This window comes from Nannobrachium achirus (genome assembly GCF_963921795.1).
Source record: "Nannobrachium achirus genome assembly, chromosome: 7".
In the NCBI taxonomy this organism is placed as follows: domain Eukaryota; kingdom Metazoa; phylum Chordata; class Actinopteri; order Myctophiformes; family Myctophidae; genus Nannobrachium; species Nannobrachium achirus.
In genome coordinates, this window is record NC_137816.1 from 34,928,811 (window position 1) to 35,072,989 (window position 144,179).

At 42.1% G+C, this 144,179-nt stretch overlaps 3 protein-coding genes across 4 annotated transcripts; 1 reads left to right on the plus strand and 2 right to left on the minus strand.

The window, feature by feature from the left end:
• Nucleotides 1–40,664: 40,664 nt before the first annotated feature.
• On the minus strand, nucleotides 40,665–73,869 carry dhx38 (DEAH (Asp-Glu-Ala-His) box polypeptide 38). Its single transcript, XM_080729979.1, has 27 exons — nucleotides 73,662–73,869; nucleotides 71,138–71,475; nucleotides 70,818–71,017; nucleotides 69,778–69,933; nucleotides 69,492–69,660; nucleotides 67,595–67,713; nucleotides 67,264–67,340; nucleotides 66,701–66,856; nucleotides 66,350–66,511; nucleotides 65,547–65,654; nucleotides 64,426–64,544; nucleotides 64,054–64,191; nucleotides 63,489–63,675; nucleotides 62,472–62,657; nucleotides 62,023–62,163; nucleotides 61,526–61,636; nucleotides 60,334–60,450; nucleotides 60,103–60,210; nucleotides 59,869–59,981; nucleotides 55,330–55,538; nucleotides 53,620–53,774; nucleotides 52,159–52,314; nucleotides 51,901–52,035; nucleotides 49,705–49,830; nucleotides 48,837–48,932; nucleotides 47,667–47,788; nucleotides 40,665–42,557 (listed from the first exon to the last, which is right to left on the minus strand). Exons 2-27 carry the CDS (start codon nucleotides 71,470–71,472, stop codon nucleotides 42,476–42,478), a joined length of 3,783 nt encoding a protein of 1,260 aa, XP_080586105.1. The 5' UTR covers nucleotides 71,473–71,475; nucleotides 73,662–73,869; the 3' UTR covers nucleotides 40,665–42,475.
• A 2,365-nt stretch (nucleotides 73,870–76,234) lies between these two features.
• On the plus strand, nucleotides 76,235–83,163 carry cyb5b (cytochrome b5 type B). 2 transcript variants are annotated; one of them, XM_080729836.1, is made up of 5 exons: nucleotides 76,235–76,569; nucleotides 79,017–79,145; nucleotides 80,381–80,407; nucleotides 81,868–81,899; nucleotides 82,403–83,163. In XM_080729836.1, the coding sequence occupies exons 1-5, from the start codon at nucleotides 76,366–76,368 to the stop codon at nucleotides 82,497–82,499; spliced, it is 489 nt and encodes a 162-aa protein (XP_080585962.1). In that variant the 5' UTR covers nucleotides 76,235–76,365; the 3' UTR covers nucleotides 82,500–83,163. The 2 variants fall into 2 exon arrangements, with proteins under 2 accessions (XP_080585962.1, XP_080585963.1); XM_080729837.1 differs by having other exon boundaries at nucleotides 82,406–83,163.
• A 5,224-nt stretch (nucleotides 83,164–88,387) lies between these two features.
• On the minus strand, nucleotides 88,388–91,937 carry LOC308288725 (G-protein coupled receptor 52; the record flags this gene model as incomplete). Its single annotated transcript, XM_080730195.1, has 2 exons — nucleotides 88,388–88,683; nucleotides 91,139–91,937. 2 exons carry the CDS (start codon nucleotides 91,935–91,937, stop codon nucleotides 88,388–88,390), a joined length of 1,095 nt encoding a protein of 364 aa, XP_080586321.1.
• Nucleotides 91,938–144,179: the final 52,242 nt, after the last annotated feature.

Here is a 144,179-nt window from a genome sequence, read left to right on the forward strand (position 1 = left end):
TTTACGGGCTCTACGGGCATGGCAGAGAAGGGGTACAAAGGGGTATTTTGATGGCAGAGTTTGAGTTAAGTTAATCATCTGGGGACCCCCCAAAATAATTTGGGGACCCCCCTGTGGGTCCCGACCCACAGGTTGAGAACCACTGCACTAAAGTGATTCATCAATTACTGTGATTAACAAAATAAATCATTGTTTTTTGTTTTGTTAAAAAAAAAAAGCCAATTATTTTGACCCCTTTTTCTCCCCAATGTAGTTGTTTAGTTGATTCCTCCCCACATCACACATTTCTGTGTTGTCACTGCTGTCGTATCCTACTGACCGCCCCAGCGTGCAATGACCAATATCTCCCTCCTCACCCGACTTCCCTCCCCCAAACACGGGCCAGACGCCCCACAAAGCCGGATGCACCGCAGTGGATTAGAAGCCACAGCCTCCGTGGCGGTGGGCAGGGACTTGATCACCCGAGTGCCTATAAAAGGAAAAAAGAAAAATCATTGTAATGTCTAGTAACGATGTTTCTGGTTGACATTGGCAAATTTCACACAGGTTTTTTCATCTCACTCTTGTCACTTTGTCTGCTGACCTCACTCAGCAACGAAATAAAAATAAAATAAACAAAAATAAAAAATAAAACAATTCACAGGAGGCAAGCAGTGATCACCCAATGATGTGCACTGCTATGTAGTTTCAAATGCCCTACATTGCAGGCGCTTTTTGAGAGTAAAAAACTAAAAAAGAAGAAGAAGACATGTGTGACATGGGAGATTGCCCCAGGAAATGTGCCAATCTCAACCCAAAACAACGGTATGTTCAGCATTGAGTTATTTGAATTTATGATGATTGAAATGGTCAAAGAATTATATATATTTTTCTCCAAGGGCATTACATGGTTCCATTTCAGATGAGCCAGTGCAAGGCAAGGCAGTTTTATTTGCATATTTCAACAACAAGGCCATTCAAAGTTCTTTACCCAGAACATCAAGCCCTCTTGATGTATATCATTTACCCATGGATAAGATAAGACTCCATGCATTGCTAACCTGGGAACTCATGACAGGTGCAAATAACTACCTGATTCCTGTTGTCAAAACAAGTTGGCTGGTGCAAGTGACCTTAGCATTTCGGAGTCGTCCAGGACGCAAAGTGTCTGTCACCAGCCTGGCACTCAAAAGGTCCCGTACCCAAAGCAGTGACTAATTGTTTGTTATGTCAGCTCTCGTCGTGCCCGTTTGCCTTTAATGGAGTGTAGTGTGGCGATCCATCAGGCTGTCGAGCGCGCCCCGTGTCAGCTGAAGTGGCCGTGTGTCAGTGGAGCGGCCGTGTCGCAACGCTGTGATTTACTGCCCTGCTCGTTGTGCCGCGCCACGCCTCGCCTGCTAGCCATGCAGCTCAGCTCGTTCCCCTGCTCTCCTCTGCTCTTCTCCCCTTTCCTCGCCTTTCACTGCACAGATTGATTACCGGCGTGACTTGGGCTTCCAGACGCCCGCCATCTTCTGGCAACCTTTTAGTGCTGTTTTATAGATGGTTAGAGCACCTCGTTTGGCTATTTATACATCTGTAAGTGGCCATGAAATATAGATTTGTCTTGACGGGTGTCAGCGTCGGAGCAGAGGAAATGGGGGCCCCGGTGACACCTCGTTATTTTAATGGTGTGAGATGAAGGGGGCCGAATGGTAGGACCCCCCTCTTCCAACACGGCTAAATTATACTGTTTTTATTTCCATTTAATGTTTACACCCGATATTTTTACTCAACACCATCAGCCTGTTTTCTTGTTGTTTGACTGGTGCTGAGAGGAGGAGGAATGGGACGCGGTGACTGTAGATGGCAGGTGCTCACGTGCTCACACACACGCGTGCGCACACACACTGTGTACGGCACATGCTCTGTGTGCTCTGGGTGAAAGTCAGGCATGTTCACAGTGAAGGCAGAACCATCAACAGTAACAGGATGCGTGACCTGTCATCCATACACACACACACACACACACACACACACACACACACACACACACACACACACACACACACACACACACACACACACACACACACACACACACACACAGAGAGAGACACATCACAATGCGTTCACACCCGAGGTCTCGTAGGTAATTAGGTGCTGGCACCCGCTCAGTGCAGCGTGCTGGCTAATTGAATAGTTAACACATCAGAGGCGGTCCCGTGCTGATTGGGGGTGACACCTGTCAGGAAGGTGCTCTCTCTCCCCCCCTCTCTCTCTCTCCACCCAGGACGGTTCCTCCTGCTCTGCCAAATACATATTATATGCCATCTTTGTGGAAGTGCCAAATTAGGGGGCATGCATGCGGCAGGCAGAGTGAGTGTGCGTGCAGTGCAGCAGGTGTGTGGATGGCCCGGGGGCTGGAGGAGAGGACTGCTGCTCCTCTGCTCTGTCCCTCAGGTGAAGATCTGTAAGGCTCCGGGCAGCCATCCTCCCTTCACCTCGGGGCATTGCCACGGGTATGTGACAGGAGGGTGACAGCTGTGTGTGTGTGTGTGTGTGTGTGTGTGTGTGTGTGTGTGTGTGTGTGTGTGTGTGTGTGTGTGTGTGTGTGTGTGTGTGTGTGTGTGTGTGTGTGTGTGTGTGTGTGTGTGTGTGTGTGTGTGTGTGTGTGTGTGTGTGTGTGTGTGTGCGTGCGTGCAGGCCAGGGGTGTTGCACCAAATTCTGGGCCCTGGCTACAAGGATTCACTCACATTTTGTGCTTTAACTATTGAAAAATAGCAGATATATGCCGCGCTGTGAGCTTGTAGATCTGCTATTTTTGAAAAATCTTGAAAAGTCTTTGAATATTTAAAATCCTTCTAAGGTTTTTTGAAAAACCTATGTTTCTATGTCAGTGGTGCTCAAACTTTTTCATGTGAAGGACCCCCAAAATGTTATGTATTTGGCCACGGACCCCCATCTCAAAATATTTTGTTCCAATTTTGTTCCAGGGACCCCCCAGAAGCAAAATTTTAGTTACAAATGTTTGCTTAAAAAATACATATATTCAAAGATTTGCACACATTTTCATGACTTTTCCAAAATAGCAGATCTACAAGTTCGCAGTGAGCTTGTATACAGTATCTGCTATTTTTCAATAGGTAAAGTATAAAATAATTAAGGCCCCTCCACCTTGAGCCCTAGTAACTCAGTCCCACTTTTCCCCCCCTTTTGACGCCCGTGTGTGTGTGTGTGTGTGTGTGTGTGTGTGTGTGTGTGTGTGTGTGTGTGTGTGTGTGTGTGTGTGTGTGTGTGTGTGTGTGTGTGCGCGTGCGCGTGCGTGTGTGTGTGCAGGCGGTCTCCAAGTCACGTGAACAATATGCTCGCGGCCAGCAGGAGCTGAGTGTGCTCCAGAAAGAGGTCCATCTGCTGAGAGAGGAGGTGTCTGCTGGTCTGGCAGGTAGAGACACTGCAAACATGCTAAATTACTATGTAACTGTGATTATTTCTGACCACATGACATTGACATTGTACATGGTTACATGTGACTATTCTGTATATGAGTGTTGCCTGGGCGTTCTTTTTATTTTCTTGTTGTCTGTTTGCAGTGGTGTAAAGTAACATACAAGATGTACATTTACTTAAGTACTATCCTTAAAAATTTGAGGTATTTGTACTTTACTTGAGCATTTGCAATTTCCAATACTTTTACTTCCACTCCACTATATCTCAGATCCAAATATTTTACTTTTACTCCACTACATTTATTTGAAAGCTTTAGTTACTAGTTACTTTGCAGATATAAACTATAATATTACAAAACATACATAAACCACTTTAGCCCTATTTTATACCATGGCTATTTGAAAATAGCCGATCTACAAGCTCACAATGCGACACATTGTGAGCTTTGTAGATCTGCTCTTTTCAAACTTTTTGCACTTTTACTTTTGGTACTTTAAGTACATTTTGATGCCAAAACTTTCATACTTTTACTCAAGTGCATTTTGAATCCCGGACTTTCACTAACAGAGTATGTCTATAATATTACAGTATGGATACTTTTACTTAAGCAAAACATTTGAGCACTTTCTTTCTCCACCACTGTGTGTTTGTTATGCAGAGGTGCTGCGCCTGCAGGACGTGAGGGACCGGCTCCAGGCGGAGGCTCTGTTGGAGGCCCAGCGCAGGCAGCAGGAGATAGCAGCCCTGCAGCACACCGTCTCCACTCTGGAGAAGGATCTGGAGGCTGCCCGCAGCCAGAGCACACATGGAGAACAGGTACACACATGCACACACACGCGCGCACGCACGCACGCACGCACGCACGCACGCACGCACGCACGCACACACGCACACACACACACACACACACACACACACACACACACACACACACACACACACACACACACAGGGACGTGCAGAGAATGTTAGAGAGGCAGGGGCTGACATTTCTAAAAGGGCCTTTTGGTGAAAACATCAAAAATAGCAGACCTCCAAGCTCACAGCACGTTGTGAGCTTGGAGGTCGGTTATTTTCGGTGCTTGATACCAAACTGAACTAAGTAAAATCAAGTCAATACTGGAAATGCGGCGTAACGCCATGGATTTCTATGCAGAGAGGCCAATTCTTTCAACATGCTGCATTCAAGTTCAGGAGAGTTTGGACGAGGCAATTCTCTTGACTGCTACCTTCAGGTATGGCCTGGAAAGAGGGCATTTGCATTTATTTCACCATAGTGAAAACTGCATTCATGGTCTGTATGGAGAGGGCACTTTTTACAGACAGATAAAAGGGCAGGGGCTCAAGCCCCATTTGATGTCTATGTGTGCACATGCCTACACACACACACACACACACACACACACACACACACACGCACACGCGCGCACACACACACACACACACACACACACACACACACACACACACACACAGGTATAGTATGTAATGGGGCAGGTGAGGACCTCTTCACCATTAACCTGTACCTGACTGACATTATACAATGAAAACGAATTTTACCTCACAATTGTGTCTATCAGTAACAACACACACACTCACACACACACACACACACACACACACACACACACACACACACACACACACACACACACACACACACACACACACACACACACACACACACACACACACACGCAGACTCACTAGCGTCTCTTCTTCCCAGGCCATGCAGAAGCGGGACCAGCTCCTGCGGCGTTCGGAGGCAGACCTGCTGGAGGCCAGGGCAGCTCTGCGGAGCCGGGCTGCGGACGTGGAGCAGTGGGCGGCGGTGGCGCGCGGCCTGGAGGCGGAGCTCCAGCACAGCAGGAAGGCGGGCCAGCAGAGAGAGGCCCGGTGCAGCTCGCTGCGAGCCCAGCTACTGCAGCGCACACAAGAGCTGGAGGAGGCCCAGGCCTGCTGCAGGGATACTGGTACTCGACACAGTCAAATACCCGCTGCTAGTTTAACTAATGTACAGTATATAGCCTAAATACAGTATCAATATCTACAGTAGGCTCAGGGGTTAAAGTTCTCAGTCCTGGGGACTGATTTCAGTCTTGAGGATTTCATAGGGGCTATTTCTGAGATCAGTGCAGATCCGCAAAAATATAAATAAAAATAAGGGGGAGGTGTAGCGATGGCTGCGGCGTGAATGACAAAGTCGTCAAAGCGCTAGTGAAGTGATCTCCAAACTAAAAAGCAGTTAAAATGTCAAGATATTTTATAAGATAAGTATTTAAATTGGCCAGACTAGCAATAGAATACAACAAAACTTCAGAAGATACTTCTATTAAATGAAGCATGGATTGGCACACACATTCAGTGAAAGCAGTTCAGAACTTCAGGGAAACACCCCAAATATTGGTGTGCGCTGCGCGCGCCATGTTTCAAATATCACATTTTGCAACATGGTCTGAAAATAATGGTCTTGGGATTTCTTTTGTCTTTAACCCCAGGTAGTCGGAGGCCTTAGGGTTTTTTCACGCTAATCAGTCTAAAAGCACCAAATTTGGACCCTTTTTTGACTGATTAGCGTGAAATTACCATTCTATCTCCCTAAGGCCCCTGACTTCTGTCGACTTCTGTCGACTTAGAAATGTCCGGCTAAATCTAGAGGTTGTTGACAGATACAGTATATTGGCTGCGCTGTTCTTTTTTCTATTACTGAACAGACACTCTATAGCAGGGGTGTCGAACTCATCTTGGGGTGAGGGCCGCATTGGATGAAAGGCGACTTGATGAGGGCCGAACCAGTCGCGGATCGGATGGCATGCACACTCACGCACATGTTCGCTCTGTTTTTCTTCCTGTCGTCTCAGCCACTGCTGTAGCTAGCAGTATAGCAGTATATCATTTTACAAATTGTGTTCATTATTAAGTAAAATAGCTACTTTCATTATTGGTATTACAGTTGCAGTTAGGTACGAGAGATGCTATTTGTTTAAAGGAGTAGTTCATCCCCAAAATGACTTTTTTTTCTTTGATTCCTCACGCCATGGAGAATTGAGTTCAATAATATATTTTTATTTTATTTGTCGCATTACTAAGACAAAAATTTGATAATAGTACACTTCCCCCCATTGATTCCGGATGGGGACCCAAATGCATTTGGGTCCCCATCCGGAATCACTAGGCATGCATTTATTGTAATCAAATTTCTGTTTTAGGAATGAGTCTACATTGGCTCCATGGCATTTTGGGGGTGAACTACTCCTTTAAGAAGTGCCAATAAGAATAAACCATTTGATAATAGAATAATTCAATTCCTGATAGTCTCCAGTACGCTATAATTTGTAAATGGCTAAAAAAATATTATTGATGCAGGACAATAATTATTTTTATTGTATTTTATAATAAAAAAAATAAAAGTAATGAACAATAATGGCATATTCAGAAAATATCGGAATAATAAAACTTTTACATTTTTATTATTATATTTTTTAAATAAGTTATTTTTTTTAACAACATTAATTTCAATGTCTAATATGTGTAATCTTTGAGTACAGTTCGAATATTGTAGGTATGTTCAGGTATTATTCATAGCCAGACCAACCACCCTATTCCTAGCAATGCTGTCATCTTCAAAGAGAGAGAGAGAGCTGGTCACTTAACATTCCAATCAATCAACTCAATCACTGCCAGGTGGGAGAAACCTAGCCTGCAGTGTACAGACATTAGTTAGGTTAATTCTTAAAACAATCATAACTCTTGACAGGAATGGGCTAGAGACTTACTTTTTTTTCCTAAATGCTCAGAAATGTATGCTCTAGCCTGGGGGGCCGGTTTGAATCATCTCGCTGGCCGGATTCGGCCCGCGGGCCGTATGTTTGACATCCCTGCTCTATAGCAAAGAGTCCTATGAGAATATAGAGCTATGTAACATTATCTTAACCCTTTCAGTGCCCAGAATCACCACTAGAGGGCGCCCAATGGCCATAGAATCCACCATAGACATATGCTGTATATGCACAAGCCCTGCGCAGCCATGATGTGCCTGAACACTTTCCTTTGTGCATGAACAGGAACAGAATGAAGTTAGCTTGAAGTTAGCTATTGGCTACCAAGCATTTTAGAAGCCCTATTTTCGGCGATTTAGCCGTGATTAAACCTTGGCAAATATCGGCGGCGCAACGCTCTCGCGGGCCGTGTAAACAGATGACGGCCGGCGGCCCGGCTCGAAAATTAAAAAAAAAAAAAATATATATATATATATATATAAAAAATAAAATAAAATAAAATCCCGAACTAGTTGGGGATTGGCACCCTGGACGTTAATACGGTCCAAACTTGGCACTATAAGAGTTAACCAAAGACCACTTACCCTACCTTTAAGTACAAATTACTGTCCACCACTGCTCAAAGAAACACTTGGCCTCTAGTGGGCTGACTTAGGCATGTGATAATGTGTTCATGTTCCCATGTCCCAGGCCAGGAGCTAGCACGGCAGGAGGAGAGGGCCCTGCTGTTGGAGGGCGGGCAACAGAGGGCCCAGCAGCAGTTGGCAGAGCAGGTGGCAGAGGTGGTGAAGACGGGACAGGTCCACAGGAGGCTCCAAGCAGAGCTACAGAGGCTTAAGGACAGGCTACACACTGCAGAACATGAACTGCAAGACTACAGGTAGATGTACTGTACTGTATACTATTAAATCCCCAGTGTTCATTTTAACTCCAAGGGCCCTATTATGATCCAGGTCTTATGCCTTATGCCTTAACTTCTTTGCCTTTTTTTACTATTTTGTTTTTGTTTTTTAAATATTTCAAATGGCTGATCTGCAAGTTCACAACGTATTTAAAAGTATTTAAAAATGTTTTTCAAAATAGTGAAAAAAATGTAAAGAAATTAAGGCATAAGGCATAAGACCTGGATCATAATAGGGCCCCAAGAGTCTACAAATGCACCAGATGGACCCTGTTTTAACACTGGCGATTTTATTGTTTGCAGTTGACAGAACTCAGTCAGTCCCTCATCAAGTCAACATGCTATCTGCCTATGAGTAAAGCAATCCTATAGACTTGGCCAGAAACGTCTAGTTCTATGCTAATGATATTTCATTTTAGTAGCTTTTTTATGTTCCATGTTATCCTGGGTCAATACGAGACAACAGTCTTATTCTGAAAGCCTTAAAAAAGTCCTGCTGTGCGTCACACAAACATTCTCTAGTCTACTGTAGCTGCTGAAAGAATGCTTTGGCAAGGCTTTCCGGCACTCTCCCCAGACCCCCTCCCCTCCCGTCCCATCCCATCCATGTGGGCTGTGTGTGGGCCAGCCGCTCAATAGGCGGATCATTCCAGGTCGGGGCCCTCTTGTGAAATCAGATGTTTAACTGGCCAAGAGAAGAGGGACGGGAGCATCTTAACCAGCACCTCGCCAAAGGTCTCCTGTTCACTCAGGCATCAGGGCCACTCTTAACACGCCCGCTGCCTGCCAATAGACATTAGGGAGGATTTAGTAATTAAGCGATAGGCTGAGGACTAAATTGGGTGTTTGTGGGCTGGCGAGCCACCCTGAGGTCCCTATAGCCATGCAGATAGGGGATTCTAATTGCCAGGAATATTGATCAACCTGGCGAGGGGCTGTGCAGGGATCTCGCCGGCCATCGATTAGCTGTTACTGCGGCCCGCTTGTCAATGGAACAGGGAGGTGAGCACTGGAAAGGCTCTGGGCTTTTCCCACACTCCCCTCCACCAACCTCCCACACACAGACACACATGCACACGCACACGCACACGCACACACACACACACACACACACACACACACACACACACACACACACACACACACACACACACACACACACACACACACACACACATACAGAGAGAGAGTCAGTGACACAGCATGTTGTGAATAAAGCTTTTGCTTACCCATCGACCGGTACTCCTGCACACACGTATACACGCACGCACGTCGCATGTACAGTACGTACACACTCGCGCGCACACACACTCACACACACAGTTTACCTTATATGTCTATCATAGAACGTCCAATGGTGTTTTTTTTTTATCTTTGGAGATAAGAAGGCAACATTTTTAATTTATTGATTTAACCTTTATTTAACCAGGTGAGTCCCATTGAGATTGTAAGCTCTTTTACAAGGGAGCCCTGGCCAAGAAAGCAAACAAGTAGGGACTACAGCAGTGGTTCCCAAACTTTTTAGCTTGTGACCCAAAAAAGAAGACGTTTGCCCTGGACCCAAACTAGTGAAAATATCTGATCTACAAGCTCACAACGCGTCACTTCGCGCTGTGTTGCGAGCTCGTAGATCAGCCATTTTCACTACTTCTTAAACATTTGTTCTCTAATTTATAGAATTTCTTAGATTTGTATTTGATTTCTTCATGAAATTACAGAATAAAAAAACATTGAATTAGTTTTTTAATTCAATATTTTTTTTAAGTAATAATAATTAAAAACTAAATGTATGAAACCCCCTTGTAGCCCATGAATATGTGAAAGACAATTGACTGACTTCTATGTAAACCATACTATAAAATCATACTTTTCATGCTGGAAAGCACAAAAACCCTATTCGACCACCTACAGTCCACAGATTTGGACCTGGAATCTGCCAATGATCTGATCTGTTCAGTCATCAATACCCTAAGCGAGAGAATCAGTCACAATTCTCTGGAGCCGTCGCTGATTTTCACGGATGATGTTATTCATGAGTTGCTGTGGTCTGAGTTCAGAAGATGGCAGGAGAGAGGGCACTGAACTGGGCTGCCGCTTGAAATGTAATTAGCTGCTTCAACTGGCAGTAAATAGGCCCTGGTCACCCTTGACACACACATTGATTCTGATTCCTCTGATTCTGATGCCATCACGTACGCCCCAGTGCCACTTCAGCACCGCAGGACAACACTCTGTACCATGCTGCACCGTATGCAGGCACAATTAGTGCAAGACCTCCCCTCCCCCTACCCATGTTGCTTGGTCAGATGACTTCTGTTACTTATGCTCATGTAGCCCTCCACTGATGTTGTTTATTGTTTTTTTTTTTACAATTTTATTTATACATTTTCAAGTTTAAGTTTAAAGACAAGACATAGAATAAAATGCAATCACACACGTATAGAATATACCCTCCCACCCACCCCGTAACATTTAAAGAAGGAAGAATAAAAAAATGAAAACATCAAACATAAAATATTACAAAAGAAGGAAAAAGTAAATAAGACAAATATAAAAAAATCTGATAAATCTAATAAATTAAGATAATAAAAAAAAGAAAATGGTCTTAATGCTCCTGTACAACCCTCAGGATGTTTTAGAAAGGTGAACGAGAAATGGTTGCCACATTTTCACAAACACTGTCGTCCTTAGAGAAACATCATATCTTATTTTTTCCATTTGCAACAAGTTGGTCATTTCTGCTAGCCATGTTTTAAAAGAGGGCACCTCCACTCCTTTCCAGAGGGTCAGAATATTCCTTTTGGCAATAACCATGCCATATAGAGCATCGCAGTGAGGTGTCGGAAGCAAGCTGGCCATTCATATTTACCATAGGGTTTTTCATTATCAGCCACAAAGTCGTAGCAATTCAATGTACACTTACCGCTAGGCTGGTGGTTGTAAAATGGTTCCATATGCTCCTGTAGAACCCCCGAGTATGTATGCAATCACTCTAGTTTTAGTAAAAACACGTTTTAATCAAGATCGCACGGAGAAGAACTGCATTTCCCATACTGCTAAACGTAAAAACGACGTCTGTGATTGGTCTAGCTTCTTCTTCTTTCACATATCTTGCGGTTACCGCGGAAGTAGCTTACTGCCCCCTGTCTTCCCGGCAGATTATTGCACGTCAGCAGAACTCCCGTGAGCGAATACGTTCTTTTACAAATATGATGCACTAGTTAAAGATGACGATAAGAGAGTCCACAGAGATGACAATCACTACATTTCAGGCCATATGCTGGCCTGGATAACTAAACTGAGCGTGATTTAACGGCTATATTTCAGGAAACAACAACAACATTCGCAAAGCATTCTGGGAGTGTAGTTTCCGCAATTTTAAAAATAATGATGTACACAGTCTTGTACCCTGCCATTTTTTTCAGCTTTCGAATTAATCTTTGCATTCAAAAAAATTTGAATATTGTCATGATTCCTCTCCAGCCGAGGTGGCTTTGTCCAAGGCTTAAAAACGTTTAAATAAATACTTTATGAAATGTCTATGCAAGAAATGAATGGAGAAAACACTTCCGACACCAGAGTGAGGACGGGGTGGGGCTTCAACTGCGATGCTCTATTGTATAGCTTTACGTTGATAAGGAGACAGAAATGCTAACTCTTGGAATCCACCCAGAACAGCACAGTAGGGGTCTGGGGTAATAACACAGTCAAACACATCTGAGAAAAACTTAAAAATGTCACTCCAGAATTTTGTTAATTTGGGACATGTCCAGAAGAGATGTCCCAGAGTGCCCTCTGCTGAGTTACATTTAGAGCATAAAGGGGAAACAGAGGGGTAGAATGAGTGTAATTTAGTGCAAGAGTAGTGCAGCCTGTGGATTATCTTGAATTGAATTGAATCAGTTGGTGTCTGGAGATGTTGTTTATTGTTTAAAGGGGTATTTCACTTTCAAAAATACTTTTGGTAATTTTATCATCTAATCAGGCTTTTATGAACATCCTGAACAGTTTTTAATTAGCTTGATTGAATATTTAGATATTTGATGTAAATGTTACCAGGCCCTCCAGGCCCAGGGCCTCTCCCCAAACACACCTATTGTAACTTCAAACTTCATTTTAACCATGATAGATTCATTAAAAACACACATAATTTTTTCTGGTGACTCATACTACCCTCCTAATATGTGAGCAGGCCGTGTTTTTTCGATAACATTTTTCATTTATTTTTAATAATTATTTTTAATGAATCTATCATGGTTAAAATGGAGCTTGAAGTTACAATGGGTTTGTATGTGGAGAGAAGCCCTACCACTGCTCCCTGTTGAAAGTGGAATATCCCTTCAACAAACAATGCTTTAATCACCGCTTTAATCACCCTTGTGTGTTGACAATAGGTTTTAACCACGTAAGCGTATAAATATATTTGAGCTATTTTCTTATGTTTTTGAAATGTTCCGCCTATCATGACATGCCCAAAACAGGGACGGCAGATCGAAAGTTGTTAATTAATGTTGTTTTTGCAACAGTGCAGGATTTTCACTGGCTTCCCCCTTGTTTCAGGACGCAAGCGGAGCATCTGGGGAAAGAGGCAGATGAAAGCAGGCAGCTCCAGCTCAGCCTGCAGCAGGAGGCCTCCAGGCACAAACAGGAGGCTCTGCAGCTGCAGGGAGAACTGATGCTAGCCAAGGATGAGCTAAAGGCCAGCCAGCAGCAAGTAAGACCCTATTCATCTGTACCCTGATTGATAGTAAGACCCTATTCATCTGTACCCTGATTGATAGTAAGACCCTATTCATCTGTACCCTGATTGATAGTAAAACCCCTATTCATCTGTACCCTGATAGTCCTACCATGTGAATTTTCCCCTTTCACTAATAAATTAATGAATTAATAAATGAATGGCCATATATGGAGATATCTGTGTCACTCAGTCATTGTCCCTTATTATGCCCATGTATGGAGATCTCTGTTGTCATCAATATTAAGCCCATATCTTGGAAAGCCCATAAACGGTATGTCTCATGTGGTCTATGATGTCAAACATCTATGATGTTAGTAATTTCCATATTTGAGAAAAGTAAAATTTTTAATTGAAGTCACTATATTAAATTAAACTATACTAGAGGTTTGCGCCCGCATCTCACGTTTTATAGTAAGATACTATGATGTCATTTGACTTTCTTAGATTTGGCTAATTTACAGATATAGATACTGTAGATATAGATATAGATAACGTGTCTCTTAGCAAAATAGCACACATGCGTGTCTCGATGAAGCCGGTCGATTTGACATAATGGCCCAAGTGCGTGCCACCAAAACTGTGGGAGGAGTAGTGTGGCAAAAAAGGTTTACTTAGGAAACGATGGAAGATGAAATAAAGTCAGACAAATACTATAGTCTACCACACTAATTACATAGCTTTATTTACTGGCTAAAATGCATTCCAAGAAATGTTTTGATTGTATTTGCTGGCGTTTTACATTCTTGGTGGAGCCAAGGGGAGAAGTGCTGTGGAAGGGATGCTATATGGCACCCTCTCTAACCTGAGTCATTTAGAGCCTATTACAAAGCATCAATATATTGATTGAAGCGAGTGTCTCAGTGTACTGCTCTGTAAACACATGGTCGGCTAGCTGGGCTGTGCATGTTTTATCTGCTTGAATCTTATCAGGATCGGAATCTTTTCATTTTCAATTCACTTAATCACAGTGACGTTTGGCCTCAGAAGGACAGATGTGGAAGCGTGTAGAAAATTCACTTTCGCACTCAGGTTTGTCAATGCTGAAGGAATTTGTACAGAAAATAAATAATAAACATTTGATTTTGGTTGACTATTATTGATTTGGTAAAAAATTAAGAGTGAAGTGATAAAGGCGTGTCCCCTGGGGTGTCGCACCAAATTCTGGGCCCTGGTTACAAGGATTCACTGCGGGCCCCCCATAAATGTTCTTCATAGGAGGAGGGGGTTTAACCCATTTAGACTGGGAACACATTATTATTACGCATTATTCTGTGAAAAATAGGCTCACAGCGTGGCTTCAAGCTTGTAGATCTGCTATTTTTGAAAAATCGTGGAAAAAAAGTATTTGAATATTTCTATGTCAGTGGTGCTCAAATATTTTCATGTGAAGGACCCCCAAAATTGGCCACGGATCCCCATCTCAAAATATTTAGTTCCAGGGACCCCCCAGAAGCATAATTTGAGTAACAATGTTCGCTTAAAAAAATACATATATTCAAAGATTTACACACATTTAGCAGATCTATAAGCTCGCAGCGTGGCACTCAGTGCCGCGCTGCAAGCTTGTAGATCTGCTATTTTTCAATAGCTAAAGTATAAAATAATCAAGGCCCCTCCACCTTGGGCCCTAGTAACTCAGTCCCACTTTCCCCACCCTGGTGACGCCCCTGCGTGACCCCTGTGTGCTAGCTGGAGGAGCAGGCTGAAGCCAGACGTGCGCTGCAGGAGGAGCTGTTGGAGGAGCAGGCCAGACAACAGGAGCAGCATATCAGGATGGTCAGCTGGAAAGACAGAGAGATTCAACAGGAGGCAGATAGAGAACGACTCCAGAACAAACTCAACTCAGCTGACATTCAGGTCAGTCTGTTGGAGCTAGCCTGTAGCCTACGCCCTATGTTTCTCAGCACACTGTTTCTCTCTACTGTATGATAACTATGATTCTCATGCGAGAGGTCCTGGATTCAAATACCAGATCAGCCCCCACTTGTTACAGGGAACAAGAGGGAAACCATGTACTCTTCCAAAAGCTAGATAAAGTTGTAATTTATATCATTATCAAAACAAGGGCATGTGAGTTCCCCAAAAATGTCCTTGCCAAGCAAGGAAACGACTCCCAAAAACCCATAGCTTCTGGCAAATATAAAAATAAAATATAAATAAGCAATCTACATGCCCCAAATATCGATACGTGTGTGTGTGTGTGTGTGTGTGTGTGTGTGTGTGTGTGTGTGTGTGTGTGTGTGTGTGTGTGTGTGTGCGTGTGCGTGCGTGCGTTGCCCCCCGTTTTCCTTTCCTTTCCAATTGGCCCCCTTGGTGGCTCCCACTTTGAAAACCCATCGGTTTAGTGAAAATGGAGTTGCAGGAGTGTTTAACCGAAAACAACTACTGATATAGTTAGCAATCATATACTGTTCTGCCCTCTGCTCTGACCATTATGCTACTGCTACTGCTTGTGCTTGTGAGCAGTCATGTATAATTGGCCTGGTCTTTGACCACATGTAGCTAAGCCATAAAACACATCATATACCTATATATAGCCAGGTACTGTAGATTCTGTCTTGCTGTGATTAACAAATTAAAGATCAATAAAGCTAGATATTATATTTTGTGTATTTAATGCAGCTGAATTAATTATAACCACCTCTAAACCACATTCGGGGGAAAATAATTTGTTGAAAAAAAAAAAAATTGTTATCATGACATAAAATGTTTGCCAAAATGTGCTCCTGAATACATACACTAGCAAAACCTCCTGACAGTAACGCATACTAGACTCTAGTAACTAGACCATGCTCTGCAAACACAGACAAAATCAGTTTTAACCGTGATCTGGCCATGGACTAATTTACTAGACTAGACATACAGTATGCTGTACAAATTAGATTTTCCTGTGAGACGCAATGTACTCATGGGTTCACACTTTGGTAATGAGGTGAAATGTGTAAATTGCACTTTTGACGTTTGTGGAATTTGACAACATCAGCCTGCAAGGTGAATGTCATTCATCACTCTTATCTGAGTGCCTCAACAATCCAAGGATACCTGGTCAACTCCGTCCTCTGTGAATGATGCACCCCATCTATACACACCGCTCACATTCACCCTCCAGCCACACTCATACATCGAATTAGTTTTCTGTCTGAATTTTGTGTTTCAAAACTAGTAATTATTTTGTTTAACCCCAGAGGAAGCCACGAGAAATGAGTCGGAGCCGCACAAGTCGAGAAATTGTGAGAATGTATGGCTTTCCACCAACCAAAGGGACACAAGCCTGAAGCATAGCAATTTACCAACTATTCATCAGCGAGCAAATTAAATCACACCACACATGACATCTTTTAGAAAGTTAAATAAATCTGATGAAAAAGTTTCTCTCTCAATTACCATCTGAAATTAATCTCCTTAATCCCAATTTGATCTCTTTCACGCTTATAAGGGGGTATCTTTCATCTGCCCACCCATGTGATTCAAATCTGCGGCACACAGAGTTAAGATGGCACATGGTTATCAAACTTCCTATGTGAAAAGCATGACGCCCATGTTGTGGCACGAGATAGGGAGCTGATAGAGGAGGTGGGGAGAGGGGTTAGGGGGCACAGAAGCGTACTGTAGATCATCATCTGTTTGTCTCCCGCCATAGCTGAAAGAGCAGGAGAGAACCATCAGCAGTCTGCAGGAGCATGTGACAGAGCTGCAGAGCGCCACCCAGAGGAAGCATAAGGAACAGGCAGCGTGCTGGGTTGAGCTGCAGAAGTGCAAGTCGGAGCTGGAGAGCCAAGAGGCCCAGAGCCAGAAACACATCCAGGAGGTCAGACGTCATGCACTGTAGCGCTGCTTGTTTTTTTAATAGTGTGCCACTAGTGTTTCGTGAGTCTGTCTGTGTGTGTTTCTGTGGCAAATATTGCAAATTACTGAGTAAACATAGTGTTGAAGCCATTTCATTGATTTAGTTTATTCTTATTTGTTTATTATTAGTTTAGTTAATTGGTGTATTGGTTAATTTGGGCACGCGCCTCTGAGGCCAGGTTTACCACACAGAGGGCATAACTATGGATAGGTGAGGGGGGAAGGGCAGTCACCGAATTGGAGCAAATGTTTTTTTACCAGAGCAACGTTGCACAATGCCATGAAGAACCAGCTGTTTGTTTTGCACCGGCACTTTATTATTATTATTTTTTAAAGATTAGTTTTTGGGCTTTTTATGCCTTTATTGATAGGACAGTAGACTGTCAGTGCTTTAAAGTAGTAAAAAAGCCCAAATCAAGGCAACGTTGTGGACTTTGTTTCATTTCTCCTGCGTATGGAACACACACATACCGTACTCTGTGAACTCAGTGAGTTTTTGTTGAATGTATGAATCTGACAAACACCACTTACACTTCTGCATGCATACTGCCACTGAATATTTGTCCGATATTGTGAATATTATTTGGTGTGGGCCTGTGTGTGTTTTGGTCGTACCATACTGCGGGTTGTGAGCAGCTGGCGGTGAGGAGTCAGGAGGTGGCTGGCCTGCGCAGTCAGCTGTCCCGTCTGCAGCAGAGGAGCGCCCGCGTGGCAGAGGAGCGAGCCTGCCTGGAGGAGAGGAACACACAGCTGAACGCAGAGCTCGCCACACTACAATCCACAAGCAGGCAGTCGCGTGACGAGGTGAGGGTTCCAGTGTATTAACACAGTGGTTCTCAAACTTTTCAGGCCGCGACCCCCAAAATAATCATATTTTAACTGGGGAACCCCCCCCCTCACCCTGACGAGCACTAAGAGTTGAGGCATTACATTTTGCATAACATGGTTTGCGTTGCTAGGCGTTGCGAGCATGTGGATCGGATATTTTCACAATTTCTGCCTCTAATATTTGACAATTTGGCCAATGTTTAATTTGTAATTTTAGTGGTATTAAAAAGTCCTTAAATTGTCACTTCAGAAATGTGCATATTCCCTCTATACACTTAAACTTTATGTTGGTTTGTTTGCTGTTGAGTGAGGAAAACAATATTGGACATTAAGTTAATAAGGACCCCTGCAATATCATTTGGGGACCCCCCTGGGGGTCCCGACCCACAGGTTGAGAACCAGTGTATTAACACATGCTTCCAGAAAGCCAGCCAGCCATGAATGGAGTGGGTCCAGTATGGTACTCATCATCAGGCCTAGTTACCCACCAGCTCAACCACTCTGAGCAGCACTTTAACCGCCCCATGGCACCACAAGCCGGGCAGCACAGCCGCGATGTCTCAATTCTTCAACCTTAAAGTGTTCTATAATAGGCAAGGAAAGGAATCTCTTCTCCTCTCTCAACAATGGCTATTAGTGTAATATAGGCATATAACTGTGAAAAGAGCACAGTACCTAGCTCCTTCACATAGAGCTCTGGTCATTAGTGTAGAGCATGGTGGAACCCCTGAAGTAGAGACTTAACCTCCAGGGGTCACGCTGTTCTCTTAATTGTACACCAAAGGCAATATGAAGTTCTGTTGTCAGAGAAAGAGGTGAGACTTGTAGCAGGGCCCTTTTCTATGTACTGCAGAAACTGATTAGGTAATGAGATGCTTGCCCCAACTCAAGGACCAGGCTGTAGGATAGGAAATATGTCCTGTTTGCACACACGGTAATGTCACTGCAGACTCCTGCTTTACTCATGTACAGTATGTGCTCTACAACAGGGGTCTTCAACAGGGGGTCCGGGACCCCTAGGGGGTCCTCAGTGTTACTATAGGGGGTCCTCCAAATCTTTGTGTGGTAGAAACTTTTTTCTTATTTTTTATAGTAAGTAACCACTTGAACCCTAGTGTACAATACCTATTCTGAGAACTTTAGACAAAAATAGCAGATCTACAAGCTCACAACGCCTCACGCTGCGAGGCGTTATGACCTTATATATCAGCTATTTCTGGCAAAGAGCTTTGGTATAGAGGGGAAAAGAGACGACTAATTACAGAGTGAAAGGTCAAGTTTATTTTGACAGTTCAAGTGGTTAAATATCTGAAAACACAAATTGACATGAATCCAAAATACCAAAATGCACTGATGATTGTGCTGTCAAACAATGAAACTATATGGAATCTTTGAAAAGGTTGTGGGGGTCCCTGCTTCATCTCTCTCTGAACTAAGGGGTCCTTGGCCTGAAAACTTTGAAGACCCCTGCTCTACAATGTCTTCCTCAGATTGCTTCTTAGCTGAGCTGTGCAACAATAGACCCTTTTCAGCAGTTATTATGACATGAAATAGTAGGGCTTACCAATGATACTATTTCAGTAGATGTCTACAGGTATCGTTCCTCCCAAGAGCATACAAGCTTTACCAGAAATAACTTTTTTATAGTTTGATGTGTTTGATGTTTGATGATTTGTTTTAGTTTTTTTGATAGAGCGGCCCTCTTGAATTGTAAGAAACATCAGAATTCATACTGTTATGCAATGATGTTTTCCAATAAAACTTGAACTTCACAAAAAGAATTGCTCGCTGGAAAGGGTCTGCAACACTAAATGGAATTGAACTTTAATTTGTATCATTGGCAAACCCCTACATTATTTCACGCGTATATGGCTGCTGTGAAAAATGTCTGTTGTGAAACTATTGTAATGAATTCATTTATGTATGTACAGTATGTCACTCTGTCCCCATTGATTATATCATCATCACAACACAGTGCTTTGATGAAACTTCGTTACATCTCTCACTCAATATTTGACTTATCGAGCAGTTTGGTTGCCAAAGGTCAAAGTTGACATTAAGGAGGTATTGCCGGCACACCAAACTATATCAAAGACTTTTATTTTTTATTTGTTTCTTTATTTGTAGAAAACACATTTAGATCTGAAATGGATCGAAACATTTTTCGGAACGTTTTTCTTTCTTTCAAATAAAGATGTCTCTACCATACTTTGTTGTGCATTACCTCTTAATGTTTTTCTTTTTAGCCCAGCACCCACGGTTGATGTGCATATAGTTAGGTATCCTTCAAGGGTAAAGTTGGCCTCTTTTGTTAGTATCAGATATGTAGTTTTGTTTGTGTAGGCGTTGGTGTACACTTTATGGCTGCTTTGCTCTCTGTCCTACAAAGACATCATTCTTTTATTGATGCATGTGTCAGCAAAGGGCACGTCTACATGCATGTGCAATTTGTATGCAATGCAATGCGTGCGTGCATGTTTTGGCGTGTACTGACTGCTGAACTGAGAGCACATCGCCTCACATCTCATCTGTAAGGCCTGGCGTCAGCCTCCTTTAAGTACTGTCAGTGTTGCATGGTAATAGCAGTGCTGCAGCTCTTCATAATTGGGTTTGGGAAACGCATCCTTGTCATTTTGCGGTCAGCAAACTCCACCAGAGAAAATGAAGTGCACGGCGCTGCCACCTCCTCAACCCCCACGCTGCCAGACTAACGGAAAAAATAATGATTCTGTGCTGTGTGTGTTTGCGTGTTGCAGCTGTCTGTTTGCACTTTTTTTCTTTTTTTCTTTTTTTTTTTTGCTTTTAAAGATAATTGCTGTTGGCTGTGTGGCGGCATCAGAGGAAGGGCATTAACGATTCTCACTGGCCGCGAGGAAACTGTGCACCGCGCCGGGCTGCAAGGAGAGCAACTCATTTTGCAAGCCTAAATGTGTGCGTGCTTCTGTGGTCTTGTTTGTTTATTTTTTGGTAGATATACACCAAACAGTTTTTATGTGTTTATGTGGTACAAATTGTGTATGCAGCCTAAAAAAATGATTTGACTGTGTGTGTGTGTGTGTGTGTGTGTGTGTGTGTGTGTGTGTGTGTGTGTGTGTGTGCGTGTGCGTGTGCGTGTGCGTGTGTTTGTGTTTGTGTGTGTGTGTGTGTGTGTGTGTGCGTGCGTGCGCGTGTGCGCGTGTGCGTGTGTGCACGGCTGTCCTTATGCGTGGATTAGCTGGTGAATGCTGTGAGAGGATGATCAGACTCAGGGAGCAGACCGGGTCGTTCTACGATCACATAGGGATTATGAGGGGATATGGTGCTGCAGAGCATTCTGGGGCTGCCTCCAGCCAAGCTCATCTCCACTAGCCCCCCACCCCCGCCACACACAGAGACACACACACGGGCACGCACACACACACACACACACACACACGCACACACACACCAGTTTAATTGCCTTTCCTGCTTTCATTACTTTTATTGCCTCTCCTCTGCATGGCGTGCTCCCTGGGCTTGTGGAAAGGTCATTGTGATGGCGGTGTGCACACTGCCATCACATCCCTGTGTCTCCCTGCACAGTGAAATCCTTGTTTCACTCAGTGAGTGTACAAATGGAACCAAAATGGCTGTGCCGGATTAACCCTTTGTGGTGCCCGGTGCTACGACCCGTTTCGGTGCCCCTCCCCGGGACCGTTTTGTCGGGGGAGGGGTGCGCAGCACGAAAAATAGACGATTTTGCAGACACCTTTCACCATTTTAGTGCTCCTTCAGCAGCCTTTGCTTCAAAATGTATGCGCTTTAGTGGCGATAGTAGAGTTTTCTTCTTTCACTTTCTCTTTATTTTGTGGACTGATGTGACTGTTGTGACACCTAGACAGGTCATGTTAAAGCTATACTGTGTAAGATGCTCAACTAGTGGTCAGTAGCCCTATAGCAAACCGCGGTCGCGTCCGCGTCTTTCGGCCGTTTTTCGTACCTTCACACCCCCGCGTCTGCCTCCACCTCGCCGAGATCTATCTTTAGAGGGGTCCCTGGTTCCTGTGCGTTCAGGCATTCCGGAGAAACGGACTACTTCACCCTGCCTGGTAGGCGAGATTACCTTTTGAGTATAGAGACACACGGGCGACTACAAATATGGCCGCCATAGCGACCCCACTTCAAGATGCGCTGTGATTGGCCGGCAGTGTATAACCCTCGCTGTGATTGGCCGGTAGTGTGATGACGCAATTTTTCCGCGAAAACCGGTCCCCGGTAGGGATCATAGAAAACATATAAAGAGAAGGCTTTAGAAGCTGAAAATAACGGAGTGGGGGTTCTAAAACTTTAGCGATTTAACAGTTAGGACAATTTTAAGATTTGTTTTATAAAAAAAGTTACATGGTATAACTTTAAGGCTCGAACACACTCTACAATATTGCGTGGTCGGGGAGTCATCAGATCGTTAGAGTATTTCACACTACACAAGTGACTTTCTTGAAATCGGCTGTCATAATATTGTTGTGGTTTTCACACTATGAGATTGATCACCGACAAGGGATCACACTCTGCCAGATATTTCATCAGGATGCATCCCTGATACATAGCCAATATTACATTTGTTTTTATTCTAATTGTGCAGAGAGTGTTCAGGGCGCTAAAGACAAAAAGTCGGGCAGTGTGTTCGAGCCTTTAGTCCCCATTCTGCCCAATGCCCAAAGTAGGTGCTTCAAACCGGTGGTTCAACCCCGCCCCTATCGCTTGATTGGCTGAGATGTGCCCAGCCAATGTTTCACGATACGGAAATTAAATAATCTCAAAATACCATTTCATGTTCTAGGTATCTCACCTCAAAGTGAGGGATAATTACATCACATACTATAAGCAAAAGCATGTTGACCTAGCCATGTTCTGACATTGCGTATTGTCTCCCTCCAGGTTTGTCTATGTCAGGATAGGCTGGCGGAGCTGAATGCCCAGCTGGCAGAGTCTGAGCGCCAGTGTCGAGAGCAGAAGGCAGAGCTAGCGGCCAGGGAGAATGAGGGAGTACTGATGAAAATAGATATGGCGTCACTCAGGGAAAGCTACCACGCTAAGGTGGCACAGGTTAGGCACACACACACACACACACACACACACACACACGCACACGCACACGCACACACACACACACACACACACACACACACACAGGCCGTGATAGTGTGCCATCCAGATGTTGATTTTGTGTGTGTGTGTGTGTGTGTGTGTGTGTGTGTGTGTGTGTGTGTGTGTGTGTGTGTGTGTGTGTGTACACGTGTTACTACAGGTGGAGGCTTTACATTATCAGCTTGAATCCACAGAGCAGAACTACAGCCAAGCAGCTAATGAGGTACAGAACAACGCAAGCTGAAGCTCTGATTACGGCCATGTATAATTGAATTCCATTTCTATGACTCTCTCTGTCCCTGTCTCTCTTGTCTCCCTCTGAGGTGGGGGTGTTGCGTCAGTCCCTGGGGAACGCTCGTTCAGACAGCTCTCGTCTCCACCAGGAGAGTGAGCTGGTGGTGTCCAATGTGAACCAACTGGTCCAGGAGCAGAGGTAAGACCAGGGGTGTCACACCAAACTCTGGGACCCCCCCCCCCCCCCCCCCCCCAGAAGCAAAATTTTAGTTACAAATGTTCGCTTAAAAAAATACATATATTCAAGATATTCAAGATTTGCACACATTTTCACAACTTTTCAAAAATAGCAGATCTACAAGCTCGCAGCCGCGCTGCGAGCTTGTAGATCTGCTATTTTTCACTAGCTAAAGTATAAAATAATTAAGGCCCCTCCACCATGGGCCCTAGTAACTCAGTCCCACTTTTGCCACTGGCGAAGACCTTGTGACACACCACACCTCGGCACAACACTGACACCTGTCTGCGTGTACAGTGTGTTGGATTTTAACAGCAGTGTGATATATTGTTCTTTGGTGCGCTACCGTATAATTCCAGGCAAGCGAACACAAAACTGACCCTGAAGATGAGAGAACAGAGCAAGAACATCATTCATCTCGCAGCTGAGAAGGAGTAAGTGGGCATGAGAGGGTTGTGTTTATACGTCCTCTGCTCTCATACCGACGCTGAATACCGTGCTCTTTCACGAGTGTGTGTGTGTGTGTGTGTGTGTGTGTGTGTGTGTGTGTGTGTGTGTGTGTGTGTGTGTGTGTGTGTGTGTGTGTGTGTGTGTGTGTGTGTGTGTGTGTGTGTGTGTGTGTGTGTGTGTGTGTGTGTGTGTGTGTGTGTTCAGTCACCTACAGGAAAGTGTAGAGGGACTGCAAATTGAGCTGAAGAGACTAAAGGCTGAGCTTTATGAGAAGAGGATTGCAGTGGAGAGGTTCCAGGTCAGTTCCATGCACTAAATCAGCTCCTAAACCCTTGCCAGAGTGAAATGTTTGTATCTACAGTAAAACACTAAGAAATTAACGCTACCATTCAAGCTCAGCCCCCATTTTTAGGCTTCCAGTGCGATGGAAAAATCACTAGAGTCAGCTTAGCACCAGCGAAAGTGGTAGAGACTTGATCTTAATACGTTTGCAAAGCCTTTGTATATGTAACTAATTAGTTTTCGTTAAGCACATTATGTGGAAACGATCCATTATTGCTGCTCTTTAGTGCAGCTATTGATATAGGGCATTATTAGATAATGTGTGTTAATAACCATACTTACTCTGCATTATACATAATTAAAGATTCCCTTATAATGTATTATTGAAGAATGCTTTAAGCAAAGGGTTTGAAAAGACATTCCCCTTCTGTGTTCTCCAAATATACAGAGGTTTATTGCTAATGGATTGAGCCCACTGCAGTACTCCATTTTTGTGGCATTATATGACCACAAAATTGTCCCATTCCGTGTGCAGCCCCCCTAATCTTTCTCTCAAATTGCTTTGAAAAGTGAGGTTCATGCAACAACAAAGGTATTTGCAAGTAAACTGTATAGCCTTATTGGACAACAACAACCTAACCCAAACAACCTAAATTCTCTGCTGTGGGGCCAAAACCTCCCAACTCCAAAATGTTCATTTTCGGGAAAATGAGCTTAGGAGGTTTTGCCCGAAGGGCTTTTTACTACTTTTCATTGGTTCAATATTATTTTAACCAACACACAGATGTAAAGGGTGTTCAATAGCACATATTTATGAAAAAAAAAGAGAGGGCCAATCAGGTGGAGTTAGCTGGTTTGGCAGAAAGTGTGGAGTTAGGAGGTTTTGTCCCAATCACTTTTACTACTTTCCATTTGTTCAATATTATTTTAACCAACACACAGATGTAAAGGGTGTTCAATAGCCCTGATTTATGCCAAAAAAAAATCAAAAACCTCAAAAATGGAGTTAAGAGATTTTGGCCAGACAGTGACGTAATACTGTATACTGCAGATGGGTCATACACTACCAGTGTCTACCATGTTGAAATCACATGGTTATGTTTTCTTCTGATAGTTACCGCATATCTCATGTTTATAAGCCTTGTATATTTGGCCTGCCGTTTCAACTGACATGTAATAAACACAAAATAAAATGCTTCAATTTCTTTTGTCAGGCTTCTCAAGCAAGTGTGTGTGACCAATGCGGTGTCTTTGCCAGACCTCCCTACCATCTGCTGAATGCAGAGTGAGTATTACAGATAAAATAGTCACACCAATTTATCTTATTCAAAGTGCAAGGTCAGAGGAATTGCCATAAACCTTTCTCAACCAAGAACGGGATACACTAAGTTGTCGAGGAATTAAAGTGCTAAGAAAACAAGTACATACATGCTACAAACCTGGCATCCATCTAAATAAAATACTTAGCCTCTGCCTGCAAGTAAACAATATACCTAACGTCTACTGTACCTACAAGCATACCACCACTAATGTTCACCTCCCAAATACATTTTGACGTGTTTGCCCGGGTTCTAGCCTTCAGCCTTTTTCTGGCTAAAACTCAATTTACACTCCTTAACATGATAGTGTTGCTTACCTAAAAGTGCAGATCAGCTAAAAGTTGCATTCTTGTTGGCAAGCGATTCTGTCTTGCGATAGAGTACCCTGCATACTTAGTTGACCGGGATCACCCAGTGCTCTATACCTGGTCTGCTTCTTCTTTTCCCTCCACACATCATAATAGGGATAAGTAAGGAGCAGATACAGACTCTGAATTTGTGGCTTTTGGCTCAATTCTTCTCTTTCTCTGTGAGAGTATGACAGCCCTGGCAAGGACCCCAGTTTATGTACTATAAAAAAGGCTGAAATAAAAGGAAAATCTATACAGGCTCCGGTGACTACTGTACATTTACCCTCTGCCAGCCACAGTGTCATTGACAGAGCAGCGAGTTCCCAGATACAGAGTGTTTCTGCAGTGGGTCTTCTAAAACACGGCTCAATACAAAACACTCACCAGTACATCAGAGACAGTATCAGTGGAAAGTGCAGCCGCTGTATAACTGAGTACATTTTTATTGGCTGCCATGTTGATTTTGTGTTGTTCAGGGATTAGCATAGGCCTCTGTGTGTTTTTGTGGCTAATGCCTTGAGTTGTGTGGCTGTGAAACACTGGCCCCTGTGAGTACGCACGCACGCACGCACGCACGCACGCACGCACACACACACACACACACACACACACACACACACACACACACACACAAATCTGCCACCAACCTGACCCACCCCTTCTGATGGCTTGTTAACACGAAAGTTACATTTGTGCATTTTCGGCTGATGGCACTGATGGAAGAATAGCTTTACGTGACCACAGAGGACATGGACCAGGGACTCTACCCTAAGTGGGCAAACTCCTCAAGCCAACATCCAAATAAAGGATACTTTACTTTGTGGTCAGACAGGCAGGTTGGTCACGTCTGTTTACCAAGTCTAGACAGGACTCTCCTTCTCAAGATAGACCACTCACCATGATATCTGAGATCGTATCTGTTGTGCTTTTTCTTCTTAAAAAAAAAAATTGACTATGAATTTTAGATGTGTTGCTGGCGAGTGGAGAAAGGGTTATTTATTGGTGAAATGGTGTTCCAACTCCTTGTTTGACAGCTGGAGCCATCTCATTTTGCTTTGCTGATATCGCCCTGCCTTAAGGTTGAGCTCGCTGGCATTTGCCTGTAATGCATTGCAATCAGTTATCCTCTCGGATTGAAAGGGAGGAAATCGGGACTGATTTGAAGGGAAACATTTTGGTGGTGTAAGGAAAGAGGGAGAACGTGTGAAAGGGATGTGAACCCAATCAGCGGTGTGTTGACTGTGCTGATTAGGAGCTTGTGCTGAGCCTTTCCCCCCATCCACCCCATCACTTCCATCTGTTTGCTTTGAGCCCCATCGCCTCCATCCTCCTCTTCCTTTACTACAGCCTCCCCTCCCTCCCTTCAGCGCAGACTTTCAATTAATGACATTTGTCACCCACAAACGTGTCTCTTTGCGGGTTAGCCAAATGAGCAGGAATTATCCGCGGGGTTATCCGGGGTTGATCCGAGTTTGTTGACATTACAGAAGTTGCTGTAAACATTGAACTTCGTAGTAAGAGGAGCACTGAGGCATTTGCTGGATAATTGCTTTGGAAAGTGTACAGTAGTCTGGACAGACAACTGTGTGCGTGCGTGCGTGCATATGTGTGCGTGTGTGCTCGCGCACGCGCCCTGAGAGACCAGTGGAGGGCAGATGCAAACTCAGCCCATTAGAGCCCACTGGGTGACTGGAGTGAAGTTCAGCTAATGTTCCAGGACGTCCATAAAGCCTGCAGGGAGCTGCTAGGAGCCAGGCGGAGGGCTGAAAGCAGCTACATATCCAGGGAGGAACTTCAAATAAATAAATAGATAAACAAGAGGAGCTGAGGGAACAGCGCGCGTCCATTCTCTCACGCAGAACGTTTGTTTATTTATGTTGTCTGAAGGCCTGGGTTGGATGTGGGGGTGGAAGGGCGTGTGTGTAGGGGATGTATACAGGTGTCTGGGGAGCGCGCGCACACACACACACACACACACACACACACACACACACACACACACACACACACACACACACACACACACACACACACACACACACACACACACACACACACACACACAGTCTACCCGTCTCTTTCTTTACCCTGGCTGCACGGCTTTCATTAAGTGTCATTACCAGAGCTTTCAAAACGCCAGCCAGCCTGAGACCTGACATCCCCTCTCGCTCTATAGATACGTGCGTGTGTGCAAAACTGTGCATGCATATGGATGCACTGATCCCTCTTATCCACCGCTGACGAGGGGGGGTATTAGGCCAGCGAGCAACGAGTGGAGAGGGGAGGTGAGGCAGAGGGTCTGACGTTAATGGCAGAGATGGAGCTGTTATACGAAGACTGAGGGACACAGAGTCCATGCTTGATTTGCAGTCATGAATATGTCATAGAGGATATCTGCGTTGAGTGTTTTCACTTACTTACCAGTTGTTGTTTTTTTCATAATTTCACGGGTCATGTACTGTACCCCACCACAAATGGATTTAATATGATATATTTGTATTTATTATATATATGCTGTGTACATATATTGTATGTTGTGGTGTACAGTAGAGCAAGGATGATTCAAGATGTGCCTTTCCAGCAGCACAATGTTCATTAGCCATTTCCTCTTCCAGTTCACTTCCTGTGAGAAAGTCCTCTGATTGATGGCAGACTCGCTCTGTTTATTTGTATATCGGGGGAGAATGAAATATTCATATTGTACGCTTTTCCGAGCAGAAGTTATCTAGATTCAGCGTAAATGGTACTCGGGATTAGATTTTTGCAGCAGATTGCTGTTATTAAGGGGAGAAAGCCAGCCCCCTGTGCACAGTCATCTTCCTGGCTGGGAGGCAATCTATTTCTCTTTTGCCAGACCGGGCTCTTAATGCACTGGAGCAAAAGTGCTTTGGTCCACAACCTTTCACGCCTTCACCTCCCCTTTATGTGATTGAATAGTTAATAAGAAGGAGACGTCTTTGAAAGCCTGTGACGCAGGCACTTGTCTGTCTCTCTTTGTCTGTCTGGATGTGCTTTACATCCACGCTGCTCTGTTTGACTGCACGTCACCTTCACTTGGCCCTTATGCCAAGTCAGACTGATGGCCATGCCCCTTCTCCACGAGCCCCCATGTCACTTTTTGTCTCGCTCCTTTCTTTTTTTGTGTGTGATGTCCAGAAAGGGTTAACGTTTTCCTTCTACGCGTTTGGAAAGAAGCCCCTGATGCCACTACTTTTTAATAATGCCAGACGCTGCCTTTCGCATACCATGTTGATGCCGAAGCAATATGGACCTGCAGACCATGTCAACTCAATACCTTTTGCATGCCATAATATTCACAGCACACTGAATGAATGCAAACCTACTGTAGCATATTGCTGGACTGTGTATGAGATGCTGGAGGGCTTTTAATCTTAAACAACAGATACAGGAAGCAGCAACACTCTGCCGGTGTCACTTTGATGGTACAACTTCATACAGTGATTGTGTTGTCCCTGTAGAGATTTGATCGTTACAGCTTAACAGATGATCCATGTCCATGAATTAAATACAGAGGACTTCCAATGTAAAAAAAGACTGTAAAAGGTCTTATTTGAGATGTTCCTTTTAGGCAGGGTGTTTAACTGTACTTGTACTTGTACTGTACTACATTTCAAATTGTATTGACTTTACTTGTACTGTTCTCCATTTTTGTCTAATAAAATAATCAATCAATCAAAAAAACAGGCTGGTCATGCAAGTAGCCCCGACATCCTCTCTGCTTGATTGACTTCAGATCACAGCAGAGGTCGCAATGGCGGACTGGGGCTGTGTGAGTTCATCCAAACTTATAAAATCATAATTATGACTGATGAAGTTCTATCAGTTAAATTGAGGCTGACCCCGCTGTTGTGGTCCAGACAAAAACTGTGACATTGAAAACAACTTAAGGCAGGTGCACCGACAGAAGTGTCGTTGAGCAACGTACAAGCTGCACATGAGTGAGGCGTTAAGCCAAGCAACTCAAACGTCGCGCCAAGCAGTGCGATGGCTGTGCAGTCAACTCCTTGGCATTCAAGTTGTATACCAATATGGTGGGAATCACTTATATGTTGTTTAATCTCATTTTACACATTTTTTACAATGTTTTGCGCACTGTTAGTTTCCACATGGAGTCAACAATGTCTGCATTCTGTCATTGTCAACACACATTCATGAAAGGGTACCGTTGTGTCAGTATGTGGAAAAAGGTGTTCCTGCCCGAGCAGCTACATATGACACCCAAAGCATGAGACCATGCTGAGTTTTCTGTCTCTCCCCTTGGTGGCACTGTGGAGCAGGACATATCTGGTGTCAGCCCTGTGGCTTCTCTTGTCTCTCGCCTGACTTGCTGCTTGTGTGTCTGTCTTTCTGTCTCGGTCTGTACATCACAATTCTGAGGGCCGGGGATCAGCTTTTTTTCTTTTTACTCTCTTCCTCACTCTTTCTCCCGCTTCTTTCTCCTTCTTCCCCTCTACACACAAATAAGACACAAAAACACACGCACACACTCCCACACAGCTCATTAGCGCGCCCCACACTCATAGCTCTGGCAGAATGTGACCCTGCCTAATTGTATACCATGCTCATTTGTTCTCCCTGCATGATGTGGCGATTGCTTATTTATTCTCCTCAGGGCTCCTGTCTCACATTAAAATGATTGACTTATTTCATTCACTGCACATTTTCTGAGCTTTATTTGATAAGCGCATTTCCCTTGGCGATTAAATACCTCCTATTCCCATGCTTAAAAGTTGTAATGTTATGGCGAGGCAGATTATTATTCATAGTTGGGATTGTTTCTTCGGCTAATTATCCGTGTTGGAAAATAATTTTGCATTTGCGAGTCTGTTTATCCCGGAGGAATTAAGCAGCCACAAAAGGGCAGACATTAACGATGCAGTTGGAATAGCTGAGGAGACAATTGTGTACACAATGCTGGCAGACACGGTCAACAAGGAGCTTTAGAGGGATTGGGACATTGTGGTGCGTTGGCCAGAATAAGCAGAGCAAATTTGCATTTGGTTAGAATTTGTGTCTGGTTGGAGACCTTATTTACGCAAAGCGCCATCAAGCCTTCTTGTCCAATCAGGTAATGAGGGGAGGCTGCAGTTTTGCTGTGGAAATGAGCATAACAAGTGATTGCACTGCATTGTTAAGCCAGGCTTCCTCTCCATCTTTCCAGCTAGTCAATCTCTTTTCCTTCCAGCTTCAGTGACCAAGGCCCATACAGTGCAGTGTAGGGAGACAAATGAACAGGGACAACGTTGAGGACATAGCAGAGAAAGGCTAGCAGCAGGAGACCTGTTTAGTAGTCCACACTGCTACAGTATAGGTCAATTAATAGTCAGGAATAAGGAAGAGGGCATGTGAGTAGCAGAGCTTGAGTTCATTGATGTGGCAAATATGATGAGATCAATTGTTTCCTCTGTGACAAATAAACAAAACATGTTTTAATGGCCAGTATTGTTAATGTGCAGTGAGTTTCATCTGGTCACCATTGCCTGTCTGAATGAGACGTTGTTGTGTTTTAGATCTCCTCTGACTGCAAGGCCATCTCTTCTGGATGGACATGGGGAGAGCCCGCGGAGAAGAATGGTCTTGGCTGCCAGCCTCCCTCACCAGTGTTTCTTCACATCTGCCAAGTAGTCACATTCACAGCCAAGATGACCATCTCTGCAGGCCCTATAGGGAGAAGAACTTTGTCCTCATGCACCAGTCTCTGAGCTGGGAACTACTGTATCACACCCATGTAGTGTGTCAGGTCTCTGATCTCTTCTGATCTTTAACGCGTCAGGACGCAATGCATTGTAAGCTTGAAGATCATCTTAGACAAGAAATCCTGACGTTGGGAACAAACCATGTAGAATGATACTGTAGCCTACGTAAATAATTTGTATATGCACACCATATTTATAGAGATATTTTTTTACTGATCAGATTTTGGACTATAACCGTGCCATTGACTTTGCTTGACTTTAATGTGATTGTATGCTGTCCAATCATTGTTTTACTGTATTATTCTGATTTAATTCACTTCAGTTTATGATTTTACATGATTTTACATAATGGAATCAATTTGCAGTAGAGATAATGTTACTTTTGAAATCTATTGAATTGTTTCAGGGATTTTAGTTAATAGAATGTCTAATTAATAGGAATGGATAAGACGAGTAAGGATTAAATGTTATTTTTTGATTTGGGTTTATTTCTAAAAAAAAAAGACAAAGACAAGACATGTTTAAATCAGTTTACTTTTACCAGTGAGTCACATACATAAATAATGTAGTCTTGGAGCAAGGAACATACAGTACAAGTCCATGTAAGCTGTAAATCTTAACGAACTTAGGATAGACAGACAAGAAATCACAGCTCAGATAAAAGAACAATAAAGGCATCTAGAACCTAACAAGTGTGCCTTTGTTCTTCCACTCCACCCACCAGGAGTTGGCTGTGTGATCGCAGGCATTGTTGCAGCTGTGAGGGCAGCTCAGAGAGTTCCATGCCCACCGGCCTTCAATCACATGGGATGTCTGAGTTTTGACAGTATAAAGTATTTTCTCGAGAACAAAATAAGACCCCTAAGCAATAGTGGATGAGCTGTTAGTAAGCAGTCAGTCCATAGGGACATAGACCAAGCATGGCAGTATTACAGCACAAAAACCCATTGGTTAGGAATGAGACAATGGAACACTGTTTGCTGGTGCAATTTTTTAAAAATAAAATAAAAAATGCAAATCTAGTATGATTTATACACTAGTAGTGAATTGTATCTCATTCCTTTGTGCCACGAAGATGCATTCGAAGGAATACAAAATTGAACGGGTCAATAAATGAACAGTGAAACCGTGAATTGGAATGCTGCTCAACAACCTACTTGAAATTATTGATTGCCAAAAGACATCCAAAGCATCACTCCCTCTCAAAGTGAAACCACAGTAATTGACTCTCTCGTGCTTCTACAGTAATCACAGCTGTTGTCTTATACTCTACTCCAGTAATCCGCTCTTGCCTATCCCGTGGTTTGTTACACTTCCAAACAGTGGGCACTGGGCAGTGGGAGTTGCTCGAGGGTCCACAGGAGGGTGGAGGTTGCTTCTGCAGTCTGTAAACTGGAGGGCGAGCTGTATTCTCACCGGCAGCGTTAAGGATTAATTCCAGCCTTACAGGAAGAGGACACCATCGCTTTCTTCCCTGGCTAAATCAATAGGTAACATTCTTCCCAGCATAGCAGTCAATACCCAACACTTAAAGTGTCTGAGGAAACTAAAGAACACCAATAATTGTTATTAATGCCTTGGATATCCCCAAGCACTGCATTAAGGTTAATTCTTATCTAACAGACATTCTGCCATCAAATACAAAAAACATCCTACCCATGTGTTACAGGATTCTGCATGCATATTCAGAATGAAACACTGTTTGTGGGTCTGAAAAGATGATGCAACATTATGTGACTGAGTTACTCTATTGTTCTGAATGTGCGATGTGTCTGGTATTTTGTCAAATGTTTGGGCATTCATGCATGTGTTTGTAATGGCAGGTGATATTGAGGCCATATTTTCACAAAGCCTGGAGTACTGTCAGGCTTGTCAGAGATTCAGTGATTTAACGTCTCTCTCTCCATGCTCCTTTATGAATTTATTTTCAAACATGACGGTCTCTCCCTCAGTGCAATCCTGGGGCTTAAATAAAGCTTTATTTGTATTGTATTTTTTTTTTAATATTGCCCAGTTATGTAAAATGTTTCAGCAACAAAAAAATGCTCCCATGTAATGTTGAGGGTGGTGGGGTTCTTGACTCACCAAAGAGTACAACTTTAGCCATAAATCACAACTCTCTGCTTTTATTTTGGGACGTTAACATTACATACCAAAATAAAAGCACTGTACAAGAGTTATGATTTATGGCTAAGTACAACTTCTACACTGACTCACCATAACCATGTGCTGTACGTATGTCAGCGTGAACCCACAGTGGCGTCGCTCTGAAGTACACTGTGACGCACTGACCTGAATAGGTTTCTACTTGCTTCCTGTCATAGTGTTTATTCCATTTTAAAAAGCAAAGGCTACAGTTCACTGGTTTTAAGCAGTCTCCCTCCACAAGGCCTAACAAAATACATGTTGCAAGGACAAGCAAGTGACCTGCTGCCACACCAAGCACCCAGGCACTGAATCCAGTAGGATGCAGGGACTTCTCTCCAGAGTGGTCCCCCGAATGCTTTTGTGTGGCGTCTCAAGTGCACCGCAGTTATGCTATCAGAGGAAAGTGAAGGACAGTTAACTTTCAAGCACTTGTCATCTTTGCTTTGTAGACACAAATTGGGTTGAGGGCTGTGTACGTGCATAGTGGAGGGAGGATTCTTTTTTTTTCTCTCTCTTTTTAAGTGTGTGTATGGGGGGGGGGTAACATCACATTCAAAATTAAATCAACTGAAGGCCATCCCCAGCAGGATGGGAGGGAGGAAGGGGATTGTGGGTGATGAGGAGAACCTCAACTGAAGTTTCCACTGGGCCTGCTGCGCTCCTAATGCAGCCTTGGATGTAATTGGGTCCCAGAAGGCTGTTCATTATCTGGGGTGAGCGAGGCAACAAAACAGAAAAGGGAGGGAACGAGGAAGAAAATGCCTCGTTCTTCGCTCTGTGCCTCCGTCCCAGCAACCATTATGGGACAGGAGTTAATTAAAAGAGCAGTTGATGCCACTGTTTTTTCTCATCAATCTCACTTGTGCTCTTATTAAATTTGTAATGACAGTGGAGCTTGTCCCCGTCCACCACCAGACACTCACAGAGTGTGTGTATGTGGGGGGGTGGGGGGCAGGATGGGGTGGGCAATTAATGGAAGGGACAGTATACAGTACTGTACCTCTCAACAAAATTTAACAGTGGTCAACAATTTAAAATATAATCCTATCAATGACAGACAGACATAGTGCTGCGCTTTATCCTTTGTCTTTTATCTGTGGGGGGGGGGGGGGGGGCTCATCTGAGAGGCGTGGCTTTGCATCCTAATCCTATGTCTCCCATCTCTGTCGCCTCGGAGGCCATTTTAATTCCCTCCATCATTACAGGGACCTTCCCCTGGAAAGCTCTGGTAAAGGTGACTGCTGACGCTGTCATTCACAAGGACTCTTTCAAAATGTCAGCTCATAGCCGAGATTTGTCTCATTATAGTTGGTGGAGTCCATTAGGTCTGTCCCTGCTCTTCCAACTGCCATCCTCAATCAAGCTAGCTTGGTGAATTCGGTTCAAGGGACCACTCACAATCCCCATTAGCATGTGTCTTACACTGAGCCTGAGCATAACACTGACCAACAAGAAAGGAATACTGTAGATGGATTCTTCCTCCGTGTCCTAGTCAGACAGTTGCTTTGAACCCTCTTGAACGAATCATAGTCAAACTGGCTTTCCTTTTGTCTCGCCTTCCAAATGTTTTCCAGCTAGAAAGCGAGGCTTCAACTAAAACCAGAGACACCAAGAAATGTCAGCATAAGCGTGATGAAGCCACTAGCAGACTACCATCCAGGCTTTTCTTTTCTTTAACCACAGTCAGTCTGTGACCTGAAGATTTACATACAGCTTCAATGAATCCATGCTCCAGATCCACCCACACAGCTTTTCTCTTATATCTGTAAAGTAAAGAACATCAACACCTGCAGTTTCCTTCATGGAACAGTGCATCTACAATTTAAGCATTGTGTGTGTGTGTGTGTGTGTGTGTGTGTGTGTGTGCGTGTGCGTGTGCGTGTGCGTGTGCGTGTGTGTGTGTGTGTGTGTGTGTGTGTGTGTGTGTGTGTGTGTGTGCGTGCGTATGTGCGTGCGTGCGTGCGTGCGTGCGTGCGTGCGTGTGTGTGTGTGTGCATTTGTGTGTGGGTGCACTTGCTTGCACTTTTGTTTATCTCATTATTTCCATGAGCTTCAGCTAAGCACTGACTATCAAACCACATTGTGTACATTTGATTATGACCGCACATTATGAATCCTACCAAAGCAAGCTACACATTTCTGTTTTTCTGGCCATGCCTATTTGGAACTGCTGTAGCCATAACTTTGACTTCTTACCAACTGGCCAATCATACAAATGGGAGTAAACAGATCTTAAGACCAACAAATGTGTTCTATAGCTGACAGCAGCATTTACAGAAGAATGGGTGTTCTTTGCTGGGTCATTTATGACACTGACTGACACTTTGCGTGTCAGTCAGTCAGTCAGTCAGTCAGTCAGTCAGTCAGTACATATTTTTACAGTCTATGGGTTGGTTCGCTTGTCACTGTGACATCACAGGTGATATCACAGGTGACATCACCTATGTAAAAGTACATTTTTATACCCATATATGAAGATCCCTGATGTCATCGATATATATCACTGGAAAGATGGCAAAGGCATGGGTGGCTGGTTCAGATAGGGATCTGTATGGGCATAAATGTATCTTATATATACATTCCTCTAAGAGCCGCATCCCACTTCCAAGCCCATTCACGCCCCCTTTACATCGACTTCAACTCATAGGTAGAGCGTACGGTGTTGGTAAAACGTAAGGAATACCGCCCATAACTCTATCATTGGCCCCCCGTTGCCATGGTGACCGCCGTCCATTGGCTCGTATTCCCAGCTATGGGACCGGCGGATCCAATTTCAACCGAGGGGGGCATAGCCAGAACACACACACACACACACACACACACACACACACACACACACACACAAATAGCTAATAGTTAGCTCACAACTTTCCACTTTTCTCTTTCACCTCAACCGGAAGTGCGTCCGGCGGTCAAATATGTCCGACCGGAAACGTGCGCTGCGCCACAATAGTTCCGCCACAATAGTTCCGCCACAATAGTTCCGCCACAATAGTTCCCCCCCCCAATTTTTTTTTAATTTTTTTATTTATTTTAATTTTTTTTTACTTTTTTTTTTTACTTTTTTTTTTTTATTATTATTATTTTTTTTAAACTTTTTGTTTTTGAAAAAAAAAAAGTTTTTTAGTAAAGAAGCGGGCGTGGACTCTAGAAGTGAGCGGCCCGAAGGGCCGCGAACCTCTAGTATGGATACATCTTACAATAAATGCGAGAAGTCTCTGCGTGCGTGTGTGCGTGCGTGTATGTAATCCGCATATCTCGAGAACCGTTCGTCCCACCGGCTTCAGCTTCGGCACGCGCGTTCCCCGGCGCGACGCGGAGTGCAGTGCCCGGCCTCGACCCGACCCGATGCGAGGTTTTTCTCCCGACCCGATGCATCGTTTTTCTCCGTATGTGGAGCTGTTCCGGAGGAACCGGCGCGAGCGCTGACTCATTGTGACATCACTTAATAAAAGGCTCTGACATCACGTACGCCACATGAGTCAACAAAGAATCTGTGAGTGTGTATGTATGTATGTATGTAATCCACGTATCTCGAGAACCGTTCGTCACACCGGCTTCAAATTCGGCACACACGTTCCCCGCCGCAGCAGGTAGTGCAATTCCCGGCCTCGACTCGACCCGATAGGCGATTTTCCGGAACCGGCGCGAAAGGTTCGGATTCTCGGATTCTCCGTATGCGGAGCTGATATCTGACATCAGGGTTTTTCCGGAACCGGCACTGTGTCTGCAGAGATCTCCATATTGGGCATAAAATGGACGCAGACAGACAGATACAGATATCTCCATATATGGGCATAAATATAAACAGGCAAACATATGGTCAAAACGAGTCCTATGACAACAGGTATAATGGGGTTTGCATTAGACAGATCTCCATAGAGAAAATGGACACAGATAGACAGATATATATGGGCATATAAAATGGACCCAGAATCACAAAGATCTCCATATACGTGCATAAAAGGGACACAGACAGACAGATACAGAGATCTCCATATAGGGGCATAAATTGGGCACAGATAGACAGATATCCATATATGGGCATTCTGACATCAAAAAATCTCTGTGCGTGTGTATGTATGTATGTTTGTAATCTGCGTATCTCGAGAACCGTTCGTCCCACCGGCTTCAAATTCGGCATGCGCCTTCCCCGCCGCAGCAGGTATTGCAGTGCCCGGCCTCGACCGACCCGATACGCGACAAGACGCTCGGCAAGACGCTCGGCCGACCGTCAGGCAGATACAGAGATCTCCATAAGGCAGAAAATGGACGCAGTCATACAGATATCTCCATATATGGGCATAAATGGACACAGGCGACAGATGGTCAAAACGGGTCCTATGACAACAGGTATAATGGGGCGTCTTACTAGTTATGATTAGAAAATATAGTATGCAGGGGTGTCGCACCAAATTCTGGGCCCTGGGTAATTTACTATGGAAAAATAGCAGATATACAAGCCCACAGCGCTGCAAGCTTGTAGATCTGCTATTTTGAAAAATCGGGAAAATGTGTGCAAGTCTTTATATATTATATATAATATTTCAAATCCTTCTGAGGTTTTTGAAAAACATAATTTCTATGTCAGTGCTGCTCAAACCTTTTCATCGGGAGGTCGCTTATCTCCCGATGAAAAGGTTTGAGCAGCAGATCGCATGTAAAAGTCGGCCTGATGGTGGCGCTAAATGGGACAGATCCATGTTGCTGACATGACTGTAGACATACTGTGTACCGCTTTACGTGATTTTAGGGCAAAATCTGTAGGAGCAGTGTCCAAAATGTTTTAAAAAATCTGTCCACTACAATTATTTAAAAACTTTGGTCACCAGCTACTTTGATTTAGATTATTATTTCAAAACATTAACCAATTAAGCCCCAATAGCTCAGATAGCAAAATATGAGTTTATCAATGGCATAAATATTGAATCCATGTTGAAACACTGAAATTAAACAGAAATTGTGATAAATGTTGAATAAACATTCCATCTTCTTCAACCATAACTGACTCTAAATCAATGTTGATTTAACCATCATCTAAATTGGAATCTACATGTACATTTTAGTTGATTTTATATTAAATCAATGTTATGGAATCAATATTGATTCAACCATCATCTAAATCAGTGGTAACCAACTGATTGACACATCAATCTACAAACTTACTAGATTTGTGTATTGTGCGGCCATTCATTTCAATGAAAGTAGGCTCATTCATACTCCAAGGTGATGTGAGTAGCAACTCACCATGGTGTAGTTCTTTCTTTTTTTCGACCGTAGGCCTAGTTCTCTAACAACTACAACATTTATGTCATAACGACTCATTGTGAACGCCCATCTCTGTTTTTACAGTCCGACATCACCCCATCCACTCTGGGCTGTCAAATATCTAAATGTGAATATTCATTAAAATGTGCAACTAATATTATGCATCGAAGAGAAGATATCTGTATCAATTTATTTCATGTCCCTGTGAGTAGGCCTACCCATTAACACCAGTAAGACTCCCTAATCGGGAGAGAAGCCGACCGGCAGGTCGCATACACAAACTTTAGAAGGCAATCCTAGCCAATCAGGAGAGAATATGGGAAATAGGACAGATCCATGTTGATGACATGACTCTAGACATACTGTGTACCGCTTTGCATGATTTTAGGCCAAAATCTGTAGGAGCAGTGTTCAAAAATGTGTTTTGCAAAAATGGATGGTGGCGCTAGAAAATGGGCATGTGAGAAATCAGGGGCGGAGGTTGTGATTTGCAAGCAGAAATACGGGGGCCAAGGAATGAAATATGCAATATACAATACAATACGCAATACAATACTAATGCTTATAGATCTATTTTTGTGTGACAACATTGTATGAGAAAGTGTGGGTAGCACTTTATAATGAAGTACCTCAATAAAGGCTAATTAACAGCTAATAAGGCACTTATTAACAATGAATTAACAGCTAATAAGGCACATTAAGTCCTAATAGTGCATTTATAAACCCTTTACTATGCACTTATTATGAGATCAATTAACACTAACAAATCCTTAATAAAATCTTTATTATAACAGTATAAACAATTAATTAAGCCTTTATTAACACTTTATTAGGCAATTTAAAGCCACCTATTCTAAAGTGGGAACACATCGGGTACACCCGCCACTCTGACATGTCGGTTGAGTCCTAATTGTGCATTTAGAAACCCTTTACTATGCACTTATTATGAGATCAATTAACACTAACAAATCCTTAATAAAATCTTTATTATAACAGTATAAACAACAACAAGTCATTAATTAAGCCTTTATTAACACTTTATTAGGCAATTTAAAGCCACCTATTCTAAAGTGGGAACACATCGGGTACACCCGCCACTCTGACATGTCTCCTTTCCGACATGTCAGAGTGGCGGGTGTACCCGATGTGTTCCCACTTTAGAATAGGTGGCTTTAAATTGCCTAATAAAGTGTTAATAAAGGCTTAATTAATTGGTTATACTGTTATAATAAAGATTTTATTAAGGATTTGTTAGTGTTAATTGATCTCATAATAAGTGCATAGTAAAGGGTTTATAAATGCACTATTAGGACTTAATGTGCCTTATTAGCTGTTAATTCATTGTTAATAAGTGCCTTATTAGCTGTTAATTAGCCTTTATTGAGGTACTTCATTATAAAGTGCTACCAAAGTGGGAATCACGCTTCAGTGTGTGAGTGTTCAAAAATGTGATTAGAATCTCATTTCAAACCACTTAAGAATGTGATTGATTCATATAAATCAGGGAAAAAGGCAGGATTTATTTTTTTAATCTGCAAGCCCACAGCACGTCTAAATGCGAGGTGTTGTGAGCTTGAAAAAAACACATCTCAGATTATCTCGCGATATCTCCAAAACAGAAACGATACCTGCCGCTGTTTAGATGCCTCAATACAATGATGTACTGCGCATCAAAAAGAAAGGGATTATATATGTGATATGTATTCTTTTTATATTCCTGAACCAATTATATAACAAAGGTCGCAATCATTCATAAATAGTGTTTGTTCATGAGCCGGCTCCATTGACTGCCATGTATCTCATTGAACTTCAGGTGCGAGTTTTGCCACCCATGAGCGTCATGGCACATCACCCAGCATGTATTTTCCTTTCATTTGTTAATCGAGTTCAACGGCAAGGTTGTCCCATTCTTTACTCCACTGTTTCCCAAACACTCGATCAGGATCCATTTGTGGGTCGCGGACACTTATCCCATGTGAATGTTCTGCACAACACACAGACTTCGGGAGGTAATAGTAAAACAAGAGATTAAAAAATAGTCAAATTTATTCATCAGTTTACATCAGAAGCCGATTTAAAAAAAGAAAGACTTGCAAGCGAGTGTCCAATAACTATTCAAAGCCATGTATGACAGGTACAGAACAGTTCTTCACAGGTCTTAGCTTGGTATTTTACATCACAGGCAGGCCAGTACTCTTCATATCCAACCGCATTGCTTCATGATGGAGTGAGTTGAACGCTGTATTCACTATTCGTAAATGTTGAGAAACATTCACATTCACAAACCCTTCGGGGAGAACCTCACGAGACTGGTTGCCATTTCTGACACAAGGACCATGAAAATGAAACACTTGTCATGACTTTAGTGATCATATGCATGGTGCAAAGCTGTGGTATATTAAGGTGTTGATGCAGGGTTAACTGTCTGGGAAAGCTTGTGTGTCTATTTCAGTATATAGGAGTCTCACACTAGAAATCTATGGTCTTTAGACAGTCATGCCACAAGTACAGTTTATAAACCATTTCTGTCTGTGCTGATGGTACCGAGGCAGTTTGGAGCACTAGCATCCTATTCTAGGGGGAACATTAGCAGAAACTAGACTATCTACAAACTTATAACACGTGAAGCTATACAAGCTTGTAGATTCGCTATTTTCTGCAAAGAATTTGGTGTAGAAGGAAAATAGAGCAGGCAAAGTAAAAAAACAACTCAGGTCACCTTTGACCTATGGAGAGTTTAAGTGGTCAACCCACAACTCAATAAGAAGTTGATCAGCCAAACACAATATGAAACATAGTTGAAACAAGACACACAAAATAACTAATACCAGGATAGCCCCTCTCGGGACCCTGTTTACCTTTTCTTGTATTAGGTTAGACGGTAACCAGGGTCCCTTTCTCCTTAGTTCACTCTCCCTGATATGCACGCCGTCTCAGACAAATATAACATCGCTCAGATGTTGTTGAGATTCTTCAAAGATGCCAAGAACTGCACTAGACTACCGTGGAAACGTGTGCGAATCCGCGCTAATTGGGGTTGCCGTTAAGTATTTTTAATCTATTTGTGAAAATTTCGCTTCTTTTTCCAAACTGTCTTTCGCTTCCCCATTAGGCCTCCCTGTGGCGTGGTTGGCTACGTTCCTGATCTATCAGAGAAACGCTGATACTACCAGCTAGCCAACCATACCGCGGGGAGGCGGGACATGTGACGTAATGGGGAAGCCAAAGACAGTTTGGAAGATTAAACATACTTAACGGCAACCCTGATTAGCATGGATTCGCACACGTTTCCGTGGTAGCCTAGTGCAGTTCTTAGTATCCATTTTCTGAGCGACGTTATATTTGTCCGAGACCAGACAGTGGTAGTGTTGCATATCAGGGAGAGTGAACTAAGGAGCACGGGACCCTTGGTTACCGTCTTCCCCAATACAAAATAAGGTAAACAGGGTCCTGAGAGGGGCTAATACCAGGAGAACCACAAAGCCAGCAGAATTACCATTAATGTCCACTTAAAATACACGCCTGCCCCTCTACAACCGTTTTTTAGAGATTAAGTGCATTATTATTATTGAATGTAAAGGACGTTACAGAATTGTTCTTTATTTCATAAACTATCAAAAAACAAACACAAACATGCAGCAATCTATCAGGGATACAGCTGTCAGCCTACGACACTGTAAGGATGCATTGTGATAAAGCTGAAGGATTATCTTGGAAGTCCTGTGCCTTGTACAAGTTCTCCCTCTAGTGGTCTCTAGATGAATCACATGTTGGCAGGGATGATTGCCTCTGCTGTAAGCCTGGTCCATATGAGCAGTTGAGTGCCTGTGGTTGGTGGCCTGCAGCTGTGACAGAAGGTCTAGAGTCCAAAGCGGGCAGGGGTGTGCCTGGGAGTCATGGGGGCCTCCTCTTTTCTTCCTGGGGTGCAGATTTTCACTGCCCTGAATTAGAGAAGAAAAGTTAAATACACATTTTGTAGCAGTATAAAATCCTACGCAGATTGCAAATCTCTGCTAACAAAAGGCATAATATGAACCCGCAGTTATCACCTATGTGCATACAATGTAACATTTCAGTAGGGACCTACACTCACAGTGTTTGGTCCTGTTATAAAAATACAGGCACATTGGACAGATATTTTGCAAGATATGCAAGACACATTGGGTGTGGTATTCTGGGTCACCTGATTCAAGATGCAACTATTGTTGCAAGCCACCGTAGGCTGTATGACATCCTTGCTTTTACTGCCAGAAAGAATATATTATTTAATTCATGTCCTGGATAAGTGACAAATCTCCCACTAAGACTAGTTGGCATATGTTAGTTATAGCGTGGAAAGTGATAGCGTGGAAAGTGATCCAAACGATATCGTTTACGGCTATCGTTGTCTTTATCGTTGTGGTGTGGATGCTGCCATCCACTTCAATTGAGAACAATATTTTTTTAATATTTATATTTATCTTTACCGCGCCCAGTGGGAATATTTATTTGGTTTCACAGCATTGTTGTTGTTTTTTCCAAGATACAGTTACCCCCTTCAGAACGACATTAACTAGACTTTTAAATAAATCCTAAGTGTTGCATACTTAACATAACTCAGTGTACAAATGGAACCAATTTGTACATTATTATCTAGTTCAACTAGAAAGTGTGGTTTCCGTGATGCAAGTCATGGGTTGCAGCTGCTGGGACCAGAGTAATCTGCTGGTTAAAGTTGCTTAGACTAATTGGTTATACTTTCCTACATTTGTGTTGCCCCCTGTGGTTAGAAGAGGAATTGTCCTCACGTGGTGTGATTCAGATTTGAGGTTAATTGGATGTTGTGTTAGGCCATTTTGTGTGTAAGAGAAATATGGCCATTACATACAAATGGTATACAGAATCTGAAAAGCCATGGGGGGTCATGTGATTTTCATTGTCACATGACTCCCACGATCGTGTGTAACTAATTTGAAGGAGATTGGTCCAAAAATAATAATAATAATGGTGCTGCGTTAACTCATTCATTGCCTTTTCAAAATGGCCCCCAAGTTCCTCACTGCCAAGTTCCTAAATTTCTAGTGCACGAATCAATTATTAGTGCACGGATCGTGCACGCCCATGCCTAGATCATGCACCATATGTGTAGTACTTTTTCACAGCCTTCAAACAAAATAGTCCGCTTGGGAATCCGTTCAGGCATTCATGAGATAGAAGCCTTCAAAGTCTTCAAATGTAAACAAACATGGTTGCCATTTTGAAAGATGTGTTTGTTATGGGGCTAAACATGCAATTTCACGATTGCGTTCATGCCTAATACATTTTAGGCATTTTTGAAAATATTTTTTTTTTAAACGGAAAGGGTTAGGAAACTCGGGCCATGGCAATATGGGAGTACTGAAATAACACGGGAAACTCGTGGCAAAGCAGTGAATGAGTTACCGTAAGTACGCAATTTCCATTTGGGATGTATCTGTCATAAAACAGGCCACTCCCGTTACATTTGCAAGCCAATTACAGCTAAATGCTATGGAATATAAAAATAATAATATTATTATGATTAAGTCCACAGAATTTAACTCATTCATTGCCTTTTCAAAATGGCCCCTGAGTTCCTCACTGCCACGTTCCTAAATGTCTAGTGCACGGATACATTTTTAGTGCACGGATCGTGCACGCCCAATGCATCTAGTACTTTTTCACAGCTTTCAAACAAAAAAATCCGCTTGGAAATCCGTTCAGGCATTCATGAGATAGAAGCCTTCAAAGTCAAACAAAACAAACAAACATGGCTGCCATTTTGAAAGATGTGTTTGTTATGGGGCTAAACATGCAATTTCGCGATTGCGATCATGCCTAATACATTTTAGGCATTTTTGGATATATATATATTTTTTTAAATGGCTGCCAACTCGGGAAACTCGGGCTGTGGCAGTCTGGGGGTACTGAAATAACTCGGGAAACTTGTGGCTTGGCTATGAATGAGTTAAAATGGACCATCGAACAATTGATTTTTAATGAATTTAATAAAAATCGAACGCGGTACGCGACCCCAACAGGATTGGAATTGGAGTGGAGGACGGTCCTTGATCGCTCCAAGCCGTTCTGGCGCATTTTAAAACTACTTATTAACGGTCGCCAACATTAATCATTAGTGTTTACCGGTAACCTATTTCTTATTCTTATTTCGTATTGGCTTGGCTATCCCTACTATACTGTGATTTTCTGAATAGGCCTATCTATCACATTCTGAATTTCTGATAATATATTTTTGTGTTAAAAAAAAAAGAAAAACCCTGAACCCTAATTTAGAACATCGATTGCCAACGTAACAAACAAACGTTCGAACCTCTGAACATTTGCTTACAGCCCTACGAGAGGCCTGCTGTCACTTGGTTTTGAGGTAGACAGCGAAGGGATATATTGGCTGGAGGGAGAGAGAAAAAAGAGAAGTGGCTGGTCCTCTCTGTAGAGACTGTAGGTACGCTGCAGCCTGATGCCTCTGACAGCACAATCTATCATCTTTAATTACAGCAGCGTGACACCCTGACACTGCCCAGTGTCCCCTCATCTCTCTCTCTCCACACACACAAGCCACAATTACAACCATCAGGCCATAACCCCTCTCTGTCATTGTGTCCTCTTCTGTCCCCTCCTGTCCCCATCCCCATGTTGTCCTGTCCCCAGGCGTAGACAAGGACACCAGTGGTGTGAAAGCATGGATATGGAGGGTTGGAAAAGGAGATCAGTGGCTGGGAGCACATACATGTTCTCTATGTTGGTGTTTAGCATGGGTCTTCAACAGGGGGTCCGTGACCTCTAGGGGGTCCTCAGAGTTACTACAGGGGGTCCTTCAAATCTTTGTGTGATAGAAACCTTTTTTTCTCTTTTATATTAACCACTTGAACCTCAACGTCCATATTCTGAGAACTTTAGCCAAAAATAGCAGATCTACAAGCTCACAACACCTCGCAGCTTGTAGATCGGCTATTTTCGGCAAAGAGGTTTGGTGTAGAGGGGAAAAAAGAGCACACTAAGTACAGAGTGAAAGGTCAAGTTTATTAAGCATTGACGGTTCAAGTGGTTAAATATCTGAAAACACAAATTGACATGAATCCAAAATACACTGATGATTGTGTTGTCAAATGATGAAACTATATGGAATCTGGGGGTCCCTGCTTCATCTCTCTCTCAGCTAAGGGGTCCTTGGCCTGAAAACGTTGAAGACCCCTGGTGTTAGTGCTGCACGATTAATCGTTTTCAAACCGAAATCGCGATTTGAAATCTCGCGATTAGCTAATCGCAAAGGCTGCGGTTTTGGCGATTTAAGTAGAAGTAGACTTCCCAAGCAATATGGAGACATTTTAATTTTAGAAATCCCTTCATAATTGACTAAGCAATGATCAAATCAGACAGTGGTGTCTTTCTTTGTTTCCTAAATAGCCGCGCATCGCCGCGCCGCGGAATAGCCGACATTGCGTTGTTGTTGCTCCACTCTCCAGAGGAGCCAAGGCGATCACTGTCTGTCTAACACCACGTAAAAGTGTATTTCCGTTCCAACGGAGTACTCCAAAGCTACAGGTTCAGGTAGTGAATGTTCTTGTAATCATAACATCATTACATCCTTGTGCATAGAGTAAATGCTCCCGTTTGTCGTAAGCTGAAAGTGAAAGTGAAATGTGCGTCCCCAGAACCAGGGTTGTCAACATTGTACAGTCAGAATTTAGGAGATTATTTGGGGGTAGTTTGAGGGGGGCGTGTAACTCCACAAACGGGGGTCTGGAGGTCCTCCCCCCGAACAGAGTAGATGCATTCAGGAGCAAGGCAGGAGATGGGGTAAAAATTCAGGAGACTCCGTCCGGACGAATTTTGCCTTGATGAAGGCAGCGACATACGGTACTCCTTGACAACGAGAGGCATTAGTACTGATATTTTCCTGAATATAAAAACGTTTTATATTGCTAAAGCAAAATAAAAGGGAATCTTTTGGAAATATAACTGAACTGAATCAAACCATTTGCACGATTGCCAATTAGCCTAGTTACTAATAATCAATTTATTTTTAAATGTATTCCACACAACGGAAGCTTTACTTAAGGTAGTGAAGTGATTTTCTTTGGTTAAAATAATTTATTATATCAACCTTTTAACAAGAAACATTTTGTTTTAACCAAATAACTATCACTTATCCTACCTTAAAATAAATATATAAATATCTCGAATCAAACCGCAATCGCAATATTAGTCAGAAAAATCGCAATTAGATATTTTCCCAAAATCGTGCAGCCCTACGTGGTTTATAGGTATACAGTAGTCTCTCTCAACAGAAAACACTGGACAATTAAATCTCATAACAATGACTGGGCCCACTTTGTATTTCAAACTGCTGCTGCTGGTCTGAAGGAGGTGTGAGAGGCAGCAGGTGCAGTCGTGCATCCTGGACAGTGTGTACACGTTGGGGGGGTCTTCGTTTCACGGCCGGGAGACAAAGGCAGCAGCGGAGAGCCCGCTACAGCAGACCACCCTCATTATAACACTTCAAACTTCCTCTGCTTAATCTAATTCTTAATCCTAAAGCTCTAATGTGATTATTTTCAACATATCGGTCTCACACAAGCTCGGAAAGATAAACCGTCTGATTAATTAACAACAATAGCCCCCACACACCACACTTTCTCTTTCTTTACAACCTTATTTCTTTCCTGTGAAGCTTGAGGATGGGTGTGAAATTAATTTTTTGGTCTAATTTGAAAATGAACGTTCTCCTCCTTTCTCTGCTCTGCTGTGGCACAATTTAAATTGCTGCAGTAATGGGGGTCAGCAAGGAGTCAATATTATTTCTTTTTGTCTCGTCTGGAGGGACCAGAGGTGAGAAAAGCTCATCATGAGGAGTGAGAGAGGTGGAGTAGAGAGAGAGAGAGAGAGAGAGAGAGAGAGAGAGAGAGAGAGAGAGAGAGAGGAGGAGGAGAAGAGAAGGAGGGGTGGTGCTGACAGGGGGAGGCAGAAAGTCAGGTGAATTAAATGGTTTCTACTTTGACTGTGGATGGAGGTGCACAGGGAACCTTCCTCACCTGACACTGTTGGCGTTAGTCTTCTTCTCCTGCTCCTCACGACGTGATCGCAGCTGCTCCTCAGCCATAGACATCTCCTCTTCCATGTTGGTGATCTCCTCCTTGGCCCTGCGACGGTTCTCCTGGAAACACACACACACACACACGCACGGAAGTGGGTGAGCAAGAGAAGTTGAGACAGAAAATAGGGATTAATATAAGGAAGGAATAGGTTAAAGCCACAATCTTTATGTCCGTTTTCTCACTCTCCTGACAATACTCTTTTATTGGTGGCGCATGTAGAGTCCAATCCAGTCAGTGTGCTACCTGACACCAGGGTTTAGATGTCTCAATGGAAGAGTAGGAAGACCACCTCTAACCATTGCAGATGTACTAGTTATCCAACTATTAATTTACCGAATGTCGGTCCATCTCGGACTGTCTGTGTCTGCATGCTGACATCACTGATACTACACAGTGTCGCCACCATGGTAACAACCGCTTGCTGAAACAATGCCCACATTTGGAGATGAGCATGCTGACATCACTGATACTACACAGTGTCGCCACCATGGCAACAGCCGCAGTGACATTTTATTACTTACATATTACACACAATTGTGTACTTAGCATAACCTTCTAAAATAAAGTATCTATTGCATCTGGAGTAGAGTTTGGCACTAAAGTCAAATGTATACGTCACCATAAATGTCGCTCTACACCAGAATTGCATTGTGTTCAATGTGTTGTGTTTTTAGCTTGTAGATCTGTTCTCTTTGGCAAGTGAAGGGGAGCACACACTGGACGCGGGCAGCTGCGCAGCGTTGTGTCGCGGTATCGACGCATGTGAAGTGCCGCGCGGTAACCCCAACTGGATGCGGCACGCTGCCACACAGCACATCCATTTCCCCCGGTGGGGAGAACCATGGGAGAACATGTTCACCGCGCGGCAACGCTGGAAAAATAGAACAGCGGCGTATCGGCGCGACAGGCGAGGCGGCAGACACGCGGCTGCGCACGTCTGACGCCGCCGGTGTGGGCTGTATGTTTTGACGCGCCGCCTCCGCGTCTGGTGTGTGTTCCCCTTGACACTGTCATAGTCATACTATGCCGTATAACTTAATAGTCTTACGCTGGCAGCATACTGAAAGTCACATTGTGCCTCAGAAAACAGTATTTATGTTGTCCTACCTGTCTGCTCTTCCCTGCATGTTTAATGCTGTAGAACATGGGGCCCAGCTCTGCCAGCCATTCTCCATCCACCGCTGTCACACACTGCATGTACTCCTACAAGAAGGGACACCGGTGAGACATACTGTACACACAACTCACTGCATGTACTCCTACAAAAACACACATTGGTGAAACATACAACACACTGCATTTATTGATGAAACACATACAGGTATACAACAAACTGCATAATATACTGATTAACCCATTTAGGCCTAGAATTATTTAATGCTTTAACTATTTAAAAATAGCAGATATACAAGCTTACAGCGCGGCACCGAGTGCCACGCTTCGAGCTTGTAGATCTGCTATTTTTTGAAAAGTCGTGAAAATTGTGTGCAAATCTTTGAATATGTATTTTTAGAGTGAACGTTTGTAACTCAAATTTTGCTTCTGGGGGGTCCCTGGAACTAGATATTTTGAGATGGGGGTCTGCGGCCAAATACACATAATTTTGGGGGTCCTTGACATGAAAAGGTTTGAGAACCACTGACAGATTTTTTTTTTTTTTTTTTCAAAAAACCTTAGAAGGATTTAGAAGACACTTATAGAATTGGGTCAAAATATTCAAAAATAGCAGATCTACAAGCTTGCAGCACGGCACTCTGTGCCGCACTGTAAGCTTGTATATCAGCAAATTTTCAATATTTAAAGCATAATATAATGCGTAATAATGTTTGTCTAAGTGGATTAAACAAAATACAACATACTGCATGTGTACATGCAGAACAAACACCCGATGACATACAGTACACACAGAAACACTGAATGGAAACATGTCACATGCAAATAACAGAAGGTTTTCAGATGTCTGCTGTCTGTTTACCTTGGTGGTCATGACCAGCTCATGGTAGGTGATGTAGTCTGGAGTGTAGCCCATGCCAAACAGAGAGCTGGTGGGGTGGAGGTGACACGGCATGCCCGTTCTCACATTCACATACTCCCCGATGCCCTGGAAACACACAAACAAACAGAGACAAGTAAATAAACAATATCAACGTGAGAGAGCATGGGTTTCCCCAGGACTAGGCCAATGTTTCTCTGCACCTGGCCACGTCATTGGAGGGGTGAGGCTGTACATTTCTAAAATGTCACTGTACAAAACAACAAATATAATAATGTGTGTTTTCGCATCTTCTTTTTGAATGCATTCATCTCATTAATAGATGCCATTCTGCTTAGATCAGGGGTGTAAAATTCATTTTAAGTCATGATCAAAATCATGAACTCCATGCGGGTCATGCATGCTAGCAACACTGAAAAGCACAAACGCTGTCACAGTATTCAGTCACATTACACAATACATAATGTATTGCAGTGTGTAATTATAAGTAATACTTGTTGACTACTCTGGTGTAGTCTAATTGCTTTGGAAACCAGTCGTGTCACTGACCCAATATGCAGGACCACCATTAAAACCTTTTATTGGTTCTGCAGTGCAGTTTTTTTATTCTCTAATTGTGTCCACTAAAAATGCAAACTTATGAAGTCAACTCTGCCACTGGCTTCCTTTGCTTATTCATGAATAGTCCAGTTTCTGATTGAATTAACAATTGAGCACAGCCCCTGGACTTCAGTGTGGCTGGGTAGGCCATGGCCAATAATATTTTCAGACAAAATATTTAAATACAAATTACCGATGGTTGCGTCCATTGGCTTTGATAAAAATGTACCACCAATCACGCCATTGCTCTTGTCAACCGCAGTAGAGAAGGCAATACATTACTTCAATTTGTCTTTTACTAGACTAATCTCCTGCAAGGTCCCGGAATCTCTCTGCCTCACGGTCTTCAGTGCAGTGCTTGCGCTCAAAGGTGAGACAACTTCCCTCGCAGGAGGTGCTGCACAGCAGGTGGTTGCCTGCTGCCTCCAGTGTTAGAGAGAGAGAGAATGCCACACTGTCTCCGCCAGGCCGAAGGCCGGAACGAGACCGTTTGCCCGTGTCTGTCCGTCTGACTGTGAGCAACTAATCCTGGAACTGTTGGGCCGATCAGCGTGACATTTCTCACACACTCTCCCAATAGGCCAAGGAAGAACCGTGCCCCAAAGTGTTCAAATCGCCCAAATGGTGGTGCTATAATGTCATGATATCTTTGGCAGTGTCCTGCTAGTCTCATTCTCCTGGCTGACATTTTCTCACTCATGCTTCGTAATCCCTCATACAGATTCTTGTTCGTAACATGTGCACTCTTGCTGATGAAGTACTGCACGCAACATTCTGGTGTAGCACCAGTCTAGAGACTTCTGCCTAACAAGATTTTCTGTTTTCTTTAAAACACACTTTTTCCTACTACTGGTACATACTTTGACCAAAACTCAAACAACTTGGCACACATTACGTCTGTGGTATTTGTCAGCTATTTCAGATTCCATTCAGATTGGCTACAATTCGTTTTCAAAGTTTGTGGTAGGGGCCTGTTTTGCACAAAATACCACAAATCATGAATGCAGGGTCCCATGAAATTTGCACACACTCCCGTAGGCCAAGGAAGAACCTCCATCCCAAACTTTTTGAATTGGCCTCATGGTGGCGCTATAATAACCCGCTTCATGTTCTGACCTATAATTGTTGAATGGTAAGTCACACAATCAAAATCGTTTTACTTATATTCCTTGGGTCATGACGCAACACCCGGCTATTTGTGCCGACTTGATTTTCCACCATTTAGCGTTGTTTTCAAAACACACTTTCTTCTACAGCGTGTACAACTTACAACTCAAACAAATCGGTACACATTATCTTATTTGAAGTCATGCGATCAAGATCTATCAGTCAGATACCATTCCAATTGTATATAACTGCCTTCTAACATTTGTTGGCATTGGGTAGACAACCCTGCCTGCGTTGTTTTAAGAAAATGTATACATACATATTAATTATTTCTTTACCCCAAATGATGTTGATTTTGAAACCCCTGATTTGGATAATAGTTCTGCTGCATCTGCAGGCTTTCCTCTGTGTGGAAAGCCTGGTGACACGAGGTTAGCTGCATCACATACATCAACCAATGCATTCAAGTACCTTGAGCTTGGCTGCCTGGTGGAAGTAAGCGGCACAGATGCACTTCCTGATGATGTCCCAGTCAGAGCCGCAAGAGATCAGATTCATCCTCTGCTGCACCATAATGTCCTTCAGCTGGGAGCGAACCTCACGCACCTGCACAAACAAACCATATACAAACAGGCATGTGTGTTAAGTATGCATGTGTTAATCCCATCTGGACAAGAGGCTTCACCCAATAAGGTGAATGCCAGTCAAATTAAGGCAAGTTATACGAACCTTGCGCATGGCCTTGGTGTGGATGAAGTGCTCATTGCACCAGACGCTAGAGTAGTTGTTGTTCTTCCACTGCATGTAGACGTTGAGGTAGGTGAGGTGGTCACTCTCTGGGACCGCAAACTTCTCCCTGACCTGGTCGCTCTCCTCCTCACGACCCTGGAGGAGCAGATGGAGTTCACACATGGTTATTGTCATACCAATTGCCTGGTAATAAATGTGATACAATGTTTGCCTTAACTCGTGGATTAAAGCTAAATGTAAATATTTGTATGGCCATTGGCCATGTCCTAATTGGTCCTAAAATTCCTAAAATTATTATGTTTTACAGTAGCAATATTGTTCCTGCTGTTCTTCATACTGCCAACCAGGCGAAGAAATCGTAAAATGTCTATTTTCGCTGCACAACAATCCATAGAAGACATGCTGACTTCTACTTAATCCAAATGACTAAAATCCGTCATGGCGTCTAAGAACTTGAATCCATGTTAACTGCATAATAGAGGGTATGTGCATGCATAAAGGGAATGGCAAAGTGAGTTTAACGTTGTTTAATGTCGTTTAATGCAATCAAATAGGACTTTTCTGTTTGGATGTATGGGCTGTCAAGGCCAGAAAGTAGTTTTGACAGTCAGTAGGTGTTCCCGGCCGCATAACTTCCGGGTATGATGATGATGTCACGCGCATACCCTCTATTCTTCCATGAGTCCAGAGTAACAATCAATTGATCAATTCTAGTCACAAAATTACTAAGCACATAAAATACAATTACATAGAAACAGCACCTCATTTTAAGTGCTTCACAGACTGTGCCTGTCCTTTATGATTTATATTGTGACACTGACCAGCCATACACAGTGAATGCTGTTATTCCTTAACCATGTGAACCCTAGCGTTCCCAATTCCCATTATGGGAATGTAGGCAAACATTTGGCAAAAACAGGCTATCATTCAGCAAAAACAGCCAATCTAAACACACCACAATGCGTTGTGAGCTTATGGATCAGCCATATGAAGCTACAAGATTTGTTGTAGAGGGAACAGGCATGGGATCTTGGAAGACTCAATAGAGCAGGGGTTCCCAAACTTTTTTGGCTCAGGGCACCCCTATAAATATCTTTTTCATCCGAGGCACCCCTACATTATATTATAATATTACCTACATGACATTCATAATTTTCACTCCCAGTACCTTATATTCATGGCATATTTTAGGGATTATGTTACAAGGAAAACATTGAGATAATTACCATTTTGGTCAAAACTTACTGAAAATAATTCTGTACTTCAAGTTTAAAATAATACCAAATATATGTTTAAGTGTTCAAATAAATTCCAAATATTATCAAATGATGGACTGCTGTTGCGGCACCACAGGGTGCCCTGTCACCCACTTTGAAAACCCCTGCAATAGAGTAAACAGGATTTGAGGCAGAAGACACTGTGGCTGTGTCAGTGAAGCACCTTGGGTCTGTAGAAGATGGCCGGTACAGACAGCATGGAGACAATGATGAGGATGTCAGCACTACAGCCCATGTCACACGACACGATCAGCATCTTGGACAGAGCCGGATCCAGGGGAAACTCCACCATCAGGCGACCAGTCGGTGTCAGAGCACCTAAACGAGAACACAATTACATGTTACACACACAATGAAGTAAAACAAACAAAAAATCGAGTTAGAGCAGGGGTCTTCAACAGGGGGTCCGGGACCCCTAGGCGGTCCTCAGAGTTACTACAGGGGGTCCTCCAAATATTTGTGTGATAGAAACTTTTTTTATATTAACCACTTGAACCCTATCATCCATATTCTGAGAACTTTAGCCAAAAAAAGCAGATCTACAAGCTCACAACGCCTCACACTGCAAGGCTATGTGAGCATGTAGATTGTCTATTTTTGGCAAAGAGGTTTGGTGTAGAGGGGAAAAAAGAGCAGACTAAGTACAGGGTGAAAGGTCAAGTTTATTAAGTATTGACGGGTCAAGGGGTTAAATATCTGAAAACACAAATTGACATAAATCCAAAATACACTGATGATTGTGCTGTCAAACAATGAAACTACAGTATATGGAATCTATGAACAGGTTGTGGGGGTCCCTGCTTCATCTCTCTCTCAGCTAAGGGGTCCTTGGCCTAAAAACGTTAAAGACCCCTTAGTTAGAGCATCCTTTGGGTGAGTGGCTTCCTGGCCACAGGGATCCTGCTAGCGTGGAGGGAGGAGATGGAATAAACGTTTGCCTATCACTGTGACGGAGGAGGGACAAACCGCTGACAGTGGAGAATACTTTGATTATCTAAACCGAGGTGGTGAACATGGCTGAAAAACTTCTGTACTGATTTTAATGATTAGATGAAAGAGTGTAAGAGGCTTATGAAAGTGTGTGTGTGTGTGTGTGTGTGTGTGTGTGTGTGTGTGTGTGTGTGTGTGTGTGTGTGTGGGGGGTGAGAGCAGAGAGGCAGAGCAGGGCCAGGTAAGCTTTAATCAGACATAATCTGCTGTTAACACACCATACAGGGTACCGTCAAAAGTCCCCTCCCATCCACCCCCAAATCCCTAAATCCCACGGAATCGGGCTAAGATGAGACAGAGATGAGACCCCACCAGTCAAATCAAACACAGGATCAGGTACTAGGCAATTACTCCAGCGACTAAGCCCCCAGCTCCAGCCCTGCTTGTGGTGTCTCTGTATCATCACTGCAGGACCCCCCCACAGAGGCTACCGCCTGCAGTGTGTGGCGTCAGCATCTCTATGCATCATCAAAAAATAATTTAAAAAATAACGAATCAAAAACATGAGCATGTCACATCTTAATCCTGAAAGAAGCCAAGTTTATTCCTAGGTTACACACATACTGTATACTGCATGTACAGTATGCGTATATACAGTATACTGTTACATATACACCCACGCACGCACGCACGCACGCACGCACGCACGCACACACACACACAGACAGTAAGACATAGCAGTGGTTCTCAATCTGCCCCAGGGGGGTCCCCAAATTATTTTAGGGGGTCCCAAAATGATTTTCACAATAGAACCTTGTTATACAAAAATGTAATGCCTCAACTCTTAGTGCTCTGGGGGATCCCCAGTTAAAATGTGATTATTTAGGGGGTCACGGCCTGAAAAAGGTTGAGGACCACTGAGATATAGGACCATCACACTGACCTGTGTTGTCCAGAGCTCCCAGGATCCAGAGCTGGTACATGGAGTTGAGCATGTTGTCTTCGGGCGGCGGGTCCATGAAGTGGAAGAGCAGCAGGTCCTGGACGCCCAGAGACTTCAGCAGCAGCACCACGTTGGACAGGTTGGTCCGCTGGATCTCTGGGATGGTGGTGGTCAACATCTCGTTCTTATAGGCACTCTGAGTGTACAGTCTGCAGGGAGGAGGAGGAGAGCACCCACACACACACACATGGAGAGTAGGGATGGGACGATAAGCGATATTATCGTTTATTGTGATAAAATGATAATCGTATCGTGGAGATTTAATTTATCATGATATCGTCGTCCGTCATGCACTGGGGTCAATTGACCTTTTATTTGCCGAGCTGCATATCCGGTACCACTTAAACCCTCTATAATTTAGACCCTCCAGAAAAACGCGGGCAAAAATCCTTGATTATGCGGGCTAAAATCCTTGATTTTGCAGGCAAAAATCCTTGATTATGCAGTGAATTATGTGGGGTTTTTGTGTGAATTTATGCGATGACAATGCGAAACTATGCGAAATATGCGGGAACTTGTGAAAGTTGCGATTAAATGCGAAATTATGCGAAATATGCGGGAACTTAAAAACATATTTATAGCCTATGTACAGTATATATTATAATAAAAATTGATAACTATTAATTAAACCACTTTAATATACAGTACACTGGCTATTTGGAAATAGACAATCTACAAGCTCACAACATCACTAAGTAGTCATCAAAGAAGTCAAAACACGAATTTAAGGGTCCTTGAGTGAATTGAGAAATGCAAAACAGATTTTTTTGACTGCCTTTCATTATTTTCAAGGCAAAAAAGCAAACCTCTGTCAAATATCTGCAATTTAATTACCTTAATGGGCTACATCAAGGCAAAAATAATTACCCTATGGCCTATGCGATTGCTAAGGATACAGCTCACTGCTAAAGCAAAACTCTGGTTTATTTATGTGGTTTTGCTCTCTCTAAAGGGATTAAAATGTTATGCATTCAATTGCTGTTCCTATCCATCCATGGAATACTGCGTGCTACTTTTTTTCGGAGAGGTGCTCGTTTGCTTTGAACGGCAACGACACAACGTTTCAAACGGAGTACAATGGAGACCTCAAAACAAGTAGGATAAGCTTTAATTTGTCGTTTCTTGAAGTTTGAGGACCGAGGAAGAGTGTGTTATTCTAGCGTCACGTTGGCGAGGGCCAACGCTCATACCGTATAGCCTACATATGCCTGCATCTCTCTCTCTCTGTCTGCCTGCAGTTCTCACGTGCAGCGTGCACGCAATCGCACGGCACACACACACACACACACACAGACAGACAGAGAGAGAGAGGAGCCACGTGTTTCTCAGCGCATCATTGTTTTGCTTCTGTTTTGTGTCTGAACGTGATTGAACGGTGAAGCATGACTATACTTTTATGCGAAAAAGTGCGGGGATTGTAAAATCAAGCGATGCCCGCATATTTCGCATATTTTCCGCGGAAATATGCGAAATATGCGGTGAATATGCGGGGATTGTGAAATCATGCGAGCCCCCGCATAATCAGCGGCATTTATTGATTATTGCGGGAAATTCTGCGATCGCATAATCGCGTTTTTCTGGAGGGTGTAATAATTGGTAAAAGGTACTTATAATATACAATACTTTTTTCACTCTCTATCAAATGTCTTTGCCAAAAAATAGCCCATCTACCAGCTCACAACGCGCTGCAACGCATTGTGAGCTTGTAGATCGGCTATTTTTGGGCAAATGTTCCGCCCCAGGATTATGGATTTTGATTATCGCAATAATATCGTAAAACGCGATGTCTTTTGTCACAATAATCATGATATGACATTTTCATATCGTCCCATCCCTGGAGAGACAAGAAAATAAACAGGAAGGAAATCTCAATGACCTGCTAGCATTTTTTGTTCATTTATCATAAACTAACAAACTGCACAGAGAGGGATGAGTTTACTTCATACCACCCAGTTGGAATTCTTTCTAGGTGGCAAAAACGCGATGTATTACCGTTATTACAGAGTGACAAAGCTATTGCAATGGAGAGGCACAGGTACTGTAGGATGCTAGCTTATCCAAGTACTGTGGATGAGCCACCATTGTGATATCCTTCCTTAGAGTGAAATGACAAAGTTACCATTAATCATTCAAGTTACTGGGTTAGCCCTCTCAAGTGTGCACTTCATTTTTAAGTGTGTGGTTGTATAAAGTTGAAGCTAACTATGCTGTGTGTCTGTGTGTGTGTGTGTGTGTGGGTGGGTGGGTGGGTGTGTAGTCACAGCTAAGAAGGCATTTGAGAGTGTGTGTGTGTGTGTGTGTGTGGTCACAGCCAAGAAGGCCTTTGAGTGGGTAAATTATGCACACAAGTGGAATATGGCTTACTCTCTCCCCTCTATTTACCGCATATACCCATCAACCGCCAGTCAAAGCCCTCGGCTCTACTCATTGTCAGGCTCTGCTCGCAAACCAATTCTTCACAGATCTGCAGTTAGTTTCTCTGTGTGTATGGGGGGTGAGATGGGGGGGGGGGGGGGGGATTTCATGGCATGCTAGCTTTCATAAGCACCCCAGCTCATTAACGATGCAAAAGGTAGCATGTGCGAGTGTCACACACTGCATCTCTACTTAGCCAAATGTGGAAGACAGGGGGAGAAAGGTCTGGTGAATCCAGTGACAGGGTCTTTTGTGGTACATTTTCCACACTGTAAACAAAGTTAAACGGCATGAAATCCTCTGGGGATTAGAAAATATGTCCCTCTCTCTTCCTGTTCCTGCCTCTGACGGTCTTGAAAGAATTGGACACGTCGCAGATCAGAGCCCTGCCAGGACACACCGTCTGAGGGGGAAGCTGATCTCCATCAGCCAGAGGATGAAAACATTCTGCTCACAATGTTCTTATTTGGTCTTCTGCATTCGAGAGGATGCATAAAGACTTCCGCGAAATACAAGACTTAACAGAGATTAGCGTATTTCTGGTGGTTTCATTCCCTGTGTGAGCTGAAATAGTCATTAAATAAAGGAAGAATAAGACGCACACATTTCAATGGGTGGTTCAATCCCTGCCCTCTGCAGGATGCTGCAGAAATACCTGAATGTTAGGATGAACTAGAATGACAGGACATAATTATTCAATTGCACACCTTCTGCGTTCCCTTCACTATTCAAAAACACTGGTGACGACCTTCAAGGCATTCAAGGGCATGCCTTACCTTACTTAGATCTGCTAAAGCAGGAAGTCTGTCCCTAGGACACCCTCCTCTGACCTCCCCCTCAGTCAGTACTGCAGACTCACTCTCCATTTTCTACCACAGTCTGAAAGGTCAACTCTTCAGATTCCACCGCACGCACTACTCATTCCTTCTATCACCCATTTCTTGTTGTTTAGACAGATATCCTAGTCCATTTAGACTGTTGTAACCTATATAATTCTATTGGTGTTTTTAGAATCGGCCTCAGGTCTAAATGGGCTGGTTACTTTGTACACACACTCCTTACCTGCCAAACTACAACCACCAAGGACCCCCGGAGCTCCAGGGACCCCCAGGTCCCTGGGGGACCCCCAGGTGTAAAAGAATGTCCGTCCGTGAGGCACACGTCACACGTCACACTTTTGCCCTGCTCATATCTCCACAACCGTTGCCCCCATCCATGCCACATTTTGCACACACACTCCTTACCTGCCAAACTACAACCTCCAAGGACCCCCGGAGCTTCATGGACCCCCAGGTCCCTGGGGGACCCCCAGGTGTAAAGAATGACCAAATGTGCAAAAATGACCAAATGACCACCCCAACGGGCTGCTCACAGGGAATTCCTGGGGACCACCCACTCCTGCTGCTCCAGAACGGATGCAAAAGTGGTGACACCCCCAGTGGAGGACCCCCTCCACTGCAGCTCACATAAAAAGCCGTAACTCGGCCTAGGAGCGTCCGGGAGAGCCGGGGCCGGTACCTATTCGTCCGCCAAGGCAACGCGGAGACCCCACCCCTCATTTCTCACATGGCCCTCTTCTAGCGCCACCTTCAGGCCGATTTTTAAAACACATTTTTGGCCACTGCTCCTACAGTTTTGGCCCTAAAATCACGCAAATTGCTACACAGTATGTCTACACTCATCCCATCAACATGAATCTGTCCCATAAAGCGCCACCTTCAGGCAGATTTTTAAAAACACATTTTTGGACACTGCTCCTACAGATTTTGCCCTAAAATCTCGAAAGTCACTACACAGTATGTCTACACTCATGTCATCAACATGGATCAGGAAGATTGTGGAAAAACACATTTTTGCCCTATTTGTGGAGATAAGTGACCTACGGTCGCTTATCTCCCGATTAGGGAGTCTTACTGGTTGAATATTGAATATGGCAGAACTCTGAGTCAGACTTCAGAGTCAGAGATGAGTGGAAGTCACAATCCAGAAGATTATTTTACATGACTTAACAAGGGAAATGTATTAATAAAGTGAAACATTGTTGAAACAGAACAGAAGCGTTACCTGTAACACTGCCCTGGGCCTGTACGTCCAGCTCTGCCAGAGCGCTGGTTGGCATTGGCCTGGCTGATGGGGTACACCTGCAGGGCGTCCATTCCAATGCGAGGGTTGAACACCTGGCCAAACAGACAGACACCAACCAGAGTGAGTGAACAACACAGAGGCAGTGCGTTAGCCCGGTCAAATTATTGTTGAACAATTTAGAAATTTAAAGAGCAGTTGCTCTTTGAAAAATACCTTAAGTTTACAGTATCCTGCATCCACGACAAACATGATTCCATCAACAGTCAGCGACGTCTCAGCAATGTTGGTAGCGACAATGCATTTCCTCACTCCATCTGGTGCCTAACCGTGTGCAGTACAAGAAAACATTACAAACTAAGCAAATAGAAATGTAAAGACAAAACATAAAAGTGTTCTATGCAGAGGGGCCTTTGTGAGACAACAGATCAGGATGAGGAGAGAGACCTTTTGGAAGATTTTAGCCTGGAGGTCAGAGGGCAGCTGGGAGTAGATGGGAAGTACCGCCAGAGGAGGAGCACTTTCCAGGTCCTCTAACCGCTCGATAATCTGATCTGAGGTCACCTGTAAGGTTAAAGGAACAGTGTTAAACATGTATAATCTGATCTGAGGTCACCTGTAAGGTTAAAGGAACAGTGTTAAACAAGTATACGTTTCACATGAAGCTCAATTTACTCTCTGAAGCATGACGGTGTCACTTTCCATCTACAAGCGTTTTAGATTTTAGATGTGTCATTTTCGGCAAGCAACACCTTCATGCGAGAGCATAACAAAGTTTAACTACAAAGTGGTTCTTGTGCCCCAAAACGATACCAAAGAACAACATTAAATAATGTAAATGTGTACATACATAATGTATATGACACTATAGCGCATGAAAGATTACAATACCCAGGTTCATCAAAATGATTACACGGACCAAAGCAAGCAACAGGATGATCTCGAACTTGTTTTAACTGGGAGTTCTATGACTTTTAAGCTATATTTGTTGTGGTAAGATGAAGCATACTTGGAAGCAGGTTAAATGTATTTTCCGGTCTTGGTATTTTCGTAGGTTATGTTGACACTAAGAAAATAATACACTTATACAGGCCTTATCCTTTAACCACTTGAACTAGATCTTACGACAAATAGTGATTCTAAAACCTCACAATGCATTGCTATGCAACATGTTGAGATTGTATTGGCTATTTTTTCTATGTTTGTGTTACACTGTAGTATTGCTCGCAGAAAAATATTTCTTTTTTTTGTAGATATCTGTTGTTCAAAATGACAAGATAGTGTCCACAGTGTTTGTAATTCTTAAAGTCTTGCAAAATGAGATTTCACCCGTGATTTAATCCAAAGTCCCCTCTGAGCCTCCATTGTCCACTACCGCGGCTCAATTTGGATACAAACACTGTGGCGAGTATTTTGTCATTATGAACAACACATATCTCAAAAGAAAATAATAATAATACGAGTGAATCCACCGCTCACGCTCGGAGCTGCGGTGCACTCGGGATGGGATATTATAACATCAGAGGTAAGAAAACAGGTAGTCCGTAATTCTCCTCTAAATGTGGCCGTACAAGGTTTCTGCCTAACAGCAACGATATGAGTGTGGTACAAGCAGCATGGTGACCATCAGGCGCCTCACCTCAATGTCCTCCTGACCAGGCATGAAGATGAGGATGTCTCCTGACATCCCACTGAGGTGGATCTGAAGAGCCTGCTTCACTGACGCCTCCACATAGTCCTCCTGAGGAGTCTGCACAGCACATCACATCACATATGGGGCTGTCACAATTATCACATAATCGTCCAATCGCAATTATTTGAGGTAATTGCAATTATTTTGCATAATCGTCATAATCGTTTCCATGTTGAGAAATGTTTATAACGTTTCAAACACTTTCAAAAAGTAGTGGAAATAGCCGATCTACAAGCTCACAACGCGTCGCATCTATTTCCACTATCAATACAATGTTCTTTTTTAAGTTGTCAAATATGTCAGTAATTTCTTTGTATATTCAAGTTAGGTGTCATATCTGCCATGTGCAACTTCAAAGCCTAAAAACCAAGTGTTAATTGATTATGTGACAATCAACATACCATGCTATGCCTATTCCAAACAATTATTTAACTAAAAGATACCTTGCTGAACAAGATGTCCACTGGGAATGTTCTTCCTGGAATGTGGAATATGGGGACATTGCCAAAGAAAGATGCAAATTTATCAGAGTCCATGGTAGCAGAGGTGACTATGAGCTTCAAGTCAGAACGTCTGGACACAACCTGGTCAAGGGTTAAGAGAAAAGTGGAAAAATGTAAACAAAACACATGACAGCAGTAAGTCACATGACAGCAGTATGTACCACAATAATACATACCACAAGACAAAAATGTGGCATAAATTGCATCTGTTGATCATTATTTATACGGCAGCCATCTATTAATTTACTGTTGTATAATACCCCAAGGTTGTGAATTCTGCTCTTACTTAATACTCGGGGAAGTGAAACTCCCCGAGTATTAAGTAAGAGCAAACTGGCAGGCGTGTGAATATGGTTAATTCAAGGGGTGTTGGCTGTTGTGACCCTGACCTCACGCAGCAAGCCGAACAGCACGTCCGTATTCAGGGAGCGCTCGTGAGCCTCGTCCATGATGACAGCGCTGTAGTGGTCCAGGTCCGACTCTCTCAGGGACTCCCTCAGCAGGATACCATCTGTCATGTACTTAATGACTGTTTTCTCTGATGTGCAGTCCTCGAAACGGATAGCATAGCCCACCTGCAGCACAACATGTTAAAACCATCAACTAAAGCAGGAATAGGCAACCTTAGGCACGCGTGCCAACATTGGCACGGGGGAGGGAGATCACCGGCACACTGGCAGAAGTGTGTGAGAGAGAACTTTTATTAAAAAACAAATCTTTTTGTTTTAACATGGTCAATTAAATAAAGTTAGCTCATTTATAGCAAATTACATCTTTCACAAAATTCTACATTCATTAAAACTCTGAACTCTGACTGGGGAGGGAGTCGGGGGGAGATAGGTGGATTGTTGATAGGTGGATTATTTCTCTGGGTCTATCATTATAACAATGTCCTGCCAATTCATGGGTTGCATTTGTAGTCCTACGCCAGCCATTTTGAGGACCAACACAGGTGTTTTGATTAACATAGAACATTGGTTCTATGCCAATCAGACAAATTGAAACCTGTGTTGGTCCTCAATATGGCCGGTTTAGGACTACAAATGCAACCCATGAATCAAAATATGTCAAAATATTTGTCATTAAAATGTATGTTGACATGGCACACTAACACTAGAAAATAAAAACATGGCACTTCATTTCAAAAAGGTTGCTGATCCCTGAACTAAAGAGATACTTAGAACTTCAGAAGAACCTTTGATTAACCACTAGATGGCAGTGTTGAGCAGCATAGGACTTATTCCATAACAGCTTTAAGATACACTGTTTAACCACTAGATGGCCATGCTGAACAGCATATGACTGATTCCATAACAGCAATAAGAATTTGCAAGCATATACACAAGTAGTTATAAATAGAGGACAGATAGTCATATGGCTGCTTCCTCTGATATAATAAGTCTTACCTCCTCTCCAAGGTTACTCCCCAACTCTTCACTGACTCTCTTTGCCACGCTCATGGCTGCCACCCTGCGGGGCTGTGTACAGCCCACCATGCCGTAGCTGGTATAGCCGTCCTCGTGGAGGTACTGGGTCAGCTGGGTGGTCTTCCCACTGCCCGTCTCCCCCACCACAATTACTATGCTATTGTCCCTAGGGAAGACGAAAAAGACCACGCGTATAAGCTCACCTGATATTGAGTCACTGTCACACAGTCATGATGAATGGTAAACTGTTTCTTTATACCATCTACTATTTGTCTTTTAAGGACCAGGGACATTGATTTGTCGCCGGTTTATTTGTATCTGTAGATATATTTTGCATGTAAATGTGTGTCTTGATCAGAGACACTTTAACGAACAGAAATCCTAAGTGAAACTGTAATTCTAAGAGTGTACAAATTTAACTAAATGGACCATAAATGGACACTAGTATACACTATGCTAGTATATAGTAGCATAATACTGTATATATTCCATACTATACTAGTATATACATAATAGTATTGTTGTGCAAGTATTTCATAAGTACCTTATAATGTTCAGAAGTTGTTGCCTGACAGCAAATATAGGCAAGTACTGTCTCTGCTCCAAGAGGGTTTTCTTTTTAGCAAAATCACTGCTGGCCTCATTCTTATCTTTCATGTGGTCTGCAAATTTCTGCTCTGCTCTGTAAAGATGAAAATGTTTGACAAAAAATGAAAAAATACAAATATGGGAAAACCAGCACTACAGTTCAACAATTAACAACATTTTTATTCGCCAAAAGAAGTTCTCATATCTAGTTAAAACACAACAAAATATAGAATAGGACTTAAATGGTTGAAAAACTATCCAATACAAGTTTTAACGCATTTCGCATGTCAGTAATGTCAGCAACATTTATCATACTCAATATCTTCACCTGTAGTCTACTTTGCCATCCTCGCCCACTTTGGACCCAGAGCCATCATCCTCTTTCTTCTTGACGCCCATAATGTCTCCCAACTTTGTCCCTGCCAGTTCCCAGTGCTTGTGCTGTGCCTGAAAACATAGCCATAAGCCGTTATCTTTGTACAAATACTTGTAACGACAGAGTTGTTATCCTGGCAAGATAAGACCACATTTAATGTGTCACCAAATGAAGAAAACAAATAATGTATTTTCTCCGCTGCCTTAGGTATTTTGTAGATACATTCTTTAATTTCTTACTTCTATTATGAGTGTTTGACAGTAGTGCAGAAATACATGGTACTAGAGTTTATCCACCAGTTTAAAGACAAAACCAAATGAAAATCAGCTCAAGGATTGTTGGCCAACCACTTGAGAAACACCATGAAAAAGCCTGCCATAATAACATAAAATCTGACCAACAACATTGTCTCTGACCCCAACCATGTCCTGAAAAGTGAATACAAAATGTTACCATCAAACCAGAGATACAGGGTTCCACAATTAAAGCTGAAGCATTATTTGTGCACACGTCAATCATAACATTTTATATGGAGCTAAATCCCAGGTCAAATGAACATTGAAGGCCCTTTGTTCTTGTTTAATGTTATGTTTTATGAAATTGTGATTGCAATGTTATGTTAAATGTATATATGTATATATTTGTTTCTTTTTTGATGGAGATGCTGTGATGTAAGAGCATTTTCAGACATGATCTCACAATAAAGCACCATCACCGTATATGGCTATACTGTACATAAAACTTTAAATAAAACTGACATTAAGCACAACAGACAGGTCTACTTAAATAAATGAATGAAATGTAAATCTGCTGTGACAATGGTAATGGAATGTTGGCCGTATTATAAACTGTAATTATTTAATTAATATCTATCCATCAATGATGGATAGATTAACACATTAGATCAGCTAATAATAGATAGAAGCTTCAGAGCCACACTCTTGACTCTTCATAATTCATGAAAATCTGCCCGTCCTTTGTCAATTCTGACCTTGTCCTTTCCCACCAGCTTAATTGTATCTTGCGGCTTACCCTACTTTATATATTATCATTGTTGGACTACACTGTCCTACCTTCTTGCGTTCTTTCTGCTCACGATGTTTGCGAACCAGCTGGCTGCCCTTCCGAGAGATGATGGCCATGTCAGATGTGGCATCTTTCACAGGAATGACAGGCTCCGGCTGCAACATGCACATGTGCGCGCGCACACACACACACACACACAAACACAGAATTAGGTAAATCAATATTCACTGTTAGGTCGACATGATAACACAACCAGTGCTTACTGCAGCAACTTGTTATTCACTAAAGGCTAAGTCAATCATATTAGATCCTTTAAAGTCTCATTTGCCCTAAGTGTTGCTTGCCAAAAATAGATCTACCAGTAAGACTCCCTAATCGGGAGATAAGCGACCATCAGGTCACATGTATACACAAATAGGCCTGTAAGTGCCAATGGTTCCAAATCGGCCTGATGGTGGCACAAAATGGGACAGATCCATGTTGATGACAAGAAGACTCTAGACATACTGTGTACCGCTTTGCGTGATTTTAAGGCAAAATGTGTAGGAGCAGTGTCCACAATTGTGTTTGGCAAGAATCTGCTTCATGGTGGCGCTAGAAGAGGGGCATGTGAGGGGTGGAGGTTGTGGTTTGGCAGCCAAGGAGTGTGTGTGCAAAGTTTGGCATGGATAGGGGCAACGGTGGCAGAGATATGAGTAGGGGAAAAGCGTGACGTGATGGACGGACTGACTGACAGACTGACTGACAGCCGGTGGAGGTTTTGATAGTAACTGTGACCAGACGGTCGCAACAAGCTAACAACACATTAGCTTACAGTAAATGTTAGCCACTCTGCACTTTGTTAACTTACCTGCTTGGTGAAAACTATTCTTCCATCCAGGAACGGAGGCACCAGGTTGTGGACCAACAAGTGAACCTTAGCAGCGTTGTCTTCCTCAAAGTCCTCATCCACTTCCAGCCTCTGCACCACCCCACTGGTAAGCATACGATTTGTCTCCCAACGCTCATTATCCTAAGAGAAACAGAGCCACATACACACAGCTAGCTTTACTAACAAGACCAATCAATTCTGCTCAGACAAACACTGCTCCCTCCAACTTATAACTGTATGTGTGTATACCACACACGTACAAATTAATCAATGAATCTGTAAAAGGACAAATGAATGATCAAAACAGGCAGATGTGATGTACTGTAGTACCTCATTGATTTGTCGTTTGTGGGCAGATATACGTTTCTGTGTCTGTTTCTGAAGGATCTGCTCTCTCTTCTTCACATATTCTTCAGAGGTGGAAGTCAGAGCGTTGTGGAACTCATCATAGCCTTCATCCATCATGTACCAGTCTCTGTCAGCTTGCTGTGAAAGATAGTCACAAAAAAAAGATTTGTGTCAAGAGCTCACCAACTCCAAGCTGGAAAGTTGAAATTCCCCACAAGCCAGTTCTCCATTAAACAACAGGATCTTTCAGCTAGATAAACAGAGGCAAAGATGACATGACATCATAACTATCTTATGTCACAGCTGAGTTATTAAAATGTTTGACTGTCAGGAAAACATATGACAGACAAGTTGCATCTGGTAATGATATCGAACGTACAGGGTCGGAGCTGTTGTGGGCCTGAGGCATATGCATGGCTTGCATGCATGGACAGAGTCACATAACAAGTTGGGATTTATATTAGGACCTAGGGCTGTGTTTCGATCTACTGTAACTCTCACAATATAGTGTATTTTGTCAATAATAATTATGTCAAGGAGGATACCTTCTGATCTTCCTCCCACTGCTCCTTCTCTTCCTCATTATCAAACATAATTCCCTCCTCACCACCCTCCTTCCTGCCTGAAACATAAAAGAGAATGAGATTAAACATCACGTCACGTACTTTAGGTACAGAATAGTGTTTGAAATTGAATCTTTGAAAAACAATATGCTGGTGTAAACATCCACCCCAGCTGGGTTCAGAAGCAGGATAAAGAAATAACAACAAAAGGAAGTAATTGGATGCCAGGGATGCCTAATGAAAGTCCATAAAACCTGTACATTGTAAATGAGCAAATTCAATATTGGGAGCAGTCTTCCTTCAGAATCAGTACCTTTCCCTTGTGATAGACGAGGCGTAGATCCTAAATGCTTCCTGTCATTGGCCCACTCGTTATACTTATAGGAGGGGGTGGGCAGAGGTGTATCATCAGGGTAACGGCCTCTGACTGACCTAAGTACAGACCAGAAAAACATTCATTACCTAGAACCATGAAGAAACAAACAACAATCAAATTATCTTTTATTTATGATTATGTTTTACAACTCTCCGGGATCTAACCTTTTTCTTCCCATGTCTTGTTTTGCATTAGTTCATGCGAGGGAATCAGATTATGTTCACTGAACTAAATGCAATCGTCTGTAGTTCATTCACACGGAAACACTCTACTGAGGGAGAAACTACCTCAAATCATTTAGTAATGATACCATATCCCTGTTCACCAAACAAACCTATCGATCGAATCTAACCTATAGGTTTGTTCAGTGAACAACCAAACAGGATCCCAGTCAGTGATTGAGGGGAGATAGGTCTGCTCAGTGAACGAGATCCCAGCGTTTCAGTTACTGACTCCAGTCAGAGACACTGAGGGAGGGAAATAGGATTGTTTACGGAATGAGACCCCAGCACTCGCATTCACTTCATTCACCGACAAACTTTGGTGAGAGATACTATGTAGGGTTGGAGGCGGTAACCGCCGTACCGCCGTACCGCGGTATACCGAGGTCTACCGCGGTGTCATTGTGCTTACCGCGGTAAAAAGACAAAAAAAAAGGTCTATTTTTTATTGGAAAACAAGCGAGTTTTAAAACGGGGGAGAAGCGAGGACCGCATGCGCTCCATGCCGCTCTGCTCTGGGCCGTGTACCACACGTTGGAAGCCACATACGTCACTCAGACACAGACCTGCACACGCGTGATTCCTAAACCCACCAGGCTTGAGTTAAGACCCGCCTCGTGGAAACGCGAGGTCTTCCAGGAGTGAGGCGGGTCTTAACTCAATCCTGGTGGGTTTAGGAATCACGCCCTGCACACAGTGCACAGAGCAGGGTACGGAGCACAACTCTATGACGGAGCAGCATACACTTTCTCTGTAATCCACTCGACACAAGGATGTTAATACATACCTTGTGTTGTGGCATATCTTTTTTTATTCATACGGATTACTGGCGGAGCGCGGGCCGCGTGGAGTAAAACCGAAAATGAAACTATTTTACTTTCTCCACCGCGTCGCATGTTGAGCCCCGTACGGCGCGTCGGCGATTTTATAACCTTTTCTGTCAAGTCTTGTAACTAAAACCTGTATATAGCAGCACTCAATCACTGCGATTTGAGAGTTGAGACGTGACGTGACGTGAGTTTACAGAATCACTGTACACGATCTGACTACCCTTCCTCTTCTGGTTTGTTCACACAGCTGTTTGTGTCTGAAAAGCCCAAGTAGCTACGTTACTATGGTAACCCGACAGTGCAGATCTAAAAGCTCAGAACGCGTCGCGGATGCGATGTGTTGTGAGCTTGTAGATCTGCTCCTTTGAAAGCCAGACCCGCTGTGCTGTACAGAGAAGTATAACTCGGGCAGTCAGGCTGTGTCTCCTCTCCACAGTGGAGAGGCGACTTTTGGGAAGATGATTGCAATATTTTGGCTTATCGCCGAACCTTAATTAATAGATACGGGGGTGCGGTAATTACCGCAGTACCGGCGGTAAATGGGAAGACGGTAATCGCGGTAACAAAATGTCCATACCGCCCCAGGCCTAATACTATATGCTGTTATCATTCTGTCTGAGGGGGAAGAGTCTGCCCTCCTCGTGGAATTCAGTCCAATGAGGATGGAAAGATCAATATTTTGCCAATCAATATTTTGCATGTATCTTTTCAGGAAATTACAGAAAACTAGTACCTTCGAATGCATGATCGTATAAGACACAACTCAAAAACGTAGTCGCGTACCTGTCCCTCCTCTCGCTGTCCCGGCCAGAGCGAATACTACTACTGCGCTCTGAGCGATCAGACTCTTTATTTGAAGGTGCAGGGGACGGAGACTCCCAATGTGAACGCTGTGAACTCGCATAACCACTGTCATCCTCTTCCCAGTTTGACCGTGATGGCGTGAAGGAATCTGTAACAAGGGAACATTTTTCAGTGGTCTCTCCTGGCCAGGCAGACATGACTTGTTTTGTGACTGATGAGCTGTTGACTTCTTTTATTATTCATATCTAAGTGAATGTTGTCTTACCTCTAGGGCGCGTTTGTGGTGAAGATGGTTCATCTCTCTTACTCCCTCGGCTGAGGCGCTCCGACGTCGATCCATCTCTTGGTGAGCGCTCACTGCGGTCGCCACGTTCTGACCGGCTGCTGCTGCTTCCGCGGCTATGGCTGCGCTCCCGCTCATCTGCCAGACATAAAAGACAGGTCAGACAGATAAAAGTTGCTGCAACAAATATTTAACTTGTTTAAACAAATATTGAATAAGATCCTATAGCTACAAGAGGATGTAGTCTTTAAACATCACGTGCAACAAATGTTCCGGCCGGCTTGAAATCAAACAGGGACTCCCGGTCAGTCTATTAAGCCCATGTGGTAAGCACCCTGACCACCCTAATCTTCTCTTTTGCCTCAACTCAAATCACACACTCACACTCACACACACACACACACACACACACTAACACACACACACACACACACACACACACACACACACACACACACCTTCTCTCTTTCCATCTGTTCCCTCCTTCTGCAGTCTCATTACATAATATGTAATGTAAGCGTTGAAGATAATATCTTCAACACTCCATTTGTAAGCTTCCTCCTGAACCACTTGTTTCTCTGATATCCTGGTGTAGCGCTTCTTTTCAAACCCGTTTGACCTGTCACACCCATCCCAGCGATAGCTGGGTAGGTTGAATCGGTAGACACAGTGCGTCTATTGGGTCTCCCATATTAGAACGATGTCAGTCATGACGTATGACTCCAAATTTGGGCAAGGTTTTAGTGTGATAACAGCCCCATTTCAATTATAAAAAATTAAGTTAAATATTTCAAAAAAATATAAAACGTGGAAGTACTTCTGTGGCCTAGGGTTAGGGTTAGGGTGCATGAAAGTTTGGACTGATTGGTCTAGCAGTGGCAGCTTGTGAGATTAGCTCAAGACAGTCAGATACACACAGAGACCACCTTTCAGGCAGATAGCTTCTTGCAGACCCCCACCATAAAAATAGATTTCTGCACCAATAATAACCATGTTATTATGAAATCTTCTGTTAAAATCACCTCTTTCACTCCTTCTCTCTTTGCCCTTATCTCTGCTCTTCTCTCTGTCTTTCTCTCGCTCCATGTTTTTGTCCTCTTTGGAGGAGGCATAAACTCCATGTTCGCGTCTGTCTTTCTCCCTCTGTTGGTGTCTGCGACGAAACTCTTCACTGACTCCTCCAGGGTTGGACGGCGTTTCAGAACCAGTCACACGGTACTTCCTGTCAAGGGGAAATGCGTTTATACTATAGCATAAGATTATAGTTTATTAAATAATTTACACTAATACTCCACTCTTATGTACATAAATATGACAGTAACAACATCATCATAGATCATACCTCTCCTTCTTAGTACTTTTGTCCTCGTCACCGTCACCATCTTCTTCATCATCAGAATCAGAATCGCTTTTCCCTTCCTCCCAGTCCTGGTAGGATGTTACCTTTGATTTCTTACTGGCTCTGTCATTGATGTCTGCCTCTAACTGTTCCTTGCTCTCTCGTTCCTTCCTCTTCTGGGCTGCCAGAAGATCCAAACCCAGTAAAGAAGTGCGAGGAGAGGGTGCCCGAAAAACATGTGGTTCCGCAGCAGCACTCTTCTTCTTTACAATCAAGCCCCCGACCTGAGCAGTTGGATCACTACCTTCCAGTCTGTGCATCGATACATCATCATCCATTATCTGTTAAAGACAACACACAAAGGGCACAGTTAATCCAAGTTAACTCTAGTGCATGAGTGCTTTAGGATGCACTTTCATCAGTGTTCCGGCAAACTACTTATGCTTGAGTATGAGTTACAATAAAAGCTCTCAAAAATAAAAGGTTAGCCACATAGATAAGGTATGTTACTTTGTAAGAGTAGCTATCCACATTATGAGATCCAAGAGTGCTGTCTAGCTCTAGCCAACACCAACTCAGGACTCCTGAATCGCTGCCCTCCACACTCACCATCTAGTATCAGGGTCTTTAGCTCTACGGTGTTGTTACAGTAGCTAAGAAGTCGCGCCACAGTGTATCTACATAGGTGGTGTGCTTCTTGCCTTTCCTGGATTTACCCTGGGTTGGCTGAGGCTCCCAGCCTCTCACAGTATCGGTTTGCTTGCCACTAGTTCTGCGTGCCTGACGCAATTCCCTGCCAGCCTCACCCTTCTCGCTCTGTCTGACTTTGTTACCCGTGGAAAAGTCCCTGTAGAGGACCGCATTTTTTATGTGGGACGTCCATGTGACACCTAGTGCTGTATTCGTAGCTCTCAGCCCCATGCAGCAGTACTGACTCTGAGCTACGAATAGCAGCCACACTAATAGCTACATAAGTAATGTAGCTGGACATGTTATGATGCAAGAGGGTTTTTTCCCCCCAGAGCTGAGCTGAGTGCTTCTCTCGCTGTTTTGGCAAAGTATAGTTATTGACAAAACCATGACGGAGGCACGCCGACTCAGGCGACCTTGAGCAATGTGAGACACCTCCGAGCGAGCGGCAGCGAGCAAGTCGCCGTGTCGAGCGTTGCGAAGGTCGTATGAGCCGACTCAGCACAGTTACCGAGTTATGTGCTGTTATGGACAGAATAGTAAATATTGACCAGGGACTGCTTCTGCGACCGACTGTGGCTCAAAGGGACTTCTCCAGCGCATCCTTGCACAAGCTCCTCCCCTTAGAGCACACTCGCCGTTATGATGGTGAGTGATTGAATAAAACATATCAGGTCTGGGGACCCCCAGCGGTTCTTGAGGGGGTTCCAAGGGGTAGTGATCCTCAGCAAAATGATAGTTAGGAAAATGGATCCTTATGGGGCTGTAACTCTGACAGTATACAATCTCAAAGTTATGGGTGTCCATGGCCTATACCTAACCGCCGATCATTGCAATTAATAAGTCTGAGAACTGCTGGTGTAAATGCTACAAAAGGATACAGAATTCTCTCTTTGATGTAACAAAGCAAGATTACAGTAACAAGCAAGATGCTATGATGATATCTGGCATTTAAGTTGAAATACCAACCCTTGACAGCCCATTCATTGAAACTGTAAAGTTCTATCTGATTGTATTTAAACAAAGTTAAACTCACCAACATTGCAGCTGTATGGAAAGCTTGGATTATAATCTTTGGGTTATCCTATTTGCATTTTATAAGATGTTAATAAATTCCACGCAGGTGATTATTTTGTGTTTGAGTTTGGAAGCACTCTACGCAACGTCCTGCTGCCTCCTGCATTTCCAAACATGTGGCACGCAGGTCCGTGGCGTTAAGTGATTTGCAACGAGCGCTTCCAACACTTTTTATTTACAGAAAGTATGGCTCGTAATATGTCTACGGTGGATTTTTATGAAACAAAGACTTGACAGATACAAACTCAAAGAGGACAACCCCAGCTTTCCGTACAGCTGCAACATTGGTGGGTGTAACATCGTTTAATACAACCTGGACTATTCAGTTTCAATGAATGGGCTGCTATAAGGGTTGGATTGCGAGCCAATGCATATCAAACTGGGGGTCCTTGAAATTAAAATGGTTGAAAAGTACTGTTATAGTCATAGAGCCGTAAATGGGGGGGTCCCTGGCATATGTTTTCAAATGGGGGTCTGCGGGCTAATAAGTGTCAACTTGGGGGCCCTGCAAGAAAAAGTTTGAGAAACACTGCCATAAGCTATGGGAAATGTAGTTAAGCTAGCTTTAGCTGCTTATAGCTAAGCCTATTAGCCAAATATTGCCCAATACTAGGTACATAAAAACAAATAGTTGTAAAATACGGGTGACAACAAAGGTTCAACTCAAGAATATGTGAATTAGATACAACATTAAACATTAATACATAGATATACACATTGTTAACGTTAGCAACCGTAGCTAACGGTAGTGAGAACCTACGAGGAAGCGGCTCGGCTCTGGCGTGGGCCGTGGCGGCGGTTTGCTGTCCTTTGGTCACATGTACTTTTAATCCCAGTGCCTGCGCTGCTAGTCACTTATTTTACAGTATGTTTATAGTTTCAGTGATTTGGTAGTCACTCACTAAGGATTACAATCTGATAACTGTTTAGCTGTGGTACAAAACGCGTATTTGTTTACAGGCAAGAGGGCTGCCATTGCCGTCCCACAATTCCATTCATACGTCACACACGCAACAGCAAAAGCTTTATTGAGACCTCTTTGGGTACAGCAAGCAAACTAGATTGTGGGCCATGTTCAGTGCATAGACGGTTCAGTGATGGGAAAAGTACTCACACCAAACTACCTATGAGAGTGGATTCCCGATTTTACTTGAGTAAAAGTACAAAAGTATTGGCATCAAAATGTACCAAAAGTAAAAGTACCCAGAATGGGTGTAGGCTACACACCCCCCTATGAATGGATACAGAAAGATGGACGGATTTCCCCATCAACAATCAGGGGTTTTGCTGTTTTCACCAAATTTCTGGGCCCTGGGTACAAGGATTCACTGTGGACCCCAGCTCCCGCCTTCGATAAAGGCGATTTACATAGATTGTGCATTACATTCACCATTCACACACACATTCATACACAGATGGCGGAGGAAACCATGCAAGGCACCAACCTGCTCATCAGGAGCAACTAGGGGTTCAGAGTCTTGCTCAAGGACTCTTCGACACTCTGGGGGAGACCGGGATCGAACTGGGAACCCTCCGCAACAATGAAACGTTTACAGCACCTATCCACCTTTATCACAGTGCTTCAGTATCCCAGCAGTCCACGTTACACGTACAAATTACAATAGGCCTACAAAACAAGTGTGCCAGAGTCAAGCAGTAGGCTAACCCCAAAGAACAAATCAGAATGGGGATCAGGCTCGGTTGTGGCGCCTGATGTCCAACCTGGCACACGGACTGTCCAAGTCGCTCTGTGGTTTGGTCGATTCATTGAATACTTTATTACCAGTTTGCAAATAGTACAGTGATACAAGTCGATTACACAATGATGCTAAAAAGATCACAAACAGCCCTAAGGCTCCTGGGTCCTGGGTGTGCCGGGGGACAACCGTGGTGTGCTCCTCAATAGCAAAGAGAGGATTAAAAGGGGTCATCAGTAGGCCTATAGCATCCATGTTCCTCCTCCCATGATCCGCAATCACCTCCAGATTGTCCTCTTAACTATGGAACCAGCCTTCCTCACCAACTTGTTCAGTTATAGTTGATGTTACTGTTACCCTCCAGCCAGGAAGAGGACACTGGTACTTATAGAGACTGGTAGAACATCTGCACTGCAGCAGCCTGTTAAATACATTGAAGGAACACCTGACCTGAGCCTTAGAAAGAGCAGCTTGCTCTGATGTATTCATATTTTTTAATTAATATTATGTTACTTTTTACATTTAGTGATTTGTTCATTGTTATCCTGTTATTGTCCTTTGTCTCGTAAATTGTTATTGTTATGTTTCATGAACCATAAACTCCTAAAACAGTGCATCTAAGTGACAGTAAAGTGAATCTGAATCAGATTCAAGATTGTTTATTTATCAAGCAGCCAAATATTGGTGTGGCATGATCCGTAGTCAGACTGTGCTAACAACAACAACAACAATTATTTACAATATAACAACAAGATAATTACGATAATACTGGATGTAATGAAATGTAAAACATAAAGGAAAAGATAAAATAAAGTCATTAATAGTAGGCTACTGTAACAGCCTACAGGTAGGCCTAAAGAAAGACAGGTAAGGGTATAACTCTTTAGCAGAGGTTTAGGTTACTGCAACAACACCCCTTTTCCTATTTGCAACTGAAGTGCTTTAAGTCACCATCATGCTAGAATCATGCGTCACTGAACCCTATCACTCCTCTACATACACACTGCTGCTGCTTATCTGAAAAGATAAGAAATCAAACATAGCCACAAACATGGCTACATGGACAGCAGTGGATTTGAAAAACACCACCTCAAGTTGTAAATTGTCATGGGTCATAACCTATAGAAACACCCACTTGGCCTTGGCAGCAGGCTATACTTATATCAGAGCAATGCTGTATTTAACTCTAAGGTTATAGCATGGTTATGGATATTAATTAGGCTATAGGCTTTGTAACAACCTAACATTAAATGCAACAGTTATTATAGTCACGATGAACACTTTTCATTAAATAAGTGGCAACTGTTTTTATTTGCGCAAAATCCATTGATGCGCAAGTTAAGCGCAAAACTGACAGCCTTTGCGAGTCGTCCAAGTCTCGTGATCATCAAGCGAGCGATCGTGATTGGTCGCCATTCCGCAACGCTTCGTCTGATTGGTCACGCGAAAGGCGTGCTGTGTTTTCATACGACAGAACAATATCGGCGATGTCATTGGTGCGTTGCCCATGTCGGCTGATTCGCCGGGTTGCCTTTGGCTTTCGCAACCAGGTAGAGAATTTCTGGGCTACAGTACTTGTCTAGCATCTGCGCTAACTTACTTATTGTTCATTCCTGTTGTGTTACTAAGCGCTAATATGAGCTAGTTTTACGAATCGCAATTGGGACAAGTTAAAAACGTCTGTTTAGATATCGGGGGTTTGTTAAAACTAAGTATATATACAGCGACCAACAAGCTAACGTTAGCCAGCTTGGCAGTGCAACAAGGATGGGTGAAGAAATAAACGACAGCAGCATCAACACAGAGGACATCTGTGCGAGCACTGATGACGTTATTAAAGAGAACGGCGAAGCGACAGAAAATGGTGTAACGTATTACACACTGGAGGAAATAAGAGCGCACAATTTGAGCAAGGACACATGGCTCATAATCCACGATAAAGTGTATGACATCACGACTTTCCTTGAAGAGGTACGGTTCAGTGTGCAGTGGTGACACGGTCACTGTAAAGTAACTAAGTACATTTACTTAAAGGGGCACTCCACCACTTTTCAACCTATGTTCATATAATTGGTCCTCACTCAAAAATAGCTTTTCTCTTTTTTTTTCTTTTTTTTTTCTCAAAGGAGGGCTGTGGGCAGGTCAGAAACCCATAGTCTTGTGACATCATCGATTGCCAATCCATCTTATAGAAACTGCAGGCTTTCTATTCCTGAAAAGTTGCAATTTTAAAGTGGAAGCCATTGTTCTCGCGATAAAAAATCTAAATATTTTTTTCAAAAATATATATATATTTTTTTGGAAAATGATGATGTCACAAGACGATGGATTCTGAACTTCCCACAGCTCTCCTAGGAGACTTGGACCGAGTAGAAAAAAATTGTGATGTTTTATCATGAACATTAGTGAGGACCTATTATATGAAGACAGGTTGAAAAGTGGTGAACTACTCCTTTAAGTACTGTACAATTTTGAGGTATTATTACTTTACTTTAGTATTTCCAGTTTTCAGTACTTTTACTTCTACTCCACTACACAGGGTTGCCAACATTGGACTGTCAGAATTCAGGAGATTTCTTTTTCTGTATGATCTTGCATGCATTGCCCACACCCCCCAAGCAGGGGGTCTGGGGGTCCTCCCCCAGAAAATGTTTAACATAGGAGATGTCATTTCCTCTGTTCTGGTGAATTTTGGGAGTTTGATACCAAATCCAGGAAACATTCTGGAGAAATTACAATTCAGGAGCATGGCAGGAGATGGTATCAAAATTCAGGAGACTCCTGCCAGGCGTGTTGCAAGCCCCAAATATTGTACATTTACTCCACTACAATTATTTGAAAACTTTAGTTACTATTTACTTTGTAGGTTTTGATTATTATTACAAAACATACATCCATATACATTTCGTCCATTTGAAAATAGCAGATACAAGCTCATGAGCTTGTAAACATGCTAAGATTTCTTTTATACATTTTATGCATTTGAAAATGTGTGAAATGGGAGATTTTGCATAATGAGTAGGTCTACTTTCTACTTTTGGTACTTTAAGTACATTTTGATACCTATATACTTTTACATTTTGAATTCCATATTTTTACTTGTAAAGGCAGTATTGATACCTTTACTCAAGTAAAACATGTGAGTACTTTTTCCACCACTGGTAGTACAACGGTCAATGTATAGCTTGCCTTAAATAACTGGTCTACTGTTTGGCTTGTAGATCAGATCAGTTATTCAAGGCAAGCGACCCCCGTCCCCAACCTATCTTTAGCTGCTAACTACTATCTTTAGCTGCTATTAAGGGTTATGTGAGGTCATATGCCATAACCTGTGCCGCACACTGTTGTCATTACTTGTTTTACCATTATACTTCATTAATTGCATCACTGTTATTTTAGGCAAGTTCTGTTTTCAATGGGTAGTGTGTCCATTAGTGGAGACATATTTTCTTAGTTGGTGGACTCATTTACCGTATTTGTAGAATTTGGTGCCTGTGTGTTTGATAATCTTTGATTTATGATTTACAAATAGCATACCGCTTTTATATTGTTCCATCGAATACATGAAAGGTCGACCTAAAACAAAGTTGACCCAAACTCTTTTCCCAACGGGTCTGTGGCCTTAAGCTAGATACAGAATAGACCGAAATCTGATCTTTGCTTCTGGGAGTCCATGTAACAAAATATTTTGCGATAGGGGTCCATCCGTGGAACAAAATATTTTGAGATGGGGGTCCGTGGCCAAAAACACATTTTGGGGGTCCTTAACCACTGATAGACACATTCTAAAAATTTCTTCTAAATCCTAACAGTTTTCCTGAAAAAACGTATGTTGCTATCATTGTTTCTCAAACTTTGTCATGTCAAGGACCCCCATAATGATATGTATTTGGCCACGGACCCCCATCGCAAAATATTTTGTTCCAGGGACCCCCAGAAGCAAAGATTAGATTTGTGTCTATTCTGCATCTAGCTTAAGGCCACAGTCCCGTTGGGAAACGAGTTTGGGTTGACTTTGTTTTAGGTCGGCTTTTCCTGTTACCGTTCCATCTATCTAACAATCAAGTCATTAAAAACAAAATTAACTAATTGGACCATTAAAACTCCACTGAGCATGATTACATTTAAAGATAAGACAACCGAACCAAGTATTTGGAATTAAATCAATATTATTTATTGTTACAAAAATACATAATACATCCCATTGCATAGAAAAATAAGGTCCACACACTGCTGGTAAAAATAAGTTCCACATTGCTGCAAGTTTCGGCCACAAGAATCTTCATCAAGAATGTTTCCAATAATTGTTAGTCCTGCACCTGGGGCACTTGGATGTGCGTGCAGTGCAGTACACTATGCTTTTTTATGGATAGTGAGTCATGCTAACCAGTAAATACGATCCCTTTCTGCACTTTCAGCATCCTGGGGGTGAAGAGGTTTTACTGGAGCAGGGAGGCACAGACGCCACAGAAAGTTTTGAAGATGTCGGTCACTCCACGGATGCTAGAGAGATGCTGGAGCAGTACTACCTTGGGGAGCTTCATATGGTACTTTCAAATATCACTCTCAGTAAAAGTTAACTGTATTACTCACGGAACGACGCAGCGCTTGTTATTCTTTTATCTATCTCACTCAGTAACCCTGGAAAAACTAAAGGCTAAAGCTGTAAAGTAGGTGCTAATCCATAATGTCTTGTGTGATGTACAAGCAGGGAATGCACTCATAGCCTCTACAAGTATTGATGTTGCAGGAGCTTTTGTCCAGCTTCCAAGGCTAGATAGATACATACACATACACACACAGATCTTTATTTGATCCAGTGGAGAAATTCAGGTGTCATCAGGCCACAATAAGCAAGAAAAACTTGATTGGTACTGGTAAGAGTAGTGGGATAGAACTGTAATAAGAGTAATAAAGATAAAGGCCCAGAATTGTAATAAAGATAAAAATATAAATAAATAGTGGAGGTGAACATATCTCATCTATGGTTCATGGGGCGGCCATAGCTGAGAGGGTACAGAGGTCATCTGGTAATCAAAAGGTCGGCAATTCCGACGGCGGTTTATGGAATGCTTATGCTTCTCTGTAATGGACAGTGGCTATTAAAATTTGTGAGCATGTTATTGGGGCAATCTACACAAGTTTATCTCTCTTAGTAGCGTACTGAATGTGATGTGTATGTTCTGTTAGTGTTTGCTTGGTGTGATATAATAGTTAAATGTACTGTTGAGAGAAATGGACGTCAGGTCAAGGCCCTGCAGCAAAGAGAGCTATATAGTGGAGCTTATACTAAGTATTTCTCAGTATTAAGCTCCTATTGAGATTTCAATTTGTACTTATGTTTGTAGTTTAGCCCCTCACTTTAGTCCAAGTGCACCACTCACTTTTATTAACCAGTGAACAAGGTTTCACACAGACTATCTCCATTTGAAGGGTATTTAAGAGCTAAAGAAGCTGGTAGCTGGTAATGTAGACAAACTCCAGAGCCACAGTCTAAAAAAATCTACCTCTATTTTCCTGGAGTCTGGTTTTCTCTGCAGGTTTGTGTTATTGGGATGCTTGGGGTTTGGGGTGGGTTTACATGAGATAATAACTTAATCATATTTTCCTACAAGGACTCCTGCCTTGATTTTTTAGTCAACTAAACCAAGACAGGCCTCCCCGTAATCATAATGCTAAGAGGAGAAAATGTGATTTGTTTGATTACATTAATGCATTTGCATGTGATTTTCCTCTGAGATAATAAAAATGGTAATTCTTATCAACTTATTTTTTCTCATAGGATGACAGAAAGAAGGACAAGCCAAAGGTAAGCTTAATTTTATGCTCATGCCATACCTTAGCTATCACGTTTACTATAGAATACAGTGAATTATGCAAGGGATAATTTAAAAAAGAAAACACCTGACAGGATGATTAAATGCCTCTGTCTTCACGGGTCAAATTTTACCTACCCGAACCCAAATGGACCCGGGGAAAATTTAATATGAGAACGTTACCCGAGCAGCCCCGAGCCATGTTGGAGCCGATCCGAACGGAACCAGCCATTATTAGAAAAACGAGATCCGATACCCGGGCAGAGATTTCGGAACCGGAGCCGAGATCCGAAATGACCAAATGCCAAAGTTATTATGAAGTGGTGTAAATATTAAAGGGGTCGGACCTATGTTCCCCACCTCACAGCATTAGTTTTAGTGAGGTTATGGTTAGGGTTAGGGGAATATTAAATAGGACTTTTTCTTTCTTACCGTTGCATGTTGCAGCTTGCCCCTGAACATTAACGTATTTCCCAGTCAATCAATGTGGATAGGAATAATAAATCCATGTTTTCTTTAGATGTGTAATCTTTCTTCTTAGCCATTGTTAATGATAATCCACTGTTAATTTGTATTTCCCGGTCAATCAATGCGGACAGGAACAATAAATCCACGTTTTCTTTAGATGTGTAATCTTTCATTTTAGCCATTGTTAATGATAATCCACTGTTCGCAGCAGACAGAGCATATTGTTTTGTTTATCATTAAAACTAGTGCCATAGTTCCCGACAAGTCATGTGACGCAGCAAGGCAGCCAATAGCACTGACCGGAGGAGAAAAAAAGGGGGGTGCAGGGGTGATTGACAGATGTAACAGCCAATCGCCGGGTCCATTCGGGTAACATGGAACCGCTGCTCTAACGGTCAGAGAATCGGAGACCCGAGGTAACTGCTCGTGAATGGCCCCGTTACCCAGCTCGGACCAGGTCGGATCCCGGGTAATTTCGGATCTCGTACCTACCCGAAGATCTCTACTGTGTGTTAAATGATCCTGAGGGGGGTTATTTCTAAACAACAACAGGCGTGCTGTTATTATCCCGCTTATTACACACCTTCTTGTAACTACTACTAAATTGACCCAAAAGTAACGAGAAAAAGGGTTCCATAAGTGTAATGCAGGCCATCCGTCCTGCGCAATGCATTCACCTCGTAAAACTTTAGGGAAAAGTTGATCAAATAGAATCAATTTTCGGTTACTGCATCGTCTATTTCTTACTTCAAAGTCATTATTTGGGAATAACACACCGCTGAATTTATTGATTGACAAGCATTCAACCAAGCCGTGTAATACAATTGTATAAAGCTTTGTAACATTTATTGACAAAGTGGTTTGTTGGTAGTGTCATATCCATTGTGTGAAATTACATTAATCAAAGCTAGTTGTGTTTTGTCAAATCGCCTCAACAGCTCAAAACCATGCTTAATCTCTTTTCACTTAATCTTTTTGCCCACAGGACGTATATATCACAACTTCAGGAGAGTCCAGGTAAGGTGACATAATGACAATCCCAAATGCATATCTTTATGAATTCCCTTAATTGCAACCATCATGTCGCAGTTACTATCAAAACCTCCACCGGCTGTCAGTCAGTCAGTCTGTCTGTCACACGTCACATCACACTTTTGCCCTACTCATATCTCTGCCACTATCCATGCCAAACTTTGCACACACACTCCTTGGCTGCCAAACCACAACCACCACCTCATTTCTCACTTGGCCCTCTTCTAGCGCCATCAAGAGGCTGATTCTTCAAACACATTTTTGGACACTGCTCCTACAGATTTTGCCCTAAAATCACGCAAAGCTGTACACAGTTTCTCTAAAGTCATGTCATCAACATGGATCTGTCCCATTTCCCATATTCCTTCCTGATTGGCTACCATTGCCTTTTAAAGTTTGTGTGTGCGATTTAGGGAGTCTTACTGCCTGGTATCAGTCATGTTATTTTGGTGTTCCTGGCTCAAAGAGGTGTTGTTCTTCTCTTACAGCAGCTCCTGGACTACATGGTTGATACCTGCTGTTGCTGCTCTTGCTGTTGGTCTCATGTATCGCTACTATGCGCTAGAGCACAACAAGTCCCCTTGAGTCCAGGAATTCTATTCTCATCTCATTCTTTCCATCTGGAGGCCTTGACATGTTTGACCAAAACCTCCTCACTGAACGCACACAACTAAGGAGTGTCTGCATCCTTTGCACCAAGGAGGGGAACAGAGACGATAGATTAAATACTCTCAACCCCCCTTCTTCTACTACGCAGAGCTCAGCTAATGGACAGTTGAGCAGAGACTTTTCAATATCGATCTGCCTACACAGTTTATTTGTATTGCTTTCTATGCCTTTTGTCATGATTGTTCAATGGTGTCTTCAACGTCTTTATTCAACTGTGCTTGTTACGTCTGGGTTAATTCAACATTTTTATGCAACTTTTCCAAGTTTTATTTTTGATGGTAGTGTAGTATGGCGTACACCAACTCAATCTGAGCAAAAGTTTAATATTGAAGGAAATACAAGTAGATTAAGGTGCGGTATTTAAAAGGCACCGTCGTTACAAGCTACTGAGGTATAACATTTAATGTATGTTTTGAAAGTTTTAGTTGAGCGCAAGAAATGTTTTTTCATCTTCACTCTACAAAATAACTACTTGTCCAATAAGAATGATCAGTTCCTACAATGCACATCACAAGTTTACAGGTGTAAAAGAGTATTTTCTGTATGCTGTTCCGGTGTCATAATGTCCATATATGCATATACATCACTCTGTAAGTCTATGTATGTTCTTTTGACAATGACAAATAATATTGTATTGTTTAGGAAAGGTATGTTTAACCCCCTCCATTTTTCTACAGTTCTATATTCAGGAACCAAATGCTTAATTGTGCATGTTTACCAGAACAGAGATGATAGTAAAAGTAATATATAAAGCAAGCAAGCATTTATTTTCTTGACTATACAACAACTTTGGCTCATACTATTCATTACCATTAAAATAATTGATACATGTAATATTAAAAAAGTGATTAATTCCTACCCTTGAGTTAATAGAAGCATTTATTTCACTAGTCTGATACCTTGTTATAAGTGTGTGTCTTAGCAATACAGGCAGAAAATGTTGCCAATCATCTTTCTGTTTACACAGCCACTGATGGACGATGTGTAAACAGTAGACTTGTTCCCACCATACTATGTGGTTACTTGAGTTGCTCAACCACTCAAGGAATTGTGACAACCTTGCATTTAAATCTAATTTCATACACATTACAGTATATTAAAATGTTAGCATTCAACACTTGCTCATGGCTGAATGATCTTGAGATTTTTAATTTACTGAAATGAGGAAAATAATATTTTTATTCTATTTAACACAAGAAAAACAACTAATTATCATTATTGCATAACTATAATTAAAAACAAATTTAAACTCATTTCATTAACCTCTGTTCTGACAGACTGTAGTTTTATAACCAGTCAGGATCAAAATTAGATGTCACAGATTGTTAGGTTGTCTGTTTAGAAATCCCTTGATGGCTGCCATCTCGGTGCTTTTCAACTGCTATTCCTTTCGTTTCCAGCAAACTTATAATAAAATAAGAAGCATTATTCGCAGTGTGACAGGAATTGATGCTATTGCTAATACTAATGCACTTTGAGATGCCAGACAACTCCATCATAACGTTCACCAGTAGAGCCACCACGGCATCCAATAGCTAAATTATAAATGTCAGCTTTTTACGAACAATTTTGACAAAACAAAAAACGACTGTCCTGATGTATTTCCCCCCATTGTCATTAGTGATCTTCTCTTGATGAACACTCAAAACTTTTGATACATTTTAATATAATCCTGCAATTCCAGCAGAGTGAACAACAATTATTTCCCCTTAAGAGGAGCAGCTAGAGCTAGGTATAGTGATGGAAGCCTTTCACCACTGCATCCATAAGAACACTCATGTTAGTTATATGCCAAGGAAATCACAGAAGGTACAAATTGACACATTGATTCATCCTTCATAATCAGTTCTGTCACATAAAATGTAAACATATGGTTGCAAAACACAAGATAGTCTAGTAAAAAAATCACAGCTAAAAGCTCAGTTGGAAATTCTGGTCAAATTTCACTATGTTACCATGCAATTCTAATATGTATACAACGATGCTACAACATTATGATTGCAGAATGTAATGATCATTATTCTATTTTGTATTATGCATTAGTCAATATCAAAATTATGCAACATTCCTGGAAGTAAATCAGTTTTGGACTGATTTTACTAACATGAACACAAGATGGCAGTATATCTTCAAGGAAATTGTATAGCCTACCAGTGTTTTCATTTTAGCTATTGATGAAAAAACAGAATATTACTATGCACTTGGATCTTATGTATTCATGCACATTGCATTTGCACTTTATACAGTATATTCATCAAGGAATTTAGCAGTATATCTTCAGGGCTTCATGGCCCATGATATATCAATGCTGTCACACACTGTGGGAAAGAAATATGGAACATCGAACAGTGTTGGGACGGGACGCTGATAAACACAACATATGTGTTGAAAAGGTTTGCCATTATTACCTTAGGCAAAATAACTAGCAGTTGTCAGTAAACTGTCTTCTTATCTCTACACAGCCTGTCACTGGTAGCCTATAGAATTCACAGATGAGGAATCACTGGACAACCAGGGGTGTCGCACCGAATTCTGGGCCCTGGGTACAAGGATTCACTGCAGGCCCCCGATGAATGTTCTTCATAGGGGGAGGGGGTTTAACCCATTTAGACTGGGAACGCATTATCACGCATTATGTTGTGCTTTAACTATTGAAAAATAGCAGATATACAAGGTCACAGCGTGGCACCGAGTGCCGCGCTGCGAGGCTTGTAGATCTGCTATTTTTGAAAAATCTTGAAACTTCTATAATGTCTTCTAAATCCTTGGTGCTCAAACTTTTTCATGTGAAGGACCAGGGACCCCCCAGAAGCAAAATTTGAGTTACAAATGTTCGCTTAAAAAATACATATATTGAAGATTTGCACACATTTTCACAACCTTTCAATAGCTAAAGTACAAAATAATGAAGGCCCCTCCACCTTGGGCCCTAGTAACTCAGTCCCACTTTTCCCCCCCTTGTGACGCCCCTGTGGACAACACTGGATTATACAGGTAACTGTCTAACAAAATTGTAAATTGTAATTATAGGAATGTAATTAGACACAGGAGAAATACATCTTTCCTAGATATATATTTTTTTCTTCTAATTAAAAGTGGGATTCAAGAGATTAGAACAAATTAGCTCAGTGTTGGCCCTTGTCTGAGGTTAAACCATTAGTAATTATTTCCCGGTATCCACTAATATAAAGTGTTAGGCCATCATTATGGCAAAAAAGAAAAATGCTACAAAGATATAAAGCCTTCATACTGTGTGAGCATATGTCTACTATATGACAGGCATCAGTCCCCATGGCTCAGTTGTCAGTTGTCACTTATAACTGGAATCTTCCTCAGGGTGAGCTGGTGGTGCTAATGTACAGTCAGTCTAGTGCCCTAGAGGTTGGTCTCTGTACGACCTCCACCATCTAGAACAACATTAATGGATGTTGTGGTCACTGTATGAGTCTTTTCACAGGTGACACGTGCGTGGATCACAAAAATTATAAGATCACTTTCCACATCTGGCCATATGCCCACTGACACAATACAAGTAAGAAATTGATGTAATCTATAAATACATTGGGCAAGTCACAAACCAGATAAAAAAAAGGTTATTTAAAAGCTCACAACGCATCAAGTTGTGTCACGACGATGCAATGCATTGAGCTTGTGCATTTGATATTTTAACTATTTAAATTTTATCGCAATCAAGGCAAAGATTGTGATTATTGATTTGAAGTCATATAACCTAGCCCTAGTACTACTCTACTATACATCCTAGAGGGCACTGGAGTGATATAAGAGCACTAGGACCAAACAAGGCAGCAGCTCATGCAGTGATGTGCTGTCAGGGAACAGCTTCTGGGGCTTATTAGCATGCTGTGTTGCTCTTTAACACACATTTTGACAACCTGCCTGAGGTTTATCAGATTAAAATGGGCTGAGAGCATTTGCATGAGATTTCATTGTACAGTATAGCAAGGTTTCTTTCTCACTATGACACGGTTTATGGAGTTGAACATACTGTAGCCAGCAGAATGTGTATGAGTATTACTATTTACACTAAAAGCCATGCCTATCGGCTTGGACTGCGAGGTCCAGGCACACAAGCAACCCTATTGCATTGCTGGTTTGAGTCTCCCCCGTTTCCTGGGCCTATCAAGGCAGAAAAAGACCCAAAAAAGGCCTTTGCATGTTTTCTATACAAAACAATACATTGCTTATACTGTACAATAAATGTACAATAAATATATTTCTAGCTACACATACAGTACATTTGAGATTGAAGTCAAAGGCACAATTCTTTATTTAACATACAGTATGTTTCAGAAACCAATACATTAACAAACCATTTTTAAATACAATAAAGTCAATAGAATAATAAAGTATAATTTATGTACAAGTCAATCATTTACAAAATCCACTCAGTTCACATTTGTCTAAAAATGATATGTCTTCATATTTTTGGCAATATTTTACAATTAGTTTGAATACATTTCCAACTTGCACTATGGTCTTAATCCGAACTGAATCTTGAAGGTCAAAGTAAGGTTCAAATAAGAGCAGCGCTGTGGAAAAACGTCAGGTTATGTGAATAAGCCCCCATCACATGCCAGTAAACACTAGCCAGTCTGCTGACATTTTGAGCTGTGCCAGACAGATGCCCTGACAGAGAGGAAGATTGCAGTTCCCAGCATCTCAAAATAAAGGACCTCCGACTAAAAAGGTAACCATGATGTTACAAACACAGAAGTCAAACATCCTACAGTAGGCAAGAATAATTTTTTCAGACACACAAGGTGACCCTTTGTCCAACTTGCACTATGGTCTTAAACCAAACTGAAACTTGACGGTTAAAATAAGTTAAATAAAACGTTTCTGTTCAAATAAGAGCGGAGCTGTGGGAAACTGCTGGTTGTGTCAATACGCCTCCATCACATGCCAGTAAACACTAGCCAGTCTAACATTTTGAGCAGATGCCCTGACATATGACAGAGAGGAAGATTGCAGTCTCCAGCATCTCAAAATAAAGGACCTCTGACTAAAGGTAACCATGATGTTACAAAGACAGGAGTCAAACTTACAGTAGGCAAGAATTATCTTTCTCAGACACACATGAGGTGACCTTTTCTGCTCTGTAGTGGCTTAATTACATTTCTCCTTGCATACATTGAAATCTTTGACTCAAAGGTTAACCTCGCCCAGCTGTTATATTCCAAGGTTGTTGAATTGAACAGTTTAAATCAAGCAGTTGGTAGGCATATGACCTCTTTCAAAGTGCTTGTAACATCAGTTATGTTAAATGTAACACACAATTTTTTATTGTATTAAAAGTCATACGAGTTCACCCGATTATTTGACTAATTGTTTGATGTGAAATATGTTTGTGTAAGAAACAAGAGATCAACCTGCTAAATGTGACACCCTATAAGTAATTCTATAAAAGGAAAGGGAGACATCATGCTGCATAAGCTACTGCAATTTAGATGGAATAACTAAAAAAAAAGTAACTAAAATGTGTTTAAAGAGGCTTCTTTGACAGTGCATGGAGACCTGATGTAAAAAAGATGAAAATAAATCAAAATGAGAAAAAAAATAACTTACACATTCTCTATGTATTCTACTCAGTAGAACACTATTGTACTGATTAAGAAGTGTTATTTTAAAAGAAAAGTGAACAAACAAAATCTAAACAATTCAAATTATAAGGAAGAATGAACCATGAGGTTATTGTTTTATGATCATAGTCTGATAGCACTGTGGTGTCTCCATACCCGTCCTTCTATTGACAGTCATCTGCTCTGCCATGCATGTGGTGTTCCTCAGAAGTGGCTGTTGTCAGCCAGGGTCAGAAGGGTACAAGTAGATGACACACTAGTAGAGCGTGGACCGGGAAAGATATTTGTTACACACTGTGCCTGTGGATCAGTGGAGCACCCAATGGTTTTGGCCAGTCCCGGGCAAAGGAACAGACACAACCTCTGCAGGTTTAAGTGGAACTTCCTACGAAAGTTGTGGTTAGTCCAGAAGTAGAAGATGCAGTTGAGGAAACCATTGGAGGCTGGCAGCCAAACCACCACGAACTCCACCCACTCTGGTACTCTGCTACCTGTAATGGCTGTCAGGCAGACATCATAATTAATGGCCAATTTATACATTTCCATAATGACCATGTTGCTTGCTGTTAATGACACCGAATGTTTGCCGGTGTGGACAGAAACAGATTTTGTTTTCTTTTCTTTTTGTAGTGATGACAGTCATCTTCAATATGAAATGCCATAACAAAAATATGTCAAAAGTGACTGTCAGCTTCCGTTTGGGAGGTTTAAGCTTTACCTTTCACTGGTTGGCCCACTGTACTGCAAAGCTCTTTGTAAATGTCTTATCCATTTAAGCATTAGCTGTGACTTTATACAAGCTTATAAATTATTCTGAGGCACTATATATGCAGTCAGTGCATGGTTAGGATAAATGAAACCCATGAAGAGGATCCGACTTTTAGACCTAGAAATAGCATTAGAATATCAACCTTCTGCTACAAAATATGAAGAATGAGAAATCAATTGAAATAAAACCTCTCTGGAGTCTTGTTTCTTGCTTTGTAGGGGGCTAACAAATATCTAGCTCTGGTCCATAGCATTAGTGGAGTTCTCCTTCCATACAGGGGCGGGCATTTGCTCTACGCAGACTACGCAACTGCGTAGAGCCCCAAGGCAGAGGGGGCCCCCTGCTGGGCTCATTATTCTGAGCATTTAGGAAAAAAAAGTAAGTCTCTAGCCCATTCCTGTCAAAAGTTATGATTGTTTAAAGAATTGACCAACTGCTCACTGGAGTCAATAGGTTTCACACAGAGATCAAACTTCCTTCGCCAAACAGGAAGTGCCCTTCACCAAACAGGAAGTGCCTCTATATCTCATGAACCGTTTGTCGTACAGACTCGGGGCTGGTGTCATATGACTTGATTAAGAGTCCTTAACCTTAATTGGCGCTTCCTTCGCCAAACAGGAAGTGCCCTTCGCCAAACAGGAAGTGCCTCTATATCTCATGAACCGTTTGTCGTACAGACTTGTGGCTGGTGTCATATGACTTCATCAAGAGTCCTTCACCTTAATTGGTTTAACTTAGTCCTGTCCCCTCTTCTGATTGGCTGTTGCCCCTTGTGACGTGGGTAGAGCTGCGAGGGCCCGGTCATTGCTGCTTGCAGCTTTAATTTTATCAAAATTTTGAAAAATAATAATTAAATTAAATAATTCATAATTAAAATATAATTTTAAAGTATTATTATTCACTGATATTCCCTTATTGTTATTAAAATAATTATTGTCCTGCATCAAATATGTCCTGTATAAAATATACATATAGGCCTACTCTATATAGGCTACCTTACTGTACTCTTCTTAAATTAATCAAATAGATCCAAAATGATTGTGGTTAGGTATTTAAAACCAACCATAATGACAACAAATAGGCTTCCTCTGCCTCTGCTCTTCATTGTCTTGTCAAGTTCATCGTCTTGTCATGCTAAATCATCACTTTTTCAGAATAGGTATTGAGTTGGAGGGTGGCATTTTTAATTCCTGCACTTCGCACACACGCATACTGTTTTTTTCACGCATATCTATTTTTCACGCGCGCTCATGGGGGGGGGGGGGCCTCTTTTACTACCTTTGTGGGGAGCCCCCAGTTTATAAAAACCGCCCCTGCATAGCATTAGTGGAGTTCTCCCTACTAACAAATATCATGCTTTAGGGCATCATAAGTTATGGTTTACCTAATTATTACCATTTCAATAATAACATTCTTTTTTGTGTAGGCCAATTAGCTACCATACAGATACTGTCAATACAGTACAAGCCCAAGTGGATTTACAGTTTAAAGCATTAATTGTTTCTCAAAGTGGGATCCGGGGATCTGGGGGTCTTTGAGGGATTTTCAGGGGTCCCCAGCAAAATGATAGTTAGGAACCAAATGGACACTTATGGTACGTAGCGAGAGAGTGTTTTTTACTGGTGATTCAGTCAGAGTGTATGAAAGGGTGCGCTCGTTTTATTGTCCACGACATTGCAAGCGGCGCGAAGGCCAGCGGACCTTGGTCCTGCTCTTCGCCCCCGAGCGCCGCAGGCGCGAGTGGCCGCGAAGAGCGGGCCAGGGCCGCGCGGCCGGCGGAGCGCCGCGCGAGTTACGAAGCCGTGGTGAATGCAATCGTTATATTTATGCCCAGGCCGTAAGGCCTGGGCAAGCCCACGATAAACGCCCGCGCAGTCCGGTGCGCATTTCCGAACGCACCCTTTCCCCACACTCGGACTGAAACACCAGTAAAAAACACCATCCCGGTACGTAGCCTAGTGCATGTCAAACAAGTGGGGGCAGGGATACTTGAAATTAAAATGGTTGAGAATCACGAGCCAAAAATCTCTTATGGGGTCCCTGGCATTAGCATACCTATATTTTCAAATGGGGATTCACGGGATAATATATCTTAAGTGTCCATTTATTTATTTTGGGGGTAGGCCTACTTTACATGACATGAAAAAGCTTGAAAACCGTTGGTTTAAAGGATGAATCCAGCTTACCATTGTAGATCATAGCTGCTATGCAGGGTGTCCAGCAGGTGTAATAAACTGTCATCACAGGAACAACCACCCTGACTGCAATGTTAGGCCTGTTGCTACCGCAGTATTTGCGCAACTTCAGTCTCTGCTTCTTGGCAGCACACCACAGTTTGACGTTGGCATAGGTCATGATGACTGAGCACGGGAAGAATATAAAACATATCAAAGTCAGACAGTATGGAACATTTGTGGAGTAGACTGGGTTGCATACCAACGATGCTCCGGAAAAGTGCACCTCGATGATCATGCCATCTGGAAACGAGATTGGCAGCAGCAGACATGGAGGAAAGCACCAGGCGAACGCGATCAAGAGCAGTGTCCTCCTTCGTGTCATCAGCGTTGAGTATTTCAGGGGATAGAACACTGCGATGTACCTCTCGAGGCTCGTGGACGCCAGCGTGTAGATGCAAGTCGAATAGACAGTGGCGTTGAAAAAGGCCACAACGTGACAAACGACATCTGGACCTTGACTGTAATCCTTGAACAAGCTCAGCCACAGGTTCATGGGCATCACGACCAGTCCAAACGCGGTATCTGCGGCGGTGAGAGACAGGAGTAAGTACCGGGTGTTTCGTTTCCATCCAGACACGGCAGACGCAATGACCATAAGAACTGCAATGTTTCCCAAAGTGATCATCACGCCCAAAACTGATATGATGCATACTTTGATGTGCCGGTGGCCGAATAGTTTCAGTGTAGTGTGCGACCTTGAAAGGTTTAAGTCTATCTCTGACGTTGAAACATTTAAAGTGGGATACATTTTACCGTTGGCATTTAGTCGGTTAGGCCTACATTGTGTGTGAGCCAGGCAGCCATAGTTGAACGGATTGGTAATTAACAAGGACCCTGAGTGTACAGGAATCAGGATATACACCTACAGGCCTAACCAGGCCCTCATTAATCATTTCAGTCGCACACCTGCGAGACGCACTACATCATTGATAATGAATGATCACGTGATCCTGTAAACAAGTAGCCTACTAAAGCCTACATTTACTTAAAGGATTAGTTCACCCCCAAAATACATTTACTTAAAGGATTAGTTCACCCCCAAAATGTAATTCTTTCTATTGATTACTCACGCCATGGAGACTTGAGTTCAATAATATTATTTTCTATACGTTGCATTCCTAAGACAAAAAATAGATTATAGTAAATGTACCCCCATTGATTCCCCCAAATGCATTTGGGTCTCCATCCGGAAGTAAATTCATTGTAATCAAATTATTGTCTTAAGAATGCGACAAAAAAAAACTAAAATAGACCTATTATTAAATTCAAGTCTCCATGGCGTCAACAGAAATTTTTCATTTTGCGGGTGAACTAGGCCTACTCCTTTAAGTACAATTTTGAGGTATTTGTAAGCCTTCTTTACTTGAGTGTTTCCAATTTCCAATACTTGTACTTCTACTCCACTACCACTTGGATCTAAATCTTCACTACATTTATTTGGAAACTTTTGTTACTAACTAGAAATACTGTTCCTACGAAACAGTGTGGGCTCGCATGGAACACCATGTATGGGCATAAAAATCTGCCCAATGGGCACTCCAACATTACTTCTTATGCCCGTATCAGAGTGTACGGTGGAGAGCTCTCCACCGCAAATTTTAGGTGGAAAGCTTTCCACCGCGAGTCAGAAAATAAGTGCAGGACATCATAGTCACTCACGGTGGAGTCCTGTACACCGTGACTGACTGGTCTAGATCGACCAATCAGTGAACGGGGTGTAGAGCCTGTCTGTCTGATAGTAAAAACAGAGAGATGTGTTGGGACTCGCGGTGTAAAGCTCTCCACCGCGAGGAATGACGTAACGTTGTAGTTTCATGACTCAAAAAGACTTGAAAAGACTACACCGCGGTGTAAAGCCTTCCACCGCCCAGGCGACTATGATGTCGGCTTGAGACTCCTACATTTTGTAGGACATCACCACTCCACTTGTTGGTGGTGATGTCACCAAGAACACTGCTCCTCATTGGCTAAGGGCCCTGCCTTTTTCAGTGTCGGTAATTCTTTTGAAGAGAATAACCTTGGTCTATAACGTTTTGGTATAACATACTGATACTGGTCTCGCCTTTCAGCGAGCCCACAATTAGGGAAAATCTACGTCTGTGTGTATCTGGGCTGACGTCATCCAATGGGAAAACCCTTGGAAAGACACAGAGTGACGTCATCAGTCATCAATCGTCCTTGCCATGATAGAGGTGGAAGCAGGTAATGCTGACTAGGGCTTTGGTAAAACATGCATGGCTAATCACCTGTGCAGTGGAGATAAATTAAGATTACAAACTATTTTCAGCCCAATCAGAGACCCAGTGAATCCCATTATTAGAATTTTGGAAAATATTAAACATGAAAATAGAAATACTGTTCCTACGAAACACTGTGGGCTCGCTCGTGACTATATATGCATTTCTGGTCCACGTTGCACTGATAAGTACCTAGATGCGCGCGCAGGTCGGTACCAAATGAGCCAATGAAAACAGCGCTCCCCAAAACAACAGGTTTGGGGATTGGTGGGAATTGATTACATGATACAGTCACCTGTGCATTTAGTCTCAATGTTTGTAAACAAGAAATGGGTCTATATTCTGCAGCGTGCTAACTGTCATGTGAAGCTCAACCAATACTCCAGCTAACACCACTCCCAGATTTTCCACACCTCCATTGCACCTCATTGGCTAAGAGCCCTGCCTTTGTACTATCTGCGACGGAACTCACTATATAAATAATGAAGATAACATAGTGTTCTCGCCTTTCAGGCGAGCCCACAATTTCTGGAGATTTGGATTATTGTAACAAAACATACATGCTAAAACGACTTCAACCCTAATATATTACATTTAGGCCATTTGAAAATAGACGATCTACAAGCTTGTGATGCTGCATTGTGAGGCTTGGGTGTGGGCTTGTAGATCGTCTATTTTCAAAAGAGTTTTTATACATTGAAAACTTCAAATAGGACATTTTGCATAACAACTGTAGGTCTACTTTCTACTTTTGGTACTTTAAGTACATTTTGATACGAATACTTTTGTACTTTTACTCAAGTAGGCCTAAATGTTGAATTCTGGACGTAGAGTATTTCTACATTGCAATATTGATTGTGACCAAAGGTCGCAGTTTACCATGAGAAATGTTGACACATCACTGTGACATCACTGGTGATATCACAGGTGACAACACCTATGTAAAAGTCCATATATGGATATTCCCCAGAATCCCTTTTATGCCCATATATGAAGATCCCTGATGTCATCGATATATATATCACTGACATGGCCCATATCTGTGTGGCTGGTTCAGATAGGGATCTCCATGTATGGGCATAAAATATATTGTATGTTGTGATGTCATGGGAACCACTCTAACAGAATCCCTTTTATGCCCATATATGGAGATCCTGATGTCATCAATACTAAGCCCATATCTAACAGAACTTCATATGGTAATGCCCATATATGGAGGAAGACAGCCCATATCTATGCAGCTGGTTCAGACAGGGATCTCCATGTATGGGCATAAAAGGGATGTACTATATACAGTACATGGATCTCCATATATGGGTAACTGGTCCGATATACATCACTGCTGGCCAGATGGCCAAGAAGCCCTGAGGCGCCTTGCTAGTACTTTTACTTATGTGTGTGTGTGTGTGCATGTGCGTGTCTGTTTGAGCTGTGCCAGCCCAGAGCCGTAGAATGGATAGTTCTACCACCTACGTTCACTTCATGGGGCGAGTCCAATGGCGGCTTGTGAGGAGCTTCTAAAGTGACAAATTGCGAGAATTGTTTAGCAAGCAATAGCAACTGACAGTCTGGTGCTGTTGTGCATGTTAACAACGTTATTGCAACGCAGTGCTTAGCCAGTGACAGGGCAATAGCCAGACTCTAATGATCTTAAACCACGTTATTTTACATCGTTTTCACGTGACCACTTCATTTTCTGACCCCTCGGTGGCACCACTCTCTCATTTCAAGTCACTCTGAGCTGTGCTAATCGCTCCGCCTCCTACGTCTGGCTCATTTTGAAAATGTGCCTATATAGCCCAATGACATGCATGGCAAATGTAATCTCTTTTCACCTCATGTTTTATTCAGAAGGTACAGTGATGGCTCAATCAATGAGGCAGAGGCTCAACAAGGGTCGAAAATGTAGTTAGGCTTGATAAGCCAGTGAAATGTTTTTTAGTTTGTCTTTTCATTATTTTCTACTTTTCACAATATGTCTGGCATCTGGGTGGACTTTGACTTCAGCTAACGCCTATCTTTGATGATTTATAGCAGTAATGAATCTGAGGTAGGGCTGAGTGCATAATATGCTTTTCAAAAGAGACAGAATCGGGTGTGAGAGAAACACCTCGTTGGCTGAGGAAGACTTGTTAGGGATGGGGTGCACTGGCGGAGGCATATAGAGGATAATAACCCAAGAGGTAGGAAGGAAACAGTTATACAGCTGCCTTTCTGGAGCATTTGTATTGAACATCACCAGAAGGATCTGCTCATTAAGATGGTGACAAGCACATATATCAAAGCCAAATCTCTATCTTTTCTCCTCTGGGGATCTGCCACTGTCTTATAGATGCATGTATGCAAGACTTGTATGTGCACCTTACAGTAGGGTTTGCTCTCTAGGCTATATGAAGTACAAAATGTGTAGGGGGAAAACATCTCCCTTGGATCTCTAGGAGGAAGATGCCAGCCCAATTTAATAGGGCTGTCACGATATGCCTAATCCACGATTCGATTCAACTTTCGATTCTAAGATCACGATTCGATCCGATTCTATTTTTTTATATAGGATATGCTATTTTTAAACCTCTTTTTTTCAGTCCTGAGTGCTATATGACTATACATTTAGGCTATTGTCTTGAAAAACACTCTCAATAAATCACTTTTATTTGAATAATAACAAATGAGATTGAGAATAACAGGTTTAACATAAACAATATGAACTTTGGGTTTTATGCCCTAACAACTGAAATTTGCATGCACAGGAGTGAATCGCGATTCGGGTTGTGATTCCGATTCACTGAATCGAATGTCAGATTCGGTTAGATTCGCTATTTGATTCCAAATTCTGACAGCCCTACAATTTAAACATTAATCTCAAAATATTAGTAGTGGATTCTTCAGAGAGAGAGAGAGAGAGAGAGAGATGGCATTTCTTCTGGGAAAACATTGTTTTGTTTGGATGATGTATTTCTATTGCTTTCTTCAATGATCCCTTCACAAACATGACAGAAATGAATTGTCATTGGTTATGATTACCTGGAATGGTTTGTACAGGCAAATGTAATATTCATCCAGACTTGGTAAATTGATGAAACAATCTGTACTTGTACTTGAGTAAAAGTACAAAAGTATTGGCATCAAAATGTACTTAAAGTACCAAAAGTAAAAGTACTCATTATGCAGAATGTACACATCTACAAAGTAATTAATAACTAAAGTTTTCAAATAAATGTAGTGGTGTTAAAGTACAATATTTACCCTCTGAGATGTAGTGGAGTAGAGTAAATGTATGAACAATTGGAAATACTCCACCACCTCCAGTAAAGTGAAAGTACCTCAAAATTGTACTTAGCTGCGACCGGGCTGACTTTTTCAGACCGAACCCGAGATGTGACCGACAGCTTTTTGTCCGCCCCGAATCGACGTCTCATCCTGCAAATTTCTGCGTCTGGAAGGTGGCCGGCAACTTTTGGCACGAAACACGGTGTGGCGACGAAGTGTTAGCCAGGATTTACTTGTGTGATACGTCGGAAGGACGAGGCCCGCTTGCACAGTGCACTGTGCACACAACAGCGCCGTAAAATAAACATCCTGATGCAAGGTACAGTAGTTGGGAACACGGCGCCAACAAGTTAGGAGATCCCTTCAGCCAAATCTATATCATGCAAGTTCAATGCATTTTAATTAAAAACCTATTCGCTTAGTGTTTCCATTTGTCTTTTGCGCATTTAGTTTGTTCGATAAAGCCTCAAAATCCAACTCCTTCAAGCTCATAAATGTTTTTGCAAATAGTGAAAGTTTATTCGATTTTTAAAAGATTTATGCGCAAAAGCATTAATGCAAAAAAGGACCCATCGTAGACGTCGAGGTCCTCAAACTCTCTTCACCTCAGACTGCTCACTGCTCAATACCACAAACCCGGCAGCAAGAGGATGCAGCAATCTTATTGGCCACCTTCGTGGCCATGGCCCGCACCCAAACACTTTTTATTATTATTTATTTATTTGATTGGTTCAGGCTACGACGCAATGCATTGGCCGACGCTCCACATGAGGACAGTATTTCGCAGGACATTGCTTCGTGTCTCTGGCAGTGCGGATGACCTCCCCCTAGCCCTAGCTGCGCAGCTTTCCCAGTTCAAAGCAGCAGACAGGCAATATCACAGGGTTAATTCACTCAGGCAAATAGTGATTTGACTTGCAAACGACAAATGAGTGATAGAATACTGACACATTATTGCCACCGCTACGAACTGCCGCTCTATTCAGTTGAATGGTTCGCGTATACGCACGCACCGGCACTGACTGTAAAAGTGCAAATGTCCACTATATCTGATGTATGTACTGTATAACACTCACTGTCAGTTATGTCATCTAATTTTAAGCTGTTAAAATGAGTTTAGAAAAATCTAGATAAGACAAACCTACTGTATATATCTCAAGTCAAAAGCCAATAAAAAAAAAATCATCATCACATCAATTTTACCTAACCCCGGTCTCCTCCTGTACACAGACTCATTAGCGACCTTAAGCAACGCTAAATGATCCACGCTCGATAGATAAACCTGCCGTCGCCGCAGCCGTCTCTACTACGGCTGAAGGTTCCTTCCCACGTAGCGCCTACTCCGTCTGCTGCGTGTACGGGTCGCCATGGGAACCAAAGCGTTCAGTGAAAGGGGTGGGAACCCGTCGCCGCCGAGGCTTTGCTTAACCATTTTGATCGCTACGGCGATTACGTCATAGCAGCCGTAGTCCGCCTGGCGTTGCCGTCCTGAAAATCATCTAGCTTAAAGTCGCTATTATCTCCCCCGGGCTGCGAGGCGGAGCTCGCGTGTGTGCGCCAGCAGGCCAAGAAAGATACTCCACCTGAAACCTTTCAAGTCAGCCTCATGGTTGCACCACACCGCCTTATGTTTTGGCCTTTAACTCCTGGACCATACATTGTACAATCATTGTGTATTTTTTCTGTCTAACTAGATTTTCCACAATTTTGCAGTGTCTTGACTTCAAAACACATTTGTTGCTACTACTCTTACAGATTGTGCACTCCAAACCCCAACAAACCATTTGACAAAAAAAAAAAAGAAGTGATATACACTCATACGACGATCAAATCTCACTCCAAAGTGTGCGGCAGCCCTGTGTAATTGAGTTTGACAAGGCTGAATGAATTTGCAAAATCCATAGACAGCACCCACTCTCCAATATAATAAGCCACAATGTATAATTATGTGTGGCTTTTAATTCTTGAAATCTCAGCAGCCATAACCCACAGCGACCCTCTTTAAGTATTTTTAAGCATCCTGCGCGATAGAATCACATTTACACTGCATCTAAAGACTCCACCTTTTGCACAAAAATCGCGCATTTTTACCCCAATGTTCCTAGCAGCTTCTCCTGAAGCTATTGTATTCGCACGATGTACACTTTGTAGAAAAGTAATGTGTGGGTTTGCTATGCAAATCTTTCCCCAGAGTGTCTCCTACGCAATTTTCGTCACCAAAGTATCAGGTTACAGTTTGCTTCAGCAGTGACGGCCGCGCAGCAGCGAGAGCCTAGCTAGCCGAGAGCCTGTATCTTACAAGAAGTTGGCGGCCCTTCGAGCCACTCACCTCTAGAGTTCGGCCCACTCACCTCTTCACAGCAACATACTGTCTGTCTGTCTGTCTGTGTGTGTGTGTTTGTGTGTGTGTGTGTGTGTGTGTGTGTGTGTGTGTGTGTGTGTGTGTGTGTGTGTGTGTGTGTGTGTGTGTGTGTGTGTGTGTGTGTGTGTGTGTGTGTGTGTGTGTGTGTGTGTGTGTGTGTGTGTGTGTGTGTGTGTGTGTGTAGGGGTGTGTGTGTGTGTTGCTAAAATGAAAACATTGAAATAATGAAAATACAACATTGGCAGGCCTATTATAGTAACTAGAATTTCGGGCCCCCTTTGGGGGCCCTCAAATCTAGAGCTCGGGCCCCCTCCGGGGGCCCTCGCGGTATACCAGCAATGAAATGGATTTGTAATGGGCAAATATGGGTAGTTCTTTTTTTGAGAAAAAAATTTTTTTTGAGAAAAAAAATTTTTTTTGAGAAAAAATAGTTTTTTGAGAAAAAAAAAAGTTTTTTGAGAAAAAAAAAAGTTTTTTGAAAAAAAAAAGTATTTTGAAAAAAAAAAAAAGTTTTGTGAAAAAAAAAAAAGTTTTGGCCTAATTGTGTTATTATTATTACTATAATAGGCCTGCCAATGTTTTATTTTCATTATTTCAATGTTTTCATTTTAGCAACACACACACACACACACACACCCCTACACACGCACGCACGCACGCACGCACGCACGCACGCACGCACGCACGCACGCACACACACACACACACAGACAGACAGTATGTTGCTGTGAAGAGGTGAGTGGGCCGAACTCTAGATGTGAGTGGCCCGAAGGGCCGCCAACTTCTTGTAAGATACAGGCGTCACTGCTGAAGCAAACTGTAACCTGATACTTAAGTGACGAAAATTGCATAGGAGAAGCTCTGGGGAAAGATTTGCATAGTAAAGCCACACATTACTTTTCTACAAAGTGTACATCTTGCGAATACAATAGGTTCAGGAGAAGCTGCTAGGAACATTGGGGTAAAAATGCGCGATTTTTGTGCAAAAGGTGGAGTCTTTAGATGCAGTGTAAATGTGATTCTATCGCGCAGGATGCTTAAACATATTTAAAGAGCGTCGCTGTGGGTTATGGCTGCTGAGATAATAATAACACAATTAGGCCAAAACTTTTTTTTTTTTTTTTCAAAAAACTTTTTTTTTTCTCAAAAAACTTTTTTTTTCTCAAAAAACCATTTTTTCTCAAAAAAATATTTTTTCTCAAAAAAATATTTTTTCTCAAAAAAATATTTTTTCTCAAAAAAAAAACTACCCATATTTGCCCATTACAAATCCATTTGATTGCTGGTATACCGTGAGGGCCCCCGGAGGGGGCCCGAGCTCTAGATTTGAGGGCCCCCAAAGGGGGCCCGAAATTCTAATAGTGTTAATTGGAAAACCTCCACTACTATATATGGCACTGAACTAACTATTTTGTTCATGCACCATTCTCTTTCACAAAATCCAATATATCTTCATCACTGTGGGATCCCACGGGGACGGGGTACATTCCTGTACATGCTCCTACTTTAGCAACATTCTCCATTATACGTCCTCTTCTGTGGTGTCAGATGAAAGCAATTATAGGCTACTTTATTATAATGATATCATACTTTGGCCTCCAAACTTCACAAAATTGATTCACAACAAAATGAGTAGTATCTCAGCCAACACAAAGTCATTGCCAAGTAAAGGCTTTGTGACTATACTGCATGTACTGTAAGAGATGTGCTGTACAATACATTTTAACAGGCATATTTCATAATTCAATCTGTAATTCATCATCTGCCAATGTGTAGGATGTAATCCACATCATACTGTATTGCTCAACAATTCATACATTTCCTTTGCTCTGTGAGGATAGAATGAGTTACAGTACAGTTCAGGTGTGTGTGTGTGTGTGTGTGTGTGTGTGTGTGTGTGTGTGTGTGTGTGTGTGTGTGTGTGTGTGTGTGTGTGTGTGTGTGTGTGTGTGTGTGTGTGTGTGTGTGTGTGTGTGTGTGTGTGTGTGTGTGTGTGTGTGTGTGTGTGTGTGTGTGTGTGTGTGTGCGCGCGCGCTACTTAAACCTGCATGGTGATTTTTATTTTGATCCCTGTTGAGCATGAGATATCATGCACTTTAGCTTGGATATTTGTGTGGGTGAGCTCTTGCACTGCACTGATGTGATGTGGAGGAACGTTGCCGCAGATGTTTATGTGTGTGGGCAGCATTGTAGTCTGTTTCTACAAGTGAGGGGCAACACATGATGTTTAGGATAGATACTGTTCTACCCTGGGGCAGAGGTTGATGGCGTTCTATTAAAACTCTGTATAAAGAGAACAGGTAGGACTATACTGCTTGACATGCTGTCTATATGATAACAGGGTGCTTCCAGCACGGACAAAACCAACCCGACAGTTTGAAGGTAGTCTGAATTATCTCTGACATGTATCCTCTTTCCTACAGAACATAGTAAAGACTAACCTCACTTTCCATGCTATGTACAGTGATGAATGACACCCCCAGAAACTGAAATGTAGATTCATTTTCATGATTTCCAAGTCAGCGAGTTCATGATTCCCAGGTCAGTGAGAGATATTCAAATAATCTTCCTGCCAATTATATAGTCTGTCGTGACCAGACCACAGCACATCAGATTTGTCTGGTTTCCAGCCAGGCTATTAGATATATGACTCATTGTTGCCAAATGAATATAACACAAGAGAAACCCAGCTTGAGATATTGTCTTTGGCATTATTTTTGTTGTTTTTGTAAATCAGACTAAAATTATGAATAGCCTTTGGTTATTAAGGAGTATTAATTGGCAAACATTTCTGTTTCATGTAATTCAATAAAGCAGAGATACCTAAACATACTCCTATTGCTACAGCACAAATGTGGTAATTCATTGGAAAATCGCACCTGGTGAGCTTTGCACAGGTGCATGGTATGAAACAAGACACACGTGCATATCTCCTTGTATGGGCCGTTCTGTCCGTGACATTATTTAATCTCCATACATGGAGTACCATGCTCATTCCATGCTCCTACATCCCTTGCTCCTACACACAAATCTAGACGTAGGAGGCGGAGTGATTAGCACAGCTCAAAAACAAAAGAGATAGGGAAATTAATGTGAAATACACTCTGTAGTTGTGTGTGCAGTATGCTATAGGAGTCTGGCTCGGCCATGTCTAAAAACAACCTATTATTTATTTTTTGGCAGTTTATAGACAGCTCCTTTTTCGTTTTTTCTTCCTCTTCATCCTCCTTGCATCAAAATGCCAATACTGAAGCTAAAATGTCATACTTACATAAGCGCTGTATACCTTTCATTCAGAATAAGGGAAACATCATGATTCAGTATATTGATTTTGATCACCCGTCTTCCCACATGCATCAGTATAGCATTTAAGGAGTAGTTCACCCCTGAAAAGATTTTTGTTTTTCTATTGATTACTCACCCCATGGAGACATGAATTCATTATATATGAATATATATATATTTTTTTTGTTTTTGTCACATTCCTTTTTTTTTAGATTTGTTTTTGGGCTTTTTATGCCTTTATTTGATAGGATAGTAGACTGACAGGAAATGGGGAGCGAGTTGGGGAGCGAGATGGGGAATGACATGTGGCAAAGGTCATCCGGATCGGGAATCGAACCGGCGACGCCAGCAGGCATCATAGACTAGTATGTGGTATGCGCCTTGACCACTAGGCTAGCGGGCGCCCTGTTTTTGTCACATTCCTAAGCCAATAAAGCCCCCATTGATTCCGGTAGGGGACCCAAAGACACTTTGGGTCCCCTACCGGAATCAATGGGGGTACATTTATTATAATCAAATTATTGGCTTATGAATGCGATAAAAACTAAAAAATATCCATGCATTCAAGTCTCCATGGCGTGAGTAATCAATAGAAAATAAGTCATTTTGGGTTGAACTACTCTTTTAACCACTTAGTGACCGGTGTCCCCCAGGTCTCCATACTTGGTCTGCCCTTTCTTTCCCTCCACATCAAATCTCTTCACAGAAAATAGCCAATGTACTGTAAATAGGCTATTTCTGCTGAATGTTCGCCTTAGGTTCATCATGTGGTTAAATATACGGTAACTCCTATGTTTTGCAATGCCAAACATTTCATATTTTGCTCTTGTGAGAGTGCTTGCTTATTGTGCTGGAAAGGAGGTTACATTTCAAGGTTCAAGTTCAAGTTTATTTGTCATTATGTATAAATACAAAGCGGTGTATAAATACAACAAAATTCACTGCGCTCTGAGCACCCTTCAGCCTTACACATACAACACACAACATCCAGACAGGACATACAGTACACTTAGTGCAAAAAAACAAACAAGAAAGTGCAAGTTACAGTGCGTTGCAGTGAATCAATTGTTCAGCAACCTGACTGGGAAAAAACTGTTACTGAGACAGGTGGAGCGTGATTTGATGCTCTGATAGCGTTTCCTGGAAGGGAGTAGTGTGAACATTTTTTTTTTAATAAGGGAGATCCAACCCTATCCCCCACCTCACCACTCCAGGGGAGCAGTTTGACAAGTAGGAAGATTTGTAATGTGAAAACAAAGCAATGCCAATTATGCTTTGTTATTCCAGCTTAAAAATAGCATTATATCTCAGTGAAAGAAATAAAAAATAAAATAATTAATGAATGTCAATTAAAATAAAAAGTGACAATTATTTGCAGCGAATTCACGCCTTTGCAAGTTCCCTTCATTAAAATTGTATACCCTGTCATTAAGATGTACAAGCAGGCGAACCCCACACTTAGAGATAAACACAATGCTTTCAAATATACCACGAAATAATTCTGAGGCATGCATAAGAAATAATGCATCACTTCCCAAATGATGTGGGGAAAACAGCATTTTTTACAGCCAATCTGACTTACATTTTAGCCTACAAGTGCAAATCGCAAATATCTGTCTGTGGGAACAAAGTCTTCTACATACATCTTTGCTGGCTTTGATGATCAGGAGCTTGGCATGTTGGGGCCAGTGATACATACTGGATGCTATGAAAAGATCATGCACATCATTGCCCACAGGGTCGTCTGCAATAGGAGGGTGGAAAGCTGTCTTTATTTTCTGGAGTCTGTATGCAGTGGTAGCACTGGTAGACAAAGTACTCAACCCCAGTAATAGATACTCCTGGTCACAATGTGTCGCATTGTGAGCTTGTAGATTGGATATTTTCACTAATTGAAACTTACGGCTTAAGTGGTTATTTCATGATGTACATTTTCCCTTCCTAGACATGTAGTTGAGTAAAGTACAATATTTGCCTTTGTCCCAAAATAAGGTTTACGACGTATAAGATAAGATTCAGGATAAAGCAGCACTGATTCCAGTTCTTGGCATAAATGAGTAAATCAATATTTACAATCGCACAGAAAGGCAATTTTTCCGTTGTGTTGTAGCTCAATGTATTTTCTTTCGTTCTTGGTACGGTCATACATGTGATGTGATGCAGTTTCTTGGTGTGGAATGTTGTATTGCTATTGTGTAGTATATTCTGCAATTGGACATGTTCAGGCCAGGGAAACACTCCAGAATCCAGCTCAGATTCAGATCCAGATTCCTTTATTTGCCATTGTGTAATACACATAGGAATTTGTTTTGGCATCTTACATGTGTGCATTCAGTTCATTTTTTCCACATATAACATAAAACCGACAAACACAAAACAACACTGTGCAAGAAAATAAATAACTACAGCTATTCCTGTATCCAGAACGTGTGTACTTGAGTTCAGCCTTCTAAAGTCTTGTGTCAAGGCTGAGGCATGTTTTAATTAACAACTGATGCGAATTGTCTCACCCTTGGTCATCTCATTAGTGCAATCATACCAAATTGGAATACAACTGTTTAACTCAAGGATTATTTCAAAAACAGTATAAGATTATCTCTCCCTGTCCTATGGAGTTATCGCCTGGTCTCAAACCCACACACATTACCCCTACCTGCTTTTCTTACCACTTCAGAGGCTATAAGATCAATGAATAGAACTGCGCTAATGAGAGAAAGTCTGTATTTATCATAAGTAGGCTTAGTTATGCAGTGATTAGAACAAAAGATCAGAGCATGGATCAAGGACATGGGTCCCAATAAGATTAATTTATATTCTTCTCGTGTGACTGATGTATTCTGATATGAGCCTTGCTGTTTGTGACATTTGAGTTGGTAAATAGTTGATAGGTTGAAATGATAACTTGCTCTATTAACATGCTACCTGTTGAAAGGTAATGCTGTATGTGCAGATGTGCGTGCGCACACACACACACACACACACACACACACACACACACACACACACACACACACACACACACACACACACACACACACACACACACACACCACGTGCAGTATGCATATTCATTTAACAAGGCAACAACCTTTATACAGCACCTGTTGAACCATGTAGCAAATCTGGTCAAAGGCTATTTTCGTTTGTTTGTGTCTTCCAGGAAGAAACTCCTACACAGTAACTATGTGGATGCTTGTAGTAGACTATGCATTTAATTGCCAGTGGACAACTTCTACTATGCTGTTGATAGTGCATGCATAGTACTGTACATTTACAAATAAACTGTGAGAGAGAAGGTAGGGCATACTGTAAAGAAAAATAATGTATTTTAAATGGGTTTCAATTGACTTTGTTCTCTCAAACATAGACTGTAAAAAATAAGGACAAAGTGAGCCCCATTGGTTTTCTACAGAACCGTTTTGAAGCAACTTTTTGGAGAATTCAAATCCACCATCTTGGAATTACGGTCCGGAAAAGCAACTGGAAATGAATGTGAGCATACCTTACTTTATCATTAATTTTAAAATGAATGGGACCATAATTGATTAAAAGTGTATCATGATAATTGAAAAGAGAGCAGGGAGACTAAATATAACCATCCCAATTGTCTAAAGCTGGGTTCAAACCTGAAGCTATTTCTTCTATTCTAGTCGCTTCTATCGCTTCACTTTGGTCGCGCAGGTCCGCGATGGTAAAAAAATCATGCCCCGTTAGAATCAAGGCTAAACACCCGGAAAAAAGGGAGTCTCAACTCCAAACACCAAAAACATCTCTGTGTCTCCGGACAACATCAACACTGATTGGCTGTCAGGATGCGATGGGTGGAGTGGGGGTGAAACGAAGGTCGCTTCAGTTGGATTTTTCCAAGTGGGGCGAAGATACCGAAGCAACCGTTCACGTCGCCCCTTTCGGATCATTCGTGCCCATTCATGTCACGCGTCGTCTTGTCTTTGCATTCACTTTGTATGTAATCGCGCCGCTCAAACCATCCAGAATATTGTATTTTTTTTGCCTTTAAAACATCCTCTATCCGCCACTGCCAGCATTCAGAGAGTTTTTCACTAACCTAAAAATAATGGAAAAAATGGTCCGTTCGCGATAATCACGATAAAAGTTACAGGCTCCGTGATGCCTGTAGGCTAGACTATCTGCTGCCTTGTGTTAGCAATGGCAGATAGAGTCTATCTGCGCTAGGCTAGAGAACTACAGGGGAAACAGCTCTACCTTATTGGCCTCATTTTAAAAATCAAACCTCGGTTCGAAGTGGAGCGGTGATTTTGAGCAGTTCCAGGTCTATGTTTTTGATTCTATGTGTTCTAAATCTATGAATTCTGTCCTAGATCTATAACACAGTGATGTTGCTAGCTTTTTAATGTAATGAGTCCCGGGACTCAAGAGGGGTCTTTCAGATGGGTCCCAGGGACATTTTATGAGTCACACAAAAAATCAACGAGTCAATGTAATTTTTCATAAAGTGTAGCATTTAACTTGTGTTAACCCTAACCCTTTAATATGTGCAGTATATGCAGACATAGAACAGTGCAAAGTGTATGCAAAATGAAATAGGACCTACATTAATAAAATAAGATAAAATAAAGACCAGTAATTCCCAACTGATACTTTTACTCCACTAAATCTCGGATCCGAACTTTACTCCACTACATTCATTACAAAACTTGATAGTTATTAGTTAGTTTGTAGATTTTGATTTATACAAATCATACATTAACCACTTCAGCTGTAGCCTATATATATTTGGCCATTTAAATAGCTCACATTGTGAGCTTGTAGATTTGCCATTAAAAATATTTGTATACACTTGAAATGGGACATTCACAATGAGTACTTTTACTTTTGGTACTTTAAGTACATTTTGATATCAATACTTTTGTGCTTTTACGCACAAAAGTAAAAAACAAAAAGTTTTTTGTTCTGGTAGCTGCAGAGAAAGGTCCTTGTCCAAATGTCCTCCTGCATGTGGTTGTGTATGAGTGAATAATGAAGATGAGTTGTCGATGCTTGCTTGGTCCCAGTGGTGTTTGTTGACTTTAAGATAACACTGTGTCGTTACTGAGGAATGTCAACAATGTTGCCAGGTTTGCTCATTATAAGTGACTTTGGTCTTCTTTTCCTGTAAAGTCTCTAGTTGCGAATTGCTTTTATTTGGGCTTGTTTCTGAAGTATAGTTGCTTATGTGGCTTGCTTTCAACATGCTTTTAGAAAATAGCGAATGTAATATAGGTCAAGTGGTGAAACCTTTGGGCTCGTTTTCATAGACCTGTTTGCTTGTTTCACTCACAGAATCTGGCAACCGTGGCTTCTCCCCTCTGTGTGTGTGTTGCTTGTTTTTGGAGTGAGTGTGGGGGGTGGGCCGTGTGTGCATGCGTTTGTGTAGTGTGTGTGTGTGTGTGTGTGTGTGTGGGGGGGGGGGGGGGGGTGCGTGCGTTTGTGTAGTGTAGTGTAGTGTGTGTGTGTGTGTGTGTGTGTGTGTGTGTGAGTGCGTGCGTAGTGTGTGTGTGTGTGTGTGTGGGGGGGGGGGGGGGTGCGTGCGTTTGTGTAGTGTGTGTGTGAGAGTGTGGGGGGCGGGCCGTGTGTGCATGCGTTTGTGTAGTGTGTGTGTGTGTGTGTGTGTGTGTGTGTGTGTGTGTGTGTGTGTGTGTGTGTGTGTGTGTGTGTGTGTGTGTGTGTGTGTGTGTGTGTGTGTGTGTGTGTGTGTGTGTGTGTGTGTGTGTGTGTGTGTGTGTGTGTGTGTGTGTGTGTGTGTGTGTGTGTGTGTGTGTGTGTGTGTGTGCGTGCGTGCGTGCGTGCGTGCGTGCGTGCGTGCGTGCGTGCGTGCGCGCGCGTGCGTAGTGTGTGTGTGTGTGTGTGTGTGTGTGTGTGTGTGTGTGTTCCTTGCACATGTGAGTGAGTGCTGAGGTGAGTGTGCCTGGCCTGCACAAAACAGCGCCCCTCCTTTAACTAGTGTGTTGTGTGTGGCCACTCAAGGTATTGCCAGACTACGGACACGGCCAGCCAGCCAGCCACCCAGCCAGCCACCCAGCCACCCAGCCACCCACCCACATACCCACGGATATACCTGTCTATTGGGAGCGTTTTCACCGCTCCAAAAACTGGATGCCTGCCTCCTGCTCTCAACTCTGTCATCATTTCTACATGCAAGCAGAGGCCTAGCTTTCAATTATGCTGAAGTGGTAGGCAGAGGCACTTATGATAGTTGAAGAAGTTTGCTCTTAACCATTGAACTCTGCATTCATCTCTCTTAGTAAAAAAATAGTGACTGTAGCTTTCTTCCTCTCTGTCTTTCTCTGTGTATGTATGTATAGGGTTTAGCATTTTCATATTGCTTCTATAAGGAAGCATTGAATAACATTTTTTAAGCACGTCCACGGTAGATGTATTTGACAAATGAGAATACATATAATACTTTCAACTATATCAATGTGAAGCAATCTGCTATATTGTACTGCCAGACATTTAAATAAAAGTGTGTAAAAAGATACTGTAGCCTACCGTAAATCACCAATTAGTAGCCCGGGCGTTTATTTCGCAAAATGGGGTCGGACCCCAGGCGCTTAAAAGGGACCAGGCGGCTATTGGTAACAGGCTGTTATTTATATTGGCACTGGCCAGCACTGGGCCATTATTTGGTTATTTTTTCTTTCTCAAACTATATAATAGGGGTAATAATCAAAATGTTATAATAAATGTTATATAATTATTATTATTATTATTATTATTGTAATACGGTAATTGTTATGAACACCCAGAAAATAGCACATTGCGATCTATTAGACCAAACCTCATTTAAAAAATATCAAGAGTGTATGAAAGCCTTTTAAAAATATATAGGTCTATATACTATATTTATAAAGGGAATCTTTCTCCAAAATAATCAATTACCGCATGCCAGCAAAGACGCATCTAGTTAACGACCCAATTAGCGCAGAAGTCCTGCAGCTGCGGTGCTCAGACTGGACTCGCTGACGTGACCACTGAACAGCTCTGACATTAAAATATTATGGTATTGCATTATTATTAAGCCTTCTGCATTCCCCTTGAACCTCAAAATAATGGATTACTTCTTCAAAATGCGGACTGAAGAGGCAGCAGCAACAGTAGGTAATGATTTATTCTGATCCAGCTGGTCTTTATTGCCACTGGCCAGTCTTTCTCCATCACAATGTTTTGCCATTAAAGTAGGCCTACTCACGCAAACTTTGCATTGTAGCAACGTTTTAGACAGTAATGAATGATGGTCAGTGCGCACTGCTCAGAGAGCAGCTCCTTTTCTTTTTTTCCTCTCTCTTTTTTTGGTGTCCTTTGGCAATCTGTTCCCCGACGCACAGACAGTGCGTCCTCCTGTGCGTCATGGTAGCGCACCGCACTGTGTTGGGGACCATATACATTTGGCTTAGAAGTGTCTGTCCACAGGGCTGTGAACTTGTAGATTTGCTGTTTTCGGCGCACTACCGTCATGCAACATATGACCCGTAGCAACGCACAGCGAGTGCGGTGCGTTGCAACGTGCTGTCAGTCACAGCACTGCTGTGAGCTTGTAGATTTGCTGTTTTCAGCGCACCACTGCCATGCAACATAAATGACCAGTTAAGTTAAATAAATAGCAAATAATACCAAACAACCAAACAAATAATAGCCCGGGCTCTTACATAAAACCTAATAAGGATAATATTAATTGCAAATAACGGCCCAGGCGCTTATACAAACCATGCGCTTATTTGAAACAGGCGTTTATTGCGCAAAATGGGGTCAGACCCCGGGCGGATATATGGGACCCGGCGGCAGTTTGCCACCGGGCGATTAATTGGGGATTTACGGTATTTATTTATTCATCTCAGTGGCCCATAAAACTAAAAGAATTGTGTAGTTCCACGGTTTCTTCCATTAACAATAAAACCTATAGAAACATATTGATGCCATAATGTGCCTTGCATGGTCACATAGTACTGGTTACTGTCGGTGCTCTGTTTCAGTGGCGAGCACTGTGTGAGATAGTTTCTTAAGGGCCGTTTATAGTTACGTATGCGTGATTTTGTGTACGTTTTTGGGTGAGAGAGTACGTACGGTAGATCCGTCGACATGCATAGTTCCTCTCTACGTTTTTTACGTAGCGACCCGCTCTCCGCTCCAATTCTGCTCCTGTTGGGAACGCGCGCCACATGGAGGTGGCCAAAATATGTAGAACCACAGAATTTCTTGACCCGACGACCGACGTGATGTTTGGTATAAAAGCTGCTGTCTATTGGCAACGTTATCGCGGTAAATGCAACTACGCGAGGGACCGAGGTACAGATTAACCACCCGGACTGAGTAATTATAACAAAACACAGAGGACAGGCGGTGTGAGTGTGTGTGTGCGCGTGTTTGTGCGTATGTTTTCTCATGCGCCGTTTGAGCCTGTGAGGAGTGCAGCCGTCCTCTTCAGTGATTGCAATGACGTTCCTTTTTCCCCATTTCTTGCTAAATTATATTTCTTGTTGGGACACATAGTTTCAGAACCGCTGTCATAAGTAATTGTCCTCGACTCACTACTGCCAGGGTTGACAAAAGTTCACCACGGGTAGTTCAATCGTACGTACGTCTTTATCGGTTTTAATCCGTCGGATTGAGTGTTGTCCGTAAGATTACGGACAGAGACAGTTATGTACGGACCTACGGAGCAACCGGATTAAATCACTCTCCCCCTCCGTTTCTTGTGTATTCCTGCGGTCCTTATGTACTACTATGCATGGTACTTTAGGCAGCATTCTCACATTCTCACATTCGGTTGACTCGGTGCGATTGGGAGGGGTGAAATTGCAACATTCTTGCATATTTAATTAATGCGTTTGCACTCACACTGCACTTTGTCAACCGCTTGCAGCAAGGAACCGCATTAGCCCACGTCTGTCCATGGGACATGATCTATCCGCTGGACCACTAGACCGCTGCGTAATGATGCCCTCTCCCCCTATGTTTACAAATTATTCAACTAACAACCCTTCATCGGGAGCGGTACCCCGCAGTACCACCAGGACCCAACGCACTACTTGCAGCGCGGGTGGTATTTAAATACATGCATTCGGGCACAGGCGGCCAAAACAATTTAAAAAACGGCAGGACTGCAAAATCCCGCAATAAACCAGATATAGAGCTTATATATAATTGTGCAGAGGAGAACGTCTCTCTCTCTTATCTCTCTCTCTCCACCCTCCCTCCCTCTCCGTGCTCCACGCGTAATGCGTCTCCGTATTTGGCGAGCGAGATCGAGTGAGAGAGCGAGAGAGAGAGAGAGAGACACAGACAGACAGACAGACAGACAGACAGACAGACAGACAGACAGTAAAACTGCAAGGCAAGGGCTCTACTAGTAGTAGGGCAGGAGAGAGGGGTCTACCAGCACCCCAATGACATGTTTTCGAAACCTGGTTTTTTTGGACCGTTATGATGTCTAGTTATGATTTCTGCTTGTTGCCGTCGCCAACTAATACCCCATGGGGTTCATTTTTAACCTTTTCTCACAACTATTCCCAATCTGAACCATACAATGGTCATAACAGAAAATGCCATAACTCTTGATGTAAACAACCTACAGGGACAAATGAACACACTTTTCTATATGATTTTGACCCAGAGAATTCATTAAAGTGGTTATTTTTAACATTTAAGCACATCTTGACCCTATTTCAGGACAGAAACGGCGAAAAATAACCCAAAAATGATCAAAACACGTCTATACTTCTCTTTGTACAGATAAATTAAGGTGTATTATTTTTATACCACAGGTTTTTTAGGACCCTTATGATGTCTTGTTATGATTTCTGCTTGTTGCCGTGGTCAACTAATTTCCCATGGGGTTAATTTTTAACCTTTTCTCACAACTATCACCAATCTCAACCATACAATGGACATAACAGAAAATGCCATCACTCTTGATGTAAACAACCTACAGGGACAAATGAACACACTTTTCTATATGATTTCGACACAAGGAATTCATTTCCGGCATCATTTTTAACATTAAAGCACATCTTGGCCCTATTTCAGGACAGAAACAGCGAAAAACAACCAGAAATGTTCAAAACACATCTATATTTATCTTTGTACAAATACATTAATGTGTATTCTTTTTATACCACATGTTTTTTAGGACCCTTATGGTGTCTAGTTATGATTTCTTCTTGTTGCCGTGGTCAACTAATGTCCCATGGGGTTCATTTTTAACCTTTTTACATCTATCCCCAATCTGGACCATACAATGGACATAACAAAATGCCTTAACTCTTGAAGTAAACAACCTACAGGGACAAATGAACACATTTTTCTATATGATTTTGACACAAGGAATGTATTTACGTCATCATTTTTAACATTCAAGCACATCTTGACCCTATTTCAGGGCAGAAACAGCGTAAAACGACCAGAAAATGTTCAAAACATCTATATTTCTCTTTGTACATATAAATATTAAGGTGTATTCTTTTTATACCAGTTGTTTTTTGAACCCTAATGGTGTCTAGACAATATTGCTTCTTGTTGCCGTGGTCAATCAACGTGGCTTGGGGTTCATTTTAACCCTTTCTTACACCTATCCCCAAAACAAAACATAAGATGGAGATAGTAGAAAATACCATAACTCTTGAAGTAAACAACATACAAACAAATCAACACATTTTCCCACATAATTTGCACCCAAGGAACTCATTAACGTGGTTATTATTAAGATTCAAGCACATTTTGACATACTTCATGGCAGAAACTGCAAAAGATTTGCAGAAAATATTCAAATCACATCTATATCTCTGTATCTATATTCTCTTTGTACAACATTTCTAAGGTCACACGTCATGTTTCTTAGTACCCTAATGGTGTCTAGTGTCAAGATTTAGTAGTGTTGCCCAACTCATGTCCCATGGGGTTCATGTTTTTTCCCCAGATATGTTTTTGGGCTTTTATGCCTTTACTGACAGGAAACAGGGAGAGAGAGTGACACGCAGCAAATCTGGACGGGCTCGGGGATCGAAACAGCGACCCACCGCAGGCTACACAAAGCCTACTGTATGTGGGATGCGCCCAGACCATTTTGAATCGATGTCCGTAAGTTATCAAAGAACAATTTCACTGGTCAGTGTCTTCCATCTCATCAAACTCCACCTCATCCTCTTCCGATATCATCATCATTATCATCACTGAGGACAGCCAACAGGTCAATGAGAGATTGGGGAAGAATTGGCCCACAAGACCAGACAGGCTCCAAAGTCCATCCTTCCGTCTTCTGCCACCCCTGACCTTCGTCATAGGTTTAGGCCCCCACAAGATTGGCTCAGCTGCTGGCTTGTAACAGGCCACTCACTCTATAGTTCACCCGCTGGATGTGGGGGATGAGCATATTGGCAGAGGGGCAGGCAGGCAAAATGCTGCAGAGGGTCTCGTCTTCACCCACCAGTTTATTCAGCATCTTGCTCCTAGCCTGGTCGACTGATGTCTCGCGTGCTTGATTTTACATCACACACGTGAAGGCTTCCAGCTGTTCCTGCACTTCCGGCTTCAACTTACACTCATTGCCCAGCCGGCTGTAGAATGATTGTTTCGATTATTGCTAAATATGGTCTCTCAAAATGTTGCATTATACATAATGCAACATTTTGAGAGAAATGCTTGGCGATGAGTGTAAGTTGAAGCCGGAAGTGCAGGAGCAGCTGGAAGCCTTCGCGTGTGTGATGTAAAATCAAGCACGTGATACATCAGTGAACTATGGTAGGAGCAAGATGCTGAATAAACTGGTGGGAGAAGACGAGACCCTCTTCAGCAGGTCTAGAGTGCATTTTGCCCACCTGCCCCTCCAATATGCTCATCCCCCACATCCAGCGGGTGAACTATAGAGTGAGTGGCCTGTTACAAGCCAGCAACTGAGCCAATCTTGTGGGGGCCTAAACCTATGACGAAGGTCAGGGGTGGCAGAAGACGGAAGGATGGACTTTGGAGCCTGTCTGGTCTTGTGGGCCAATTCTTCCCCAATCTCTCATTAACCTGTTGGCTGTCCTCAGTGATGATAATGATGATGATATCGGAAGAGGATGAGGTGGAGTTTGATGAGATGGAAGACACTGACCAGTGAAATTGTTCTTTGATAACTTACGGACATCGATTCAAAATGGTCTGGGCCGCATCCCACATACAGAAGGCTTTGTGTAGCCTGCGGTGGGTCGCTGTTTCGATCCCCGAGCCCGTCCAGATTTGCTGCTTGTCACTCTCTCTCCCTGTTTCCTGTCAGTCTACTGTCCTGTCAATAAAGGCATAAAAGCCCAAAAACATATCTGGGGAAAAAACATGAACCCCATGGGACATGAGTTGGGCAACACTACTAAATCTTGACACTAGACACCATTAGGGTACTAAGAAACATGACGTGTAACCTTAGAAATGTTGTACAAAGAGAATATAGATATAGAGATAAAGATGTGATTTGAATATTTTCTGCAAATCTTTTGCAGTTTCTGCCATGAAGTAGTGTCAAAATGTGCTTGAATCTTAATAATAACCACGTTAATGAGTTCCTTGGGTGCAAATTATGTGGGAAAATGTGTTGATTTGTCTCTGTATGTTGTTTACTTCAAGAGTTATGGTATTTTCTATTATCTCCATCTTATGTTTTGTTTTGGGGATAGGTGTAAGAAAGGGTTAAAATGAACCCCAAGCCACGTTGATTGACCACGGCAACAAGAAGCAATATTGTCTAGACACCATTAGGGTTAAAAAAACAAGTGGTATAAAAAGAATACACCTTAATATTTATATGTACAAAGAGAAATATAGATGTTTTTGAACATTTTCTGGTCGTTTTACGCTGTTTATGCCCTGAAATAGGGTCAAGATGTGCTTGAATGTTAAAAATGATGACGTAAATAAATTCCTTGTGTCAAAATCATATAGAAAAATGTGTTCATTTGTCCCTGTAGGTTGTTTACTTCAAGAGTTAAGGCATTTTGTTATGTCCATTGTATGGTCCAGATTGGGGATAGATGTAAAAAGGTTAAAAATGAACCCCATGGGACATTAGTTGACCACGGCAACAAGAAGAAATCATAACTAGACGCCATAAGGGTCCTAAAAAACATGTGGTATAAAAAGAATACACGTTAATGTATTTGTACAAAGAGAAGTATAGACGTGTTTTGAACAATTTTGGGTTATTTTTCGCAGTTTCTGTCCTGAAATAGGGTCAAGATGTGCTTAAATGTTAAAAATAACCACTTTAATGAATTCCCTGGGTCAAAATCATATAGAAAAGTGTGTTCATTTGTCCCTGTAGGTTGTTTACATCAAGCGTTATGGCATTTTCTATTATGACCATTGTATGGTTCAGATTGGGAATAGTTGTGAGAAAAGGTTAAAAATGAACCCCATGGGGTATTAGTTGGCGACGGCAACAAGCAGAAATCATAACTAGACATCATAACGGTCCAAAAAAAACAGGTTTCGAAAACATGTCATTGGGGTGCTGGTAGACCCCTCTCTCCTGCCCTACTATAGGGATGTCACCGAATAATCGATTTTCGAATATTCGTTCGATTAATCAATATTCGATTTTAATATTTAATAATTGAAAATCGAAAAAATATTAATATATATATATATTTTTTTAATACTATTTTTTGGCTTAGTTAGTTAGTTTCAACCAATATATAGAATATAGGCTAACAATAGTATTAATGATAATAGTAAATGGCCATTGATTTATTATTCACACCAGCACCAACTGTAAACTGTGTAGACAGAGTGAAGGAGCACAGCAGAGTGGCAGCTGCCTGCTACACACTCCCCTCCCCCGTCTCAGACACAGGTGTGATTGATTCAGGCTTGATTGTTTGGTACTTGGTGGCCATCATCAAAGAAAAGGGAAAACAGCGTCCTCTGTATTGTAAAGCACTAGAGGGTCGCGGCCCTTCGGGCCGCTCACATCTAGTTAAAAAAAAAAAAAAGTAAAAAAAAGAAAGAAAAAAAAGTTAAAAAAAAGGGGAAAAAAATAAATTAAAAAAAAATTAAAAAAAAAAAAAAGAAAATTGGGGGGGGAACTATTGTGGCGGAACTATTGTGCCGCAGCACATTTCCGGTCGGACATATTTGACGGCCGGACGCACTGGAGAGAAGTAGGTGTTGATGCCTTTCTGTTGTTGTTGGAAATGAGTGGAGTTGTTGGCACATCCCCCTCCCTGTGCCTGGGGGAGTGTTGGAATGTTGCTGCAGGCCCCATAGCCTGGGGGGATGGGTGTGGGAGCCAATGAAGGGTGGTCACCATGGCGACGGGGGGCGAATTGGGCTGGCTTGGCTTCAAGCATGTCCGTTTTGTGGAGGCTTCATGTCCGTGCTTGAAGAGGCTTCATGTCCGTGCTTGAAGTGGGCGTGGCCTCTAAGCCACTTGTAAATATAAGATCACAGAATCTGTTCTTGAGAGATTAGGTGAACAGTACACTGGCACACTAAAAAGAAAGATGAAGAGTAGTAGTTAGGCTACCAATTACCTGAAGAGCCATGTTTTTTTTTTAATAAAAAAAAAATAATAATAATTAATTATCGATTTTCGAATAATATTCGATTATTGCTATAGAATAATCGATTTTGATAAAGGTCCATTTTTGACATCCCTAGGCTCTACCACAATGTTTCATTGCCTGCATTTGACGTGGATGCATTCACACCAACAGTGAACCATCGAAACCACAGTTTTTTGGGGGATTTGCATTAGTTTGCTTGAGCAAAAGAATATGCATGCGTCTTCACACATGCTCAAATGATGATTTTCCGACAATATGCTACAGGATTCGTTTTAATCCCAATAAAACATGCCTGTGTGAATGCACCCTTAATTATAGTGCCAAACGTGTTCACAGTGAGTGAAATATTGAAGAGAATTGAACTCTTGTAGAATGGCAGTAGCCTAGACCATGGCAGTAGCCTAGACCACTGCAACACTTTACCAATCAAGGCATATTTAAATCATATCTAGTCTAGAGCAGATGTCCTGCTGATGTTCACGGTTGAGAGGGAGAGGATGGAACTCCTGAAAAGCATCTGCACTGCCAAATCCCAAGCGTTCATTTAACTCTGAGGCACACAGTTAAAGGGGATGGAAGTGATGTGTTTTTGTTCAAATAAGTGTGAAATGGCTCTATTCCAAGCAAATTGCCAATGATTGCTATAGAGTTTTTGTTCAGTAACAGGGGTCTCTCCAGCTCGTTAGTAAACTGAAAATACATTTTCCAACCAGGATTGGAACTTTATCCAGTGAGGAGAGAGAACCCATATTGGATACGGGATAAACAAGTGAAATTGTGATGAGGAAAAGAAGGGACTGGAACACTATAAAATTGAAGCGTTGTGGGGCTCTCTCTGCTGTTAAAAAATGGTGGAAAGATGGGAAGACCCCACATAAACAGTCTCTTAATGATTACAATCGGAATACAGAGCTTCAATGTTTTACCAAACTCTTTTTTTAATTATTATTTAACAACCCATTATGGACGGGTACACATTAAAGTGTATTACCCCCTCAGGCCGGGAACACATCTTTCTGTATTACAGTACATGTACAGTATGTAGTACAGTAATGTTTGAAAATATTGTTTTCTATGAAAGGCCAAAGGTGTAAGCTATCAAATAGTTTTGGAATTTTGTTTCTAGCTTCTACAGAGGCTGAATAATACATTGTCCAGTACAACAGTTGGTAATTTTCAAATCGGATTTAGGCCTAAATGGGTTTAGCCCCATACTCTAAACATGGTTTTCAAATTTTTTGAGAGGGATCCAGGAGGTCCTCTGTAAAATGAGGAACAGCTTAATTTCACAATTATTTCAGCAGCTAGTATTAGACCAGTGAAAGAATGTTCAAGCACGACTATTCAGATCATAGGTATCACTCTCTCCACCTAGCATAGACAGATAGTTGTAGAATGATGTACTAAATCTAATCTAGCAACACTGATCTGATCTAGTACTCACACACTCACTGTGTGAGTACTAGATCAGTGTGGACTTTCTGTTTCATACTATGCCTGTTTATCATTGCTGCTGCTGCTGCTGCACTGTTCGACTGTTCACATAAATGTTCCACCCTACACATTTCTAAGAGAGAAAAAAGCACTGAAAGGTGTCAAATGACAAAACTCTGTATGTGAAATAAAACAAGGGAAATAAAATATCCATATCACCAGCTAGCTTTGTGACCATACATCAGTCTGCATCTTTGATATATTGCAATTAAAAACCCAACGCACCCCGAAATATAAATTATGAAAAAATGCGGTTTCTCTGCTGAAGAACACATGTACGGCCCTGAGTTAGAGCCAGGAGGAGAGATGAACAGAGGGATGAGCAGAGTGATGCAGAGGGTGTCATTCTGTTAGACTGAGTGACAATACACAGGGGATTCTGGAAAACAAAAGAGCTGACTAGATTAGTCATGGGAGGAATTTATTGTGAAATTCAGTGTGTGTGTGTGCGTGTGTGTGTGCGTGTGCACGCACGTGCGTGCGTGACATGCGTGCGTGCGAGAGAGCTTGCTAAATTGAAATGATGTACTTTGTCTCAGTGACTGTCTCTAACTATTTTTTGCCTGATTTATTCTTCGTTCTCCTTTTAGAGTTGCTATTTTCAGTATGCGACACTGTCATACTATGTAGTATAAAGTCGTCTTTTTATGATTTATTACTGTGGGCTGATAAATGCAGTAGCATACTGCATACGGATCAAAGTACATTGGTCATTGTTCCTGCATTGGGCCCTCATGGGTGATAGCGGAGGTCGTTGTGTGAATTAAAAACATTAATAAGACTTGATTAGTCCACGGGTGGAGCTGACCAAATGAAAGTGTACACCTCAGTCTCAAAGGTTCCTTAAGTTGTTGCACTACATTTCCATCAATTGAACCACCTTTCTACAACTTTAAAATTGGAAACATTATTCCTTAGACTTTTTATTTTTTAATTAGATTGTTTTTCCCTACCACTTTGGCTCCATCTCTGAGTAGCCTACAGAATTGTGACCAGTAAACCCAACAGAACATTTTCTGTTGTACAGTATGTGTATGGAAGGCTATTAATTCCAGGCATTTTAGGCTCCATACTTGTGTCAAGAAGAACGATACGCAAGGTGGCTGGAATATGGCATATCTAACATATAATTTTCCGAATGTCTGTCTGTCTGAGTGTCTGTCTGAAACCGCGTTTCTCATCAGTGGCTGGAGCAATTGATCTGAAATCGCATCACCATAAGCATATGAACACACCTGACATAACTGTGAAGCCCGTTTGTCACTTTCGCAAATCGTATGCTGTATATTTGCATTTTTATGGTGTATCTATATCTATTTAGCCTACAGTACCTTTTGTGACCACACATGTTAAGGGAGGGGCGCTGTTGTTCAGGCCATGCACAATCACACACAAACCCACACACACACACACACACACACACACACACACACACACGGGGGGAGTGTGTGTGTGTGTGTGTGTGTGCAGGCAGGCGGGCGGGTGTGTGTGCAGGCGGGTGGGCGGGCGGGCTGGGGGGGGGGGGGGGGGGGGGGACAGTATCTCTGTAGCCATTAAAGGAAACGGGTTTCTTACATTGATGCTCCTACATCATGCAAGCACCAGTTAAAGTTACTTTCCATCCCTCATATACTGTGTGCACAGTGCACATCCCATAACCCACACACTGCACATCATTTTGGAGCTCATATCTTTGAACGGGTAAGGGCTAGTTTAAATAATTCATTTTAATAACCTGGTATGTCATAATAGGTAAACATTCTGCAAAATAGGCAATTTTGGGGGGGAAATAGTACATTTACAAGCTCACAATGCAACATAACACAGGGTGCTGTTAGCTTGTAGTTTGTCTATTTTTGCTATTTGATACAACAAAGTGTATGGTTTTAACCAGTTAAGTTTAATGAAGAAGTGAAAATCTACTCCCTGTGTAAACTAGCCCCTTGGTATGAATTTAATTTGGGTAAGTAACTACTCCTTTTGTCAGAACAGCGGTCCACTGCATAGATGTATAGTATTCATCTAGAATGAGATTTCCACTTCCCAGCACTGCAGGTAGGCGTATGCTTCCTCTGTGGAATATAAATATGTTACATGAACAGAGGTGATGTGCCCTCATTGTTTTGTTCTGTGCATCTACCTTTTTTGAAGTGAAATAATGTATCCTCAGTTGAGGTGTCACGGAATGAAGATGCTTTTTAAAATAAACAATGCTGCTCACTGCTGACCTAGAGAAAGGTTTAGACTTTGATTCACATGGGACCTCCGCTATTAAAATATAAGCATGGAGATAAGATTATCAGGTGCTTGCAATTAAACTGTCCTGAAATGTCATGCAGTATAGTATATACAGTATATTACATTATGAATCAGAGCAGCGTTGAAGAGGCAGGGCACTTAACTCATACAGTGCCGCCGGCCACAAGGGGCGCTAGAGTGCCAGAAATGTATCCATAGACCTTCTTTATAGCTTTCGTCGACCCTCTCCCAACTGGCTTGTGTTTTCACTCCAGTCAATGCTATGGGTGACGAGAGGAGGAAGCTAGCTGACACGTAGCCAAAATGCTAACCCATTTAGAAGCCCGATCTAAAGCTATTTCAGCCGCAAAAAACGTTCTCTTTGGGTCTGGGAACACAATCCGGAGAAAATCCTGTCTAAAGATGTGATTTATTATTGGAGTGGGCGGCGCGATGCGGCCGTTAGCGCGAATACGGCCCGTGGATGGCCGAGTCTAAGTCCCGGCCATGGATGGACGTCTAGACCGGGGCTTCGTTGAGGCCTCCGATTAAATAATTCATTTTATTAAATATCCCGGACATGTTCGGGATAGGCACCCTGGAATACGTCCCGGTACCGGTACCGGTACCGAGTTTTTTTTTGGGGGGCTCTAAACTTTATTTTAAACCATTTTCAATGGAATAAATCGTCGGAGCATCTAGCGTCTCTCGTTGGTGAGCGCTGGGCGAGCCGGGACCACCCACGTTGCTCCAAGCAGCTCGGGGTAAGTAAAATAGCAAATAAAAAATTGTTTTGGATTGAAATATCCCGAACATGTTCGGGATAGGCACTTAAAGGGTTAAAAATCACTTCACTCAAATGTATATTGAAACTACACAAAATAATGATTGAGCCTTCATCTACTATATAAAGTTCAAGTTGCACGTCTACAACCTCAGGTAGGGAGACAGAAGGCTAGGGAGGGAGAGAGAAGGAGAGATCGATAGAGAGAGCCCATTTCACTAACACAATAACCCGGCCAATGCTGATGGATGCATTGACAGCGCTATAACCTCTGCAACTGACAACACATTTTCAGCTTGATCTAAATAATGATGCTTTGATGGAATATGGATACAAAAACGCTGACATGGCAAAAGATATGTTTAATTTGAAAGAACTGATTTAATTTCATTTGAACAAAAACAGCAACAACAATGTAATGTGCCTAATTTTCTTTCTTTCTTGTAGACTAGGTTACAATTTCAGAAGTTGAAATTATAGGTAGGTATTATAGGCTATATATATATTAAAATATGATGTGTATTGATTCAGATACAGTTTTTTGTCCAGAATCTCCAGGAGTAGTGTTTTTGAGTACTGGTAAAGTGACCACTACATTCTTTTCTGTATGCATAAAATACAATAAAATCTGAGGCCAATTGTCACAAAACAGTCAGATCACAAAAAAATATATATAGTTAAAGGGATAGTTCACGGCACGCCCAAAATGACTTTTTTCTATGGATTACTCACCCCCTTTTTTCTTTTTTTTTTCTTTTTCTTTTTTGTTGCATTCGTAATCCAATAATTTGAGGAGAGGGATGAGCAGAGTGAAGCAGGGATCCACTGCTGGTAATTAAAGGAGGCTTAGGAATGTGACAAAAACTACAAAATATCCATGAATTCAAGTCTCCATGGGGTGAGTAATAAATAGAAAAAATGTTTTTTGGGGTGAATTATCTCTTTATTGGAGAAGCTGGACCAGGCCAATGTACACAATTGTACATTGGTCGAGGAGACATGGTTCTGCTTTAAAACTGACTTCCTGTCTGTGGTAGATAGTTTAGCACCCATGAACACTGCCAGGGTTAAAGCCCAATCAGAACTGTGGATGATGCAGACGTCTTGAATGCTATGAGCGTCAGAGACAACAGCTACTCTTAGTATCATAAAAAACGTAGTGCTCAGCTATTTGAACAAAGCAAAAAGCTACGCAATATGGTAACGAGCATGATTAATACTGCCAGAGGCAATTTTTCACTCATAATACAAAATATATAAACATAAATAAACTGCAAGAGCTCTGGGAGGTAATTAAACAGTTGGGCTACAGTTAGAAAACGAACATCAACATAAATTCGGATGGCACGCTTATTACTGAAAAGCTGGATGTGGCTAATCGCCTTAACAACTTCTTTACAGCCACCACACTGGTTAACATACTGCCCTCTCATTCTGGGCTGTATCATATAAAGGCAATATCCCCTCCAGATTTCTCAGAGACGTAGCCGACCTCTATTGCTCCAATCATTGCCCACATAGAAAATCTCTCCACAAGTCAGTGCCACATCCCACAAGATTTAAAACTTGCGAGAGTAACCCCTGTAGAAAAAAGGAAGCAAAAACAGACCCTGGCATGGCAAAGTGAGGCAAATACTGCAGCACAGTCATGTTGGACCTCCAGAAGGAATTTGACTGTAAACCACTCTATACAGCTCAATAAGTTGAAGGCAATCGGGTTTGAAAGTGCATCCTTGAAGTGGATGAAGTAGTGGATGTGAATGGAACCCTGTCCTCCCCCTCCCAGTGAGCTGCAGTTTTCCTCAAGGAAGCATACTAGGGCCTTTACTTTTCCTAACTTACGTTGACAACAGGATATCATGTGACTGCAATTTGTTCTTGTTCATGGATGAGTGAGGACTACTGGTCTCGGACAAGAACACATTTTCAGACTGAAAAAGCCCTTGGCTCAGAGCTCGGTAAAATCTGCACATGGCTCACTGTCACTGATAACAACCTGTCATTAAACATGGGATAAATAGATAGTGTATATTATATATTCAGAGCAGACTATAAAGACTCTCTCATTGCTATGGCTGGAGATTGAGTAAATGTTGAGCAACTGATTACGGTATATAACTCGTGTCTGAACAGGATAGACAGTTTATCAGAATAAGTCCTGCATTGTGAGAGCCAATATGCCAGAGGACATGATTAAAAGCTGGCCAGCCAGTTGGCGCATCTATCCTGGCAGCCAATCCGTGCAAGGACCTGCCAATCCTCACTTACCACAGGCTTCGCGTGTTCTTTTGAAGCAACGGCACTGCAGTACGACAGCCAGAGAAGTGTCATTTAAACACCCTTTATTGCCAATGAAAACTGGTTGAGTCTACGCTCCTCCCTTTGCTTGTCAGATCATGTTGATCTGCTGTACATGGGCTCTGCCAGATGCTTGCACAGGCTGAATACTGTGTACCAAGGTTTATCGCTGGCTGCATACTGTGTACCACAATGCTCTGAGGTTTATCACTGGCTGCAATGCTCTCACTCATTATTTTACCCTATAGTGGGTGGCCTTCATTGGCCTTGCACAGACTCACTCATTGGCAAAGGAGGTGGGAGAATGATATAGATTCAAATGTTACCTCATGGCTTCACCACTGGCAGCATTGCCAGACAGTTGGCTCTGTCACACATGTAACGGTACTAAGGTTTCCCATGTGTTTTATAGCTCCTACCCTACTTTTAAGATGAGTGAGATAGTGAGGAGTGGTGATGCTGTATGGCTGATCATTGTCTCTGCCAGGCCGAAAGGCATGGGGAGACAATGTTTTGCCCCCTGTCTGTCTGTCTGTCTGTCTGTCTGTCTGTCTGTCTGTCTGTCTGTCTGTGTGTCCGTCCGTCTGTGTGTCCCGTCCATCTGTTGCCACGATGGTAGTGAAACAGTGCATGCACACTCCTTAGGTGCCAGAGCAGAACCTCTGCCTCATACGGACACTCATACATCAAATCCAGCGATTGAGCGCCAGATACGTATATTTAAGTTTTGGGCCTTTTGTAACAGCCCAACAGAGGCAAAACTCCAGCCTTATGATCCTGAAGTGACAGTCAGGTATTTTATTGCCCTTTTGCATTTGTATTCTTTTTATAAACTGAAAATTTCTAGCTACTTCCCCATCTGGACTATTGTCACTTTTGTCAGGTTTGGTTTTCTGCTTGAACTATCATAGGTTGTCTCTGTCATGATCAATGTGTCAGCCTTCCACACTACCCGCGGTCACCGCCTCCTAGCAATTCATTTTCAATGGGAGGCGGGCGGCTATTTTGGCCACGCAGCGAAGTATTGGGGTGGCGAGGCGAGCGGGCGCGGTCCCGTGAAATCCCCCGCGAGTGTGCTCGTTTGTGCATGCGTACGCGGGCGGTGAGAGATGGATTGTGTTCATCTTTGTGGAAATACCGCGTGGCGTTTACTCACTGAGCGAGTGTGTTTGTGTAATAATAATGATAATAATGAGTCCTTTTTTTTCAATTTATAACTTTTGGCACAGAATCAAAGGTTGAGAAAATGGAAAAAGTCATTTTGGAGCCCCAATTCCTATTTTTCATTTAGTCTATTTTTCATTTTCTTGTTCTGAACGCTACCGGACATAAATGCAGCTTTTTTCCAAAATGCATACAAAGTGGAAAAATTAAAATTAAGGAAAAAGACTCATTTTCCAATGTATGTTTATTGTGTTTTGAATAGAGAATAGAAAACTCGGATTACGACCTGAGAATCACCATGTATTCATTTATATATTTATCTAAAATATTTTTTTATGTTGACCGCGGCTTTTCATTGGCTGAGACGGGTAAGAAGTGCTCGGTTGTGTAAGCGTGGACCGCACGGCATTTTCTCAACCTTTGATTCTGCGCCAAAAGTTAGAAATAAATAAAAAATGACTCATTATTCGTTTTTTCTTTTCTTTTTTTATATTGAAGAAAAAAAAAATCGCAATTTTTAGATTATTTAATTAATGAACGCTAAGTTTAGATTATTTAATTGAACGTTAAGTACACAGATTCTTCCTCCTCTCTGTGGAACTCACTTCAAATCCTCATTAAACTTTTAACCCTGCCCTCGACTCAAAGCCACCTCTTCAGACTTAATTTCCCCAGATAATCCCCACACTGTTTCTTTTATTTATTCATCACATAACGTCTTTATTGATTTGTAAGTTTGAAAGTACGAAAACTATACTTTTCTTACTGCATATTGCATTTTAAAGTCCTACATCTCATTAGTCCTACAGTATATCTCATTAGTCCTACTTTGGTTAGGGTTACATTTTAGGGTTAGGTTTAGGCATAGTTTTACTGAGGTTAGGGTTTGGATTAGGTTTAGGCATAGTTTTACTGAGGTTAGGGTTTGGATTAGGTTTAGGCATAGTTTTACTGAGGCTAGGGTTAGGTTTAGGTTTAGGCATAGTATTTTTCACCAGGTTAACATTCACAAGATTCAGACTAATGGGATGTAGGAACAATGAGCTGTCGGACCAATGCCATGGCACCTTAATATGTTTATTCATAGTTTTCCCACACACAGTCAGATCTCAAATTTAAAACTGCCCTTTGTTCCAGCCGACTTCAGCTGTGGTTTCAGTGCTGCTCCATGTGCTGATCATGTCCAGCCCCAAGAGTACAGGTTCGGTTCAGCGAGGTCCGCAGAAATCCTGCTCCAGCTGGATCTTTATGTGGAGATTGAATATACTGTAAGATGGATCTCTTCAATCACCAGAACATCATCCCCCCTTTTCTTAACCACCCATCAGTGTCCAAGGGAGCCCCTTGGGGGGAATTTGTAACCCCATGAAGATAATTTCATTATGGAGTTTAAATTGACAAAATATACTAATTCTCCTCACTCCTTTCACCAGAGGAGCTGGACCCTATGCAGTAAAATCCTGAGTATTAATTTAGCCTTGAGAGTTTAACTAAATTGCAGAGAATTTTCTGTGTACATGTATATATCGGTACTGTATGTTGACTACCGCCTGACATATTATATTTTCTTCTCTACAGCATACTGCATTTCCCTTGGTATCATCAGAGGTCTATCTATCACACTGGCTTTCACACTCCTCATTGCATTATCTATCTTCTGGTGTTCCACCACCTTCCCTGGAACATCCCTTCCGTTTAAGATTTCTCTCTTTATCTGCCTGATAAAGAGAGAAAAGGGATACAGAGAGAAAACGGATACAGCATTCTGCTGTTCAGTATCTTCTACTAAAATCATGCCTCTCACTTTACCGTCTACATCAACCACATACAGGTATCAACTAAAATCATGCGTCTCACTTTACTCTACTGTCTACACATCAACCAACTAATCAGTTAATCCTGTCTATCCACTGAGAAGATAGTGAGTTTTTCTCTGGCATATTGTCGGCCAAGGGGACATTAAAGAATTCATTGGTCTTATGCAAGCGTACATTCTCATGAATGTACTCAATGTATTTCTACCCTGGCAAGCAGGCATGGCAGTAGGGAACGTGGATGTTGGCAGCATCACTGCTGTCACGTGGAGGCTTTAGTATGGACAAGCATGCTGGCGGAGAAATGTGTTTGTCACGTCTGCGACATCCCTGTCACACCCTTCATAACTCATCTCCATTTATTTTAATTTCCTCTTTCACACCACCCATGCTAATCAGAACTTTAGCATCATAGAAACTAAAAACCTAAAACATAATGTATGGGTACTGCATATAGACTGATCTCCGATCAATGAAATCACTTGACTGACTTGTTTCTCAAAGGGTAAAAGCACTTGATGGAAGAATTAATCTTCTTCCTATAAACAGCATGATTGATGGCTCAACTCATTATATCTGAAAATGAACAAAACCCTCCCAAGTCTTCCGTCTCAGGTCCCTGACATTATAGGCACTTTCACACTTGCACTTACACTACTATTGCATTATACACAGCAGTTGACCAAAATGTTCCATTTTTACAGGTCCATTTACAATAATAAATTACACTCAGCATTCCCTCTTCTGTGCTAGCACAGCCATTATCTACTTTTCTTTTAAGTGTTTTAAGTGTTCCTTCACTTTCCCTTGAGCCTCCCTTTCCCATATCAAACATATAATTTTGCGAATGTCTGTCTGTCCGTCCGTCCGTCCGTCCGTCCGTCTGTAACAGCGTTTCTCCTCAGTGGCTGGAGCAATTGATCTGAAATCGCATCACCATTAGCATATGAACACACCTGACATAACTGTGAAGCCCGAATTTCATTTCTCCCAAATTAAAGCTGTTTATTAGCGTTTTCTACTGTCTGTTGCCAGGGTTACGGTCTGTTCCTCCAGGCCATGGGATCTGTAGCCCCACACACACACACAGCTCCCTCTCTCACAGTTAGGAATGTGCTCTCTCTCTCTCTCTCTCTCTCTCACGCTTTCACCAGGTGCGTTTGATGTGTGTCTCATCTTCCAACTGGTAAATAAATATACACTCCTCCATGAGCTGCTCCTTACATGATGCTCTCACGCACGCACCAGTTACAGTAACTTTCCCCACAACCCACACTCTGCACAGTATATTTTGGAGCACACATCTTTGAACGGGTAAGGTCTAGTCTGTGTAATCAAGCATTTCATTCTGCTGACAGACACTGCTGACCAGGCAAAAAAGTTTGTTTGCTACTACATTCTCCAAAGTGAAACTTTCACCCTGGGTCTCGCCAGTGGTGGACAAAGTACTCAATTTTACTCAAGTAAAAGTATCAGTACTGCAGTGTAAAAATACTCTGTTATAAGTAGAAGTCTAGGAATTCCATATTTAATTGAGTAAAAGTACAAAAGTATTGGTATCAAAATGTACTACTGGTACCCGACTACCCGTACCAGCAGAAAGTACTAATTATGCAGAATGTCCCAATTCACAAGTTTTCAAATGTATGAAATGTATAACAATCTTTTGAGAATAGGAAATCTACAAGCTCACAATGCGTCGCATCGCAACGCATTGTGAGCTTGTAGATCGTCTATTTTCAAATGGGTGAAATGTATACAAGCTGAAATGTATGTTTTGTAATAATCCATTGCGTCGCATCGCAACGCATTGTGAGCTTGTAGATTGTCTATTTTCAAATGGGTGAAATGTATATAAGCTGAAATGTATGTTTTGTAATAATCCAAATCTACAAAGTAATTAGGGTAACTAAAGTTTTCAAATAAATGTAGTGGAGTAAAAGTACAATATTTGGATCCGAGATGTAGTCGAGTAGAAGTAAAAGTATTGGAAATTGTAAATACTGAAGTGAAGTACAAATACCTAAAAATTATACTTAAGTACAGTAGTACTTGGGTAAATGTACTTAGTTACTTTCCACCACTGGGTCTCGCGCTCAATGCCAAGCAGGCCGTAGCAAATGTTCACTCTGGGTTGACACCAGGGGCATTTCTAGCATTGATTAATTTAGGCCTAGAATTATTGAATGCTTTAACCAGTGTAAAATAGCATATATTCAAGCTCACAGCGCGGCACCGAGTGCCGCGCTGCGAGCTTGTAGATCTGCTATTTTTGAAAAAGTCGTGAAAATGTGTGCAAATCAAACATTTGTAACTCAAATTTTGCTTCTGGGTGGTCCCTGGAATCAGATATTTTGAAATGGGGGTCTGTGGCCAAATAAATATCATTTTGGGGGTCCTTCACATGAAAAGGTTTGAGCACCACTGACATAGTAGTCTCTCAAGAACAGACTAACTGAGCTGCATTTAAGTGAAAAGGACCTTTTCTTTGACGATGGCTGGCCAAATTGCTGACGCAGAAACATAGGTTTTTTTTCCAAAAATCTTAGAAGGATTCAAAAGACACTTATAGAATCGGGTCAACATTCAAATTTTCACGATTTAAAAAAAATAGCAGATCTACAAGCTCGCAGCGCGGCACTCGGTGCCGCGCTGTGAGCTTGTATATCTGCTATTCTTTTTAGATTTAAAGCATAAAATATTGCGTCATAATGTGTTCAGGCCTAAATGGGTTAAGATGAGAGGCTTAGCCGCTAGGGGGGGTCCAGTCCAGGTCATCCTTGCAAAAAGCAAATGTTCTTAATTTCATTTGTTAATTAAATAACAAATCTCTGTTAGTAACTAAAGCTGATTTTCATGTCTAGATTTTTGGGAGAAAAAAAAAACTACTGTTATATTTATAAGTGAAATTAACTGGTATGCATTATTATTTATTTGATATCGAGGGTGGTTGCTCCAAATGTAAACCTATGAGCATAATCCCCAGTCAATCAATCTGTGAATTTGGGGTGTGGTTGTGTTTGGAAATAAGTAGGTCAGAGTGGATTATTGCTTGGCATTAGCCATTAAAGGAGTAGTTCACCCCCAAAATGACTTTTTTTCTATTGATTACTCATGCCATGGAGAGTGCAGTTCAATAATATTTTTTGGTTTTTGTCACATCCTAAGACAAAAATTTGATTGGAGTAAATTTACCCCCATTGATTCTGGATGGGGACCCGTTTCGAAACGGTTCCCCATCCGGAACGAATGGGGGTAAATTTATTGTTATCACATTTTTGTCTTAGGAATGTGACAAAAAACTAAAAATATTATTGAACTCAAGTCTCCATGGCGTGACTAATCAATAGAAAAAAAATCATTTTGGGGGTGAACTACTCCTTTAAGCAATGAGGTTGTCTATCCCATTTACTATGAGCTAGACCCCTGCGAGATTGATTTCTGAGGTGGAGCACCACAGCTACAGTACGGAGAGCTTCCAGTGCTCCTTGTAAGGTCTTAGGGGGTCTTTATACCAGTTCGCTTGTAAACGCTGCCGGTCTCGTTTTTGATTTATTACCCAAAAAACGTCGCGTTTACACCTGGTTGTTGGTTCGTTTTTCTGCGTTTAAACGACAAGTTGACAACGCATGAATCAAGCAAAATGTGTCATGTTCCCACTCCAGCCTACATAGGCCTATACTGTGTATTTACCCTTCAACTATAAAATATAGGCTATATTGTTTTTAATGAGACATGCTTTGTAATTAGGCTATGCTCCCAAATCCATATTATTATCGTCTGTTCGCATATTCAATGAGTCCCGCAAAAGGAGGTTTTTTAGCGAGGTGAAGTGAAACACCAACAAAAGTCACCTTTTGTTGGTGTTTCACAAGATGAAGGTCGGAACATTTATAGCCTATGGAGCATATTTCTGGACATTATCTACAGGGATGGGCAATGTAAAGTGAGTTCTGTCTTCTATCTGCAACACAGAAGTATAACGCCATGCGAGGCAGCGAACGAACGGAGTAGTTTACAGAGGCACATATGGGTATGGTAGTCTACCATACCTTGATTACAAGGGGAAATAATAAAATGTACCTATTAAAATAAATTCATCATGCCTGTTGCTAAGTATTGGCAACATGACTGTCTTGCAGCGTGCCTTCACACGTGCAAGACCAGACAACAGTCATGTTGCCATACCTTAGCTCTTACTGAACTGACGCACTGGTGCACTGGGATGCGGAATTTGTTTAATTTCGCTGTTTTAATATTTAAATGGTATGATGATGATGAAAGCAACATGCGTGCCTTAAGAGGAGGCTGGACGCACTGAGAGAAAAAGCGAAATAGCCGATCTGCAAGCTCATAATGGACATGATTTCTTTGCCTAGAGGAGAGGGAGCGAGGATATAAGTTTTTGTGATTATGATGTGGAGTCGTGGTCTCTGACTGACTGGACAGTTAGGTCTAACAGTGGACTGACACTGGACTGTTTATTCTGTCTGTCTGTCTGTCTGTCTGTCTGTCTGTCTGTCTGTCTGTCTGTCTGTCTGTCAGCAAGACTCAGCATATTACAATATTACTCACTCATTAGTCCGCTCGCTGCTTCTGTGATGAGATGCGGTCGCGGTGCGTGAAGAATTAATCCAGTATTTGTTGGTGAGAAGTTGAAAAGGGGGAACGCAAAATAGTCATTAATCATTAGTTTGCTTAGAATTGAATACCAATCCATAGCCTAATGGTTTAATTTAACTTTGCGGAGAGGAGAGCTGTTGCAGCTCCGTCAGGCTAGGCTTCCAGGTGCGACTCGTAATTATTGATCATCATCTGACCTACTTCTGCTGGCAGTTGTAATTGATTATTTTGTCTATAAACCAATAAATGTTTTATAGCCAATAGGCTATAGACATTTTTAAAAGGCTTTCATAAACTCCTGACATTTTTCAAATGAGGTTTGGGCTAATAGATCACTATGTGTTCAGTTTAGGCTATTTTCTGGGTTTTAATTAGGCCTACAACAACACAAATAATAATAATAATATTTTCGGTTAGTCTGACAGACTGTGACACTGTTATGCAGCATGCAGGGGAGGGGAGCAGGGGAGGGGGTGCTATGACATCATCGCATTTTCACTCGCGGCCGATTTCCTATATTACATCGGTGCGAAAACGATGCGAAACCACAGAAATGCACTTTCAGAGCCGAATTCCGAAAAGTATCGGATTGGGTCATAAAAACGCGTCTCCGTGTGTCAAAATGGCCGAATCAATAGTAAAAACTATCGTCTACTAAAAAATCGACCTCATGTAAAGACCACCTTAGTTAACCAAGCCGTTCTATTTCATACGCTGAGTTGGCAGGACTCAGGATTGAACACAGAACATTATGCTTCATAGGCAAATGCTCTGCCAATTACCAGTAAAAAAACAAGAGCATAGAGCGGCTGCTCTGGTTTTCAGACTAAAAACCACATCACGCATATTCCCAGTATTGGCAATATTTGTTTCACTCTTTGCTGAATATCTAGGGAGGGAACATTTTAGATGATCTTTTTATAGTAGCCTAATAAGAGATCAGGGCTTGGTGCCACTTAAATTAAGTGGTGACAGTGATGCGGTGTCGGATTTAGAGACAGTTTGCATGACAGTTCTAGCCCTGTCCTCATCTTGAGCCAAGTGATGTTGTTACTAGAGGAATTAATCCACAAGGCACCAGTTTGAGTTGAAAAAGAAATGCATTTTCAAGATTAGAAATTTTGATTTGTTTGTAAACATACTTTTTAGTTACTTTTCTGCACATTTCACATGAGCAGCCTTTTCCCTGATAGTTATGTAAAATAACCTATTTTTGAGGATAACACTCTTCTCTTTATCCAAGTTTGATTATCTTTGCTGTACTTACCTTTTTACAGAGGGTGGACTACAAAGGCCTAATCTTCAATGGTACTACTGGGCAGTTAATCTCTGTTCAATAATTAATAATTATCCTCCTGCATGGATGGAAAACTAACAACTAATCCATTTGTTTTAAATCCCATCATAGTTTGGTGAGGTACTTAACATTTCTTGGTGAAACACAGCATTCTCTGTCAGGCTTTAGCCCTATGGAGTCATTATCTCTCTCTCTCTCTCTCTCTCTCTCTCTCTCTCTCTCTCTCTCTCTCTCTCTCTCTCTCTCTCTGAGAGCTGATACTGAGCAGTACCTTGCTAATTGTTTTTGAAGAGACCAGCCAGTTGTGCAGTATGAGCATGCATGAAGTCATGCAAGTCATTTTATTTTCAATCCCCTTTGAATATTGACTTGCTGTATGATGACATTTAGTTGTAATTTGTAGTTATATTCAGTACACATTGTCAGTCATCCAAATGCCACAGCATGTCATGTTTCACAAAATGTAATTGAGAGCTTTGCTATGGCCTAGCTTTACTACTTTCTGTTTGACGAACCGTCAAATTGAAATCCTTTGTGAGATTGCACGCTGATTGAGTCTAATATTGATGGTTGCCTTCAGACATAATCAAAATACTGAATATTTAATCACTGAATTGTCCTGAAGATAAATGTCTTACTTTATTTGTTTTATCATAACAGTAATATGCAGTGTACAGCTTGGAAAAGATAAGCAATTTACATGCTAGGGTTCTTCAGATAATGGCAGCAGCATTATGTTTTATTTTTTCATTTTCTTTGCAGAATCCAGCTGCCATTTCCCCTATTATGAATTGAAATGATAATACCTTATATGAATGTTACCCCAATTTGAAGACTACAAGGCAAGAAATGTTACATTGCATCTAAAGCTTCTGCTTGCTTTTGTTGTCCAACTCAAATCTTGGAGAAATAAATATTATCCTACAATATGTGTGGAATTCCTTCACCTAGGTACGGTATACAAAGAATCATTGAAATATCCTCAAAACAAAGGTTGGATTCTGCATGTTCCTGCCCAGTGTATATATAAATATTGATGTATTAACTCATTCTTAGCCAAATCGCCTTTCATCGCCATTTTGGGGACGCCAAACTGTGCCAGATCGCCAAACGTCGCCTTAGGGATCATTTTCTGATGATTTTGGTATTTTTTTGACATTTTTTGAGCTATAAATGACCATTCTAGCTTCATATAAGCTTCAGCAAGGATTCTGCGATGGAAGTGACGTCATCGCCGGAAACCGGAAATCGAGCGTGTCAATCATGTACCCGAGCATATATTTTACATTGGAAACCATTACAGCAACTCGGCTCTATCTCACGTTCTAAACGTCGGATCTTGATCCGGTTTGAAGGCTCTGTGCGTCAATTGGGCATCTAAGGCACATAGTCGATACTTTTTTTTTTTTTTTAAGAGCGCGGATGGCGTGCACGGGTCCCGGGCCGTTCCATGCTAACGCTAATGCTAAGTGAATGGACTGGTTGCTAATTTGAGGCCTTCTAGCAATCGCCAGAGACCTTAATCGCTGGCGACATCTAGTGTACACTATATAGACTACAGCCTACCAAAATGTCATGCATATAAGGGAGATCTACTGTGACTCTGAAAAATTAATAATTTCCTGGCAGTATAGGCGCAAACGCATATTGTAAATGGCTGTGTATGTGTTTTAAGAGATAACTCAGTCAAACATTTTAAAATGTCACATCAATATCAGACTTGTCGGTAAAGGTCTGTTTGTGCCAGAGGGAGCATTAATAACATGTTTTCATAAATCGTTGCATTGATTTTATTATTCCTTTCTATTGTGAATTCAATCACTACATTTATGTCATTAGGATCTGTCCATATAGATTATGTTGACAAATCAAGAACATTTTTAAACTCACAACGAGCATGGTCTTGGTCTATGCACTAAATGGCATGGCATTCCAGAGCCTGGGCGGCCGGGCAGCAAAAGCCTGAATGCCGATCGCCCATGGTGAGTGACAAGGCTAGTCGAGGGAAGAGAGCCCTACCTGAGGATCTAAGGGTGCTATGTGGTTCCAGCATATCAGAGATATAGCTGGGAGCCAGGCCTTGCAGGGCTTTAAAAGTAATCAGTAAAATCTTAAAATCTTCTATGAGCTCCTCATTTTTTCAATTCTATTCTCTATATGAAATATTACAGTTTGTCAGCATTCCTTGTCGTAGTAAAAATAATTAATACAAAATATGATATTACGGTAAGTTAAATATTGTTTTCTGCAATTGATTATGTTTAACTTCGAGGATATATCCTTTACTTATACCTAGAGTGCAAAGCACTTTGCTGGCTTGGTGACACTGTGGAGTATTGTACATTTTCTATTACATTTATTTACAAATTCTGATGGCCTCCAAACTGAATAAATTGTTGGAAAATCAAGTCAAGCTGGAAAAATTGTCTTTTTGCAAACTTTGTTATTCACAAATGGCGGCAGCTTTCTGTACCGTTTCAGACATCAGGTCAACCTTGTCCCATCTGGCTGCTGCTTTTTGTCACCATTTCCCAGCCCTTATTGACCCCACACTACATGCCAGTCACAAAACAACCTGCATGTAGTGCCATTGAAAGAAGAGGTCACAGAACTTGCATCTGATGACACATGACAGTGCTATTTCCATAAATTACAAATGTCTCATTTTAGACATTTTTGTTTCCCCTAAATTGTTTTGCCAGTACTGGGAGAGTAACCTAATGGGTTGTAATCTATGTGATTGGGCATTTCCAATGAAGTCATATTGTGGCCACAAAGAGATTCTCTTAATGCCTCTTGTCATTGTTGAGAACAGATCATCCAGGCCTGCTGGCTTAGTGGCCTTTTTTTATTGCACAAGAAACAAGACTGAAATGTCAGTTAAAGCTTGGCTACCAATATCTATTATTACAATTGGCAGAATTCCACGCTTCCTATTGTGTCCTGTTATTACACTCCTCTTTCCATCATAGCTATGTATGTTTTCGCACAACACATATCACATTTTCAGACAAAGATCCTCACAACTTCTGTCATATTTGGGACATATTTTCTTTGAGCTAGATTTCGGCTCAGTACGGATCACACCGGAAGCAAGTGTTCTATATTCCTACCGGTGGAGGGGGAGGAGATTGTTGCAGGCCAGTCAGACAGTAGGCCTGTGTGTGTGTGTGTGTGTGTGTGTGTGTGTGTGTGTGTGTGTGTGTGTGTGTGTGTGTGTGTGTGTGTGTGTGTGTGTGTGTGTGTGTGTGTGTGTGTGTGTGTGTGTGTGTGTGTGTGTGTGTGTGTGTGTGTGTGTGTGTGTGTGTGTGTGTGTGTGTGCGCATACATATAACTCCAACTACGGTACATATAACTCCAACTATGGTAAATCCATTTACTGTAATCTAAATCCATAATCATCAACTTGATCAACTCATATTCCCATAAAGCATCAAAATAACAGTTCCCGGGGCACCCGCTGGCCTACTGGTCCAGGCGCATACCACTTAGGCATTGCCGCATAGGCATGGATGCTTGACGGCGTCGCCGGTTCAATTCCCGATCCGGACGACCTTTGCCGCATGTCACTCCCCATCTTTCACCCCATTTCCTGTAAGTCTACTGTCTTATCCAATAAAGGCTTTAAGGTGGTTGTGTCTCTGATGTCTTGGTACAGTGGTACGTAGCTCGTTTTCCACTGTTGTCCCTCTCCATCCCCATCTCGCCATGAACATTATACCATATCTTATTATAACTCACCAGCATATAGTGAGTGAGTACTAGGGCCCAAGGTGGAGGGGGCCTTATTTATTTTATACTTTAGCAATTGGGTTGTCTGGCCCTGTTACAGATGTTGTCCAAAAATCATGCAGATCGGTACACAGTATCTCTATAGCCATTAAACGAAACGGGTATTTCTTACATTGATGCTCCTACATATTATCATGCAAGCACCAGTTATAGTTACTTTCCATCCCTCATATACTGTGTGCACAGTGCACATCCCATAACCCACACACTGCACATCATTTCGGAGCTCATATCTTTGAACGGGTTAGGGCTAGTTTTCTATAATCCATTGAGAAACTAGATTTAATTCTTGTTGAAGCACCTCATTAACATGTTCAATGCTATCTGATGATGCATACATAGTCGTATCTTCTGCATAAATCCCCATACCTGCATTTTTCAAAACATATGGCATGTCATTTACAAAGATGGAATAGAGAAGGGGGCCAAGGCAGCTTCCCTGCGGAATTCCACATGGAAGTGTCTCAACACTTGAGAGGGAACCATTAAACACCACTAAGACTCCCTAATCGGGAGATAAGCGACCGTAGGTGGCTTATCTCCACAAATAGGGCAAAAATTTGTTTTTCCCAAATCTTCCTGATCCATGTTGATGACATGAGTGTAGACATGCTGTGTAGTCATATTCGTGATTTTAGGGCAAAAACTGTAGGAGCAGTGTCCAAAAATGTGTTTTAAAAATCGGCCTGAAGGTGGCGCTAGAATAGGGCCATGTGAGAAATGAGGGGTGGGGTCTCCGCGTTGCCTTGGCGGACGAATAGGTACTGGCCCCGGCTCTCCCGGACGCTCCTAGCCCGAGTTACGGCATTTTATGTGCGCTGCAGTGGCAGGGGGTCCTCCACTGGGGGCGCCACCACTTTTGCATCCGTTCTGGAGCAGCAGGAGTCGGTGGTCCCCGGGAATTCCCCGTGAGCAGCCCCGTTGGGGTGGTCATTTTTGCACATTTGGTCATTTTTTACATCTGGGGGTCCCCCAGGGTCCCTGGGGCTCCGGGGGTCCTTGGAGGTTGTAGTTTGGCAGGCAAGGAGTGTGTGTGTAAAATCTGGCATGGATCGGGTCAACGGGTGCGGAGATATAAGCAGGGAAAAAGTGTGACGTGTGACGTGTGAGCACATTTGGTCATTTTTTACATCTGGGGGTCCCCCAGGGACCTGGGGGTCCCTGGGGCTCCGGGGGTCCTTGGAGGTTGTAGTTTGGCAGTCAAGGAGTGTGTGTGCAAAATTTGGCATGGATGGGGGCAACGGTTGCGGAGATATGAGCAGGGCAAAAGTGTGACTGACTGACGGACTGACTGACGGACTGACTGACAGACAGCCTGTGGAGGTTTTGGTAGTAAATGCGACCTACGGTCGCAACAACACACTGTTGCCTGTTCATTAAATAACCCTTCAATAAATCAATAGCAGAATCTTTGAATCCATATGCCAATAGTTTCATGAGTAGTAGCTCATGATCTACAGTATGATGTCAAAGGCTGCACTAAAATCCAAGCACACCACCCCAACAACCGACTTATTGTCAATCCGTTTAAACCACTCATCTGTTAGGCAGGTCAGTGCAGTGCTTGTAGAGTACCCTGCTTTGTATGGATGTTGTAAGTCTGAGTTGATATTGTTTTCTGCAAGATATTGCTGTATCTGCTTAAACATAATTCCCTAGGCTAATAGGCCTACTGTTTGGACCTGCAAATGTCTCCCTACGGTTTTTTGACAGAGGAGTAACCTTTGCAATTTTCCACATATCAGGATAAGCACATTCCTTAAAACATAAATTGAAAATATGGCTTATAGGTTCAGCAATTGATTTAGCTGATAACTGAAGCAATCTGCTTGTGGACCTACCAATGTATTACCAAGGACATCATTTCTTTCAAGGACTGTTTTGATGCAAGAAAAACAGTCCCTGTCAATCCTCCCATATACACAGCAGCACTGGTATACATCTTAAACACAAAATGCCCTACTGGCCTCTGTGTCTTGTACTGTACTTACTGCATTAGCATCATGTCTGTAATCAAAGTAAAGAACACCTTAGGTATTGTTATAATACATCCGAGAATTCATTGATGACGATAGCTGGACGCCTTGAGATACCAGCTCTGCATGGGTGCTAGTGGATTAGAGGGCCAGGAGCAATCTCTAGCTCTAAATCACCTGTTTACAGGCTTGTTACCTCCATTAAGCCAGGCTTGTTACCTCCATTAAGCCATAGACCTGCAGGCGGACTCTCTCTGGTACACTTCAGTAAATCAGTGTCTTTACCTGTGGTGAATATTCCCCTCAGTGTAGCGTTGCTTGGAGACTGACAAGGTTGAATAGCTGCCCAGGATTTGTCAATAATGGTTCATTTAGTTGTGAATTCATGCATTTTTCTTTTTTCACTTCACAGTTGAAGCTTTCATATCATTGTTTTCATTACATCACTCTCGCATAATGCAGCTTGCTACGATAAACAACTCAATAAACACTGCAAAAGACCAGATTTGCATATTGAGAGTGAGACGAACACAAAGTGAACATGGATTACACTCAGGGCGGCTTATGAGGTTAGAGTGGCTGAGGAAAAACTCTGAACTCCATAAGCAGTTTGATGAGCATTTATGGTACCTCCACTGGTTTCCTCCACTGTCAGTGTGAATGGGTGAATACAATGCGTATTGCGAAGTGATTTGGATAAAGGCTATAAAGACATTTACACCCTCACACTAGCCTAGTCTACTAAAAATGACACCTTATCTGTTAATCTGTGGACTGGTCAATGCAGTCGGAAAAGTGATACGCGTGACAGACAGGAAGAGGTGTATTGAACCAGCTCATCTCCTTCATGCGTCACAGCAGACCTGTAGAGAATCAATGCCATTGATCACACATTGTTGTACAGAGTGGGAAGGATAGGAAAAATCATTAACTGGGCAGAGATGTTACAAGACTGTGAATAACAGATTATTTGATTATTTTATACTGTATGGGGACAGTTTGTACAGTATACACACACACACACACACACACACACACACACACACACACACACACACACACACACACACACACACACACTGAAATTAAATTAAAATTGCTGAGGATGGTGGAACTCCACTGCAAAATCCATACATTTCTTCTTATTTATGTTGCTGTGCTTGTCTTGTACCCTGAGGAAAAGCAGTAATGGTTTTATGTCGTTTGCGTGAAAGTAATTAGCCGAGTGAAGTGAATCATCCGCTCTAATGCTCCACTAATTGTTCTCACTTTGAAGCCCTCGACAAAATCGCTCTGGCTGATGCACAATTGCTCAAAAACTTTTGCCCTCTTTTTGACCTTTGCGCACGTTCTGTTCTCATCATTAATTTTTTTTTTTTTTTTAAGATATTTATTTGTTTTTTTGCCTTTATTAGATCACAGTAGACTGACAGGAAATGGTGAGAGAGAAGGGGAAAGACACGTCTCAAAGGTCGTCAGGACCGGGAGTCGAACCCGTGACATGCTATCAGGCTGCATCAGCAGCATAGGTGCCCATCACCTTTCTTCTTTATATTTTACACAAAGTCCTCTTGTTTAGTTAAAGTGTTCTCACATAGAAGTGGAAAGTTCAGAAATCTCAAAGTTGTATTAATAAACTAATAAGAGAGAGCGAGAAAAGGGGGGGAGAGAGAGATAAAGGATGTAAGAGAGAAGATGGGAGAAAGGAAGAGAATACGAGATGTAGAAGATAGCAGGGGCGCTACTGGTATCCCTCAAACCACCGGTGCTCATGAAAGGGAACACAATGAGCAAAAGAGGACAAAATGTGCCACAGAGGCACAAAAATCCAGGTCCAGGCACTCAGGTGGATTTAGAAATAAAAGGCCTTTATTCAACGGGCTAGAACATTAAAATACACCTAGGTGTCTTTGAATGTTCTAGTTTTTGTGCCTCTATGGCACATTTTGTCCTCTTTTTCTCAGAATACGATATGTATTAGAAAGACCTGATTTCAAATTTGTTAGCAAACTACAATTGAATAGATTTTGATAGAAAGTTTGATGTAGCTACTAAATAACATTGGTTTTGCACAGGGAGGACAAACATGAAGAATTAACTGAAGCCCAAGTGAAAGAAAAGTGTGTGAAATTAAAATTATATTCTTTTTATATTTTGTTGCAATAGACAAAAAGAATTTCAGAAGCATTGCTGAGTGGCAAATCTATTCAATTTGCATCTCTACAAATTAATGCTGTTGCATTCTATATGCAGGAGCTAGCAAATGTCACCTAATGGAATAGCAAATTAAAAACAGGATTTCATTTAGACTTGTGAGTTCAGTGTACTAATTATTTCCTGATCGGAATATGTGAGAGATTGGGACAGCTGGAACGCTCCAGAAGGGAATGTCATCATTTGAATATACAATGTGTTCATGCCGGGTAATGAGCTCTCTAGAGTCTCTAGAATGCTGATTTCAAAACTCTGAATGGAATTACCCCGTATCAACTCCTGCCAGGTGTTTACAAACAGATTTGCTTGGATTGTAACCCACTGGACAAACATCCCTGGCCAGTTAACTCTCTTTGCCCAGGTTCACCAATTTGGGCCTACCTATTGTGTGTGTGTGTTTGTGTGTTGGAATAACAAGTTGGGGATTACAAGCAGGTAATCGTTTTTATTGCACTTTTCACTGTTCTACAGTATGTGTCCTATTACAGATAAATAGTTGGAATTGGCCTAATGCCTGTGTTTCCATCCCACATACATATCATTTAGGGAGGGCACTCATTTGAGACATAAAACAATATTCCCATGACTATTTAAATCTACTGAATAAGTTTTCCTGTGTGTGTGTGTGTGTGTGTGTGTGTGTGTGTGTGTGTGTGTGTGTGTGTGTGTGTGTGTGTGTGTGTGTGTGTGTGTGTGTGTGTGTGTGTGTGTGTGTGTGTGTGTGTGTGTGTGTGTGTGTACGTACGCACATCGTTCAGATTTTCTGTGGTTACAATTATGTCCATGGCATACACAATGAGTAATTTGACTACATGTTTGTTGGCACAAGACATCTCCTGTTATCCTCCCATGCAGCCACCAGGTTCTGCCTTCGGTAATTACAATGTTTACCGACCCTCACACCCGCCAGGCGCCAGCATCGGAACAGATCATTTCCTGTTTGTGAAATTGCGAGATTTACAGAATGTGACTGTGGCAGTGAGTGATAAATGCAAGATGGCATACTGGAAAGTGTTATTGGATCATGGGGAACGTCCAGTCTCAGGTTAAGCAGAATTGAACAGTAAACACACACTGACTGCGGCCGATGGGAAAGCTGTGGACTTTTAATGGACCAATAGAACATTCATCCCTCTCTTAATGGGCTCTTTCAACCTTGTTTCTCTGCAGCACCCATATCATTTATTTATGGCTATTTAAATTCAAGTTCTATATCAGTTTACCCTGTGAACGGAGAGCGGAGAGTGTTACCTTGAGGTGAAACAAAAAATAGGATCATATTGAAAGTAAGCAAAGTTATCCTTTGTGTATGTAAAATCTACTACTCTTTCTGGTTATGATGCCATACGTATTATGGACTAGCAGGCAAGTGCAATATGAACTACTGGGCAAGTGCAATATTATATGACATGTTTATCTGAGGTTGCTATTTACGTCTATATTTTATTTAATTATTCTTACTTTTTTAGGATTATTACATGCATTATGGATGTTTTATTTTATTGACAGGAGACTATGGACTATGAACTGACTGACATACGAACGGACTAATGGTTTATGGCATTATGTATTATTTTCTTTGTTGATGCTGTTGTTGTTATGTATGCACTAAGCGACATTTCGTTGTGTTGTGTTTCATACAGTGACAAACATCTTATTTTGTCTTATCATACGTATATTTCTTTATTATAATCTCTTCACATACTTGAACATAATATAATGTCCATTCCCCTACAGTATAATAAAGCCATACATGAGTGATAAGTAAGGGAGAATCTACTCAAATACTTCCATAGTAGGAATTAAAGGGCAAGAGTGTAGTTTGGCTCTTGCCCTTTCGATTTCCGAGGAGACCAACTGCTGGATGCTAATAATTGCCTCTACAGTTTCAGTCAATGCCTCCTCATGATGCTATCTGTAGAAGAACAGGTCAAAACATTCAGGCACTGAAACCCAATCCCACTGGCTTCTACACATACATTAACCTCATCTGCAGAGTGTGTGTGTGTGTGTGTGTGTGTGTGTGTGTGTGTGTGTGTGTGTGTGTGTGTGTGTGTGTGTGTGTGTGTGTGTGTGTGTGTGTGTGTGTGTGTGTGTGTGTGTGTGTGTGTGTGTGTGTGTGTGTGTGTGTGTGTGTGTGTGTGTGTGTGTGTGTGTGTGTGTGTGTGTGTGTCTGGCTGCAGTATATTTGTGCAACACACTGACACTAGGTCAAGGACCCCATTTCTCAAATGTATTTCAAATCAGCCAACAACTACTACAGTTTCTCTTTTTATATACTCGCAATCATCCCTACAGGCTGTGGGATAATCGTCCCATTAGGCTTGCCAATTACAAACCTCCTGTCCCTCCGTGTTATGGGATGTACTGGAACTGGTACTAGTGTAAGTAAGCCAACATTAAAATAAGACCAACATATTGCTGTTAGTTTTCTGGTTACACTCAAAAATCATCCATTCATTTTTCCCATAGAGATTTACAAAATATAAATTATTTTAAGCCTAGAATGATAGAATCAATTGAATCAACTGATTTGTTTCGCAAGCCCACAGACCGTAATTTCCTTTTAAGGGGTGATAGTTTTCACCCATGTAGTGACGATGCTTCATATGCAAAACAGTCCTCTGATCTCTCTAACAGGTTCCTCAGTAGAGGTTACAAAAAAGAGTGGGTGGATGCAGCTAGAGAGCGCTTTGACCAGGTAACACAAAATGATTGCCTGCGCCCCGAAAATAAGAAAACCGGGAACAATATTCCTATGTGCTGCACTAAATATTCTCCACTGGGCTCAGAGTTTAGGGGTGCCATTCAAAAACATTGGCATTTTATCCAGTCTGATCCGAGGTTGAAAAATGCTTTTCCAGAAAAACCAAGACTTGTGTTTAAACGCTCTCCCAACTTGAGGGACTGTCTGATCAGATTTGGGTACTCGGAGTATTTCCAACTTCCCAGTGGTACCAGATGGAAACTATAGATGTGGCAACTGTGTGCAATGCACTTAGACAAAAAAATGCAAGGTTCATTTCATCCCCACACAGGCCGGGATATATCCATACGTGGTGCAATTACATACGTAGCACTACACATGTGGTATATCTGATCCATTGTCCCTGTGGGTTGGCATACGTGGGCAAGACTTCACCGGCTCTACGCACCAGGATTACTGAACATAGGAGCAGCATAATAAATGGTGACGAACGTAATCCTGTTGCTGCACATTTAAAAAAATCACACCCGTGTGAAGTGGAGCTGTGTGTGTGTGTGTGTGTGTGTGTGTGTGTGTGTGTGTGTGTGTGTGTGTGTGTGTGTGTGTGTGTGTGTGTGTGTGTGTGTGTGTGTGTGTGTGTGTGTGTGTGTGTGTGTGTGTGTGTGTGTGTGTGTGTGTGTGTGTGTGTGTGTGTGGATCATGTGTACCGATTTTTGTGACATTTGAAGAAAATATGTAGGAAAAGGAGCAAAAAGTGTGTTTTGGAGAAAATTCAAGATGGCGGAAAATCTATCATGGCGCAAATGGGCGTGGCCTATATGGGGAGATGCGTCATGACCCAAGGAATCCAGGGAAAAAATATTTTTAATTTTCCGACCTACGGTTC

Bases quoted from the DNA above. Each gene is read 5' to 3' on its own strand.
- dhx38 (XM_080729979.1), bottom strand. From the start codon at position 71,472: ATGGATGATGATGTATCGATGCACAGACTGGAAGGTAGTGATCCAACT. The intron at 71,018-71,137 runs GTATGATCTATG...TCCCCTTGACAG, and splicing joins AAAAGTACTAAGAAGGAGAG to GAAGTACCGTGTGACTGGTT. The intron at 55,539-59,868 runs GTAACGCTTCTG...TCCTCCCTGCAG, and splicing joins GGCCCAGGGCAGTGTTACAG to ACTGTACACTCAGAGTGCCT.
- cyb5b (XM_080729836.1), top strand. From the start codon at position 76,366: ATGGGTGAAGAAATAAACGACAGCAGCATCAACACAGAGGACATCTGT. The intron at 76,570-79,016 runs GTACGGTTCAGT...CTGCACTTTCAG, and splicing joins TCACGACTTTCCTTGAAGAG to CATCCTGGGGGTGAAGAGGT. The intron at 80,408-81,867 runs GTAAGCTTAATT...TTTTGCCCACAG, and splicing joins GAAAGAAGGACAAGCCAAAG to GACGTATATATCACAACTTC.